We start from the raw sequence: 125,726 nt of genomic DNA, 5'->3' as shown, positions 1-125,726 counted from the left end.
CGTCCACCGCTACTATCTCACCTTTCTATCAGTTGGGAAAGGACGAAGCATTCCTAGAGGCTACCTCAGTGTCCCTGGCCAATGATGATATTTTGGTGGCGGATTGGTCAAAAAGTGGTGGTTTAATGAATTTTACTGTGACTATAGATGATGTTGTGAGGCTTGGTGCAAAACCATACTATTTTGACAGATGGCTGAATATGAGAGTCACGTGTGAGGATGTGAATGTTGTAATTTCTTCTCATAACACGACAACAATTATAATAAGGGCATCAATGTTGGATGATCAGTCCAAGCAATGCAAGATCCAATATTGCATGAAATTGAAGTATCACTCTAAATAACTTTAATTAATTAATTAATTAGCATTTTTATTTATATATAGTAGAAAACGTTTTTATTTGATTGTTGTGTCACCTATTTCATTAAGATTCTGTTCTACAACAGAGTTTAAGGTTTTTGGTTTTCTTTCTTATATTTCCTTGTTTCATGTATATTATGTTGAAAACTAGAGAATATATATATATATATATATATAAAGCCATAATCACAATTTTTGAATTTTTTTTTTTTCCTTCCTCTCTTGAATTATAGTGAGATTTGTACAACGCTGTACCCATCTTCTCGCTTCATTTGTATTTTGTTGGTCTTAGATTGCGAATAAATTTATGCTCTCTTCAGATTGGTATTTTGCAAGTAGAATTGGGGAAAAAATAGTTTAAATTTTAAGACACAATTTCATGCAAAATTATCATCATCCAATCAGGTCATCATCTCATCTCCATTTAAAGGATTGTTTATATAATAAACTAACAATCGCCCTAATCACAATGCCTAGAGAGAGGTCTAATTTGAATTTTCATTTAATATATATATATATATACCAGTTATCCTTTGATAATTGACTTCATATTTAGGAAGGGAGCTCATCAAACAGATAAAGTGCATAAGCTGATGGGCCATTCTAAACGTGCCAATATTTTGGGCCATTCTATATACTTGTTCTTTGGGCCTCTCACTGTTTACCTAGATAGGTTTTATACGAGCCTCTTGTTGGGCTCCTTTTGTGCCTTATGACTAGTTCGTCCTTTTGTTAATGGACTTATACTATATTATACCATACATGGCTCTTTGTCGCAGATTTTCACCCATTATGGTACTACTCTAAGTTTACCACCTTTAACTAAGGAGTTCTAATGGATTTACGATCATCACGATTTTAAAACACGTTGTCTCATAGAAAGATAATGAACCTACATATAGCACTTCAATCTTTCATACCCTGACAATATGAAAATTTTGAGCACACATAACTTGCACCAGAGCCTTGCCTCTCACAGATCTGCTCCTGCCCACTGTGTCTCACATATGTATACTCATAAATAATACTCCTATTTGATAGATGACAACTTGTATTAAAATGTACAATATGTTTCTAAAAGCATATTTTAACCCTTACATGCATGCTCGAAAACAAAAATTATTGGAGAGGATACATTTCCATTTACGATTTTTGTGTCCAAGATCATATGACAGCTTATATTAAAATGTGCAATATAATGAATCTTAGAATTAGGCTCAGTAGAACACAATTTTTTTTTTTTTTTTTTTTTTTTTTTTTTTTTTTTTTTTTTTTTTTTCATTCAGAGTTCGTACAGCAGCTCGAAGCATCTCCAAAGATGCATCCAAGGGTTAAAAATGTGCCACGCCTTTTTTTTTTTTCCACATAGCTATTCATCATTAATGAAAACGTGCACGCAAATACGAACGTAGTGTATGTATGAGTGTGAATAGTTTGCTTGAACAGTACAAAATTGCTCATTAACAGTCAAGTTTCTCATAGTTTGCATCATTAACATTTCACACCTACAACTACTTAAAAATGTGACACTTGGATCCTCTAATTTAATATTCTTTAAGTTATCTAAGTTTAAGTTATCCAAGTTGAATTCATTACAAATTGACACCTGACATTTAAAATCTATCTAAGTGTTAAACCACGTCAACTAATTTAAATAAAGTATGAAAATTGCACCATTTTGAGATAAGAAAAATTACCAAAGTTTAAAAATTGTACCTTTTAAATTAAGAAAAAATTACCATATTCTAATTGTACCTTTTAAATTAAGAAAAAATTACCATATTCTAATGAACGTTGTTATCTCTCCCTCATCTTTTCTAAAAAAAATCATCCCTCTCTCTCTTCTTGCTTATTCCAATGAATATGTAAATGGATATTGCCTCTCTCTCTTCTTGCTTATTCCAATGAATATGTAAATGGATATTGATGAAGTTATGAAAATACAACAAAAAAACCCTATATATATAGAAAAGATGTGGTTAAAAGAGATTTAAGATAAGAATAAAGAGGAGAATGAGGGAGGATATTTTTTTTTTTTTGGAAAATATGAGGGAGAGATAACGGTAAACGTTAGTTAGAGTATGGTGTGAATTTTCCATAATTTAAAACAGTGCAGTTTTCAAACTTTGGTAAATTTTTCTTTATCTCAAAACGGTGCAGTTTTCAAACTTTTTTTAAATTGTTGACGTGGTTTAACAACAGCAGATAGATTTTAAATGTCGCATGTCAATCTGTAGCGAATTCAACTTAGAATAAATTAGAAAATATTTTACTTAGAAGATACAAGCCTGACAATCACACACGATCCCAGGGGACGGAGGCAGTACACGTGCCCCTGAATTTTTTTCTTTCCTTATTTTTTTACATATATTTTTCTATAATATATATATATTGAAAATATATAAAAATGTCCCTCCTGATATTTCTCCTTTCCCTTGTATACTTGTATATTTCTTTTAAAAAAAAAAATCTTAAATTGTTTCATTATCATATTTTATATATGTAATTTATTAATTTTTCTCATGCCAAAAATATGTCTCTCGCTATATATATTCACACATCTCTCTCTCTCTACATATATATTCTATAAACACTAATTTATATATATATACAGATTATTATGTATTTAGTGTACAATGTACCCTCTAAAAAATATATGTTATCTAAATTTTAGACAATAAATTTCGGCATGCATGGAGCTTCATATTCATTGTTGACATAATTAAGGTAAAGATAGAAGGGGATAATTGCATGTACAAGTTTTTCAAATTGAATAACTTTGCACGTCCCTAGCACCCATTTGACAATTTTTATTTATTTTCTAGTTATTGGACCAATAGAAAGTCAGAATCTGGTCCACCACGCCCCCCACCCCCCCCCCCCCCCCCCCCGCGCGGCGGGAGTCCCCTGTTCCTCGGTCATATTTTTTAAAAACTTTTCTTTTCATTTCATTATTATAATAAAAAAATTAGAAGTTATTACATACTTTTGACGTCACAGTCTATCAACCAATCATCATTTGACATATAAATATAAAATTAAATTAGGCTTTCACATTTATTTAGTTACTAAATGGTTAATGACCAGGTCAATCATCAAAATTTATATATTTGTGGTACATTTGTTTAGGTGTCAAAGTGATGATTGGTTGGGGTTTCTATAACAATTTGTTCCAAACATGTACAGTTACAAATTCCAATCCAATAACTGTTTTTTGGTAGCAAATCCACAATAACGATAAATAAAATACTATCTCGTCTTCTAATCAATATTTGATACATTAAGCCAATATATTGTTAAAATAAAACCCCTAATAATCTTCGCAATACATTAGTCTCAAACTCCTTCACTTTCACTTGCTGCCACCGTCTCACAAACGTCGTTGGAGCTCCAGTCAGTGGTCTCTTTCTCTCCTCTTCTTCTTCTTCATTTTCGTATTTGATACATGATTTAATTAAGGTTTGTGCTATTATAATTCTTAGGGTTCAAATTGAACTCTCATGTGATTTGTGTTTCGATTTGTTTGATTGAATTGTGTTTTGATTGATATAGGAGACACTGGAAAAATTATGGTTCAAATGCTTATGTAATTTAATTTGGAAACTATTTCTATTATTCCTTTTATCTCTTTTAAGATTGCTTGAATTTGGATTAAAAAAAAACTTCCGACAACCTATTATAGCATTTATCAAACATCACTAATTCTTTTCTTGTACATTTATCAAATATCTATTTATATATATATATCTTCCTTGTATGTAACTATACATATATTAATTCAAATACTGCGTTGATTGTCGCGCAAGCCAAAATTAACATGGCTGCCGTCTACCCTTTGGATGTGGAAGCCCCACCCGTCCAGCACACCCCTAAATCCTCTCATGCACAGCCGACCAAGGTCGACAACCGGCACACCTCTAATCCCTCCAATGCGCTGCCCAAGCAGCCGCCCCAGTTTGACAAACACACACTAGGCTGCTTTATTATTATTGGAATTTTCTTAGGTTCCGTGTACACTACCGTCATCTATTTAATCGAACACTATGTACCACGCCCTCCGATATTTCATCTTCAGTCACTATCCGTCTCTCCGCTCAACGCCTCTGCGGCCCATCCTTATCCTTTCGACGGCAACGTCACTGTGATAAGTTGGAATGCGACTTTCAATGTTCGAAACCCTAACAGGTTTGGAAAAATCTTTCACGAAGAAGCCATTAATGCTTTGATCTTCTACAAGGAGGCTAATCTCTCGGCTACTATCTCACCTTTCTATCAGTTGGGGAAGGACGAAAGATCCCTAAATGTGGTGTCGGCGGCCAACGATGATATTTTGGTGGCGGATTGGTCAAAAAATGGTGGTGTGATGAATTTTACCGTGACCATAGATGATATTGTGTTGCTCACTGCAAAGTCATATCCTAAAAAACGGTTGAATATGAGGTTCACTTGTAAAGATGTGAATGTCGTATTTCCTTCCGATAACACTACAACTCCAATAGCAGCAGGCATATCAATGTTTGGTGATCACCCCAAGAAATGCAAGATACAATATTCCAAGGAATTGAAGTATCACTCTACATATCTTCAAGTAATTAATTAGTAGAAAGCTTTTTTTTTTGTAGAAAGTTGTTATGTCACCTATTTCATTAAGACTCTTTGGAGGTTTTATTTTATGAGTATCCGCTATGTAATTTTGTCACGTTTACATCATTACTGAAAGGATTTCATTCGTTCTCTTTGCATATAAATATGTATGGGTATACACCACTTTTAAAAGTTAAAAATATATCCTTTATAATTCTACTATTATTTTTATTATTGTTATGATAATTGAGGTTCAAATTGAAGGACTTGGTGTGATTTGTGTTTAACAGATCCGTTTATTTGGTTTGTGTTTTGATTACCATATAGGTGACAGCAGAAAATTTAAGGGTTTATAGTCAACCACACATTTTTAAAATGATTATGTAATTTAATTTTAAAACTATTTATATAATTCATTTTATCTCTTCTAAACTTGCTAGAATTTGAGTAAAAAAAAAACTTCCAATCAGGTAAGTACATCAGCATATTGGTGCTTAGTGCTTTGATGCATGTTAAACTTCAATCGACTAGTCATTGTTTAAAAGGGGCTGCTCGAGGACTCCACTAAACACGTTTAACTACATAGTTTACAAGTTCACGATCATCACAACTTCAAAACGTGTGATGAACCTATAGCACTTCAATCTTTCACACTCAAACGATTTGAGAATTGTGAGCACAAGTAACTCACACCAGAACCTTGCTGCATGCTCCCGTCCAGTGAGCGTCACATGTATATAGTCATAAATGATATTTGATAGATGGTAACGTGTATTAAAATGTACAATATGTTTCTAAAAGCATTTTTTTAACCCCTGATGCACGCATTCATTTCCCTATCAATTAGAGTTCTTATAGCAGCTATAAGCATCTCCAAAGATGCATCCAAGGGTTAACTATGTGCCACGCCATTATTATTTCTTTTTTAATTTTTTTTTTTTTGGCATGAAAGCACAACATGTGGGTAATTGAACAAGATGTGGCATATTTCACAATAATCTTACTAACAGGAAAGGTTCCCTTGGGAACAAATTGATAAGATGCCTTAGAAAAGAAATAGCCACCGGAAATATGCCGTAACCAACGTTTCTTCACATCCCAATTATGACCGTGCAGGCGGAAATCGTTGACAAAGATCGTCTACTAATAAAATGATCAACTTCAGGTAACTCACTGTCCTGAATTTCAAAGTCTAATAATAAACAAATAATAAGAAATCATAAGAAAAAAGAACATATAGATAAATCCAATAATCGAGATATCAGCCATGAAGGTGTGATTTTAAAAGATGAGTGAATTCAAAATTTTGAATAGAGGAGGCTAGAATTGCATTTGAAAAAAAATTGGTAAGAGAGGAGTGTAATTTACCCTTTTTATTATTGTACGCGATTGACAATGCAAGTATCTTCTTCGGTTTGCTAACATATGCCCTCTTCGTGAAGTAGTTGTAATCGTTGGCTTCAATGTCGTCTAATATTTGGCGATACAATAGCAAGGATGCCCACACCTGCAATAGCCATCGTCGACATGCATTCATTAGATGGATTCAAGCACATTATAGAATATCAATCTGCTACATGTTATCCATTTAGTTTATTTTAAATGAGTTAAAATAGCTGAACAATTGCAATGATGTCAAGATTCTGCATATATCCCAACTTCTTGAAAAACATGTCATGGCATGGCAATGTGTTATGCATCACCTAAGCTCAAACATGTCACAATGGTTATGTCCAACGCCATTTTACATGATCAAATCTAAATCTATAGCATGATGAGGTGTATATCATAATATCTGTAAAATATACTGACTACTTACTGCCATCTACTAGCTGAGCTCAGCTCCGTGACACCCTTCTCTGCCTCTGTCAGAAAACATCATTGCCCTCCTAATTTGATTCTTCATTCTTCCTCCATTTATCTGTTACCTTTCCTGCAAATATGTCATCATCTGAAAGCCCTTCCTGTGCCAGTTCGTCTTGGGGTAGATAAATCCTTCCTCTTCTGGCTCTGGAGGAAAAATAGAATATAAGAAGAAAGCAAAGAATTTTGAGCAAACTGTTGTGATTGAACATATCTATTTTCATTTGTCTCTGAGCAAACTGTGATCTTGGAGATTTGGACAGTCTTGACCATTTAATCCATGAACAAACCTCTTTTACGGCTTGTGGTTTGGTGGTTCAAAACTATGTGAGTTAGCTCAAAATTTGCAGGAAATCAACTTTTATAGCTCTTTGCTTACTATTTTCCAACATCTCTGAGTATGTTGGTCAACTGATTTGCGATCCCTAATGCCAAGGCAGCATTATAGATGATCTCTGTAGTTGCCTGCAATGCAGGTGCAATGCACATAACTGGAACACTCATCAATCCAACAATCCCAGCCACATAGTAACAATAGAGATATAGCTCATCAAAGTTTTCATATCTCGACTTTCTAAGGTCCATCCTCATTCATTCGATCATATCTTTGAATGGCTGCAAAAGAAGAGATTCCAAATTTAATAAATCCTTCGCTATAAATACTGTGGAAACTAATCAACGAGCTAGATCCGAAAATAAGAGATTGAACACCCGAAAATATTATCTAAAACGCATTTGCTAATGAAGGCACAATGCTGCAGCGTATTTGGGGAAAAGATATAGCTAGAAAGAGAACGGCTCATGGGACGCATAGATTTATGACACATGGAGACCATTTCTAGAAATCAACAAAACCTCCATTCATTATACTAAACCCAGGATTTAAAGTGAGACGCAAGAGTCATCAATTATAGTAGAGGCAACGCTTTCAATGCTGTCACCTCCTTGATAATGTAATCATCAATGTGTTTGGCCTTCTCAAATGGGAGAGTATGCCAGCATGCAAAGGAGAGAGTTCATAATAAATAAAAAACTTTAGCATATTAAGCGTTTAATAGTAACCAGTTGCTAACATGCATAAGACGACAACGTGGAGCAAAATAAAGCTTCAGACCTGCCCCCGAAAAAGAATTGAGTAATAACTACTAAATGAAAAGGAGACTATCATCACATTGTTATATATATATCTATCTAAGAAAAACTGTAACAGTGAACTGAACACATCATTGGCATTTTAGCTCCATCTTTGCATGATTCACCAACTGAAATCCTTCGTAACTGAAATCTTTATATATAAGTGCATATATATTGTGCACTTTTCTTTGTCATATGATATATCTCTACTGCGCGCCATATCTAATGCAAGACTTTTGTTTCAGTCATTCATTCATTTCAGTTCAATTGTTCATAGAGAAAAGTTTATAAATATATATAGGGAGAGATGTCAAAATAAAGTTGTGGGTGTGGAGTGCTCGAGGAGGAAATTATGGGTGTGAGAAGGTGCCCGGCGGGGCTCCGGGGAATGTGGCTATAGCCGTCAGAAGGCTCAGGAGCAAGGCAGCTTTCCCCGGAAGCTCAGAGACGATGAGTACTGGGATATTGATGAGTTCGGACACATGCTCGCGGGATCTTGAAGGAGAACAGCGTCAACAGCATTCTGTTCGGGCTCAAACTCTGCAAAATCACAAAACACAACTCCGAATTCTCATACCCATTTCTAATGATATTTACACAATCACCCAATTCATATACCCTTTTCTAATGACATTTACACAACTACCCAATTCTTAGGCCTTTAGCCCTCCTGAAAATTATGGCTGATTGAATGTAATTGCTTGATTTTATTTATTATTAATTTTTTTTAATGAATTCTTTGATTAAACTCTCTCTAGCCTATATGGTCTTTTGTGATCCGATTTGGGTCTGGTGAGCTGAGAAGAAATTAGAGAGAGAATCTAGGAGGGAGGAAAATTTACATCCCATCCAAAAACCATTGGCATGGTGAGACTTCTCAAAAACTCGATGACTTGGGAGTATACATTAGGTATGCCAAATTTTATATTAACCATTCACAACAATACCACAATCAATTTCCACATTTTAAAGAATTTTTCTACGTCCCAATATAAAAGACAAAAACTAATAGAACGTAATAAAAAATAATAATAATAAAAAAAATTAAAAAAATCTTTGCAATGTCAAGCCTACGACAATAGACAATTTCTTCCAAAACTTCCCTGCTAATTCAATTCTACCCGTTATATTTAAAGCAGAAAAGTACTACTGCTTATCTACAATCTGAAAGTAAATTGATGATCAGATAATAAATGCAAGATATAGTGGAAAGCTAATTGAGCAGAAACTAAAGGGAACTATAGCAAATGTGGGGACAGAAAATGTTTCTCATTAGAAAAAATTCTGCGCACCAACTCTCATTATAAAATACCAAACTGAAACTCATTTCCTTGATTGTTAGTCCACCAGAAGTCATCCCCTGCCTGCATTGCAGCACCTGGTGCACAAATAAAAGAAAATGAAATATTGCAAAGGCATCATGGGTTGGTGCATTAATAAATGTTTAAACTGTCAATTGGAAGAATGAGTAGCCATTTTGTGCAAATAATGTCAAATGTTAAGTTTATATATGGTATATCCCTCCCAACACCCTTGATTAAGACCCGCTAGGTGTCATGTGTAAAGCAACAATGTTCAATGATGTCTATGTTTGAAACATGATATCAGATCATGTCATCCAACTTAAAGCCCACCAGGTGAATGTTTGTAACATACCAAGCCATTTCATGTTGTTCTATGTATAGTTCCCATAGAACAACATTCCAAAAAAATTGTAGCAGTTGAGCATCCAAAAAAGAGTAGGACTTTAATCCTTCAAACTCCAAAGTCCAAACTGGCCCTTAAGAGCTCTTCTATAAAGCAAGCATGTCTCATTCAGTAACCCATAACATGATCATAAAGCCTTTGCAATAAAAATTAGCATAAAAGCCTGATTAGGGATGATAACTACATCCTTAAACTTGCTCGTAAACAAAAGCACACGAGTTTCACTGATTAGCCACCTTTTTACGATAAATCAGTAAATTAAAATGATGTAGACAGGAAGTCGGGCCTCTTCAAATCAAGATAAACCATAATTCCCGTCAAATTTGATTTTAAGACACCTATAACAAAACTAAATATGCACCAAATACTAATACGGGTAGGATATGGCATATTTAGAAGCTCATAAAGGCTCAAAGAAGATTATGGCTGAAGCAAATCTTTTTCTTTCTTTTTTTTTTTTTTTTTTTTTTTTCCATTTTTGTCATCGTTCTTGGGATTGGGGAGTGTGTTAATGAAGTAATTGACCATAACATCAAAATAAATGAAATACGTTGTCTCTTTCTCTATAATGACTTTGCATAAATATATCTCCATATAAATGAAATACGTTGTCTCTTTCTCTATAATGACTTTGCATAAATATATCTATCTAAGATCTAAAAGCAAAAGCTAACCCAAGTCTTGTGAAAGGCTTTAACTCAGAGAGCTGAGCTAAGCAAAATAGATCTATATATTTCTTAGTAGCTAGAAATGCCCAATATAGGGTTTTCACCATTCAAGTTAAATTAGGGTTCAGTCTCCAGATAGATGAAAAAAAAACTCTCTTTTGTCGGATATATCAAGATGACAAAAACTAAAAAATATGTGTATATATATGTTTCTTTTTGTTTTTATTGTTTTATTTTTACAACTATCCTTGTTTAAATAGATTTTTCAAAAAAAAACAAATAATTCATTCACCAAGATAGTTGTAAAAAGAAATATACACGTGTGTGTGTATATATATATATATATATGTATAACTAATTTTGTATTTTTTTTAAATCTCAGAACCTATCTTGTATATGGATTCTTTTCTCGTTTGCTTTTATTTTTTATTATTATTTTTTCTTTTCGGATTTTGTTCTAGCTCTTTTTTTCTTCAGAATCCATCCCTTGAGAATGGATTATCCTAACTATAGTTTTTTTCCTTTTTTAGAATTCATTCACATAGTAGTAGTTATTATATATATATATATATACACACGCACGCACACACATTTCCATATGTATATATATATATATATATATACACACACGCACACATTTCCATATGGAATTATTAAAAGGGGAGAGAAGAAAAAATGTTAGATAATTTAAAAGGATGTATTTGTCTAAAAAAGTAATATTTGTAGAGTTCCACTAAAATAAAAACTTAAGTAATTAATGCATTTAATGGGATCTGATTCTTATACTAATAAGACAAACGACTGCAAAGCCACAGCCACAGGCGACTGTGATTAGCAAAGCCCCTTCTAAAAATATAGAAATTGCCAACATTGATGTTTATTAAATACTCCAATTGAATATAGGATCAACTAATTATAAAAACTAGCAATTAGGTTATTCATTGAATGACGATTCGATACTCAATAGGTTATTCATTGAATGACGATTCGATACTCAATTCAGTAAAACTTTATTTGCAATTACTTGAAGTTGCTGCATGTGTCCTAATTTTCATTTTTTTTTTCTCTATTCAAGGCTATAATTTCATCCGAATTACTTGTCACTATATTTTTTTCTTACTAGCTCAATTCACATTGATTTTTTTTTTTTTTCCTTTTTTTTTGGGCAAGTACTTTTGATTTTCCTTTTTTTTGGGTAAGCGCTTTTGATATTTCCTTTCCCTTAACATAATCATGTCACTCCTCGGTATTTAGTGATTTTTTTTTTTTACATGTTTGGACCATCTTAACCTACTATCTCTTGTTTTGATTTTTATCTCAATTATAATGTTTAATTATTTTGTTGACAATCATTAATAATGTACTACAATGTTGTTGCTTACAAATTACCATTCTTTTCTTTTAGATTTATATCGAGGTTGTGTCATTGAAAAAAATTTTGATTTAATTTTTTAAGTTATTTTTTTTCAAATTCATCAATTTTAATTTTAATTCCATTACCGCCAAACATAACCTAAATTATTAATATATTGAGAAGTAAAACGGAGTCCATTGTTGACACTGGCAGAGGCACTCTCGAGGACACTTACTGGTTAGTGTTTGTCTCGTCGTTAGCTGTAAATTGTAATCATATTATGTTCACTACAAACAACTAAGATTTTTTATTTTTATTTATTTTATATACATTTCAGTTTATGTTATTCTAAAAACAGAAATCATAATTGACACTGGTAGAGGCTATGAAGCACGGACACTTCGACAAAGGAGTTGTACCCGTGTTGTGTCCATATCGGACATTGACACTTGTCCGACACTCATCGAATACGTGTCTAAATTTTTATACTTGTCCGTAAATAAAAATAAATTTTTATTATTAGGGACACTTTTCCGACACATCGACGCACTTCTTGGACACTTAGGCCGACACTCTCAAACATTTCTAACACATAATCTTAAAAATTATATGAACACATTCCAAAGTGTTATACGGCTTTTTTTTTTTTTTTTTTTTGGGAAGATAAAAAGATATTTGTTCATTTAAAATAAAAATACTATTACTAGAAAGTAGTGACATAACTGTATATAAAAAATAAAAAAGTTATTACAACTCTCAGTATAAAAATAAAAAATGAATTAAAATTTTATAATATTATTAAGGGTAAAATGTGATAAACCTCTCTCTACTATTGATAAATATGCAAAAAATAAATAAAAATAAATAAATAAATAAATAAAAGTTGTGACTAACTTTCTAAATTATTGAAATTTGTTGCAGATTGCCCCATTCGGCGATTAATACAGCATATGTTTGTCACATACTAAGAACGGACACTTCTACGGAGGAACCGCACCCGTGTCGGACACCAACACTCCTTGGATACTTCTCAGATATGTATCCGACACTTCATATACATGTCCATAAATAAAAATTAATTTTATTATTTCGGACACTTCGCCTACACTTCCCATACACTTAGTAGACACTTTTCAGATACTTCGCCGACACTTCTCAGACATTTCAAATACAAGTTTACACCCCTAATTTAGAAAATAATATGAATACTATTATGACAAAGTAGTAAAATATTGGTATATATATGATATAAATATCATTACAATAATGACATAATTTCATTTTCTAATTTAATCAAGAGCAACTCTTAGTATAAAAATTATAAATGAATTAAAGTTTTATAATACTGTTACTAGATAGATGTATAAAAAAATATATATATATTTATATAAAATCGTGTCTATGCCATACTCGTGTCCTACTTTTTTAAAATTTGACGTGTCAACATATACGTGTTGTATCGTGTCCATATCCCGTGTCCGTGCTACATAGGTCACATAAGACCTGATCTAAAATGTTTGGACAAAAAAACCCTTAATAAAATGAAATAAATAAGTTGAAATTAAATTTAAGGGTCAGCATTTGTCTCCATCAAACTCGTCCCTAACAGCAACATTGACCAAACCCAGCGGAATTATTTTTTGAACAAACCCATAAATTAACATCACACACAATATATACACACACATACCTATGTAATCTCGCATAAAGAGGTAATTGGTGTTGGGAGCAGCACGCAGATATGAAACAGATCAAGGTGGCCGTGGATGTCGCTGCAGATGGTGACCGAACATTTCATCGATGGTACGTTCTATTCCATTCCTTGACCAAGATTGCCCTCGTTTGATATATATATCCCCATTAAAGGGAAGATATTTCAGGCAAGATTAAAGGAATTTAGGCTATGTTTGGTAGTGTGGCTATGGAAAGAAAGAATTAATATTAGTTATGAGGGAGAGGGGAAGGGAATGGAATGTACCCTTATCGTGTTTGGGTGATTAAGAAATGAAAGGATAATAATCATGTTTGAGGAAAAGAAGGAAATGAAAGTATTTAAATAAATTTACTATTATACCCTTTTATATTTTAAAAGATAAATTTATATATATATATATATATATATATATATATATATATATATATTTAGGGCAAATCATTTCAGCCTCCCCAATCGCCGCCTCCATCTCTGTTCTCGTTCTCAACTTTGAACTTGCCCTTTCTCTCTCTCTCTGTGCAACTGCAAACTATTAAATCTACAAGAATTAGAAGTTCAAAACCCATATATTTCAGTTTATCCATATGTTGCAAGAATCAAAAGTTCAAAACCTATTACCTATATCAAAACCCATATCGGCATATCATTTCAAATTGTTCCAAAAATCAAAACCCATATCTTTCAGTTTCTATCGCTGGCTGTTCCAGTTCGGGTTCGCCTTTCGCAAGCTTCAGCCGCTGTCTCTCAACTCTCAAGCTTACCCCCCCCTCTCTCTGCAACAGCTAACTTGTATGTATGGGTTTTGTTTTAATTTTTTTTTTTCTAAATCAACTAATCAAGATCTGTAATTCTTGTTTTGCAAACTAAATCCTTGATTTTGTGGGGCTAAATTTGGCATAAAAAATTATTCATCAAGCCTCTCCTTCCATTTCCTCTCATTTTTGGGAGGATAAGGAAGTCACTGTTCAAGCCTATTGATAACCCTCTAAAACTTTCCCTTTCCTTCCAACCATTTTCGCCAAACACAATTTTTTAATAACCCTCCATCACCTTTCCTTTCCTTTCCTCCTTTTTCCATTGCACCGAACGAACCCTTAGTGCATTTCTGCTCTGATTTAGGATTCAGGTGGAGTAGATTTACTATTCACGTTTGCCCGTGGTCTCACCGATGTGCCGGGTCGCTGATTTTAAAGCTGATATGGTGTTTTCAATTCTCAGTTATGAGAGGTGGTGTTTGGGGCATGACTGTAGAACCCTAACCCATTTTGACAAAATCCCAAAATTAAATCCCCAAATCAAGACTGTATCTTGCATGAAAGGTATACTGGTGATGGCAATGAATGAGGACAGGCAACAGGGTGGTTGGGATTCCAACAATAGAATATATATGTGTGTGTTTGTGTGTATATATATGTGAGGTAGCGGTGATGGTAGTGGTAGAAGTTGGGTGGTGGGGTTCGATCGATTAGGTTCGCCGGTTCAGACTGAATTATTTGAGTTTCTAGAGAGAAGCGTGGGGTGATGGCAGTGGGTTTGTGTGATTAAATTGGGTTTGACAGTCTAGTGGTGGTGTGTGTTTGGGGTGGTGGCAGTGGGTTATGTAATGGTGTAAGTTTCACGTGAGACCGTTGGTGGAAGAAGTGTTGGTGGGAGTGGGGAGGTGATGGCCGGCAACTAACCGCCGTGGAATTGGGAAGTGATGGGGTGTTTTAAAAATTTAAAACTACATCATTTTATAATAAGGGCGAAATTGTTTTTTAACTTTTCTAGTGACATGATAGAGTAAAATGCAAAGAAATTAAAGTTTCTGGGAATTTTTTTTGTAGTTAAGGAGTTTCTTGAAAAATTTCAATAATTCAGAATTATTTTTAACATCTTACACTATTATTAATCCGTACTGATAAGTCCAAAACGTGTTGACTTACGAGTATCGTATCATGTCCATCATATCTATGCTTATTTTAAGTAGACAAATCTGTGTTTCTTTTCTGGCTAAAGTTTTTCCATTGTCCAGACATTTCGATTCAAGTCAAGGGGCTGAATTCGACAAGTGCAACTTTTTCGAGTGGTGGAACCATAAGGGATGAAAGAGACAATTTCAATTGAAGCACATAAAGCATCATGTTATTTTTCTTTATTTTTATTTTAATTTTTTGAAATGCAACAAATTTAAATAATCAATGCTCATTGAAGCCTTCGTGGATGAAAGTCTCCGGAGTACAAAATAGTGAAGGGTTAAGTGCAATTTTATTTTATTTTTCTTTTACTATTGATATAGTGTAAAAAGTTTGTGTAGTAATTTTTTTTTTTTCCTATTTTTAATTTGGTGCCAATACTCTCCTGTCTATATAAAAAGACTATAATAGGTACTCTCCTACCAGTAAAATGAAATAATATTTAAAAAATAAAATAAGATAAAATTATTATTTTAGACAAGGACACATGTTTTTCAACCCTGATTGGTTAGGTGGTCCAATAGAAAAAAAAACATGTGTACAAAAATTTATGTAATATTAAAAAAATAATTTTTTTTGAAGAAGAAGATACATTGTTAAACGGGTGAAACCCAACTGATAAAAAAAGACAGAATAAGAAGAGAAAAAGGGATAAATTGGAGTTTTTAAATTTATTCTATGTCAATTTTGATCAAAAAATGATTAGAAAAACTTATTTGCATATTTTTTAAATTTTATAAACTAAAGAAGAAATTATTTGTACACAAAATTTATATTACAGAGGTTTTATGCACTTAAACCAACAGATACATGAGCATCTCGCCTTGCAAATTAAAGTTGTGCCCCACGTAACATCAGTCACTTGTCAAAACCAATTACTCACCACTTGTCAAAACGAAGAAGTCAAGTGATACTTATTAGTAAATGTCATTAAGTATACATTTACAAGGTAGAAATATCTAATTTTTAAATAATATGAGTTCAAATGTGGTAGAAAATATCTAATCTTTAAATAATATGAGTTCAAATGTGGGCTGGATTTTATTAATTTTATGTGAGTAAGAATGATGTTATTATAATATTAGAGATTTTATTAATATCATGATGATGTCAGTCTCTTATCACATAAATCATGTAGAGTTGTTTAACTTTTAGGTTCGTTTATTTGAACGTAAAATGTTTTCTTTGTAAAATATTTTTTAAACAAAACTTTTCATATAAAATATTTTCTTTATTTTTTATTTTTTGGTGTTTGGCAATGGTCTGTAAAATATTTTTTAAATTAGTTTTTTTGTGAATCTTTTTTGTCTTTTATGCTTTGTTTGGTTGAAGGGAAGAATTAAGGAGGAATGAATGATAGAACAACGTTTTCGTGTTTGGTTGAAGGGAATGAAAGTAAGAATGGGGAAAGATATCCACCCAAAACTGGGGGAAGAGAGGAGAAAAAAAAAAATCTATTATTAAATAATTTATATTTTTAACCTTTCTAAAAATTCGAAATAAATATATGTAAGGGAATATTATTGTGGGTAATAAGTTAATGGTGGTGGTTGTGAGGGTGGAGATGGGGATGGTGGTGGCATCGGTGCTTGATCATGTCGGAATACGCAAGGGTGCTTGTTGGGGTGGAGATGGTGGCGGTGGTTTTGGGGTGGGGATGGTGTTGGTTGTGGGGGCGGGCATGTGTTGGTGGGTTGTGGAGTTTGGTGTGGTGGCGGCATTAGAATCCGTGGAAACACATTATTGAGCAAGAAAACAAAATGGAAGATTCAACCAAATCTGGTCATTATGAGTTTATTCAAGCAAGAAAATTTTCATTGAAATTTAAAAAATGGAAATTGGTAACGATTAATAGTGAATTCATTTGACTCTTGTAATTATAAAAGCCATCAAAAAAGTGTTTGTCATCCAAAAATAAAAAATAAAAATAAAAATAATGATATATTATATTAATTATTTTTTGTATTTAAATTATATTTAAATTTATTTAATAATATTTTATTTAAAACAATTCTATTACTAAATTTATTATATTATTCAAAACAGTAATAAACATTTGCATTATTTAAATATAAAGAATTTAAACATATTAAATGAACATTAATTTTAAAAAAATAGTGATAAAATAGGCATATTCACTAAGGTACAAAATTTCATACTAAGTTAGTATATTATAACTTAATTAATGTACTAATTGCCCATCTTATCTTTCATTTATAACTTACTTAATTTCTCAGTGGAAAATTGGTAAAAGCAACACAATTGACTACCGCTTTATATAGACAATATGTCTACTTTCTAAACACTTTACACAAATAATTACAACACTATAAAACTCCTTACACTTCTTGAATCTTCTCTACACATATTTACAAGCCTTTCAATGTCACAGAATCTTCCATCTCTCTCCACCATAATCCACAATCTTCATGTCAAATATGGAAGACTATAACTCCACCCTACTCATTCCATTCAAAGTCTTCTCAGCCCTTACATGTCGCTTCTTGGCATAACCTCATTGGACAGAACGTGACACATAATTGACATTTATATCATCCATTGGTATATGTGAAACGCAATTCTCAACAGGAAATAAAATGGTGTATTAAGCATCCATAGCCATAGGTACTCTCCAACAATTAGAACTTTGAGGTGCATACATTTCCTTCCTTACCCTCAACCACCTTTGATTAGACTAAAATTTTGAAATTCTTAACTTCGTGTCTAAATTGTAGTGTATTGAATTGTATTGTTAAGAGGGCAACCTTGAAATATAAGGTACAATTGATCAAGGCACCCATTAATACACTATGCATTGTAAATCATGTTATGAATGAGCAAATCAGGTTGTACTTAAAGGTCAAATCTAACATGCATTGTATGAACATAGCATTATTGGCCTGGTTCTAACAAAATTAAAACTTTGTGGATGATGATGACAATGACCACAGTGATGGTATTGGTATAATATTGTTAAGAAATGTCATTTTTTTAAAGTTAAAACACTCAAAAGTAAAGATCATAGCTTACGGAAGAAAATACGGAAGAAAATAGGGATTAATAGTAAACAATCATTGATGCATGACATAGAAAATATGACTTTGCAAGGATTTAATTTCTTTACCCCACCCAAAAATTTTCCTCCTCAAGCACGCCACACCCACAACTTTATGTAGACATCTCTCTCTATATATATATTCTCTCTTTATATATTTTATAGAAAAATTGAACTGAAAATGGATGAATGAAAGAAAAGTCTTGCATTAGATATATATGGCAGTAGTGATATCATATCAAATGATAGAGGAAAGTGCACATTATATAGGCAGGGGGGTACATGCACTAGAGTCTATATGCATTCAAAGACACAGAGATCGATTTGGTTTGGTGAATCATGCAAAGATGAAGGATTTTATTTACTTTTTATTTGGTGAGTCATGTAAAGATGAAGCTAAATGCCAATGATGTGTTCTTCATTTTTACAGATTTGCTTACATATATTTTTCTTTTTAATAGGTTCAAAATCTGTGACAAATTAATCAATAAAACCTTACTCATTTTACGGGTTTGTGCATGTTGAATAAAGAATATTCATGTATACTTGAGGCTTTCATCAGGGAAGATTTTATAATTTCATATAGTTATAACAACTGGATGATAATTGGCTAACTTCATTTTTACACAATTAAGATCAATTATTAAAGAAAAGTGTTATGTATAAGTATAGAAAAAATTAAGAGTCTTGTGGTACAATGTATTTCTTCTACTTCATTAAATAAATGACTAGTGTTTGAATCTTAAATGAGCAAATGAGTGAGAGACCCAAAGAACTTGTTACACTTGGAATGGCCCAAAAGAAATTGGTACATTTAGAATGACCCATCAATTGTAACAATCACCCAAATTTGACTAATACAATTAGCCGTTGGGGTGCTCATCAACTAACCGTTGGTTTAGGAACCTCACTCTCTCTAGATTATGGACTTACGCACTTTATTTCTTTACTGAGTTTTAGAAAGACTTTCTTACACTAGTAATACCATATTATTGGTATTATCAATTAGTTATATTTTGTTACATAAAAAAAAGTATATTTATTTAACGGAATTTATTGGTCACTATGTGTCAACATTTAATTAGTTGATGATATCATGTCATCGACATAATAAGAGCATTAATTTACTTCTTACTGAGTTCCCTAATCAATTCAATTATCAAAATAGCTGGTGATCGACAATCTATTATCATGTAGAGGAGTGCTAGGGTCCATTTACAATTGGTTAAAAAACTAGTCATAAAAGTTATAATTAATGTCTTTTTCCTAATTTTTTGAAACTTTAAAACTTAAACTTTTAGGACCAAATTACCTTTCTATATATATGTACTTTTTCTTTTCTATCCTACTTGTACATGTATACATATATAACCTACATTCTTTCCTTTCTTACATACCTTATTCTTTCTTCTCTCTTTTTTTTTTTTTTTTTAATTATTATTTCAATTGTTTTTAGGGAAAACTACACTTACATAGAGTTATAAGCCTTAAATAACAAAATGGTCTATTTTAAAAGTTCATTTTTCATTTTTCTAACCGTTTCTCCCCTCTTCTCTAGATTCATATTAAAAAAAAAAAAAAAAACTTATGTGAATTGATTGCTTCTTTCTTTTTTTCAATTCTAGCTTTCTTTTTCTGTTCACACACATATATATAGTAATTAACCATATTGTGAATAGATTAAGAAACTATACTTCTCTTGTTTCACATATTAACTAAAATTCAAATTTTATAACATTACTTTAATTTAAACTCAATCTCATAATATTATTTCAATTAATTTATATAAAATCCAATAAAAAAATCCAGCAAGAAGGTGTAGCTATATATATCCAATTAGGACTGAAAAAAAAGACAATAGCTAAAAATAAAGAAAAATAAATAAAGTTAAATATATGTAACAAAGATAAAAAAAAGAAGGTTATTAGGTATAGTCACGGTAAAAAAGAAAGAGGAAATAATTTAAAATAATTAGTTTTTCAACTCAGGGGTGCGAGTGACTAAAACTCCTCTATCATATGTAGATTAAATGAAATTTGAATTATATAACCTTAATTGAGGATTTATATGAAAGTACAAGAAGAATCTAAAATCCTCCTATATCCAAATCCTCAATTTTCACTATTGGTGGGGCCATGCATATTTCATTGGATGCATGGTACCATGCATGTGGTGCGTGAAATACTGTACATACATTATTAGGAAACAATAAAAACATATGCCTATTTTCATTGGGTTTGGACGGGTCAAAATGGACCGGTCAGAAATGCGTCACAAATTCACAATCCCTATTTGACCCGCATTGGTCGGGTCATACTCAAGCAGGTTAATTAAACCCGCCAAACCTGTTAACCCACTGCAAAAACAACCCAAATAATCCGGATACAAAACTCTAAAACACCCATCCAAATTAATAACCCGTATCTCACTCTCTACCCGCCCGAATATGTGATGACCCGTCCACTCTCTCTCAAAGTAAGTACATAGTTCACACCTGGTTTATTCGGTAGGTAGTCCACAGAGAGTGTTGTTCATTGGGTAAGTAGTTCACACAGGGAGCATGTTGAAATTTACTCTAAACTCTATAAAAAGGTCACGTGTCTTTGTGCTCTAGAAAAACCAAACAACTTTGTTTCATGAGCATTGTTGATGAAATATACATACATTGTGAAGAAATCATTTGAGCCTAGTAAAAAAGCTTGGCTTTTCAAGTCTAGGTTAAAACTTTTCCCTGGAAAGTTGTGAACCAAATGGGAAGGTCCATATAAGATCATCTCTGTTGCGCCGCATGGGGTGGTTGAAATTCAAAGTTTAAAGAATGGCAACACATTCAAGGTGAATGGGCAAAGTTTGAAACCCTACATTAAGGGACAAGTTTTTCAAAGGCATATGGAAGCTGCACTTTTGGTTGATCCAATCTATGAAGAGATTTAGTGATGCACTTAATGTTTTCAATGAGATGTTCGAATTTTTCCTTAATTGTTCTTGTTTGATCGATCTCAGAATAGGTTCGATCAATTCAACACCCATCTCTGCATCCAATCATCTCTCAGTTCCATCGAGAATTTTCTGCATATTTCAGCTCTCTATGTATCGAGCGAACTTCATTTCAGATCGATCTAAGTCTTCCAAGATCGATTGAATTTCTCTTCGATCGATCTTAGTCCCATATTTAGAAAATTTTTGGATTTCTACATATTTCACCTCTCTGTGCATCGTTCGAACTTGTCTACAGGTTTTCACCTGTTCGATCGATCGAAGCTTCTTTCAGATCGATCTCTGTTCGATCGATCCATGTTATTTTGATTGACTTAATCTGCCTTTTTTATTTTTAAATTTCATCCTTTCAAAGCAGCATTCCGTCTAGCTAAGGATGTTAAACTTAGCAATCATTGTTCATATTTTCTTGCATTTTATTTAATCTTGCTTGCATTGAATTCAAAAAAAAAAAAAAAAAGAGCTATTTACTATTTTACCCTTGTGTGTACTCATGCTTTCATACTTGGTGTAGGGCCTTATCTCATATCTCTCTTGCATCCTGTGTTAGAATGCATGATTTGATTATTCTTCTCCCATTTGGTATTTGATGTGAGTTTGCTAGTGTAGTTATTCAAATAGGTTGTTGATTTCAAGTTTGGGGGAGACGTCTTTCGAATTTGATCACTACCGGGCTTTATGTCTTTTCCATCATGGTATATTCTTTCCATTTTTTCCATTATTCTTATTGCACATTGAGGACAATGTGCGGTTTAAGTTTGGGGGTAAGATATCTTTGTTGCGTTCTACTTAAAGTTGAGTTTTAAATACATGATTGAGATTAGAGATCAATGTTAGCTATGATTATGATCTTTTGAGGACTATATTGCTTAAAGTTTAAAATTTGCTTGACTTGAGAGTCCAATACTCCTTATATGCCTTATGGATGCCATTTAGGAGTAAATTTTTCGAAAAATTGATATCATGCTTGCAGTTGTGGTCCACATCATCCTGATTTTGTGATTATTTTGAGATTCACTCTAGGATTCTACACTAACACAGACCCACACTAGCATTCATTTGTGGGGTACATGCTTTATTGACTATTGAATTGGTTATATCCCAATTGGGCTAGTAGTGTATTGAAAACTTTCATTTTGATAAAAGTGGAGAACAAACTCTTTTCATTGAATAGTCGGGATTCTAGCCTCATCAAGCATTGAATTTCTCGCGCCGAAAGGTGGAAGGCCCAAACTCTAGGTTAATAATTGAATGCTTGCTGAAAAAAAAAAAAAAAAAAAAAGTTGCAAAAGCAATAAAAAAAGTGAGGACTTCTCTGAAAATGTGAGAAGTGGGAAATGATTAGATAGATGTTGTTTTCATTTGTAACCTAGTTGATTTGAGCTTGTAAGTCCTTAGTGGTGTTTTAATACCTAATGCCCTAAAACCGTCTGGTTTGGGAGTCATTGACCTAACGCTCGACCTCATGGATTGTTAGAAAGCTTAATAGATCAACACATTGCACCATGCTTCCATCTTTGATCCTTAGGGATAAAAAAAAAGAAAAAGAAAAAAGAATAAGTGAAAAGAATAAGCACACCTAGATCAATAAAACTTTAATAAAAGGTTCACTCTTTGTCTTGAAAATTGGTACTAGATTTGTGTGCTAATTTGAGGGTAGGGATGTAATCATTTCTTTAGTTGGCTTAGATAACAACATACTTGATGCCGGTCCACTAAAAAAGGATTCTAGAGTTGTTTTGATTTGCATGATTATTTTCTTGATGTATGGAGGACCATACTTGTTTGCTTGATGTTGAGATTTTGGAAGATTGCTTGAAAATGGTTGAAAAATTGCATACTTGAGGTAGTTTTCTTCCAATGCTTGTTTGCAATATTGGTGCATCTTTTGTGAAAATGAGCTTAATGTTTGTGGGTATCATTTCTGGAAACCCTCACGAGACTTCACTCGTCCACTAGGGGTAACCTAGGGGTTTAAAAGGCTTGTTGCATGTGTTAAATGCAATCGTGTTCCTTACGAAAGTGGCGTTATCAATTTATTGCTTTCTAGTTCATGGTTATTCAGTTGTTCATTTTATTCCTTTAATTCGTAGTTTATTACTAGGGACTAGCAATATTTAAGTTTGGAGGTGTGATAAGCGCTGAAAAGTGCGCATTTAAACCCCTTAAGCTTGAGCATTCTAGGACCTTTATCTATCTTATTTTCTCGTTTTATTCTAATTTCATGTTATTGTCTCTTTCAAGTGCTTATTCCAAAAATAAGTTAATTCAGCCAAATTAGAGCATTAATGAAGCAATCTTGAGCTGAATGGAAGAAAGGAGCAAAGTGGAAGCAAAGTGTGAAAATTCAGCATGTTCAATCGATCTCAACATTACTTCGATCGATCTGGAGTTCATCGATCTAGACATTTCAAGATGGATCCAAGCCTTTGTCTTTATCCAAAAGAATACAACAAGTTCGATCGATCCAACATTTCTTCGATCAATCGAAATTATTCGATTTTTTCCAATCTTATCCACACCTACCACCCCACCTACCACTTTTGTCTCTTTTCCAAAATATCTCAGAGATTTGTCTTTAATCAAAAAGGCGCGGCCATGGATGATCGATCTTTGCAGTATTCGATGGATCTCACCAAAGTTCGATCGATCGAACCTCCTCAAGTCCAAAATAAAACAAATTCCAGCTCATTAAAAGTTGGCTCATGGTGCAATCATTGGAGGGACCTTGGTGTACGAGCCCAGACCATTGTGTGTGACACTTGAGCTACCTATATAAGGATTTGGAGCCATTTTAAGAGTATAACAACATATCATCAACACATCTCATATCTTGGAGAGGGGCCTAGAGACTAGAGAGAGCTTTACACCTTTTGGGAGTTCTTCCATTCTTCTAGGGTTTCCATCAAGAATGAGGTCATGCCTACCATGGAGATAACCCTTGAGGGTTGGATGACTACTTCAATGAGTGGCTAGACATCTATTTGGGGCTAGAGTAGCCCCTAAGTTTGCTTCCTAGACTTAGTGTTTTGTATATTTTTGGGGATTTATTGTAACAAATGTTCTTGGATTTACATATAGATAGACCTATCGGTGTTTATGTGGACAAGAAATGAACACCCATATAGATATAAAGAATGATTATATTTTCGGTACTTGTTGTACGTTATATTATTATACTATTTACCTAACCCGATCTACTTCTATGATTTCAAATCTCTCTCTCTCTGTACATATATAGACCTCTCCCTCTCTCTCAATGTCTCTTTCGAATATTTCAAAATGTTTCATTCCACGTATTCGATCTTATGATCAGTCACAATCTGAATGTTATATAAGAAATTATTAATGTGTTGTATAGCTCTCAACTGTTCCATACCATATTGCTTCCGTGTGTATACTCAATATTTGACACATATGGAAATTTACACAATTGAAGAAATACCCCGACTTTTGTCTTTGGTAATAAAATGAAATACATACATTCCATTATTTTATTTTATGTTTTATATTTCCCCTCTCCTCTTCTGTGGCTATCAAATGCCCTTACTTGCACGTACATCATTTTACAAGTCATAATAATTGCAATATATATATATATATATATATATATATATATATTAAATTGATGCTACTTTGGGGAAATTTCGGAGAAATTATGCACTGTATTGCCGAGAAGGGAGATGAATATGAAGGTTACCAAATAAAATGAGGTCACCTCCTCCATTATATATATATATGTAATAGCAGCTTGTGTGAATATAATTTATGTACATGTTATTGTACATAGTTACGTATTAATTATATATGGATTTTTCTTTTTCTCTTAAAAAAACCTACACCATATGCGCGCATTATATGACTGCGTGTATGTGTGTGTATATATATAACAAAGAGCTCATTCTCTTGCGTACTCCGATTGTGATTCGTATAATCAGAAACTTCAATTTTGTCTTCGGAACTCATTCTCTTAATTGCGTTCTAGAAACGCAAAATGGTAGACATTATTAGCCAAAGATGACAATACAGATGTAAAAAGAATCTAAATCCTCAATTTTCACTATTGTGTGGGCCATATATTATTAATTTCATTGCATTCATGGATAAAATGGAAGTGACAGAGTGATATTATAGTTGATGGTTGATATATACAAAACAACCCCCAAACCCCCCCCCCCCCCCCCCGCCCCAAATGGCTAATTCCAGTTCTACTTATGCTTCTTGTACAGACCATCTCTGTAGGAGTTAACATATTTTACAAACTGGCCATCACTCAAGCTATGGCCACCTCAATTCTCATCGCCTATCGGTTTAGCTTCGGCGAAATCTCATTGGCTCCTCTCACCATTTACAAGTCATGGTAGTACTCGTGTGATATATATATACACACACACACACACACACACATGCACATACACATTTTTCATATATTAGCTAGCTAGGGAGATTTTATATGTATGTGTGTGTATGGGTGTAAGTGTCATATCCTTGCAAAAGGATGCATTTGAAAACCGTACCACATGCAAGCTAGAGATGTAATATAATCACATATATAAATTTATTCTTTTAATCAATGAATAATTTGTTTTCTAAATATATATGTTTCTCTTGCAGGTATAATAGACCTAAGCTGACATGGAAGATGGTATATCTTACATTTGTGTGTGGTTTGCTTGGGTATGTAAATTCATTCATTCCAAGGATTTGAATCTCCATTAATTACTGAATGGATGCGTACTTTCACTATCGTTCTCTATTATTTTTATTTATGTCACCCAAATGTTTAAGTCAAGAATTTCTAAGTAATACTTACCCTAAAATTTAGCTATATTTTTATAATTGTCAAGCTACTAATAACATTTTTTCTTTAAATTTTTGATTTCAGGTGATCATTGCATCATAATTTGTACCTAGAGAACTTGACTTCAACTTCTGCAATTTATGTCTCAACTATCGTTAACCTTAATCCTGTTGTCACATCCATCCTCTCAACCTTTCTTGGGTGCGCACTTAATTAGTACTAATGACATCACTAATACTTAATTTTAACTCTGGGTTGATGGAGACCTGAAAATAGTGTTTACATGTAGTACTATAGTGTTTTTTTTTCACTTGATGGGACCCAATCACTCAAAGTTTATGTAATTTGATTGGTCTGTCAAACTTTGTGGGATTGTTTGACCAATTAGAAACAATGGTTGACTTTGCACCCAACGCATTTTCAATGTCAACATAGTATAGACATATTAGAATCTCATGCATGACCAATTTAGTGTGACGATCTTTGAAATTCACTCTACTTTCTCTGCAGGTTAGAGAGCTTAGCATATAGAACATCAACAGGAACATGTAAGATAAACCCCACCAAATAAGATGGGATTTATGAGGTTGTTGACTACATTTAGTTCCAAGTATTTTTGTTGCATGTTTCGTGTGGTAAGTTAGTGGTGTATTAAAGTAAAGGATGGCAAAGTTTGACATTGTTTGTCAATGCAATTCAAACACGACATGAGATAAATAAGTTGAGGTTGACCTTAAATGGATTTAGGTCATAAACAGGTTGATACAGTTAATTCGTTTACTTAATCGTGTCATCTTAGGGTTTAGGGGTTCAACTTGTGTTACTCTTTTAATCCTACGTGTCATAATGAAAAATATAACTTGTGTGACGTGTTATCTGTTTACACCAGTTTAGCCATTTCAACATAAACCATTATGATTTTACTTAAAACATTTGTATTCTATTTACTTGGTTCGGGATGTTTGATGTTTTTATTCGTACTTTAAATATTTGGGTTAATTGAATTTTTTTTTTCTTTTTTTCCCTAGTATCTATTATTTGATTGAGTATTAAATGTTTCGTTTTTCTAAATAGGTCATTAAACATGTTAACACGTGTAACTTGTTTAACAAACATGTCGAGTTAGTGTTGAAAGTTCTTGACACTATTATTAAATAGATTGTGTTTTGATTGACCTATTTAGTAATTAAAATACCCTTAAGTCGACACGATATAATTATGATCAACGAATACAAATCGTCACTCCTATAAAAGATAAAATAAAACATCGCAACTATGTTTGATAATTGATTTTTCTCATTTAAATAGCACTCAATTTGTTGTCGTGTGCACAAACTCTTTAGCAATGAATAGTACCCATTCACTTATGTGAGCCTTTTTATCTAGTTATTTTGTCACTCAATCATGCAACCTCATAATAATATTTTTTTCATATTTTTGTACGTTTCGAAAAATCTGGGAACAAAATTTTATGTTACTTGAGTAGGAAGGATTTAGAGTCAAAGCAACTTTGGTAGCATGGTAAAACTGACATGGTGGTGGTGGTGTCATCGTTGAAGATATTTAACGTTTTTGTTTAAGGCCTCCAATTATATCGATTTGGTCCCGTGTAATTCCAATCACATAGGCCGAACTCGTGTGGTTCATCCTATTGGCTAGGCTGACCCGAAATAAAACACACATCGTCACAAAAAAATGTTATTTTTATTTGAGACGACGAAAACATAATTAATCAATATAACCTCCTGGGTTTATATACTTTTGACAAGTCAAATTTGTTGGATTAGACTCGAGTTAATAATATTTTAAATTAAAACAAGATTGGGTGGGTGACACCCTTGGAGTTATAATGGACATGCATTTAAAATTTTTTCATGCCAAGTTAAGGATGATAGCCAGAACATTTTCCTAATCCCCTTTTTGACCAATCTAATGGCTGCAATTCAAACTATTGTATACTAAACAATATTGCACTGCTTGTGTGTATATAAAATTTGAACGCATTGCATGTTTGTATATAAAATTTGAATGCAATATCTGTATGTATATAAAAGATTTGTACATTGTAGAAAGAAGTTCAAAAAATGCAATAAATTTTTGTATTCTTTATGCATGATGTATTTATTTTTCTATTAATTTTCTTTTAAAATTATTTATTCACGATATTTGTCACAACATGTTGGGTTTGGTAGTTTGGTACCATCAGAAAGTTTCAATTTGGTCTTCTGGGTTCTAGAACCGTTGGAATGACGAGATTACTTGCCAATTATGACTACATGGATATAAAATAAACCAAGACCTCAATTTCACTATTGTGGGGGCCATCCGGTAATGCTAGCAAATAGCCAGGGCTAGTTAAATGGTGGGCTCCACATAAAAATTGTTAGCAGATCTCTTTAATCGTGGGTGGGCTAACGTGGCTCTCAATAAAAGTTCACTGCCAGCCAAACTAGATGTATTATACCAGATGTCCTAATAATAGGATATACTCAGATGGTGCTAGAACGTTAAAACGAATTGGAATTGGATTTGGATCTAATCCACTAAATTCAAATTTGATAAAGTTACTGTTGAATTCCATCCGAAATAATTTTTATTAAATGAATATTTAATTTGTAATCTTTTTTTTTCTTTTAAGCTTCATTTGTTTGAGCGTAAAATATTTTTTTTTGTAAAATATTTTCTATGCAACAATTTTTTAAGTAAAATAATTTCTTTACTTTTTATTTTTCGGTGTTTGACAAAAATTTTGAAAATATTTTTTAAATAGTGTCTGACTTCTAAACACGTTTTTAAATTAAAATTAAAATTTTTATTTGAGTCATTGATTATTCAATTTTTTTCATACAATCAATTAGTCCAATTATTTTTATAGCAACACTAATAATTATTTGACAAGAAAAATAAAAAAATAATCAATTAATTTATAAAAAAAATAATAAGAAAACCAAAACAAATCTACCTATCATCAAATGCAACAAGTGAATTTTTTTTTCTTCTCCACTTTACATTTAAATTAGTTAAAGTTGAAATAAATACTCCACTCAATAATTGTAAATATGGTGGAAATAGTTAACAAAATTTTAATTAACACTTAAAATTAGTTAAAGTTGATAAGATATACCTTCTTTGCATATGAGATTTTATCTGGGAAGGTTAGTTTTATTTTTAAAATTGAAATATAAAAATTTTGCTAATATATGATGATGAATTGTTTATGTTAATTTGGACTTTATACATATTTGGTGGGGTTAAGATGTTCATAAAATGACGCTACCTTTCCTAAAATTCTTAATTTCTTTAATTTTAATAATTAGGTAAGTTGATCTACCTTTCTCATTTAGTCTATTATTCTAAGAAGAATTTTGTCCCACATAAATTATTAATTGAAAAATTATTGAGTACATGTGAATTGAGTCTTTCAGAAGTTTGTTGTCACATATATCACACATCCATTCAGGACACAAAAATGGCGAATTGGTAATGAGGAAATTAACGATTACGACACAAATATCGAATTGGGAAATTCATAGGTGTGTACCTTATACGCATATCAGATTAAAGTTCTTAGATGCTTATTCAATCTATTGGGCTTAAGCTTGAGGATAAGGAGTGACTGTTTTGGTTAGATTTTGTTTGTTAGTTTCTGTTTTTGGGAAAAAATGTGCAAAACTCTGTTTGTATCCTTGCTGAGTAATGTTACCATGCTTGATTGAATTTTTGTGCCACTCTAATAAATATTGTCTAACTGAGTATTAAAGTTAACATATATATATATATATATATATATATATATATATATATGTATGATTAATTCCTTAATATATAGGAGTACTGGTAGATGACTAAAACTGAGTACTTCAAAGTCTAGGTTTTTTGAACCCAAATATATAGAATTTGGAAAAGTCGTAGCAATAATTTTTAATCATCTAAATAGATATATTTGTCTAAATATTGCAGAAAACAGGCACAATCTGACATAGAAGCAGATATGCCTTATATTTATCTGTGGATTGTTTTTATATCATACATATCAACAGTGTGCAACTCTCCATAGGACCAACACACTTTTACAATCAGTTTTATATAAATTTTAATGTTTGTTTTTGTTCTTTAGCCAACACTACTTTCTTTTTGTAATTTGTCATCAAACTAACAAATTTTCTAATTAATATTAATTCCAGGGGTCCTCTGTATCAGAATTTGTATTTAGAGAGCTTACGTTTTACGTCTGCAACGTTTGCCATAGCCATTATCAACCTTACTCCTGTTGTCATATTCATTCTTGCAAAAATTCTCGGGTGCTTAATAATCTTAAACTTATTCTTTACCGTCTTTCTTTTTCTTCTTTTATTATTATTATTATTATATATATATATATATATATATATATATATATATATATATATATATATATATATTGGCAGGAAAGAGAGCTTAAAACTTAGATCAGCTTGGAAATTAAAAATAATTGGGATCATATTGAGCCCAGTGGGTGTTGCACTCCTCACTTTCTGTCACCTTATGGAGATCAATATCGAGTCGATCAAATTTGACTTGCTCTCCCATGTCAAACATGAGACGTAAGAGAATCACAATTTGGTATTAGGATTAGGTCTAGCTGTAATGGCCACTCTGTGTAACGCAATCTCCTTCATACTTTAGGTAAATACTACTTTGTTTAAGTAATATTATTATTTATGAGACCATTCAAAGATTTGGTTGGATTTAGATTCGTTTTAAGTTGGCTCATACTAGAGTATGGGGCTTGAAATGGAGCTGGTACAAAGTACATTTTTGGATTATTTTACATTTTTTAACCGATTTCAAATCGAATCAGGATTTGAGTATTTCTCATCTCCTGATCCAATATCAACATCTCTGGTAGGGTACATGAACCCTCTAGGCCCTCTCGAGCACCGGAGAGGATCCTACCTTTTTTTTTTTTTGGGTGATACGATACTAATGACCTTAGTTTTCTTCCTTCACTTTGATTGCAGAAGAAGATTGAGGATGATACTGAGCATTTTACTAATCCCCTCTTTGATCTTCAGGCTACTGTATATATGCCCTATGTGTGGAGAAGGATTGGGCCCAATCGAAGTTGGGATGGGATATCAGACTTTGGGCTGCCACTTTTTGCGGTAATATGTACATAATCATTTTATAAATAAACACATCTTTATTTGGAATAATATACTTATCCTTAGAAAAGCTAAAATTATGCTAGTGATATATAGAATTATAGAAATACTACGTCGTTAATCAAATTCAAATATTATGGGCTTCTATTGTAGGGTGGTCAAAATGAAGGCAAACTTACACAAAAATATAATGGTCAAAATGAAGGCAAACTTGCACAACAAAATAAATAAGGCAAGCTAGTGATATTATTTGTAAAGAAAAAAAAAAATAGCAAATAAATTAGAAGAAAATTGGGATAATTCCATAAAAATGGGGTTTTTGGGTCAAAGGACAAAAGAATGGAGTCAAAATCAAATTGTCCAAATTAATGGAATTTTACATTATCTTTTTATTCCCAAAATAACCTTCTATTATTGTTATGAAATTATGCTACTAACCCTTTCAAATCGATCTAGAGAGAAGAGAAACCCATCTATGCCAATCCTCTTAAACTCTCCTTCTCTACAGTTCCTCTTTCCTCAAACTCCCGAATCACACCGTCAAAATCACTGTAAAAAGAATGAAGTCAAATTCCACTTTTCTGTTCATTTTCTTTATAAATCATCAATTCTCAATGTAATTTCCTTTCTAACTTTGATTTCTTCCCCTATTTTACTTATTTATTTTTAATTTCCTTTCTAAGTTCTCAATGTAATTTCCTTTCTAACTTTGATTTTCCCCTCTATTTATTTATATTTTACTTATTTATTTTAATGTAATTTTTTTTAATTAAAATAATGAAGTTTCACAATTATTAAAATAAATTTACTAAACAAATGAATTGCCATTTAAACCGACACTACTAAATATTACAGTATTTGATTCTCTCTGTTCTCTCTCACTACCACTGCCAAATTCAAGATCTTCACAGTATGTATATAGATATATAAATATAAATAAGTAAAATAGAGGGGGAAATCAAAGTTAGAAAGAAGATTTCATTGAGAACTGAGATTTATAAAGAAAATGAATAGAAAATTCAAGATCTTCACAGTATGTATATAGATATATAAAAATAAATAAGTAAAATAGAGGGGGAAATCAAAGTTAGAAAGGAAATTACATTGAGAACTGATGATTTATAAAGAAAATGAACAGAAAAGTGAATTTTGACTTCATTCTTTTTACACTTATTTTGACAGTGTGTTTCGGGAGGTTGAGGAAAGAGGAGCTGCCGGATAAGAAGAGTTTGAGAGGATTGGCATAAATCTCCTCTCTCTAGATATGAGAGGGATAGTAGTATAATTTCATAACAATAATAGAAAGGTATTTTGGGAATAAAAAAATGATGTATAGTAATTTTCCATGTCAACGTCCGACTTTCATAAAATTTCATTAATTTGGAAAACTGGATTTTGACTTCATTCTTTTGTCTTTTGACCCTCAAAACTCCATTTTTATGGAATTATCCCAAGAAAATTTGTATCAAACAGTGATTAGACTAGCTATATTTTATGGAGTGAAGATTAAGTGTTGAAAAATATATATGAAGAAATAATCTGATATTAAGGGGTTTTTTTTTTTTTTTTTTTTTTTGGTTAAGGTAATGAAGATACTATGGTAGATGATATGAATAATTAAAAAAAAAAATTAATAATGAACGTGTGAAGGGAGCTATAAGTTTAATGCTTATAAATAATAAAATTAAAGAAAACATATTTAGGTGATATTATTATATTTATTGTAGGTTCAATGGGCATTGATTGGAAGAGAAATGTTAAGTTGGGCAAGTGACTTTATGGACCTGTACTAAAGGAGGAAGGATGACGGTTGTGTGTAACAAATAGGAGCTTTATGGGTAACTTCTTTTTAACCGTACCCACTCAACACTATGCTCCAAAATAACTCCAATTAAGCAATAAAAAAAAAAACCTTCTTTCATTAATAATTTTTTTTTAATTATTGTTAAAATAGGAAAATAGTAACTTCTATTTTAATTCCAAACTGATTTTCTTAAGCATCATTTGGGGACTCAACCCAAAAGATTGACCCATGTTGACAATTTTCTGATTTCTGAGTCACCTCACAAATATTCCAGTCGCATCTTCACGAGATCGAGGAATAAAGAAAGCATAGTATTTTGTCTCGTATCACAAGATTATGCCACGCAGGCATCACACAGGTTTACATAAGGATGACATGGATAGTTTACATGACTCAAAAACTTTTCAAACTTTTCTGTTGCAGACGTTATGGATTTCTCTATAACAGTGTGGGATGTCTAGGCTTTTTTTAGTAGTGTCTACATAGTAGTCAAGTTCTCTAAACTTGTCTTGTATAGTATAAATATTTATAAACTTGTAGAGATTGTTCTTAGGAGGATTTTAGAAACTAATTCTAGAACTCTCTTTTTTAGTAGTGTCTACATAGTAGTAAAGTTCTCTAAACTTGTCTTGTATAGTATAAATATTTATAAACTTGTAGAGATTGTTCTTTGGAGGATTTTAGAAACTAATTCTAGAACTCTCTCCACCTTTAGAATAAGGTCACTTGTTGACATCCTAATCACTCATTGTAAGGCTAATGGCCCGTTTACTAACGCTTTTACTTTCTTATTTTTACTTCCTTAGAAAGTAAAATCATGATTTTGATTTTTTAAACTGAAATAAAAAGCAGAATTGTGTTTAATAATTTTTTTTACTTTCAATATTTTGAAAGCAAAAAAATAAGAAGTAAGTTTAGTAATTATAATTTTTAATTTTATTTTTGATGGTCATATTTCTCTCTCAAAAAAACGCTCTGTGGCTTACCTTCCATGGTCACTTGATAATTTGCCACAAAGAGAAATTGGTGAAGTGGGTTGAAGGGATTGAAGGTGGGCTTGTGAGAAAAGGTGAGCTGGAGTGGGTTGAAGGGATTGAAGGTGGCCTTGTGAGAAAAGGTGAGATGGATTTGGGTAGGAAAGAAGTCGTAAGTATATGGTGTCTATCAACATAATAAATTAAAACATAATTTGTACTTTTACTTTATATTTTTAGGAATTGGAAGTAAAAAACAGGAATGATTCCTGTTAGTAAACAGGCCCTTAGTGTTTATATATGGAGATGAGACCTGCGTTGTAAGCATGTAGATGTAAAGAGAGAGCGTAATAAATTAAAACAAAATTAATTATTCCATTTACCGTTCACGATGTTACATAATGTATCTATCACCACTTCCGGCCTGGTAAATTTGTCCCATTTAAATGTAGTATATATATATTTTGCCCATCCTTTTTTTCATTTATAACTCACTTCTTACTTAATTTCTCAGTGGAAATTTAGCAAAATCAACATAATTAACTCCATCATCAATAATATCATTAGCTAGCTTTGCAGTGTCTGGTTGACCTATACTCTCCTCAAGTTTGATATCTACGGTAAAGTCATCGAATATACATAAAATTCAGCCTTTGCACTCTGGTTTTGCTGTGGTGTTATGTACTTATTAAAGTACTGATGGAATATACATAAAATTCAGCCTTTGCACCTTGGTTTTGCTGTGTTGTTATGTACTTATTAAACAACTTTGGTGAAAAATGATGTGATTTCTCATTTACAGAATAGTTGAAGATATACACAATATGATTGTCTAGTTTCCTCTATTAACAAACCTAAAGTAGGAAACAAGATCAACATTGAGTATAGGAATATTACACACTAATTATAAGAATATTACAACAGAATCATAATCCTTATACAATCCCTATAATCACGTTCTATCATGCCCCCGCAAGCGCAAGGGTCCGGGAAGAATGCTAAGCTTGGAGCGATGAAGTTGGAATTGTTTCCGGTGCTTCATTGGTGCATGAAAGACCGGATTGGAGCAAAGATAAGTAGCACCAATATTGTCACAATAAATTGTCGGAGAGGAAGAAAGACGCACACCTAGTTCACCAAGAAGATTCATGAGCCAATTGACTTTCGAAATGGCGGAAGCAATTGCTCTATACTCGGCTTCCGTGGATGAGCGAGCTACGGTAGATTGCTTCTTAGAACTCCAACTAACTGCATTGGAGCAAAGAAACACCACATATGCCGAAGTTGAGTGGCGAGTATCGGCATCACTTGCCCAATCCGCATCCACAAAGGCATGGAGTGAATGAGGAGAGGAGGCCGAGAGGAAAATGCCATAATGAGATGTGCCTTTTGAACACGTTTCACGGCATTCCAATGAAGACACGAAGGACAATGCATAAACTGAGCTAGTTTATTGGCCGCAAAACTTTACATCGGGGCGAGTGAGAGAAAGATATTGGAGTGAGCCAAGAACTTGACGGTACTCGGTAGAATCATGATAGGAGGACTCATCATCAAGCTTCAAAATCTCGGTGGATGATCGACGCGTGCTTACTTCTTTTGACTCATGCATATTGGTTTTGTGGAGAAGATCAAGCACATATTTCTTTCGAGTCAAGAAAAGCAACGAGTCGTTTCAACACCCAAAAAATAGCTAAGAGGGCCGAGATCTTTAAGTGAAAACCGAGAGGACAACTTGGAGATGAACTGGCGGATAACGTGAGGATTATAACGGTGAGAATAATGTCATCAACGTTCACAAGGAGATAGATAGTACATGAGCCATGTTGAGTAATAAAGAGAGAAGTGTCACTGCGGGAGTTAAAAAATCCATTAGCAAGGAGATACAACTTGAGTTCGTTGTACCATGCCCTAGGTGCTTGACGGAGACCATATAGGGCTTTGTGCAACTTGCAAACATGAGACGGGCGGCTAGAATCAATAAAGCCCGGAGGTTGCTGCATTAAAACATTGTTAACATTGTCAGAAAGAGTGCCCTGCAAGAAAGCATTATTAACATCCAATTAATTCAAAATCCAACCACGAGAAACAGCTTTGTTAAGAACAAGGCGAATAGTAAGCAGGTTTTACAACTGGGCTAAAAGTTTCTGAAAAATAATCTATCCAGGGCCGTTGATGAAACCCTTTGGCCACTAGACGGGCTTTGTAACAGGCAATCGATCCATCCGGGTTCCTCTTGATTCGATTGACCCATTTACATCCAACAATATTTTGTGCGGGTGATTGGAGAACTAAGGACCAAGTGTTATTTTTATGAAGCGCAAGGAATTCTTCCTCCATAGCATTTTCGCCAAAGAGGGGGTTTATGGGCTTTAGTGAAAGATGTGGGTTCGGTGGTTGGGTCAAGGGAGGCCGAAGAGGTGGTGTGAAGGGAGAAGGGAATTTTGGGCTTATGGATGTTGTTCTGAGCTCTAGTGACCATCCGAGATGGTTGCACTTGTGGAGAATATTTTGGTGAAGGAAAAACAGTAGGCAGAGGAGAAGAACTATTTACCTGTGTTGGAGTTGGTGATGAGGCATCCTTGGAGAGGGTAGAAGTAGAAATTTTTTCGTGTGAGTGTGAGTTAGGACGGGAAGATGGGGAGGCCGAGCAAGAAGATGAGAGAGTAGAAGAATTCGGTGGAGGTGTGTAGGTGGGTGAGGGAAGGGGAGAAAGTGGTCCAGATTTGGAAGGTGTGGTAAGAATGGTAGGTAATGAGGGAGTAGTAACAAGATTAGAGGGAATTAATGTTGTATCTTGTGGAAGAGGAGGAGATGAAGCGGGATGGTTAACTAATGAAATAGGACTAGATTCCGGTTTTGAACCTGTAAAGCTGGAAAGTAATCTTGATATAGAGTGATTAGTTGGAAGATGAATCAAGAGACTTATTTTTATATGGAAAGGAGTCTTCAAAAAACGAACATGCCTAGAAATAAAAAGCTTCCCTGTTTTAATGTCAAAGGAATTAAATGCGTGATTGGAAATGGAAAAACCGAGATATACACAGGGCCGGGATCGAGGTTCCCTTCATATCCGAGCGCTCTTATAGTCCTATCAAAATACATTCTTATACACAATTTTTTTTTTTTTTTCATTTTTAGTCCTGTCAAAATCATTGATGTTGGGATATGGTTGAAGTAGGACACCTCTGCAGCACTACACACTAGACATGCCACACGAGCGCTTGTTCTATTATCAAGACCGCTCTTCCTTCATACAAGATCACTCTCTCTTAATATACGAGCGCTCGCCCCTACATATTACCATTTATACATTACTCTTTTTTTTTTGGGTCACGGGCAAAAGAAATAATTTATTCAATAAATTTTTTTTTTTTTTTTTGGGTTTCATCAAAAGAGAAAATTTATTCAATAGAGATTTTTTTTTTTTGAATCCTCATTTTTTTGTACCTTTTTTTTTTTTTTTTTTGTTTTGTTCTTAACAAAAGATATTTCTTCAATAAAAATATTTTTTGGGGTTTTTTTTCCCTATCAAATGAGATAAAATTTTTAATGGTTATTTTTTTTTTTTTCGGTCCGGTCAAAAGAGGCAATTTATTCAACATAATATTTATTTTTGGTCATGAAAAAAAAAAAAAATTATTGATAAGGAGAGGAAATCTGAAAAGTTAGTTGTATCATTTTATAAAAAATAATCATTTACTTGTAATGTTAAGGTTAAAATTGCTATTTCATTTAATATTGTAGTGCAATTGGAGAAAAAGTAAAGTGATTATAAACTTGAGAGAAATCAGTATGTATATATGGAGTATATATCTAAAATATACTGTATGTTAAAGAAATGGGATCACATATGAATACATTGGCGTGGGCATTAGTGGCTTACTTTGAAAGCTTCTATATATATATATATATATATATATATATATATATACAACTATTGCCATGGGATATACACTCGTGAAATATATTAATAAAGCAATCTTGCGGTTTTGGCTTTTTTTGAAGGCAAGTGTATAAATTATAGAGACTCATAATTAATGGGCAATGAGAAACTTAAAATGTAGCTACGTACAAAAGGCAAATTAGCCAAACCCACACACAAAATGCATGGTTAAACGTACCCAAAACAGAGATTGACTACTGGAGCATTTCATTAGTTAGACAATCAGTGATGGGAGCAATGATAGTGCTGAATCGCGGTCGCCGATAAAAGGAAGAAAGCAAGACAATGAAACTTTGTCTTGAAATAGTACGTAGTCAATCCATGCAGTAGCAAAACAGAGAAGACATATCTCTATCAATTCCTAGATCTCCTGGAGTCCTTTACTTTTTTTTTTTTCAGTCCTGTCAAAATAGTTGAGGTTGGGATATGGTAAACGTAGGACACCTCAGCATCACTATACTAGACATGCCACACGAGCGCTCGTCGTCCTGTGTCTTAGAAGCGCTCGTTCTATGAACAAGATTGCTCTCCCTTTATATACGAGTGCTCTCCTTGCATATACGAGCACTCTTATAGTCCTATAAAAATACCTTCTTTACTTCCTTATCTCAATTTTTTTTTTTTTTTTTAGTCCTGCCAAAATAGTTGAGGTTGGGATATGGTTGACTTAGGACACCTCAGCAGCACTACACTAGACATGCCACACGAGCGTTCGCCGTCCTGTGGCTTAGAAGCACTCGTTCTATTAACAAGATCGCTCTCCCTTAATATACAAGCGCTCTCCTTGCATATATGAGTGCTCTTATAGTCCTGTCAAAATACCTTCTTTAATACTTCCTTTACTCATTTTTTATTTTTTATTTTTAGTCCTGTCAAAATAGTTGAGGTAGGGATAAGTTTGACGTAGGACACCTCAGCAGCACTACACTAGACATGCCACATGAGCGCTCGTTGTCCTGTGCCTTAGAAGCCCTCATTCTAAGAACAAGATCGCTCTCCCTGCATATATGAGCGCTCTTATAGTCCTGTCAAAATACCTTCTTTACTTCTTTTAATCTTTTTTTTTTTCTTTTTTGTTCATTTTTAGTCCTGTCAAAATAGTTGAGGTTGGGATATGATTGACTTAGGACATCTCAGCAGCACTACACTAGACATGCCACACGAGCGCTTGTCGTCCTGTGCCTTAGAAGCGCTCGTTCTATGAACAATATCGCTCTCTCTTAATATACTAGCGCTCTTCCTGCATATACGAGCGCTCTTATAGTCCTGTCAAAATACCTTCTTTAGTACTTCCTTTACTCATTATTATCATTATTTATTTATTTTTTTTCATTTTTAGTCCTGTCAAAATAGTTGAGGTTAGGATATGGTTGATGTAGGACACCTTAGCAGCACTACACTAGACATGTCACATGAGCGCTTGTCGTCATGTGCCTTAGAAGCGCTCGTTCTATGAACAAGATCACTCTCCCTTCATATACACTCTGAAGATGCAAGAAATTCCTCCTCTCTTTCTCTCTCTAGAATTCTTACATTTCAACCAAAAAAATATATCCCCCTTGCTCTATCCATCACTTCTCCTATTTATAGATACTTACAAATATTGATGGACTGCTAGATCTAGGCTCGTTCCTCTATGAGTTTTGGTCATTTTTGATGGGCTATTCGCGTTCGGCCCATATGGCAGTGTCTTTCTATGGGCCTGACCCATCTGTACGGACCGGATGTCGCGTTTGCAAGTCATATCCGGCTCATGTCACTTCGGGCCTCCTCAACTGCCCCCATAATTACCCCTTGTTTAATAAGGGGGTAATTATTGAAGGCGTCTCATCATGACGTTGACGGCTCGAGAAACCCATATGGGGGAACGGACGGTCAGATCAGGAATCAATGTTCCGGGGCTCGATGAATTTCTCGCCTTCCTGGCGCTTCGGCCCTCGGGTCCCCCTCGCCTATATAAGGCTCTAGAATACCACTTCATGCCTTTTTACCGTCTCCATCTCTCGTTCATCTTTTTAGAACAGTGCTAAACTTCTTCCGGTGAAATCCTTCAAGAGTCATTCTTCCAGCGATCTTGCAGTGCTCTTTGTTGCTATCTACCTCAGAGGTTAGTTTTGTTCCTTTTTACTTTCGGCAGGCTTCTTTTTACCCTTTTAGATCCTTCAATCGCTTCCACCATGGTTGTAGATCTAGATGTTCTTCGTATGAGACTTAGACTTCCTGACAACATCCAAGTTAGGGTTTGACCTAAGGATGTTAATATTATGACGGGTATCGGCCTTCTTCCCGGTGAAGTTTTATTTACAAACCTTCAACTGAATGTCGTTAGGTTCCCTCTGCACCCCTTCTTTAATTATGTCTTCGATAGACTGGGGATATCCCCCCTGCAGGTAAACCCCAATTTCTTTAGAATCATATCCATTATGCTACTGTTGATTCGTGACAGAAGTCTGGACCTTGACCTCATAGATCTTCTTCTGTGTTATAAGGTCAGTAAGATCCGAACTAACGAGCCATTCTATCACCTCTACCCGATCGACAAGATGTCCATATGTACGGATACAATCAAATCTGAAAAGGGTTGGAGGGATAACATTGTGGCCATTAGTGGGGCCTGGTCTTCACCGGCTGCAGAGGATTACCCAATCCCGAGTGCCTTTGGCGTCTGTTCTGTTTCCTCATATAAGAAATTCAAATCTCATAAAAACGATTTTCCCTGCGAAACATGTGTTCCTCGCTTTTGTACTTTCTTATGTCGCTCCTTAGGCATACCTTGTGATGACTTGAGCTACAGTGTTTGCAGGGATAGGAGTAATTACTTGAAGAAATACGTTCTGAACGATATTCCTTCTTGCTCAGACCTCCTCACTTCAGACAACCTTCTAGCGCTCTCATCCCTCGGCTATACCATGAGCAAGCTTCAGATTCCATCCTTTGGTAGGAGGAAAAATACTCCCCCAACCACTTCTGCTGCTGGAGTAACCTCCTCTCCTGCATCAGCCTCTTCCTCAGCCACCATCTCTGACACCATCCCGAGTACGGTGGCTATTGATCCTATTGTTAGCACCCCTGCTACCAACCCGAGCGCGTCTCCACAAATCACTACTACCCCTGCTGCTGCTGGGGGCGCTCGGGACAAAGAACGAGGCAAAAGGCCTCATCCTGACGGTGGAGTCAACCTTGAGGAGGAACCTCTTATAAGAAGGACCCGAGTCTCTGGGCCGAGTGCTCTCTTGCATCGCCCAGTCAGAGCTCCTACCCCCTCCGGGCCTGTTGTAGCTGGTGCCTCTGCTTCTGCTTCAGCTTCTCCTTCTCTTCCCGTTTTACCACCATGGGCTCCTCGGTACACCCGAACGGATGGGACGTTCGTGAAGCCGAACGAGACCATGTTGAAGGATGGCCAGACCGCCATGGCATATTATAGGAGCATGTGGACTCCGAAAGACCTTGAGGCGGCGAAAGGTCTATCCCAAAAGAATGTGTTCAGCCGTTTTCCCCAATCTGCCATGGAGGTGACTTTTATTTTCTAACTCATGAATCCTCTCATACTATTTGGTCTTGTCTTCGTCCGACCAGGCTATCGGTTTAACCAGTATTCATGTATATCTATGCAGACTTTGTTCGGTATGATGGCTATGCAGAAGCAGGTGGAAATGGGGAACGCCAGGGCCCGTAAGTTCTCTGATAGCCTGGAGGTGGCCAATAAGGAAAACGACCTTCTTGCCAGCAAGAATACCGAGGTATTGGCTCGGCTTGAAGAAACTGAAAAAGAAAGAGATGTCCTGAAGAAGGAAAACGACTATCTTCAGGATGAGAAGGATGCCCTCCAGCTTGAGAAGAGTGTCTGGCAGACTGAACGTGATTCAATCAGAGACGAAAAGGCAGAGCTCCAGCGTCTTCTGGCTGATGAACAGTCTGCTCGGATGGCTTTTAAGAAAAGAGCTCTGGACGAGCGCAATGCTCTGATTGATACCATCTGCAGAGTGAACGGTGGAATGCTGGCTCTTCATGCTCGGTTCTCAAGAGTCGGAGCTCTTAGATATGCTCAGGGATTCCGAGATGGTTTCTCCGACCGAGTTCCGGCTGAAGGACAGACCAGCTCAACTCCAAATGAGATTGATAAGGATTTAGGGATTGATCCTCTGGGGGTCTATGTTGACCCAGAACCCACCGAAGCCGAGCACATATTTGATGAATGTCAGGAGATTGCTTCCTCTAGGATCACTACAGCTCCTCCTACCGTTCAGCCTCTAACCGCTCCTCATTCGTCAATTGTGGTATCTCCCATAGTCACTGCTGACGTTGGCCCCCAGCAGAATGACTCTGTTATTCATCTTAATTCCCCACCTCGTGAGGGTGAGATGGCTGACGGGACAGAGGAGGCGGATCGGCACAACCAGGAGGCTGTCGGTACTGAGGCAGCTAGCTAGGACTCCTCCAGACTCTTCGATTCCATACTTTTTTGTAACAATGTGATTTGAATACTTCATTTTTTGTAACTACAATTTTTATCATGAATGAGATGACAGAACTCTTTTTTCTCTTTTTTCTTTGTGATACGCTCTGTTCAAACCTATTTTCAATATATATATATACTTTTTTTTTTTTATATTAACTTTGTCGTGTGCGTGTTTTTGGCAAGTGCATGGCGTTCGGCTTATGGTGCCAGCTGCCACTTATCTTGCTTAAGTGCCTGGCGCTCGGCTAGAATGCCACTTGCCACTTGGCTTTTCATTTTTTAGCAAGTGCCTGGCGTTCGGCTTATGGTGCCAGCTGCCACTTATCTTGCTTAAGTGCCTGGCGCTCGGCTAGAATGCCACTTGCCACTTGACTTTTCATTTTTTAGCAAATGCCTGGCGTTCGGCTTATGGTGCCAGCTGCCACTTATCTTGCTTAAGTGTCTGGCGCTCGGCTAGAATGCCACTTGCCACTTGGCTTTTCATTTTTTAACAAGCGCCTGGCGTTCGGCTTATGGTGCCAGCTGCCACTTATCTTGCTTAAGTGCCTGGCGTTCGGCTAGAATGCCACTTGCCACTTGGCTTTTCATTTTTTAGCAAGTTCCTGGCGTTCGGCTTATGGTGCCAGCTGCCCCTTATCTTGCTTAAGTGCCTGGCGCTCGGCTAGAATGCCACTTGCCACTTGGCTTTTCATTTTTTAGCAAGTGCTTGGCGTTCGGCTTATGGTGCCAGCTGCCACTTATCTTGCTTAAGTGCCTGGCGCTTGGCTAGAATGCCACTTGCCACTTGGCTTTTCATTTTTTAGCAAGTGCCTGGCATTCGGCTTATGGTGCCAGCTGCCACTTATCTTGCTTAAGTGCCTGGCGCTCGGCTAGAATGCCACTTGCCACTTGGCTTTTCATTTTTTAGCAAGTGCCTGGCGTTCGGCTTATGGTGCCAGCTGCCACTTATTTTGCTTAAGTGCCTGGCGCTCGGCTAGAATGCCATTTGCCACTTGGCTTTTTCATTTTTTAGCAAGTGCTTGGCGTTTGGGTTATGGTGCCAGCTGCCACTTATCTTGCTTAAGTGCCTGACGCTCGGCTAGAATGCCACTTGCCATTTGGCTTTTCATTTTTTTTTTAAAACCCATTGGAAAGGAAAGTTATTTTTATAAATTTCAGGAATTTGCACATTCATACGTACTTGATCGACAACAAACAACACCCAATAAAGCCGAAACTTAGCTTTTATTGGTAGTACCTCTTCAGAGACGTGGCATTCCAAGGTTTGCTGACCAACCTTCCCGCCATGGACTCTAACGTATATGCTCCCTTCCCTATGACTTCTGCAATTCTGTATGGGCCTTCCCATGGTGGCATCATTTTTTTGACTATCCCCACCTTTCTTTTCAGAACCAGATCGCCAGGGGCAAAATCTCTGTGTTTCACTCTTTTGTTGTGACTATTCGCCAATACTTGCTGGTATGATGCTAACCTTATTGCTGCAGTGTCCCTCTTTTCGTCTATCATATCGAGGTTAAATCTTAACATTCTGTCGTTCTGATCTCGACTCCATACTAAGCTTCTGATAGTTGGGACCAAGTGCTCAACCGGTATAACCGCCTCGGTACCATATGCCATTGCAAACGGGCTTTCCCCAGTCGGCCGCCTTGGGGTGGTTCTGTAAGCCCATAAGACGTTCAAGAGCTCATCCAACCACTTCCCTTTATGGTCCTCCAGCTTCTTCTTAATGTAGGCGAAAATTGTTCTGTTTGTAATTTCTGCTTGTCCATTGGCCTGAGGATGACTTACTGCAGCCAACTTCTGATTAATTCCATACTCCTCCAGCAGCTCTCTTACTTGCTTGCTGTCGAGGTTCGTGCCATTATCCATGACTATTGACCTTGGAACGCCGAAACGGCAGATAATATTGCTCCAAATAAATCGTCTCACATGAGTCTGAGTCACGCTTGGATATGGTTCTGCTTCCACCCACTTAGTGAAGTAATCCGTGGCCAGTAGCACATACTTGTTCTGAGCTCTTGCCGTTGGCAGATGACTGACCACATCCATCCCCCATTGCGCGAAAGGCCATGGTGAGGCCATTACGTGCAATTCCTCAGGTGGTTGGTGGATCAATGGTCCATATCGTTGGCATTTATCGCACCTTCGAGAGAACTCCTCCGCATCTCTTGACATGTTCGGCCAGAAATACCCTTGTGTCATTGCTTTATGCGCTAACGATCTTCCCCCAGAATGATTGCCACATACGCCTTCATGAATGGCTCGCAATACCTGCTGCGACTCTGCGGGGGTGACACACTTCAAGTATGGGCCAGAGTAGGACCTTCTGTACAGCTGGTTATGCACGATGGCGTATTTTGCAGCATTATTTTTGATTTTCCTAGCTTCATCCCTTTGCATAGGCAAAATGCCATCTCGAATATAAGTGATGATGGGGTCAATCCAACTCGGTTCATACGGTATGACATTGACTTGCCAAGGGTCAGAGTCCAAAGGTTCTTCGAAAATAGATGGCTGGGTTAATATTCCTATTGGAATCACCCTCGCCAGTGTTTCACCAGAAGTCGAAGCACTACATGCTAACCAGTCCGCATCTGCGTTCTGCTCCCTCGGTAACTGTATGAATTCAATCTTTGCAAAGTCCTTGGCTTTATGCAGAACGGCAGAACGATATGCCTCCATCGTGTCATCCTTGGTCGCGTACTCACCATTTACCTGCCGAACAATCAACTGTGAGTCACTATAAACAGTCAAACTTCTGACCTGTAGCTCTCTGGCCAACTTTAACCCATTCAGCAACGCCTCGTATTCCGCTTCATTATTGGTGGCTCGGAACTCAAGTCTGAGTGCTTGACTCAAAGAAGTACCCTCTGGGGTTTGCAGTTTAACCCCAATTCCAGCCCCCATCTGGTTAGAAGAGCCATCCACATAAAGTTTCCAAGAGCCGCACCTAAGGTCTTCTTCCGTATCCTCAGAGTCACATTCTAGCAGGAAATCGGCTACCGCTTGTCCTTTGACAGCTGTTCTCGGCTCATACATTATGTCAAATGAACTTAACTCTATGGCCCACTTTGTCATTCTGCTCGAGAGTTCTGGCTTGTGCATAAGCACTTTGATCGGAAAAGTTGTTAGAACAGCTATAGGGTGGGATTCGAAATAATGCCTCAACTTTCTTTTTGCGTTTACAAGTGAAAGTATCACCCGTTCGGCCTTCGAGTATCTTCGTTCTGCCTCGGTCATTGTTTTACTGACATAAAATACCGGGTGTTGCACCCCTTCCTTGCAACGAATCAGAACGGCACTTGTCGCAACACTAGATACTCCAAGATATAGAAATAACTTTTCTTCTGGATCCGGGGCTGATAGGACTGGTGGATTCTGCATATCCAGAAGGGGCTCTTCGGTCAAGTCAACTGACTCCTCCACCCTGTTCTGCTTGGGCGGAGGTTCCTGTAATTGCTATCTGGGGCTCGCCAATCGGACGGGCGCCTTCCCTTTCCCAGCATACTTTAGTGTGACGGAATAACACTCTTTGGCTGCAACCTGATCCCGTCGAATGTCTATCACCTTATTTCCATCGGGTCCGAGGCACCTCATGACCTGATGCAGAGTTGAGGGTACACCTTGGACTCTGTGAATCCATCCTCTTACCATCAGGAGATTGTACGAGGGGTGAATCTCCACAACCACAAAAGTTTCCATAAGAGCTCGTTCTGCAGCTTGAACTTCTACTTCCACCATTCCGACGGGCTCCACCCTCTTGCCATCGAATCCTAACAGGGGATTTCCAGTGGGCTTGAGCCTCTATGGTTTAATCTCGAGCCGATCAAATGTATCCCTCGGCATGACATTCGCACTGCTCCCGGGATCGATCAGAACTCTGCGCACCAGGCAGTCCGCCACTGTCAAACTGACTACCAACGGGTCTTCATGGGGGACTTGAACACGCTGCAGGTCTGCCCTGTCGAACTTTATCTATATCGATGTGATCTGCTGGTGTAGAGTATTCACACTGCTGACCCTTTTCTTCATCTGCGCCTGCCGTAGGCGCGCTCGGAGTAGCTCATTTGAATCTTCGCTGGGCTCTGGTCGACCGTGGATAGCATTGATTATGCGAACTGGTTGTGAATTGTGGGAGCTTTGTTTATGACTCCTTTTTATTTGTTCCATCGGTCGATTTTGCTCTGTCGCCGAGCCTTGAACATAACTCGCGAACTCCCCTCTAGCTATCAACATCTCCACTTGCCTTCTCAAATTCCTGCATTCGTTAGTCTGATGACCGAAATCGGAATGGAAAGCACAATGTTTAGTCTGATCCCTCTGTTCGAGGGGTTGCCTAATTGGCAGTGGTGGATGAAACTTATCTTTGTTCTCCTGATATAGCCTCGCCAGAGTGACCTTCAGCGGAGTGATCAGCTCTTCCTCCCTGGACCTCTTTTCTGCCTTCCAGGAGGTCTGGCTTTGCGGCTGAACCTGCTTCTGCCTGATCTTTGCCTTGGACTTTTCCTCGGTCGACACGAGCGACGCTGTTCGAGCATTGGCTGCCTCCTCTTCTTCTAGGCGCACAAAGCCATCGGCTCTTTCATTGAGTTCATCCATAGTCGTCGGCGTGTTCACTACCAGACTGGTATGGAACGGAGTGCCACGTGTCATGGCTAACTTGAAGGCTTGAACCGCTGTAGAAGGGTGGCATTCGATCACCATACTCTTAGTAAGATTAAACCTGGTGAGAAAAGCCTGGAGACGTTCATCTTTGTGCTGTCTCATTGTGAATAGGCTCGAGATGTCCTTCGGCGGACGCTTGTTCCCATAGTACTGGCTTATGAACCGATCGCACAGGTTTCGGAAGCTACCAATGGAGCTCCTAGGCAAGTTCTTGAACCAGCTGAGCGCCGGTCCAGCTAGGCTTATAGGGAAGCATTTGCACATTAAAGCGTCGTTTTCCGTATTCAGGGCCATCTTCAACTGGATATGGTACACATGATTGATTGGATCGGTTGTTCCGTCAACAGAATAAAGACTGGCATAGCAAACTTCCTTGGATGCGGGGCATTCAGGATCTCGTCAGTGAATGGTGAATCAACCGTCCGAGCCGCGGATCGGAGTGCTTCATTCTCTCTTTGGCGCCCAGTGGTAGCTCTGTGAGCTACGGTTCTGCTCTCCGAACCGCAATGAGTGATTGTAGCCATGGAGGGCCGGTAAGACGGATCGAACGACCATTCCTCTATGAGCTCTCTTTGCCAAGGCGACACAACTTGGCGGCGATCAACCTCTATCACTTCCTCTCGGTTGAACCTTTCCCGATGCGGATCGAAGGTCATGGCTTCGTTCTGTCTGATCTGCTCATGTCGCGGATCAACGTGAGTCGATCCTTTGTGATCCTCAACTCGACGAGCATTTGGCGGCAAATCATCCATCCTCCTTTCATCACGGTGGAGAGCTGACTGATTGTTCTCGTCCTGCTCGCCTTGATGCGCGATATTAGATTGAACACCTCCTTCACCGGCCGGAAGTGGACGCGAAATCGCGGGTATTTGCTGATGTTGCATTCCAGCTTTCAATTCTGCATTCTCTTTTTTGAGAGCCTCGATCAAGTTCATCAACTCCTCAAGCTCCATTTGCTGGACAGCCTCCATCGGATTGGAGCTTTCACCTATCATTATTCCTGAACGGAGTAAAGGCATTAATCTCAAGTTCGTGAGTAGATCTGAGCTTCGTGAGCGGGAATTTTTCAGATCTGGTTTCGAATTCTCTGAATTATGCTCACGGTTGACGAGATCTGAATTGTCCGAATTCTAAATCCGTCAGATCCTGCCACAATCGAACAACTCGTTGTTGCGTAGATCTGAAGCCACTTCTGCCAAAGCAACAAGAACTAAAATTCCTCCAGAGTAGGTCACAATCGCTCAGATCTGGATCCAACTCCCAAAGATCGAGTTTCGTTCCCACGAATTGGTCTGAATCCACGCGATATTGATCAATGATCAATCAATCTTCAACGTTTCCCACAGACGGCGCCAATTGAAGATGCAAGAAATTCCTCCTCTCTTTCTCTCTGTAGAATTATTACATTTCAACCAAAAAAATATATCCCCCTTGCTCTATCCATCACTTCTCCTATTTATAGATACTTACAAATATTGATGGACTGCTAGATCTAGGCCCGTTCCTCTATGAGTTTTGGTCATTTTTGATGGGCTATTCGCGTTCGGCCCATATGGCAGTGTCTTTCTATGGGCCTGACCCATCTGTACGGACCGGATGTCGCGTTTGCAAGTCATATCCGGCCCATGTCACTTCGGGCCTCCTCACACTCGTATACGAGCATTCTTATAGTCCTGTCAAAATACATTCTTTACTTCCGTTACTATTTTTTTTTTTTTCATTTTTAGTCCTGTCAAAATAGTTGAGGTTGGGACATGGTTGACGTAGGACACCTCAGCAGCATTACACTAGACATGCCACACGAGCGCTCGTCATCCTGTGCCTTAGAAGCGCTCGTTCTATGAACAAGATTACTCTCCCTTCATATACTTGCACTCTCCCTGCATATACGAGCGCTCTTATAGTCCTGTCAAAATACCTTCTTTACTTCCTTTACTCATTTTTTTCTTTTTTTTTTTTTTCATTTTTAGTCCTGTCAAAATAGTTGATGTTGGGATATATATGACGTAGGACACCTCAGCAGCACTACACTAGACTAGGGATGGCAATGAGGCGGGGTAGGGCGGGGATCTCATTCCCCATCCCCATCCCTGATACATGTAATCAATTGATTACATGTAATTTTAAACATGTAATCAATCAATGGGCTCAAACATGTAATCAATTGATACATAGTGACCGTCTATATAGATTGCAGTGTACACAAGAATGATGAAGGTAGCTCCCAGAGTGATATAAATGTATGTTGTAGCGTCTAACTTGGGTGGCGCTGGCGCATTAGAGGGTTTAGAGGTGTGCTGGGTGGGAACGGTGGAGCTTCCACGTTGAAAGTGTAAACAGCGGCCATCTTAATTTTGCTCAGGGCGGCACTGGCATGGCCCAAAGCTACTTAATCAATAATATTACTGCACGCTGATCTTCCATTGCTTGATAAAATTAATCTATCGCATAGAATGGAATACTTGAATGAAGGTAATTAATAATGAACACATAACAACTACTGTAGGATATAATATAGAGCGTTTTAGAGAAGAATATATGTATAGATACATACAAGGACGATGTGTATATATATAATAATAATAAACGTACAAGGAAAGAATTGGTGGATGGTCTCTCAATTTTGTTCTAATTTTTTTAAATCAGATTATGTTTACATAAGCATTTGAACCATAATTTTTCTGGTGTCTTCTAATATCAATCAAAACAGAATCAAACACAAACCGAAACACAAATCACACCAGATCAGAGAGTTCAATTTGAACCCTAAGAATTATAATCAAACACAAATCAACCAAGGTGAAGAGAAAGTAATAGCACAAGCCCTTAAATCAAACACATATATATGATTTTACAAATAATTTTGTAAGCAACATTACGTAAGTCAATGAGACCAGGTGAAGCAATTTTTATGATTCAAGCTAGAAAGGAGGTACCCCTAATGAATGAAGGTACGGACCCCAATCACCTCCTTTTTCACAACCTGTTGAACCTCAGCTTCTGATGGTGGCTGCAATAAGGCTTGATTCATGTCTTCTGTTATTTTGCACGGGACGTATTGTCCAAGTGATAAAGGGGTTGAAAGTAGTGGACAAAAATAGAATTCACTTTTGGGTCATTCTATTTTTCCCATGTAAATGAACCAGGTAGAATAAAACATGGAAGGAGAAATTGTCTTAATTTTGGAAAATCAAGCTCCAAATCCAAGGAAATGACTCCCAACATCATTGAAGTGATGTGTTAATTTTAAATTCATATTCGAAAAAAAAAATTGCAGGTGTCAAAGGTTTTTAAATAATGGAAACTACATAATAATCATATTCCATTTTTGCAAACTACTCATTTTTTTTTTTTTTTTTTAAAGATTTTTACACGATGATTAAATAGTAAATGTATGATGAAGTTGAAAGTTCATGTTACTTTTCTATTTATAATATTTAAAAAAAAATAATTATATATATATATATATATAAATAAATAGAATTTATTAAATTTTGTTGTTATATCCTAACTCATATAAAGTTCATTCTTCCTGCTAGAGAGAAGAGAGATCGGTTCAATGCAGTGCATGGGATCAGTGTGGATTATATATATATATATATATATACACAGTAAAAGTGATGTAGCAATTATTTTCAATTATTATTATTATTATTTGATTATATATCTCGTGATTCATGAAAATAAAAAAAGAAAAAAAAAGTGATCTCTGTAGAAATTGGAATATGAATGTGTACGTATATATGGTTGTATATTAATTTGACGCATTTTTGTGTGATCCAGACTTTTCAAATTGTTATTTTAGAATATCATGTGCATATATCTACTATATCGATAACAGAAATTTCATTTAAAATATTTTTGATATATAGCATACTAGCTGTACTATTTACAGTATCATTTCATTGGTTCATTTTCTTAATTTCTTTTTATATCATATATTCATATCCTCTAATTTTTTATAATACAGACACAATATGACAAGAATATATTGATTAGTCAATTAAATTTTATAAACATAAAATACTAAGATATAAGTCAATTCATTTATATATCTTTTGAATATAATAAGATAATCATTGAACTTTAATTAATTTATAGATTTTAAAGGTACATAAATTTAGAATATGGCAGTTTTCAAATATTTAAAAAAAAAATGTTACTATATGATATACTATATACTATCGTATCTTGTCATTATAATTATAATTTTAAACGTTAAAAGTTGAGCAGTTTAATATATTTTTATAATGTTGTTTTGGGGAATGATTGTGCATTTGTTTTATGTAAGACAAAGAGCTTATAATGTATTAGTCAAGTATTTGAAATGTGTTGGCCAATCATTCTAAATGTGTGATCAAATATTTAAAATAATAAAATTTATTTTTATATGATGAATATGATCATAAAACATCAACACATATTCAATAGTGTTCATAGGATGTCGATATCCAACACGAACACAATGGCTTCGCAGCAGTGTCGTGTGGTTCAATCTGTTCCTGATGTGCACCTTTATGGCCCTGGACCAGCTTTTGGCCCTCCCAACGATTCCGTCTCTCATTTAATAATTATGTTCAGCTTCAAACCCATGCATGAACAAGGCAGAGAAGTGTTAGATAAGACTGGGTATTACCTAAGTGTAGATTCAGTGCCCGTGCTCTTTTTTAAAATAAAAATAAAATTCAATCTAACTTTGGCTTTAATATATTTGAACATGTATCCATAGTTGGACCAACACTTCCAAGTTATTTGATTTTGTAAACTGCTGATGAATTGGAACGGTGAGTGACATTCACAAATTATGAGTACCAGACACTTTATTTCTTGCTTTTTGCAGCTTTTTTGGGTTGGAATGATAGAAATTTTATTGAACCAAAATTAGGCCCTTAAAATTTTTGTTCAAAAGTTACCACATTAGTCAATAACGACCCATTTAGAAATTTTATTGAACCAAAATTAGGCCCTTAAAATTCATTGCATCCACACCTTGGAAGATTCTTTTTTTTTTTTTTTTTTTTTTTTTTTTTTTTTTTTTTTTTTTCAAATTCAAGCAAGCTTAGAGGATATAAAAAATGATATAAGTAGTTTCCAAATAAATTTACATAACCATTTGTAAAGGTGTGTTGGACTATAAACCCTTAATTTTTCTGTTGTTAATCAAAATTCAAACGAAAGAAAACGGATTTGTCAAACACAAATCACATGTGACTTCAATTTGAACCCTAAGAATCATAATCAAACACAAATCAACCAAGGATGAAAAAGAGTGAGTAATAGCACCAACCCTTAAATCATGTGTCAAGTACAATGAATCTGTCAAATACGAACAACGAAGAGGAAGAAAAAAAAGAGAAAGATACCACATACTGGAGCTCCGGCGACGTTTGTGAGGCTGACGGTGGCGGTGGCGGTCAGTGAGGGTGGAGAAGGAATTTGGGAGTGTTTCAAAGTCTTCTTGATGGCTAATGAATTGGGAAGATTGTTAGGGGATTTTATTTCAACCTTAAAAGAGGTTAAGGGGTAAATTGTAAATATGTTAGCTCAGAAGTCGAGACCTCGAATACACATATGTTATTGTACTAGTATTTATTTTTCTTAATAATAGTGAATTAAAAGTTTTTCTTTTAATGGGTTTAATTCAGTTAAACCCCTTGTAATTTGTTCAATTTTCAAGAAAACTTTTTCATATTTACAAAAATTTAATCAGGCTCTTTATTTTATTTTCTGATGTAAATTAGTCTCTCACTCTCCCTCCTAGGTCAATCGTCAAAATTGGTTGGAATATCATTTGCTGACATCATAAAAAAAATTAAACAATAATACCCAAATTATCCTCCAATAATTATGTTTGACTACTGTTCATGTTTGGCTAAATTGTATATATCAAATTTAATTTGAATATGGGTCGTACATAATTTAAAATAACACTATGCTCGTAACCAAATAAGATTGTACCATATATAATATATAATATAAATATAAATATAGTTTATAGTATATATAGTATATAAAGATAGAAAGTACCATACGTGGCAGAACCCAATTTTTTTTCTCTTATCTCTCATCTTCAACTCAATACGATTAATGTCTCTCTTCCCTGAGGCATTTTAGACCTCAAGTTTCATCTCTTCTCCATTTTTACCAAATCCTTCGAAGGAAAAAAAAAATGGATTTGCCAGAGATTTGTCCATTTTTTCCCTTCAAACTCTGTTTTAGTTGCTCTTGATGTTCGTATAAATGATATAATCCCATTTCAAGTAAGAATGATTTTTGTATCAGTTCTTTTGGGGTGATCCCTCCCTCCTTGTCTAGATCTCTGTTGGAGTTTGTTGAGTTAATAAAATGTGAATTAGGAACAAAAAAAAAAAACTACTTTAAACCTTTTATACAATCGCATAGTCAGAATTATAGATGTATTCCTTCCAAAAATTTACACATACATATATAAATCGAATAAGGAACAAATTAACTCTCTGCAAAGCCAAATTTACTTTTCATGTATAAATTTGCAGAAATATATATTTCATATTGATTTGCAAAATGAGAGAGAGTCCCTCCGCAATTCGTTGGCTTGGAAGTCCATGTGCAATTCGTTGGCTCAAGGGTGTTTGGTTAGCCGTATATGGAGGTGAAAACAGACCTAGTTCTAAAAAAGGTGTTTGGTTAGCCACACATGGAAGAATGACAAAAAGGGTAGATTAATCATTCCATTCAATTATTTTGCTTTGTCAGCCAACAATGTCTGACAGGGTTTGAATTTTTACAAATGTGAAGGAGTCTCCTTGAAAATTGGAGGTCTAACTGAATTAAACTCGGATTCACCTTAGTACATACTTTAGTAATTAGTAATTAATTACCTCTACGTTATTCTCATACTCAAGTGCCTCCCATATAATAACTTTTTATTTATTTTAAAATTATAATTTAGATCTGCAAAGTCAAACAACTCTAAAAAAAAAATGGGGTCATTGTGATGTCATATTGTTTCACTTTAGAATCTAACGTTCCATATGTTTGATCTTAAAACATTTTATTTTTTATTTTTTTCGGTGTTCGGGAGACTCCGAATTTATAAAATTATTTTTTATGTAAATTATTTTATTTTCAAAATAACTAAAAATAATTTATCAAAAAAATTTTTAGGTCTCCTCATTTTTTGGTATTTGGGAGAGTTAGAAAATTATTTTATACAAGTGAGAGGAGCGAGAAAGAGGGACACAAAAGAAAGAGAATATGTTTTCCATGTAGCAGAGGAAAGAGAAAGTATTGCCGAGGAGAATGGAATTTGTTTAGCATAGAGAAAAATAGTTTTGGGTAGATTTGGGTAGAGAGAGAGCTTGTGTTTCATTGAGACCGCGAAGAGAGGATGGAGAATGAGGGAGAGACATATTATATTAGTACTATATTACATTATGGTACTAAATATAGAAGGGTTTATTTAGTACCATAATGTAATATACTAATATATGTTTGAAATATCACTATTTTTATAATTGAATATAATTAGCATTTTTATCAATTAAAAAATAATAATTTTTAGCCATAATTTTTATAATTAAAAGACGATACACAATCATATATCATGTAAATTTATGACAATACAAAACTTTCAAAAAAAAAAAACTTATGATAATAAGCACGTATTTATAATATCAATATATATATATATATATATATATATATATATATGTAATATAATAATTTGTTTCTATATTTTCATTCAAAAGAAAAAAGAATTTTTTATATTTAAATATGAAATTGATTTATTTTATTATTATAATAGTTTTGGACTCACGTGAATGCATGTTAAGCTTAATTTAAACAATCAAACTTTTAACTCACGGACGCAATCAACTGTCAAATTTGTAACTTAACCCAGTTGAAACAATAAAATTATGACACTCTAAATGGTGTCTATGTCATGTTGGGCTTGTTCCTAGTTCCTTAAACGTATATTTGTTACTAATATGTCGGCCTCTGTCCACTCTTCGTGGGCTGGGCCTTTGATCATGGCCTGGCCATTGAATTTTGTACTTATTTCTCATTTATACAATATTTACATTCCCAAAAAATATATATATAATTTTTATGACAATGATCGGAGCATTTTAATTTTGCATCTCAAAATGTAAAACAGTCACATTTATTTTGATATGAAGTTGAATTATGATTTTTGTGACTAAGTTGTGTTGAATATTTTTAAATTTTTTAAATAATATGAGTTCAAAATGTGGGATAAATTTTATTGAGTAAGACTTATGATGTAACGTGGGGCACATCTTTAATTTGCAAGGCGAGATGAGATGCTCATGTATTTCACTATTTTGTACTCCAGATATTTTCACACACTGTTTAAATGTCTTCTGCAAGGACTCCACGAGGCTTCAATGAGCATATCGACTAGTTGAGCATTGATTATTCAAATTTGTTGCATTTCAACAAAATAAAAATAAAGAAAAAGAAAAATAACATGATGCATTTTGTGATTCAATTGAAAATGTTTCTTTCATCTGTTGCAATTTCTATTTGTGGATCATAATTATGTCGTATCGATTTAAGGATATTATACTAAACAATTCAACCTGAATACGACCTGTTTAATAATCGTATTAGGAACTCTCAATACAAACCCGACCTATTTTTTTAACGGGTTATACGTGACCTATTTATAAAAACAAAACACCATATCATTTAAATTACTAATAATCATTTATTAAACAATAAATACTTAAAAAAATATAAGTTTGAATCCAACTAAGTTGGATGTGTCTAGCTATCGTGTCAAATATTCCATCCCATCATCCATGGGACTCACGTGAATCCCACCTTAAAAATGCTTTTTTTTAATCCTCTACTTGAAGAAGTTGCCATTGTCGAATTCAGCCCTTGACTTGAATCGAAATGTCGACAGTGGAAAACTTCCCAAAAAAATGTTTCTCGGCCGAGTAAATATTGATTGTCAGATAGGAACCACATATACCTTTGCCCTACGTATAGACAGAGGTATTAATATAAAAATAAAAAATGAATTTATTTATATGCATGTATTGATTAATAATATAAGTATAAAACTTTAATTTATTTTTATACTAATAGTGTAATGACTTTTATATTATATATATAATTATTTCACTACTTTTTTGTAATAGTGTTTTTATTGTAAATGAATATTATTTTTTGTAATATCATTTTATCTTATAGAAAAAAGTATAACACTTTGGTTTGGAATGTATTCATATCATTTTTTAAATTATAAGGTAGGCTTGTGTTAGATTTTTTTAAAAGTCTCGGCCTAAATGTACAAAAAGTGTGACAAAGTGTGGAATAATAAAAATTTGTCCAGGAAGTGTCCAAAGTAATAAAAATTTATTTTTATTTGTGAATATTTATATGAAGTGTTAGACATATATCCGAGGAGTATCGGACAAAATACGATTCCTTCATAGAAGTACTCGAGTATATAAAAATGTACTCCACTATATAAAATAAATAAAAATAAAAAATCTTAGTAGTTTGTAGCGAACATGATTACAATTTACAACTAATGAAGAGACACTAACCATGTAAAAAATAAAATTTAACATGAATTGAGCTAATAAGAAAAAATATGGTGACAAGTAATTCGAATGAGACTATAACCTTTAGAGCAAAATAAAAAATTAGGACTCATGTCGCAACTTAAAGTAGTTGCAAAGAAAGTTTTACTGAGTGTAGAATCCTCATTCAATGAATAGCCAAATTGGTTGATCCTATAAATAGTTGATCCTATAAACATCTTGGCAATTTCTATATATTTAAAAGTTTAAAGAAAAGTAGTTTAAGGTTCCGTTTGTTTCGACGTAAAATATTCTTTTTGAAAAATATATATATTTTTTTTCAGATAAAATATTTTTCTATTTTTACTTTGGCAGTGTTTGACAAAGATCTACGTCGAGATTAATGTCGAGTCCATCGGGCGAGGCATGTGAAATAACTTGTCGAAAATTTATGAATAAATCATTTTTATTAAATTTTATTTTATTTTTTGTTCGTAATTATTTTAAGACAATCAAACACCAAAAAATAAAAAAATATTTTTTCAAAAATAGCCTAAATGAAGATGCAACTTAGTTACTGAATCAACAATTTTCGACAATGATCATTGCATTGAATTGGTTAATTTTATTAGCAACCAAGGCATGTTAATTAAATTTATGGTAACTCCACCATTTTCAAATTGGTGGCAATAAACTTATATATGTATATATGTTTTACTAACTTTTCACACCAAAATAAAAATATATGAACAATGAAATAGACATGCATATATATAATAAATATATAATAAATGGGTAGGGGCGGTTGGTCTGGCCTAACCCAGTGCTTGAATCCAAATTACAGAGAGCCCTCTATCAAAACTGGGCGCAAATCACCTGCTGTGAAATTCCTATGCAGTTCCTGCTGTGAGTTTTAGGTGGCTTACATTTTGCCACATCATTCATCATTTAATATCTCTTAAGGCAGCGTTTGAGTGAAATTGAGGCAGTGTTTGGATCCTTCTTCACTATCATTTATAAGTATTTTCACACATAAAATAAGTTATGCACATAATACAGACTAAGTAATGTCACATACAAACTAAACTCAATTCAACATATTGTGTTTGGCAATTACACCATCATTTATAAATAACATTTCACCACTATTTATAAGTATCTTCACTCTTAAATTAAGGTATACACATAAATGGTGATATTACTTTTACACTCCTGTGATGTTACTTTTTAGATCCTGTGATGTTACTTATAAATGATGATGTATCTTCACCCTTAAATTAAGGTATGCACATAAATGGTGATGTTACTTTTAGACTTCTGTGATATTACTTATAAATGATGGTGAAATATTACTTATAAATAGTGGTGTAATTGCCAAACGCGAACTTAGTGTCTGTTTTATGAAAAAATACGTGGCCAAACCAACGCCATAAGACAGTGGACAGCAGAAACTGCTTAGAAATCTCACAGCAGGTGATTCGCGTCCAAACTCATCAAAACTACACCATATGATTAATAGTATATCAAGTGAACCAATTCCGTATGTCCAAGTGTAACATGTAAGCTAATATAGTCAGGCGATAAACACGTGTCTAACATTTGTTGCATAAATAAATTCTTGTCTCAAAAATACCAATTCTAGTTTCAAGTTAAAACTTCTATACATGGATATAAAAAATGATATATATATATATATATATATATTCTCTTGAATCTTGATCAAGAAATTTACACATTCAGTGTGAAATTTTATATTAATGCTCCCAAAAGTGAAAATTTTAAAAATAAGCGACAAATTACACATTGTGTATATACGTGCAATTAAAAAAAAATCATAAAATATGAAATATGTACCATCCGGAACAACATCCAATATGGAGTAGAAATGAAGCAATTAGCTAATAATAAGTTTTTTTTTTATAAAGAAAAATAGGTAAAATGTTGATCCCAAGTGATAAGTACCACGGAGCAGAGATACTTATTGTTAAGTGTCCCATTTTGGCAGGCACATAGCCTGCGTATGGGGCCACTGTCACATCACGGATCTTTATTGTTCTCTTTGTGTGTGGAACCCAATGGTAAAGATTTTTTTTTGCGGTTACTGTTCGAGAGCTATTAAGGAGCTGATCCAACTATGCCCTTAGGTGGGCCTCTTTTGCAGCCCAGACCCATTTTCTTGCATCATTTATGATCGAATCTTGGGATGTTCAGGCCCATACTGAGTATTGTTTACCAGCTGGTCCACTTGTTGTGTGCGCTATGATATGCGGCGGACCATTTAAAGAAGGCCCATCAGTGACTATGGATTTTAATGGTTTGGTGGATTGCATTCCAAATGAGCTTTCTGTCCATTTCTCTGCCATAATAGGTTTGTGCAACATGACAGGTACAAATAATATACATACATACAAAAAAAAAAAAAAAATCTTATTGAATAAGCACTGCAAGAACAGTTATTCAAGCAGGCTAATTTACATTCTGCATCACTCCCAACAGGCAAAGATTGAGGATTTTGAGGCAATCCCATGTGTGGATTTTCCGGAATCAATCTTGTTCCCCATTTGCAATACTGATATTCCCACACTGCAGTACAATATTTCTCTCACACCCGCTAGAATAATCACTCAAATTCCAATCATCCATGGACTTAATATTGAACTCATATAAACAATTACAGAAGGGTTGAATAATCTGATTGCAGGCACCAAATGACCCACAATAAGCATTAAATTCACATTGTTCTCTTGGTTGAGACCAAAACAAATTCCATTCGTTTGTAGTTTCCAACCAAGTGAGTTGTTTAATTTGCCCCCAAATATCCATAATACATCTAGAAATAATTGAAGGATTATAAAGAGAATAGGTAAAATAACTCTCATTTTCATTGTTAACATAACTAAAATCATAGATATAATTCAACCTCATTTCTGGTACTAAATTGAAATATGACCATTCCAAGCCCCACTAGTCCAGTATCGCTCAGACCTATTCCACCAAATAAGATACTCACTACCATTTGGGTCAAGCTCAAGAGAGAATATCCCGCTGTAGGATTCTCTTAATTCTTCCTTGAGGTAAGAAGTTGATTTTTATTATAATTCTTCCAATTAATTACAGTATATAGTAAACAAGCCAAACAAGTAATATTAGAAGTAACTAAATAACATAAAGAAATAAGAGAATACTTACCCTTCTGACATTAGTGCCAAACATTAAAAAAGTGCCGATATAGAGTAAGTCAAGGGAAAGGCCAAATGAATTCACATAAAATATCCCGGGATGAAACCAATCCTGAAACCCAGGACTGGCGTACAATAGCCAAAATCCACAATTCGTAGCAGTCGCCGCATATAAGCACGGCTCATTGTTTTTCTCTTGTAAGAAGAGTCATGTAAATAAATGTATTTAGTCGGTGAAGCCATAGATCTATTCCCTCGCAGTATAGAGAAAAAACATAGTCGTTGTGCATTAAACATCTGATCATGTTTTAAATTGTTATAATTGTGCCGAATCTTTATTAAATTATTAGGTTGAAAAATATTATAACTGTATTGATTTTGTTGAAGGTGAATTGAAATTTGAAAAATATTATGCTGGGCGGGGGGATGGGGGGAGGGGGTTGAAAATTAAACGGGTATGGGGGTAAAAAATTTGATCAGGGATGGGGATGGGGAATGAGATCCCCGCCCTACCCCGCCTCATTGCCATCCTTAGTCTAGTGTAGTGCTGCTGAGGTGTCCTACGTCAACCATATCCCAACATCAACTATTTTTGACAGGACTAAAAAAGAAAAAAAAAAGAAAAAAATGAGTAAAGGAAGTAAAAAAGGTATTTTGACAGGACTATAAGAGCGCTCGTATATGCAGGGAGAGCGCTCGTATATGAAGGGGGAGCAATCTTGTTCATAGAACGAGCGCTTCTAAGGCACAGGACGACGAGCGCTCGTGTGGCATGTCTAGTGTAATGCTGCTGAGGTGTCCTACGTCAACCATATCCCAACCTCAACTATTTTGAAAGGACTAAAAATGAAAAAAAAAAAAAAAAAAAAAAAAAAAAAGAGTAACGAAAGTAAAGAAGGTATTTTGACAGGACTATAAGAATGCTCGTATATGTAAGGAGAGCACTCGTATATGAAGGGAGAGTGATCTTGTTCATGGAACGAGCGCTTCTAAGGCACATGACGACAAGCGCTCATGTGGCATGTCTAGTGTAGTGCTGCTGAGGTGTCCTACATCAACCATATCCCAACCTCAACTATTTTGACAGGACTAAAAATGAAAATAAATAAATAAATAATGATAATAATGAGTAAAGGAAGTACTAAAGAAGGTATTTTGACAGGACTATAAGAGCGCTCGTATATGCAGGAAGAGCGCTAGTATATTAAGAGAGAGCGATATTGTTCATAGAACGAGCGCTTCTAAGGCACAGGACGACAAGCGCTCGTGTGGCATGTCTAGTGTAGTGCTGCTGAGATGTCCTAAGTCAATCATATCCCAACCTCAACTATTTTGACAGGACTAAAAATGAACCAAAAAAAAAAAAAAAAAAGAGTAAAATAAGTAAAGAAGGTATTTTGACAGGACTATAAGAGCGCTCATATATGCAGGGAGAGCGATCTTGTTCTTAGAACGAGGGCTTCTAAGGCACTGGACAACGAGCGCTCATGTGGCATGTCTAGTGTAGTGCTGCTGAGGTGTCCTACGTCAACCTTATCCCAACCTCAACTATTTTGACAGGACTAAAAATAAAAAATAAAAAATGAGTAAAGGAAGTATTAAAGAAGGTATTTTGACAGGACTATAAGAGCACTCATATATGCAGGGAGAGCGCTTGCATATTAAGGGAGAGCGATCTTGTTAATAGAACGAGCGCTTCTAAGGCACAGGATAACGAACGCTCGTGTGGCATGTCTAGTGTAGTGCTGCTGAGGTGTCCAAAGTCAACCATATCCCAACCTCAATTATTTTGGCAGGACTAAAAAAAAAAAAAAAAATTGAGATAAGGAAGTAAAGAAGGTATTTTTACAGGACTATAAGAGTGCTCGTATATGCAGGGAGAGCACTCGTATATGAAAGGAGAGCTATCTTGTTCATAGAACGAGCGCTTCTAAGACGCAGGACGACGAGCGCTCGTGTGGCATGTCTAATATAGTGCTGCTGAGGTGTCCTACGTTTACCATATCCCAACCTCAACTATTTTGACAGGACTGAAAAAAAAAAAAAGTAAAGGACTCCAGGAGATCTAGGAATTGATAGAGATATGTCTTCTCTGTTTTGCTACTGCATGGATTGACTACGTACTATTTCAAGACATCCAAAGTTTTCATTGTCTTGCTTTCTTCCTTTTATCGACGACCGCGATTCAGCACTATCATTGCTCCCATCGCTGATTATCTAACTAATGAAATACTCCAATAGTCAATCTCTGTTTTGGGTACGTTTAACCATGCATTAGGTGTGTGGGTTTGGCTAATTTGCCTTTTGTACGTAGCTACATTTTAAGTTTCTCATTGCCCATTAATTATGAGTCTCTATAATTTATACACTTGCCTTCAAAAAAAGCCAAAACCGCAAGATTGCTTTATTGATATATTTCACGAGTGTATATCCCATGGCAATAGTTATATATATATATATATATAGAAGCTTTCAAAGTAAGCCACTAATGCGTACGCCAACGTATTCATATGTGATCCCATTTCTTTAACATACAGTATATTTTAGAAATATACTCCATATATACATACTGATTTCACTCAAGTTTATAATCACTCTACTTTTTCTCCAATTGCACTACAATACTAAATGAAATGGCAATTTTAACCTTAACATTACAAGTAAATGATTATTTTTTATAAAATGATACAACTAACCTTTCAGATTTCCTCTCCTTATCAATAATTTTTTTTTTTTTTTTTTTTTTTTTTTTGTCATGACCAAAAATAAATATTATGTTGAATAAATTACCTCTTTTGACCGGACCGAAAAAAAAAAAATAACCATTAAAAATTTTATCTCGTTTGATACGGAAAAAAAACCCCAAAAATATTTTTATTGAAGAAATTATATCTTTTGTTAAGAACAAAACAAAAAAAAAAAAGGTACAAAAAAATGAGGATTCAAAAAAAAAAAAATCTCTATTGAATAAATTTTCTCTTTTAATGAAACCCAAAAAAAAAAATAAAAATTTATTGAATAAATTATTTCTTTTGCCCGTGACCCAAAAAAAAAAAGAGTAATGTATAAATGGTAATATGAAGGGGCGAGCGCTCGTATATTAAGAGAGAGTGATCTTGTATGAAGGAAGAGCGGTCTTGATAATAGAACAAGCGCTCGTGTGGCATGTCTAGTGTGTAGTGCTGCAGAGGTGTCCTACGTCAACCATATCCCAACATCAACAATTTTGACAGGACTAAAACTGAAAAAAAAAAAAAAAAAATGAGTATAAGAATGTATTTTGACAGGACTATAAAAGCGCTCGTATATGAAGGGAACCTCGATCCCGGCCCTGTGTATATCTCGGTTTTTCCATTTCCAATCACGCATTTAATTCCTTTGACATTAAAACAAGGAAGCTTTTTATTTCTAGGCATGTTCGTTTTTTGAAGACTCCTTTCCATATAAAAATAAGTCTCTTGATTCATCTTCCAACTAATCACTCCATGTCAAGATTACTTTCCATCTTTACAGGTTCAAAACCGGAATCTAGTCCTATTTCATTAGTTGACCATCCCGATTCATCTCCTCCTCTTCCACAAGATACAACATTAATTCCCTCTAATCTTGTTACTACTCCCTCATTACCTACCATTCTTACCACACCTTCCAAATCTGGACCACTTTCTCCCCTTCCCTCACCCACCTACACACCTCCACCGAATTCTTCTACTCTCTCATCTTCATGCTCGGCCTCCCCATCTTCCCGTCCTAACTCACACTCACACGAAAAAATTTCTACTTCTACCCTCTCCAAGGATGCCTCATCACCAACTCCAACACAGGTAAATAGTTCTTCTCCTCTGCCTACTGTTTTTCCTTCACCAAAATATTCTCCACAAGTGCAACCATCTCGGATGGTCACTAGAGCTCAGAACAACATCCATAAGCCCAAAATTCCCTTCTCCCTTCACACCACCTCTTCGGCCTCCCTTGACCCAACCACCGAACCCATATCTTTCACTAAAGCCCATAAACCCCCTCTTTGGCGAAAATGCTATGGAGGAAGAATTCCTTGCGCTTCATAAAATAACACTTGGTCCTTAGTTCCCCAATCACCCGCACAAAATATTGTTGGATGTAAATGGGTCAATCGAATCAAGAGGAACCCGGATGGATCGATTGCCTGTTACAAAGCCCATCTAGTGGCCAAAGGGTTTCATCAACGTCCCTGGATAGATTATTTTTCAGAAACTTTTAGCCCAGTTGTAAAACCTGCTTACTATTCGCCTTGTTCTTAACAAAGCTGTTTCTCGTGGTTGGATTTTGAATCAATTAGATGTTAATAATGCTTTCTTGCAGGGCACTCTTTCTGACAATGTTGACAATGTTTTAATGCAGCAACCTCCGGGCTTTATTGATTCTAGCTGCCCGTCTCATGTTTGCAAGTTGCACAAAGCCCTATATGGTCTCCGTCAAACACCTAGGGCATGGTACAACGAACTCAAGTTGTATCTCCTTGCTAATGGATTTTTTAACTCCCGCAGTGACACTTCTCTCTTATTACTCAACATGGCTCATGTACTATCTATCTCCTTATGAACGTTGATGACATTATTCTCACCGGCATAATCCTCACGTTATCCGCCAGTTCATCTCCAAGTTGTCCTCTCGGTTTTCACTTAAAGATCTCGGCCCTCTTAGCTATTTTTTGGGTGTTGAAACGACTCGTTGCTTTTCTTGACTCGAAAGAAATATGTGCTTGATCTTCTCCACAAAACCAATATGCATGAGTCAAAAGAAGTAAGCACGCGTCTATCATCCACCGAGATTTTGAAGCTTGATGATGGGTCCTCCTATCATGATTCTACCGAGTACCGTCAAGTTCTTGGTTCACTCCAATATATTTCTCTCACTCGCCCCGATGTAAAGTTTTGCGGTCAATAAACTAGCTCAGTTTATGCATTGTCCTTCGTGTCTTCATTAGAATACTGTGAAACGTGTTCAAAAGGCACATCTCATTATGGCATTTTCCTCTCGGCCTCCTCTCCTCATTCACTCCATGCCTTTGCGGATGCGGATTGGGCAAATGATGCCGATACTCGCCATTCAACTTCGGCATATGTGGTGTTTCTTTGCTCCAATGCAGTTAGTTGGAGTTCTAAGAAGCAATCTACCGTAGCTCGCTCATCCACGGAAGCCGAGTATAGAGCAATTGCTTCCGCCACTTCGGAAGTCAATTGGCTCATGAATCTTCTTGGTGAACTAGGTGTGCGTCTTTCTTCCTCTCCGACAATTTATTATGACAATATTGGTGCTACTTATCTTTGCTCCAATCCGGTCTTTCATGCACCAATGAAGCACCGGAAACAATTCCAACTTCATCGCTCCAAGCTTTGCATTCTTCCCGGACCCTTGCGCTTGCGGGGGCATGATAGAACGTGATTATAGGGATTGTATAAGGATTATGATTCTGTTGTAATATTCTTATAATTAGTGTGTAATATTCCTATACTCAATGTTGATCTTGTTTCCTACTTTAGGTTTGTTAATAGAGGAAACTAGACAATCATATTGTGTATATCTTCAACTATTCTGTAAATGAGAAATCACATCATTTTTCACCAAAGTTGTTTAATAAGTACATAACAACACAGCAAAACCAAGGTGCAAAGGCTGAATTTTATGTATATTCCTTCAGTACTTTAATAAGTACATAACACCACAGCAAAACCAGAGTGCAAAGGCTAAATTTTATGTATATTCGATGACTTTACCGTAGATATCAAACTTGAGGAGAGTATAGGTCAACCAGACGCTGCAAAGCTAGCTAATGATATTATTGATGATGGAGTTAATTATGTTGCTTTTGCTAAATTTCCACTGAGAAATTAAGTAAGAAGTGAGTTATAAATGAAAAAAAAGATGGGCAAAATATATATATACTACATTTAAATGGGACAAATTTACCAGGCCGGAAGTGGTGATAGATACATTATGTAACATCGTGAACGGTAAATGGAATAATTAATTTTGTTTTAATTTATTACGCTCTCTCTTTACATCTACATGCTTACAACGCAGGTCTCATCTCCATATATAAACACTAAGGGCCTGCTTACTAGCAGGAATCATTCCTGTTTTTTACTTCTGATAGGGAAAAATATAAACATATCCTACCCTCGATAAGATTGATTAGATTTCATTATCAAGGATAATGAAATCAAATCTGACGTGGTTCAACAAGTAAGAATAATCCTACTATAACTAGAGGATGTCGAAAGGATTAAATCATATCCCGACAAATCTGGTAATAAATCTCCTATGATTTTGCACAAGCGGAAGATAAGGTCAACCATCGATATCAGTGGAATGATTTTGATTCCAATCGACAGCCATAAATAGGGCATCAAGCCATTAAAAAAGGTACGACGTAAAATCTATTATTAATCCCTGCCTTCTTTTTAGACCTCCGTGACTAATTTGATCGTCGGAGAGCTCTTGGCAGGCACCACACCGGTGCCGTCAAGGTTCATCGATCTTCTCCTCTCTTCCTTGCAGGAAAACGGTATCATATCGGACTGCGCGAATTTCAGCCTCAACAGTTGGCGCCGTCTGTGGGAATCACGATTCCCTTGAATCAATTAATTACTCGTTGGGTATATATGTTTGTAGTCCGGTATAGTTACCGAAGGAACACCGTCGCAGGGATCTGGTCAAAGGGTAGAGTCGGGTGAAAACCTAGACGTCCCAAACGACCAGGCACGGCTTGCAGCGTTGGAACTACAGGTTCAAACTCTGAGTCAGGGTATGAACCAGTTGATCCAACAAAATGCAACGCTCTTGCAACACCTTGTTCCACCGGCTCAACAAAACTTTCCAGGACAAGATATCTCAGGTCCAAACGGAGGTAATGAAAATCTTGAAGAGAGGGATAATCATTCCCCCCAAAATGAGACTGAAGTGGAACAAAGCCAGGTGGGAACCCGACATAGAGAGGTGGTTCACCAATCTCTCCTACGGAGTTCCCGACCTCCTGAAAGCATAGCCTTCTGTCTTAAGGAAAAGACAAAGAAAGTTACCCATCTCGACTTGCAGATCAAGGATCTCAAGGGGAAAATGGAAGATGTAATGCAGGCTATGAAAGGGAAAGGTTCTGTCACCGTAGACGACCTGGTACAAAGAACCAACTTGCCTTTCAGCCCCGCCGTTATGAAATATCCACTACCTAGCAAGTTCAGGATGCCCTTGTACGAAAGCTTCGATGGGACCAAAGATCCCCTCGATCACCTAGAAACTTTTCAAGCTCTTATGCAGTTACACGTTGTGCCAGATGAAATCATGTGCCGAGCTTTTCCCACTACACTTAAGGGATCAGCGAGAGTTTGGTTCAACAAGTTGAAGCCAGGAACCATCCACACCTTCGAAGAATTGAGTAAGCAGTTTGTGAGCCACTTCATTGCAGGTCAGAGGCATAGGAGGCCGGCTACCTACCTGTTTACTGTGGAGCAACAAAAGGAAGAGTCGATTCGGGAATACATCACCCGATTCAACGCAGAGATGTTGCAGGTAGAAGAGACGGACGACAAGGTAGCTTTGACCGCTTTCATAGGAGGACTCCAAACCTCCAGATTCTTGTTCTCCTTATCAAAAGAACCTCCCACCAGCATGATAGAGTTGCTAATCAGAGCGCAAAAACACATCAACGCTGAAGACACCATGAGTGCACGGAAGGAAGGAGAGGACAAGAAGAGGCCAGCCCCTCTCGTCAGGGATGAAAATAATACCAAATATAAGAAATCGTTCTTTAGCCAGAGTGACAGCACATATCATGAGAATGACTCAGATGAGTATACCGACTAGAAATTGTCTCGCGGCTGGAATTAGCCTTATCAAGTCATTCACAATAAAGACTGGGGGCATCTCAGTTAATCAGTTTAAATGGAGGGTAGCTCCATCACGTGTTATTTTGTTTTTAATAATGATGGTCTTTAATAAAATTCCTTTTAGTTTATACGTGCAGTATCCCCGTACTATAAGGGATAGTAAATGAGTGTCCTGTATTACAAGGACCCGGGCTGAATGAATCCCGTAATCAGTATCCTCGTACTATGAGGGATAGTAAATGAGTGTCCTGTATTACAAGGACCCGGGCTGAATGAATCCCGTAATCCGTATCCTCGTACTATAAGGGATAGTAAATGAGTGTCCTGTATTACAAGGACCCGGGCTGAATGACTCCCGTAATCCGTATCCCCGTACTATAAGGGATAGTAAATGAGTGTCCTGTATTACAAGGACCCGGGCTGAATGAATCCCGTAATCCGTATCCCCGTACTAAAAGGGAATAGTAAATGAGTGTCCTGTATTACAAGGACCCGGGCTGAATGAATCCCGTAATCCGTGTCCCCGTACTAAAAGGGAATAGTAAATGAGTGTCCTGTATTACAGGGACCCGGGTTGAATGAATCCCGTCATCCATATCCCTGGACTATAGGGGATAAGTATCTTGTATTATCAGGACCCGGGTTAAATGAATCCCGTAATCCATATTCCTGTAATATAAGGATAATAAATGAATGTCCTGGACTACAATGACCTGGGTTGGATGTATCCCATAATTAATATCCCCTTACAATAAGGGATAATAAATAAAAATCCTTTATTAAAGAGGTGAGCTGGGTAAAACTCGTAAAGTTCAATTCCCTTACTAAAGAGACGAAACTTGTATAATTTATTCCCTTATAAAAGGAAAAGTACTGTTCCCACGGGTAAAAAAAAAAACCCTGAGTTACTATTCACATGAATAGTGCCCGCGGGAATAGTACCCGCGGGTACTATTCACCGGGGTTGAAAAAAAAAAAAATTATTATTATTACTATTCATGAACAGTACCCGCGGGGTACTGTTCATGCACAATACCCGAGGGTCTGTTCCCTCGGTTGAAAAAAAATAATAATAATATTATTATTACTATTCATGAACAGTACCCACGGGGTACTATTCATGCACAGTACCCGAGGGTCTGTTCCCTCGGGTAAAAAAAAAAAACTATTTAGGAACAGTTCCCGAGGGTACTGTTCATGAACAGTACCCCGAGGGTACTGTTCCCTCTGGTGCAAAAAAAAAAAAAAAAAAAAAAAAAAAAAAAAAAAAAAAAAAATCCCTAAGTTACTATTTATGTGAATAGTACCCCCGGGAATAGTACCCGCGGGTACTGTTCACCGGGGTTAAAAAAAAAAAAAAAAAGTATTATTATTATTTATTACATTCCCAAAGCTAGACGTGCAAGCTTGGGAATGGAGGGCAACTGATAGGGAAAAATATAAACCTATCCTACCCTCGATAAGATTGATTAGATTTCATTATCAAGGATAATGAAATCAAATCTGACGTAGTTCAACAAGTAAAAATAATCCTACTATAACTAGAGGAGGTCAAAAAGATTAAATCATATCCCGACAAATCTGGTAATAAATCTCCTATGATTTTGCACAAGTGGAAGATAAGGTCAACCATCGATATCAGTGGAACGATTTTGATTCCAATCGACAGCCATAAATAGGGCATCAAGCCACTAAAGAAGGTACGACGTAAAATCTATTATTAATCCCTGCCTTCTTTTTAGACCTCCGTGACTAATTTGATCGTCGAAGAGCTCTTGGCAGGCACCACACCGGTGCCGTCAAGGTTCATCGATCTTTTCCTCTCTTCCTTGCAGGAAAACGGTATCATATCGGACTGCGCGAATTTCAGCCTCAACAACTTCCAATTCCTAAAAATATAAAGTAAAAGTACAAATTATGTTTTAATTTATTATGTTGATAGACACCATATACTTACGACTTCTTTCCTACCCAAATCCATCTCACCTTTTCTCACAAGGCCACCTTCAATCCCTTCAACCCACTCCAGCTCACCTTTTCTCACAAGCCCACCTTCAATCCCTTCAACCCACTTCACCAATTTCTCTTTGTGGCAAATTATCAAGTGACCATGGAAGGTAAGCCACAGAGCGTTTTTTTGAGAGAGAAAAATGACCATCAAAAATAAAATTAAAAATTATAATTACTAAACTTACTTCTTATTTTTTTGCTTTCAAAATATTGAAAGTAAAAAAAATTATTAAACACAATTCTGCTTTTTATTTCAGTTTAAAAAATCAAAATCATGATTTTACTTTCTTAGGAAGTAAAAATAAGAAAGTAAATGCGTTAGTAAACGGGCCATTAGCCTTACAATGAGTGATTAAGATGTCAACAAGTGACCTTATTCTAAAGGGGGAGAGAGTTCTAGAATTAGTTTCTAAAATCCTCCAAAGAACAATCTCTACAAGTTTATAAATATTTATACTATACAAGACAAGTTTAGAGAACTTTACTACTATGTTGACACTACTAAAAAAAGCCTAGACATCCCACACTGTTATAGAGAAATCCATAACGTCTGCAACAGAAAAGTTTGAAAAGTTTTTGAGTCATGTAAACTATTCATGTCATCCTTATGTAAACCTGTGTGATGCCTGCGTGGCATAATCTTGTGATACGAGACAAAATACTATGCTTTCTTTATTCCTCGATCATGTAAAGATGCGACTGGAATATTTGTGAGGTGAGTCAGAAATCAGAAGATTGTCAATATGGGTCAATCTTTTGGGTTGGGTCCCCAAATGATGCTTAAGAAAATCAGTTTGGAATAAAAATAGAAGTTACTATTTTCCTATTTTAACAATAATTTAAAAAAAATTATTAATGAAAGAAGTTTTTTTTTTTTTTTATTGCTTAATTGGAGTTATTTTGGAGCATAGTGTTGAGTGGGTACGGTTAAAAAGAAGTTACCTATAAAGCTCCTATTTGTTACACAACCGTCATCCTTCCTCCTTTAGTACAGGTCCATAAAGTCACTTGCCCAACTTAACATTTCTCTTCTAATCAATGCCCATTGAACCTACAATAAATATAATAATATCACCTAAATATGTTTTCTTTAATTTTATTATTTATAAGCATTAAACTTATAGCTCCATTCACACGTTCATTATTAATTTTTTTTTTTTTAATTATTCATATCATCTACCATAGTATCTTCATTACCTTAACGAAAAAAAAAAAAAAAACCCCTTAATATCTTCAGTTCGACCACATAGATTATTTCTTCATATATATTTTTCAACACTTAATCTTCACTCCATAAAATATTGCTAGTCAAATCACTGTTTGATACAAATTTTCTTGGGATAATTCCGTAAAAATGGAGTTTTGAGGGTCAAAAGACAAAAGAATGAAGTCAAAATTCAGTTTTCCAAATTAATGAAATTTTATGAAAGTCGGATGTTGACATGGAAAATTACTATACATCATTTTTTATTCCCAAAATACCTTTCTATTATTGTTATGAAATTATACTACTATCCCTCTCATATCTAGAGAGAAGAGATTTATGCCAATCCTCTCAAACTCTTCTTATCCGGCAGCTCATCTTTCCTCAACCTCCCGAAACACACTGTCAAAATAAGTGTAAAAAGAATGGAGTCAAAATTCACTTTTCTATTCATTTTCTTTATAAATCATCAATTCTCAATGTAATTTCCTTTCTAACTTTGATTTCTCCCTCTATTTTACTTATTTATTTTTATATATCTATATACATACTGTGAAGATCTTGAATTTTCAATTCATTTTCTTTATAAATCTCAATTGTCAATATAATTTTCTTTCTAACTTTGATTTCCCCCTCTATTTTACTTATTTATTTTTATATATCTATATACATACTGTGAAGATCTTGAATTTGGCAGTGGTAGTGAGAGAGAATAGAGAGAATCAAATACTGTAATATTTATTAGTGTCGGTTTAAATGGCAATTTCATTTGTTTAGTAAATTTATTTTAATAATTGTGAAACTTCATTATTTTAATTATAAAAAAAATTACATTAAAATAAATAAGTAAAATATAAATAAATAGAGGGGAAATCAAAGTTAGAAAAGAAATTACATTGAGAACTTAGAAAAGAAATTAAAAATAAATAAGTAAAATAGGGGAAGAAATCAAAGTTAGAAAGGAAATTACATTGAGAACTGATGATTTATAAAGAAAATGAACAGAAAAGTGGAATTTGACTTCATTCTTTTTACAGTGATTTTGACGGTGTAATTCGGGAGTTCGAGGAAAGAGGAGCCGTAGAGAAGGAGAGTTTGAGAGGATTGTCATAGATGTGTTTCTCTTCTATCTAGATCGATTTGAAAGGGTTAGTAGCATAATTTCATAACAATAATAGAAGGTTATTTTGGGAATAAAAAGATAATGTAAAATTCCATTAATTTGGAAAATTTGATTTTGACTCCATTCTTTTGTCTTTTGACCCCAAAACCCCATTTTTATGGAATTATCCCAATTTTCTTCTAATTTATTTGCTATTTTTTTTTTCTTTACAAATAATATCACTAGCTTGCCTTATTTATTTTGTTGTGTAAGTTTGCCTTCATTTTGACCACCCTACAATAGAAGCCCATAATATTTGAATTTGATTAACGACGTAGTATTTCTATAATTCTATATATCACTAGCATAATTTTAGCTTTTCTAAGGATAAGTATATTATTCCAAATAAAGATGTGTTTATTTATAAAATGATTATGTACATATTACCGCAAAAAGTGGCAGCCCAAAGTCTGATATCCCATCCCAACTTCCATTGGGCCCAATCCTTCTCCACACATAGGGCATATATATGGTAGCCTGAAGATCAAAGAGGGGATTAGTAAAATGCTCAGTATCATCCTCAATCTTCTTCTGCAATCAAAGTGAAGGAAGAAAACTATGGTCATTAGTACTGTATTACCAAAAAAAAAAAGTAGGATCCTCTCCGGTGCTCGAGAGGGCCTAGAGGGTTCATGTACCCTACTAGAGATGTTGATATTGGATCAGGAGATGAGAAAGACTCAAATCCTGATTCGATTTGAAATCGGTTAAAAACTGTAAAATAATCCAAAAATGTACTTTGTACCAGCTCCATTTCAAGCCCCATCCTCGAGTATGAGCCAACTTAAAACGAATCTAAATCCAACAAAATCTTTGAATGGTCTCATAAATAATAATATTACTTAAACAAAGTAGTATTTACCTGAAGTATGAAGGAAGTTGCGTTACACAGAGTGGCCATTACAGCTAGACCTAATCCTAATACCAAATTGTGGTTCTCTTCCGTCTCATGTTTGACATGGGAGAGCAAGTCAAATTTGATCGACTCGATGTTGATCTCCATAAGGTGACAGAAAGTGAGGAGTGCAACACCCACTGGGCTCAATATGATCCCAATTATTTTTAATTTTCCAGCTGATGTTCTAAGTTTTAAGCTCTCTTTCCTGCCAATATATATATATATATATATATATATATATATATATATATATATATATATATATATATAATAATAATAATAATAATAAAAGAAGAAAAAGAAAGACGGTAAAGAATAAGTTTAAGATTATTAAGCACCCGAGAATTTTTGCAAGAATGAATATGACAACAGGAGTAAGGTTGATGATGGCTGTGGCAAATGTTGCAGACGTAGGACGTAAGCTCTCTAAATACAAATTCTGATACAGAGGACCCTTGGAATTAATATTAATTACAAAATTTGTTAGTTTGATGACAAATTACAAAAAGAAAGTAGTGTTGGCTAAAGAATAAAAACAAACATTAAAATTTATATAAAACTGATTGTAAAAGTGTGTTAGTCCTATGGAGAGTTGTAAACTGTTGATATGTATGATATAAAAACAATCCACACATAAATATAAGGCATATCTGCTTCTATGTCAGATTGTGCCTGTTTTCTGCAATATTTAGACAAATATATCGATTTAGATGATTAAAAAATATTGCTACGACTTTTCCAAATTATATATATTTGGGTTCAAAAAACCTAGACTTTGAAGTTCTCAGTTTTAGTCATCTACCAGTACTCCTATATATTAAGGAATTATATATATATATATATCTATATATATATATATATATACATCTTGCATATATGTTAGCTTTAATACTCTGTTAGACAATATTTATTAGAGTGGCACAAAAAATCAATCAAGCATGGTAACATTACTCAGCAAGGATATAAACAGAGTTTTGCACATTTTTTCCCAAAAACATTAGAAAACAGAAGTAATAAAGCTCTCACAAAACAGAAACTAACAAACAAAATCTAACCAAAACAGTCACTCCTTATCCTCAAGCTTAAGCCCAATAGATTGAATAAGCATCTAAGAACTTTAATCTGATATGCGTATAAGGTACACACCTATGAATTTCCCAATTCGATATTTGTGTCGTAATAGTTAATCTCCTCATTACCAATTCGCCATTTTTGTGTCCTGAATGGATGTGTGATATATGTGACAACAAACTTCTGAAAGACTCAATTCACATATATTCAATAATTTTTCAATTAATAATCCATGTGAGACAAAACTCTTCTTAGAATAATAGACTAAATGAGAAAGGTAGATCAACTTACCTAATTATTAAAATTAAAGAAATTAAGAATTTTAGGAAAGGTAGCGTCATTTTATGAACATCTTAACCCCACCAACTATGTATAAAGTCCAAATTAACATAAACAATTCATCATCATATATTAGCAAAATTTTTATATTTCAATTTTAAAAATAAAACTAACCTTCCCAGATAAAATCTCATATGCAAAGAAGGTATATCTTATCAACTTTAACTAATTTTAAGTGTTAATTAAAATTTTGTTAACTATTTCCACCATATTTACAATTATTGAGTGGAGCATTTATTTCAACTTTAACTAATTTAAACGTAAAGTGGAGAAGAAAAAAAAAATTCACTTGTTGTATTTGATGATAGGTAGATTTGTTTAGGTTTTCTTATTATTTTTTTTATAAATTAATTGATTATTTTTTTATTTTTCTTGTCAAATAATTATTAGTGTTGCTATAAAAATAATTGGACTAATTGATTGTATGAAAAAAATTGAATAATCAATGACTCAAATAAAACTTTTAATTTTAATTTAAAAATATGTTTAGAAGTCAGACACTATTTAAAAAATATTTTTAAAATTTTTGTCAAATACCGAAAAATAAAAAGTAAAGAAATCATTTTACTTAAAAAGTTGTTACATAGAAAATATTTTACAAAAAAAAATATTTTACGCTCAAACAAATGAAGTTTAAAAGAAAAAAAAAAGATTATAAATTAAATATTCATTTAATAAAAATTATTTCGGATCGAATTCAATAATAACTTTATCAAATTTGAATTTAGTGGATTAGATCCAAATCCAATTCCAATTCCAATTCCAATTCGTTTTAACGTTCTAGAACCATCTGAGTATATCCTGTTATTAGGACATCTGGTATAATACATAGTTTGGCTGGCAGTGAACTTATATTGAGAGCCACGTTAGCCCACCCACGATTAAAGAGATCTGCTATCAATTTTTATGTGGAGCCCACCATTTAACTAGCTCTCGCTATTTGCTAGCATTACCGGATGGCCCCCACAATAGCGAAATTGAGGTCTTGGTTTATTTTATATCCATGTAGTCATAATTGGCAAGTAATCTCGTCATTCCAACGGTTCTAGAACCCAGAAGACCAAATTGAAACTTTCTGATGGTACCAAACTACCAAACCCAACATGTTGTGACAAATATCGTGAATAAATAATTTAAAAAGAAAATTAATAGAAAAATAAATACATCATGCATAAAGAATACAAAAATTTATTGCATTTTTTGAACTTCTTTCTACAATGTATAAATCTTTTATATACATACAGATATTGCATTCAAATTTTATATACAAACATGCAATGCGTTCAAATTTTATATACACACAAGCAGTGCAATATTGTTTAGTATACAATAGTTTGAATTGCAGCCATTAGATTGGTCAAAAAGGGGATTAGGAAAATGTTCTGGCTATCATCCTTAACTTGGCATGAAAAAATTTTAAATGCCTGTCCATTATAACTCCAAGGGTGTCACCCACCCAATCTTGTTCTAATTTAAAATATTATTAACTTGAGTCTAATCCAACCAATTTGACTTGCCAAAAGTACATAAACCCAGGAGGTTAGATTGATTAATTATGTTTTCGTCGTCTCAAACAAAAATAACATTTTTTTGTGACGATGTGTGTTTTATTTCGGGTCAGCCGAGCCAATAGGATGAACCAAACGAGTTCGGCCTATGTGATTGGAATTACACGGGACCAACTCGATATAATTGGAGGCCTTAAACAAAAACGTTAAATATCTTCAACGGTGACACCACCACCACCATGTCAGTTTTACCATGCTACCATAGTTGCTTTGACTCTAAATCCTTCCTACTCAAGTAATATAAAATTTTGTTCCCAGATTTTTCGAAACGTACAAAAATATGAAAAAAATATTATTACGAGGTTGCATGATTGAGTGGCAAAATAACTAGTTAAAAAGGCTACATAAGTGAATGGGTACTATTCATTGCTAAAGAGTTTGTGCACACGACAACAAATTGAGTGCTATTTAAATGAGAAAAATCAATTATCAAACATAGTTGCGATGTTTTATTTTATCTTTTCTAGGAGTGACGATTTGTATTCGTTGATCATAATCATGTCGTGTCGACTTAAGGGTATTTTAATTACTAAATAGGTCAATCAAAACACAATCTATTTAATAATGGTGTCAAGAACTTTCAACACTAACTCGACATGTTTGTTAAACAAGTTACACGTGTTAATATGTTTAATGACCTATTTAGAAAAACGAAACATTTAATACTCAATCAAATAATAGATACTAGGGAAAAAAAGAAAAAAAAAAATTCAATTAACCCAAATATTTAAAGTAAGAATAAAAACATCAAACACCCCGAACCAAGTAAATAGAATACAAATGTTCTAAGTAAAAATCATAATGGTTTATGTTGAAATGGCTAAATTGGTCTAAACAGATAACAAGTCATACTTGTTATATTCTTCATTATGACACGTAAGATTAAAAGAGTGACACAAGTTGAATCCATAAACCCTAAGATGACACGATTAAGTAAACAAATTAACTGTATCAACCGGTTTATGACCTAAATCTATTTAAGGTCAACCTCAACTTGTTTATCTTATGTCGTGTTTGAATTGCATTGACAAATAATGTCAAACTTTGTCACCCTTAACTTTAATACACCACTAACTTACAACACGAAACATGCAACAAAAACACTTGGAACTAAATGTAGTCAACAACCTCATAAATCCCATCTTATTTGGTGGGGTTTATCTTACATCTTCCTGTTGATGTTCTATATGCTAAGCTCTCTAACCTGCAGAGAAAGAAGAGTGAATTTCAAAGATCGTCACACTAAATTGGTCATGCATGAGATTCTAATATGCCTATACTATGTTGACATTGAAAATGCGTTGGGTGCAAAGTCAACCACTGTTTCTAATTGGTCAAACAATCCCACAAAGTTTGACAGACCAATCAAATTACATAAACTTTGAGTGATTGGGTCCCATCAAGTGAAAATAAAACACTATAGTACTACATGTAAACACCATTTTCAGGTCTCCATCAACCCAGAGTTAAAATTAAGTATTAGTGATGTCATTAGTACTAATTAAGTGCACACCCAAGAAAGGTTGAGAGGATGGATGTGACAACAGGATTAAGGTTAACGATAGTTGAGACATAAATTGCAGAAGTTGAAGTCAAGCTCTTTAGGTACAATTTATGATGCAATGATCTCCTGAAATAAAAAATTTAAAGATAAAATGTTATTAGTAGCTTGACAATTATAAAAATATAGCTAAATTTTAGGGTAAGTATTAGTTAGAAATTCTTGACTTAAACATTTGGGTGACATAAATAAAAATAATAGAGAACGATAGTGAAAGTTCGCATCCATTCAGTAATTAATGGAGATTCAAATCCTTGGAATGAATGAATTTACATACCCAAGCAAACCACACACAAATGTAAGATATACCATCTTCCATGTCAGCTTAGGTCTATTATACCTGCGAGAGAAACATATATATTTAGATAACAAATTATTCTTTGATTAAAAGAATAAATTTTTATATATATGATTATATTACATCTCTAGCTTGCATGTGGTACGGTTTTCAAATGCATCCTTTTGCAAGGATATGACACTCACACCCATACACACACATACATATAAAATCTTCCCTAGCTAGCTAATATATGAAAAATGTGTATGTGCATGTGTGTGTGTGTGTGTGTGTATATATCACACGAGTACTACCATGACTTGTAAATGGTGAGAGGAGCCAATGAGATTTCGCCGAAGCTAAACCGATAGGCGATGAGAATTGAGGTGGCCATAGCGTGAGTGATGGCCAGTTTGTAAAATATGTTAACTCCTACAGAGATTGTCTGTACAAGAAGCATAAGTAGAACTGGAATTAGCCATTCGGGAAGAGAGGGTGGGGGGGGTTGGTTTTGGGGGGATTATATATCAACCATCAACTATAATATCACTCTGTCGCTTCCATTTTATAGGACCATGGATGCAATGAAATTAATAATATATTATATGGCCCACACAATAGTGAAAATTGAGGATTTAGATTCTTTTTACATCTGTATAGTCATCTTTGGCTAATAATGTCTACCATTTTGCGTTTCTAGAACGCAATTAAGAGAATGATCTCCGAAGACAAAACTGAAGTTTCTGATTATACGAATCCCAATCTGAATACGCAAGAGAATGAGCTCTTTGTTATATACACACACACATACACGCAGTCATATACAGCGCGCATATGGTGTAGGTTTTTTTAAGAGAAAAAGAAAAATCCATATATAATTAAAGGGACAAACGACCACTTGCCCAATTGATAAAAAGATTCTCTAGAAAGGTTGAATAATGTTACTAACTTACTACGTACTTGCGAAGTCCAATATTAATACGTAACTATGTACAATAACATGTACATAAATTATATTCACACAAGCTGCTATTACATATATATATAATGGAGGAGGTGAGCTCATTTTATTTGGTAACCTTCATAGTCATCTCACTTCTCGGCAATACAGTGCATAATTTCTCCGAAATTTCCCCAAAGTAGCATCAATTTAATATATATATATATATATATTGCAATTATTATGACTTGGAAAATGATGTACGTGCAAGTAAGGGCATTTGATAGCCACAGAAGAGGAGAGGCGAAATATAAAACATAAAATAAAATAATGGAATGTATGTATTTCATTTTATTACCAAAGACAAAAGTCGGGGTATTTCTTCAATTTTGTAAATTTCCATATGTGTCAAATATTGAGTATACACACGGAAGCAATATGGTATGGAACAGTTGAGAGCTATACAACACATTAATAATTTCTTATATAACATTCAGATTGTGACTGATCATAAGATCGAATACGTGGAATGAAACATTTTGAAATATTCGAAAGAGACATTGAGAGAGAGGGAGAGGTCTATATATGTACACAGAGAGAGAGAGAGATTTGAAATCATAGAAGTAGATCGGGTTAAGTAAATAGTATAATAGTATAACGTACAACGAGTACCGAAAATATAATCATTCTTTACATCTATATGGGTGTTCATTTCTTGTCCACATAAACACCGATAGGAGCTATATGGGTGTTCATTTCAGGCCTTTCTTTGCTTTGCAATTTTTTAAATTTTAGCTCTTTAAGCTTTTGCTTAGCTTCACTTGACTTCCTTTGTTTCCTTTGCTTGATTTCCTTACTCAATGCACCTACCCAATTAGGAACAAACACAATTAGTAACCAAAGATAAAATAAAATAAAGACACGATCAAAAGAGTACTAATACCTATTTGTTTCCAAACAAATACGGCGTTGCTAATTCAATCCCCGGTAACGGCGCCAAAAACTTGGTGATGTGTTGTTGGCACCAACGTTTAAATGATGCACTAAGAATGTGAATGTGTAATGTGGTCAATTTTTAAATTGGTAAAAGTCACCACTACCTCTAACTAAAAATATAGCTAGAGTGAGTAGGGATCGTCCTAAGGAATTATGGGCGTGTTTGCAATGGAAATAATATATAGGGTTAGTAGGTCGAATGATCAAAAGATAGTTGGATTGATTGATTAAGCTATTATGCAAATTAATTAAAGCAAGCAAAAGGTAACAATTTAGAAAGAAGAGAAAAGATATAGAGTAGAGGACTTGGGGTACTAGAGCTCACCACTAAACTTGACTTCACTAAACACTAGCAATTGTATATCAATGAGGAAATTGAATTGTAACTTGTGTGTGTGTGTGTGTGACATTAATTGAAACTATGCATGGATGACAAATAAGTATAGATTGTCAAACCAATTTAAGTGAAAAGCACAACCTATCAAATGAGATCAAAATCTATTCAATGAAACCACAATTTATGCACACACTACCATCTAGAAACATACACCACTTGCATTCAATAGCATGGAACACCAAGAAATAAGAATAGATTGTCCACCAATCTATGAATCTAAAGCAACTACACTACTTCTACACTAAAAACATGAAAATTAAACTAAGTAAGCTAAAAGTATGGCACAATCTATCAAGAAACAAGTGTGAACCATCAAATAAATTACAAGTGTGTTCAATTAAGTACTATGTTTTGACCATCTCTAGATTAACTCCATCCATACACATAGACATGCATAAATTCCACTAAATATAGAGAAAAGCACATGAATCATCCATTCTAGCATACATAGACGTATGGGTAGAAATAGATAATCAATTGAAAGTATTAATCCATACACATTAAGTAGAAACCACAAGATATATATAAATCCAAGATCAAAACATTTGTTATAATAAATCCCCAAAAATATACAAAGCACTAGGTCTAGGAAGCAAACTTAGGGGTTACTCTAGCCCCAAGTAGATGTCTAGCCACTCATTGAAGTAGTCATCCAACCATCAAGGGCTATCTCCATGGTAGGCATGACCTCCTTCTTGATGGAAACCCTAGAAGAATGAAAGAACTCCCAAAAGGTGTAAAGCTCTCTCTAGTCTCTAGGCCCCTTTCCAAGATATGAGATGTGTTGATGATATGTTGTTATACTCTTAAAATGGCTCCAAATCCTTATATAGGTAGCTCAAGTGTCACACACAATGGTCTGGGCTCGTACACCAAGGTCCCTCCAATGATTGCACCATGAGCCAACTTTTAATGAGCTGGAATTTGTTTTATTTTGGACTTGAAGAGGTTCGATCGATCGAACTTTGGTGAGATCCATCGAATACTGCAAAGATCGATCATCCATGGCGGCGCCTTTTTGATTAAAGACAAATCTCTGAGATATTTTGAAAAAGAGACAAAAGTGGTAGGTGGGGTGGTAGGTGTGGATAAGATTGGATAATATCGAATAATTTCGATTGATCAAAGAAATGTTGGATCGATCGAACTTGTTGCATTCTTTTGGATAAAGACAAAAGCTTGGATCCATCTTGAAATGTCTAAATCGATGAACTCCAGATCGATCGAAGTAATGTTGAGATCGATCGAACATGCTGAATTTCCACACTTTGCTTCCACTTTGTTCATTTCTTCCATTCAGCTCAAGATTGCTTCATTAATGCTCTAATTTGGCTGAATTAACTTATTTTTGGAATAAGCACTTGAAAGAGACAATAATATGAAATTAGAATAAAACGGGAAAATAAGATAGATAAAGGTCCTAGAATGCTCAAGCTTAAGGGGTTTAAATGCGTACTTTTCAGCGCTTATCACACCCCCAAACTTAAATATTGCTAGTCACTAGTAATGAATTACGAATTAAAGGAATAAAATGAACAACTGAACAACTATGAACTAGAAAGCAATAAATGGATAACGTCACTTTCGTAGGGAGCACGATTGCATTTAGTACATGCAACAAGCCTTTTAAACCCCTAGGTTACCCCTAGTGGACGAGTGAAGTCTCGTGAGGGTTTCCAGAAATGATACCCACAAACATTAAGCTCATTTTCACAAAAGAGGCACCAATATTGCAAACAAGCATTGGAAGAAAACTACCTCAAGTATGCAATTTTTCAACCATTTTAAAGCAATCTCCCAAAATCTCAATATCAAATAAGCAAGTATGGTCCTCCATACATTAAGAAAATGATCATGCAAATCAAAACAACTCTAGAATCCTTTTTTAGTGGACCGGCATCAAGTATGTTGCTATCTAAGCCAACTAAAGAAATGATTACATTCCTACCCTCAAATTAGCACACAAATCTAGTATCGATCATCAAGACAAAGAGTAAACCTCTTATTAAAGCTTTATTGATCTAGGTGCGCTTATTCTTTTCACTTTTTCTTTTTTCTTTTTTTTTTCTTTTTTTTATCCCTGAGGATCAAAGATGGAAGCATGGTGCAATGTGTTGATCTATTAAGCTTTCTAGCGATCCATGAGGTCGATCGTTAGGTCAATGACTCCCAAACCAGACGGCTTTAGGACATTAGGTATTAAAACACCCCTAAGGACTTACAAGCTCAAATCAACTAGGTTACAAATGAAAACAACCTCCATCTAATCATTTCCCACTTCTCACCTTTTCAAAGAAGTCCTCACTTTTTTTTATTGCTTTTGCAACTTTTTCTTTTTTTTTTTTTTTTTTTTTTTTTTTTTTTTTTTTTTTTTTTTTTTCAGCAAGCATTCAATTATTAACCTAGAGTTTGGGCCTTCCACCTTTCGGCGCGAGAAATTCAGTGCTTGATGAGGCTAGAATCCCGACTACTCAATTAAAAGGGTTTGTTATCCACTTTTATCAAGATGAAAGTTTTCAATGCACTACTAGCCCAATTGGGATATAACCAATTCAATAGTCAACAAAGCATGTACCCCACAAGTGAATGCTAGTGTGCGTCTGTGCTAGTGTAGAATCCTAGAGTGAATCTCCAAACAATCACAAAATCAAGATGATGTGGACTACAACTGCAAGCATGATATCAATTTTTCGAAAAATTTACTCCTAAATGGCATCCACAAGGCATACAAGGAGTATTGGACTCTCAAGTCAAGCAATTTTTAAATTTTAAGCAATATAGTCCTCAAAAGATCATAATCATAGATAACATTGATCTCTAATCTCAATCATGCATTTAAAACTTAACTTTAAGTAGAATGTAACAAAGATATCTTACCCCCAAACTTAAACCGCACATTGTCCTCAATGTGCAATGAGAATAATGGAAAAAATGGAAAGAATATATCGTGATGGAAAAGACATAAAGCCCGGTAGTGATCCAATTCGAAAAACGTCTCCCCCAAACTTGAAATCAACAACCTATTTGAATAACTACACTAGCAAACTCGCATCAAATACCAAATGGGAGAAGAATAATCAAATCATACATTCTAACACAGGATGCAAGAGAGATATGAGATAAGGCCTTACACCAAGTATGAAAGCATGAGTACACACAAGGGTAAAATAGTAAATAGCTCTTTTCTCTTTTTTCTTTTTTCTTTTTTTTTTTTTGAATTCAATGCAAGTAAGATTAAATAAAATGCAAGAAAATATGAACAATGATTGCTAAGTTTAACGTCTCTAGCTGACGGAATGCTGCTTTGAAAGGATGAAATTTAAAAATAAAAAAGGCAGATTAAGTCAATCAAAAGAACATGGATCGATCGAACAAAGATCGATCTGAAAGAAGCTTAGATCGATCGAACAGGTGAAAACCTGTAGACAAGTTCGAACGATGCACAGAGACGTGAAATATGTAGAAATCCAAAAATTTTCTAAGTATGGGACTGAGATCGATCGAAGAAAAAGTTCGATCGATCTTGGAAGACCTTAGATCGATCTGAAATGAAGTTCGCTAGATACACAGAAAGCTGAAATATGCAGGAAATTCTCGATGGAACTGAGAGATGATTGGATGCAAAGATGGGTGTTGAATCGATCGAACCTATTCCGAGATCGATCGAACAGGAACAATTAAGGAAAAATTCGAACATCTCATTGAAAACATTAAGTGCATCACTAAATCTCTTCATAAATTGGATCAACCAAAAGTGCAGCTTCCATATGCCTTTGAAAAACTTGTCCCTTAATGTAGGGTTTCAAACTTTGCCCATTCACCTTGAATGTGTTGCCATTCTTTAAACTTTGAATTTCAACCGCCCCATGCGGCGCAATAGAGATGATCTTATATGGACCTTCCCATTTGGTTCGCAACTTTCTGGGGAAAAGTTTTAACCTAGAGTTGAAAAGCCAAGCTTTTTGACTAGGCTCAAATAATTTCTTCACAATGTGTTTATCATGAAAAGCTTTAGTTCTCTCTTTGTAGAGTTTGGCATTGTCATAGGCATTGTGTCTCAACTCTTCTAACTCATTCAATTGGAGTAAACGATTTTCTCCGGCTTTGTCAAGGTCAAAATTGAGCTTCTTAACCGCCCATATAACTTTGTGTTCTAGCTCAACCGGAAGATGGCAAGGTTTTCCATAAACAAGTCTATATGGAGACACGCCAATGGGAGTCTTGTATGCCGTTCGGTAAGCCCACAAAGTATCATTCAATTTGTGCAACCAATCCTTCTGGGTTGTGTTAACCGTTTTCTCAACAATATGCTTAATTTCCCGGTTTGACACTTCTACTTGCCCACTTGTTTGAGGATGATAAGGAGTGGCGACTTTATGAGTAACGGAGTACTTAAGAAATAATTTCTTTAAGAATTGATTGCAAAAATACTTTCCTCCATCACTAATCATTGCTCTTGACATACCAAAACGAGTAAAGATGTTTGATTTGATGAATTGGATAACAATGGAGTGGTCATTGATTTTGGTAGCACAAGCCTCCACCCACTTAGAAACATAGTCAATGGCAAGCAAAATGTATTGATATCCAAAAGATATAAGAAAAGGACCCATAAAATTAATGCCCCAAATGTCAAAGATTTCAACAACGAGAATATTTGTCAAGGGCCTCATATCTCTTCTTGACATTGAACCCATTTTTTGACATCGCTCACACTCCTTACAAAAATTGTAGACATCTCTATGGATGGTGGGCCAAAATAGCCCACTTTAAAGCACCTTTAAGGCGATCTTCTTCGCACTAAAATGCCCACCGCATGCAAGGGTATGGCAAAATAAAAGGACGCTTGGAATTTCACTCTCTGGAATACATCTTCTCACAATTTGATCTGGAAAATATCGAAACAAGATAGGGTTTTCCCAAGAATAATTCTGGATGTTGGCAAAGAAACGCTTCTTTGCTTGCTTTGACCAATTAGTTGGTAGCTTGCCAATTGCAAAAAAATTCACAATATCAGCAAACCATCGCATTTGCCCATTAGAGACTTGGAACAATTGTTCATCTGGAAATGAATCATGAATTGGTGGGCTTGGTGAAAATTCTACTACCAACCGTGAGAGATGACCGGCAACCATATTTTTGGTGCCTTTCTTATCTTTGATTTCAAAATCAAATTCTTGAAGAAGTAAGATCCATCTTATCAAACGAGGCTTTGTTTCTTTCTTGGTCAAAAGATGCCTCAAAGCAGCATGATCAGAATAGACAATGACTTTTGACCCTAAGAGATAGGATTGAAATTTATCAAGAGCGTATATTACGACAAGTAATTCCTTCTCGGTGGTGGAGTAATTCAATTGAGCTCCCGAGAGGGTCTTGCTTGCATAGTATATGGCGCATGGAATTTTTCCTACCCTTTGCCCCAAAACCGCTCGCGTGGCATAATCAGAAGCATCACACATTATTTCAAATGGTAATGACCAATTGGGAGGTTGCATAATAGGAGCAGATGACAACAAGTCACTCAATTTGAGAAAAGCATCTAGGCATGCTTGATAAAAGACGAATGATGTTTCCTTGGTAAGAAGATTACACAAGGGTCTAGCAATCTTGTTAAAATCTTTGATAAAACGGCGATAAAAACCGGCATGACCTAAAAAGGAGCGAACCTCTCTTACCTTGAAGGTGGTGGCAATTCAGAAATAAGCTCAACTTTTGCTTTATCAACCTCAATTCCCCTTTTTGAGATGACGTGACCCAAAACAATACCCTCTTGAACCATGAAATGGCTCTTTTCCCAACTAAGAACAATTTTTGTTTCACGACATCTTTTAAGCACTAAATTTAGATTTTTAAGGCATGCTTCAAATAAAGACCCAAAGACAGAAAAATCATCTAGAAAGACCTCAAGATACTCTTCCACCATGTCCGAGAAAATTGTCATCATACACCTTTGGAATGTTGCGGGAGCATTGCACAAACCGAAAGGCATCCGTCTATAAGCAAATGTGCTAAAAGGACAAGTAAATGTGGTTTTTTCTTGGTCTAAGGGGTCAAGGGCTACTTGATTATAACCCGAATAGCCATCAAGGAAGCAATAATATTGTTGCCCGGCTAATCTCTCTAGAATTTGATCAATGAATGGCAAGGGGAAGTGATCTTTTCTAGTGGTGGCATTTAATTTGCGGTAATCAATGCACACACGCCATGAATTGATGAAACGCTTAGAGATTTCCTCACCTTTTGCATTTTTAACCACAGTAATCCCCGATTTCTTGGGAATTACTTGAGTTGGATTCACCCATTTGCTATCAGAGATTGGATAAATGATACCGGCATCTAAGAACTTCACAACTTCCTTTTTAACCACTTCTTTCATATTTGGATTTAATCTCCTTTGGGGATCTCTAAAAGGTTTTGCATCATCTTCCATGAGTATGCAATGCATGCAAATAGAAGGATCAATCCCTTTTAGATCCGCCACACTCCATCCTATAGCTTCCTTATTTTCTTTAAGCACATTTAAAAGAGTATCCTCTTGATCTTTTTCAAGATTAGAGGAAATGAAGACCGAAAGAGTCTCTTTCGGGCCTAGAAAGGCGTACTTAAGAGTGGAAGGTAGAGTTTTAGGCTCAATAGTTGGTGGAGAGATTAGAGATGGAACCGGTGGAGTGCTAGAGAGTGGAGGAAGAGGTTCCTTTAGAACTTTCCAAGGTAGAAAATCCAAACTTGCAACAAATTCCATTAAATCATTAACTTCACTCATTGATCCTTCATTGTCAAACCCACAATTCTCATACATTTCAAGAAGACAAGATGCAAGGGGATCATCGGAAAGAAGAGATGAAAGATTGTCCTCGGTTGGCTTCTTTATAATCATAGAAGGGATGGACTCCTCCATAACCTCATCCAAGACATCTATGAGACAACACTCGTCTTCATCTATGGGATGTCGACTTGCATTGAAAACATTAAGCTTGACCATCATGTTACCAAAGGAAAGGTCCATAACCATAGATTTACAATTAATGGTAGCATTTGCGATAACAAAAAATGACCTTCCTAAGATGATTGGAATGTGATTGTTAGGATTAGCAACCGGTTCGGTATCAAAGACCACAAAATCAACCCGGAAATAGAACTTGTCAACTTTAATGAGAATGTCCTCAACCATGCCCCTAAGAGTTTTGATGGATCTATCGGCCAATTGAAGTACCACCGAGGTTGGCTTCAATTCATTCAAACCTAGTTAGACATACACAGAGTAGGGAATCAAATTAACACTTGCTCCTAAGTCAAGAAGAGTTCTACGAACTTCATGGTTTCCAATCACACATGAAATGGTCGGAGCACCGGGGTCTTTGAACTTATGTGGAGTGTTATATTGAATGATGGAGCTCACTTGCTCCATGAGGAACACTTTTTTAGGGCCTTGTCCCTTGCTCTTCCTCTTTTCTGTGCAAAGATCCTTCAAAATTTTTGCATAAGGTGGAATTTGCCTAATTGCATCCAAGAGAGGAAGTTTGATGTTGACTTGTTTAAACACCTCTATCATGTCATGGATTTTTCCTTCTTGCCTCCCAAAAGGCGAAGTCTCTTTTAAAGCATTTGGAAATGGAGCTTTTGGCTCATAAGACCTTGCAACCTGAGGAAATGATGATGAAGATTGAAAATTTCTATTTGGAACATTTTCATCCAAGGAGGTATGATTAGGATTGGAAACGGGACGGGTGTCAACTTTTGGGTGTACCGGTTCATTTTCCTCACTTGGTTGTTCAACCCTATGACTAGGTAATTTGCCCATTTCTCTCGCATTCAAAGCATTGGCTATCATCCCTATTTGAGACTCAAGCTTTGATATTGATTGAGAATGAGAATACAACAAAGTAGTGTTCATTTCCAAACTATCCAAAGCCATTAAGACCTTATCCTCAAAAGTAGAATTATTAGAAAGTGCATGAAGATGATTGAAGTTACTTTGAGAAAAATGATTCATTCTTTGATGATAAGAAGGAGAGGATGAAACAAATCCTTTTGAACCCCCATTTCTTTGATGAGGAGGGATATATTGGTTTTGAAAATTTCTTCCTTGAGAAGGATTTGAATATTCACTCCACACCGGAACATAAACATTGGGAAGAGGGTGAGCAAATGCGGCATTGACTTGTTCATAGTGTTCATCAAGCACATGTCCATGGGGACAATTGGAAGTAGAATGTAAAATACTTGAACAAGTCATGCATAGCTCACAAGAATGATGAAGATTATGATTAGGAAGAGGGGATGATTGAATTATCGGTTTTTGACTCAACAAAAATTAATCAAGTTTATGAGAAAGAGTTTTAACCTCGGCTACAATCTCCATTGATCCTTCAATTTGACACACTTTCACATTTTTCTTCTTGTTAATAAAATCATGACTCAATTTAGAAATGTGACATTTATGCAAAGAGTTTTCACTCATTTTTCCAAAAAGGTGCCAACATCATCTTCATGTTTCCCAAAATATGATCCTCTACATGAGGTATCAACTATTTCCTTGTGAATGTCGGATAGACTTTCATAGAAATATTGAACCACTTGCCATTTAGGAATGCCATGGTGTCGGCATTTCCTTAACAAGTCATTCAATCTTTCCCAAGACTCATGCAAAAGTTCTCCTTCCCTTTGAGAAAATTTTCGAATAGAAGTTCGCATAACATTGGTAATGTAATACCCCTAATTTTAAAAGGATAGTCTGGGTATTTATTTAATTGTGTAATTGCGATTTAATTTATTTAATTGAGAATTTGGTGATTTAATTGTGAATTGGTTGTGAATTATTTAATGACTTGGTTTCATTTTGTTTTATTTAATTGTTTTGTTTTAATTGTTATTTAATTGGATTTATTTTATTTGACTTAATTATATCTTTCATTAAATGTGTTTTGTTAAATTAGGTTTTTAGACGTCACGTATATAGCCGACTTAGTTAAGCATTGATTAGGTTTTCTATGGGCCAACTAAGGATTAGTGTAGGGTTTGAATTAAATTAGGGTTTTATGTAAACCTGTAAACCTATAAATATATGTAATGAGCGTCTGCCTAGGGTTTTAGAACCCTATTCATGACATATTGAAAGTAAGAAATGTATAAAGAAGTCTGGGACAAAACGAAAGGATCGCCGGAAAAGCTTAGGAGAAAGACGTTGAGACTTTTGAACCAAATCTCACAGGCAAGTTCTATAACTAACGCTATCTCTTTGGCCTGTATTCTTTGCATCCATAATTCAGTCCCAAGATGAATTAAAGTTAAATTAATTTAGTTGTACGATTATTTGTTTCAAAACAGTATGTCTTCCTTTATGTGAATGCTAATCGTTTGTAAATTCTTTTTGCTTGATTCTTGTTCCAATTGAATTTGATTAATGAGCAATGAATTTAATTAACTCTGGATCACCCTAGGACTTGGTTTAATTAGTCAAAACATAATTAAAAGCGTTAGAGGTTGTAACAGAGAGGAACGGAAACAATGGAGATCACAGGAGACGAAACAAGCAATCATGAGGAAAGGGGAAAGAAGAGGCGGCTCCATGAAAACATGGAGCCGGCTCAAAGAAGGTTGGAGGCAACTCCAACATGTTTGGAGCCTGCTCCATCATGTTTGCATATCATCAACTACGGTTTCAGAAGCAGGATGTTCCGAGAACAGCGTTTCTCACTAGATATAGATCTTACGAGTTTTGGGTGATGCCGTTCGGGTTAACTAATGCACCAACGGTTTTCATGGATTGAATGACTAGAGTCTTCAGGGTTTACTTGGATCAATTTGTCATTTTCTTCATGGATGACATTTTGATTTACTTGAGGTCAGAGGATGATCATGCTAGACATCTTTGGATAGTCTTGCAGACGCTTTGTGAACACCAGTTATATGCCAAGTTCGAGAAATGTGAATTTTGGCAGCAAGAGGTGAAATTTCTGGGTCACGTGGTGTCAGAAAGGGGAATAGCGGTGGATCCAGCCAAGGTATATTTATTGTTACAAGCTTCAAATCAATAATTAAAAAATATATATATGAAAACAACAATTCTATAAGTTACAAAACATTCACCACGTGTATCGCACGTGCCTTTTCCTAGTGTATATATATATATATATATATAATGCATTTCACGATGGTAATTCATCACATTTTTTTTTTTTAAATGAAGAATGAAATTTGCATTCCAAGTTTGTGCACTCATATTTCAGTTTTAAATTTAAAATTCATCTTTAAAAGCTAAAAGAAAGTGTATGTACCTAGATATGAAATTGTACATAACACGTTGAGCAGAACAGAACATGCCTAATTGCTACAATTAGATAAGGGTGCACAAAAGAACCGTGGAACCGAAACCGGAACCGTGAGAACCGAAATCAAAATTCCGGTTCTCACGGTTCCGGTTCCTAAAATCAGGAACCATTCATTTACGGTTCGGTTCCAGTTCTAGTTCCACGGTTCCGGTTCCGGAACCAGAACCGTATATATATATATTATATTTTTTTATATAAATAATTAAGTATGCCTAATTTAGTTATTATTATAATATTTTCCAGGGGCCACTGTGTGCCCACGTAGTCTATTTTAGTCATTGACTTGAGAGTTATAATTTGTAAACCACAAACACATCTCATCTTCTTAGACCAAAGACTCTCATTTTGAAGCCGCGGCGCCGCCTCTTCTTCTCATCTTCTGTATCCGATTCGTGGTTTCGGCAGCATTGATACTTGATAGCCCACAAAGTCTCAGCCGATAGCCCAAAATAAACCCCTAAAATTAGAGAGAGAAATGGTTGGCCTTTTTCCTTTTTCACGGCGGTGCAAGACCTCGAATCAGCCACACAAAAAGATCTTATTCTCCAGATGCCTCTTCCCATTCTTCTTCCTCTATCTCTTGATTGAGGTGAATTGAGGTTTGGTTATGGAGTTTGGTGTTTTGGAATGTGTTAGTGGGCATTTGTCAGTTTTGGCAGCTTTGTGGGGACTTCTAAACTGGGTTCAAGTGTTTTAGATTTTATTATATATGCTCTAATCTCTATAGTTAGCTATTAAGAGATTGTGAGGACTGGGGAGTTTATATTTCATTTAATCTTCAGCTTCTGTGTTTAAAGTCAGTGATTGTTAATTTGTTATTATGATTGCTTTAGTTGTTGATTCAAACTGCCTCACCTCCTATAGTATTTCAGTATTAGACATTCAGTTGATTACTTGATTCAGTACATGGGATGTTATATAGATGGGGAACCCGAACCGAACCACGGTTCGGTTCCGCTTCGGTTCCATACTCTCACGGTTCGGTTCCGGTTCCATTTTTTAGGAACCGTTGGGACCGATTTCGGTTTCGGTTTCGGTTCCACCAGGAACCGTACAGAACCGAACCGTGTGCACCCTTACAATTAGCACCATAGCCCACTCGATTAAAAGTGGTCCCATGATTGGAGTGCACCCAGAAACCCAGACCCAAGAATTCCGTACACAATATGACCGCATGTGATAATGAGTTCTAATATAGAGCCCAAAAGTCTATCACTTTAGAAAAAAAAAAAAAAAAAAAAAAAAAAAAAAAAAAAAAAAAAGAGGTAAAGTACACTAACATCCCCTGAGGTTTGCTAAAAGGATATACAGATGAAACTTAGCCTATTTTGGGACAATGACATCCTCTCTCTGAAATTCCAACTAACCAAGGCCTTAAATCTTCTGAAAAGACGAAATTACCCCTTAATATTAAAATCAAATTTATTATAAAATATCAGATATAGTAAAAAGATTCAATTGCCCTCACAGCCACAAATTGAATCATCTCCCCGGATCTCCTCGCCCTCCGCCTGTCAGTTTGGCTGCATGTATCTTCTGGCTACGCAGGAGCACGTCGGAAAAAGAGCTTCACCGCCCTTGAAAGGTCAAATCATCAAGTTCAATACACACCGCATCTTACGAGCAGGAAGCATATGCTTCCAATTATCACTCTCAAAAAGTTCAATCTAATGTCAATTTGACAGAGTATTCCCTGCATAATGAGTAATACAAACTCTGCATTTTCACCCAATTTAGGGTTTTTTTTCTTTAAGTATGAGTATGATCCAATTTCAATCTTACATGCCAATAGATTTGTTGATGGCGACTTGCTGTAGGATCAACGACATCAATGGCGAGAGACTCGCAGTCAAAAACGGCAAACTCGCCGCCGCCAGATCCATTTTCTGAGCATCCTCCATCCGAAACGCCGCCGACAGACTCGCCTCTGTAGCCAATGCCGCTCACTCTCCATTTTGTATTCCAAGAAGAAAACCTCTCTCTTATCGAATCTTCTCTCCGAGTCAAAAACGGCAAACTCGCCGCCACCAGATCCTTTTTTCCAAGCATCCTCCATTCGAAATGCCGCCAGATCCGTTTCCCGAGCATCATCTATGCTCTCGAACACCTCCATACCATGGGCTTCGTCTGCTGTGACCTCAAACCTGAGAACTACAGCCCACCCCCGCCGCCCGTTGTCGCGTTTGTGTGTGGATAAATAAATAAATAAATATATATATATATATATATATATATATATGTATTTATTGTATATATATGTGTGTGTGTGGGTGTGTGTGTGTATTATATAATAAAAAATAAAAAATGGAAGGATGAAGGAAGAGAGAACGGAGAGAGGTGAAGGAAAGAAATTGGTTATTTAAGGTTAGAAAGGTAATTTCGACATTTAAATGGGTTAATATAAAAGTCAAAGGGTAAAAATGTCAATTCATTACCATTGGGGTGTCTTTGGTAACTGTATGAAACTTGAGGGGGTGTCATTGTTCCAAAATAGGCTAAGTTTGATCTGCGTGTCCTTTTGATAAACCTCATGGGGTGTTAGTGTACTTCACCAAAAAAAAAAAGCCGAATGTGTCCGACTCTCAAATTTTCTCATGTAGTGTACATTGAACAAAAGAAAATTATTTGGAGTTAGAAAATCGAACAACTCTGACTAATTTATGAATGAAAGCTGGTGTGATTATGATGTCATTAATATTTCTAACGTCACAATGATATATGTCTTTACTCACGAATTTATTTAAGTATCAAACTCTCTATCAGTCTATCATTACTATTGAACAAATTTGTTTTGGTAGCAAGACCCGCCATTAGTGCTTTTCCTGCATTGTTTTCCTCTGTGGTGGAATTGATGAAAAACAATTGCTACTATTCCGACAAAATCTTGCCAATATGAAGGTTCACGACAAAACTTTCTATTCTAACTAGTTGTAAACACATCCCAATGAGTAATGAGGAGATTCACGACAAAACATGCTATTATTCTATGAAATTTCAAATTTTCTTTGTAAATTAGTTGTTTTTCTTAATATTTTATTTAATACTGCTATTATTATACTATCATTATTTTTATTTTTTGAGTACTTACCTTTTATTGTTATAATTAATTGTATTGACAAATATTAAATTTGGAAACTAGAAATAATGATAGTGGTTTTGTATTAAAAAGAAAACATATATGTGGATTCTGAATTTAATATTAGCTTCATTACAATATTCATGAAAACCAATAGCTTTATGTGAGGGAAATAATTAAATTTTTTTGATTGTGGAAATTGAACTAGAGCAAGAATAACAAAAATTATGTATTAGTTATTAATCACAATTTATGGCATTAATTGCACGCAGTGTCTGCCCTTAACTTGTACTCTCAGGTGACAGGTCTGCTAGCTTGCGCTTTTACTACATTTAGAGGCTCTCTCATGTCTAGAACATGCACAACCAATTACATTTAGATGCTCAATTACTCCCACTAGTATAATATTTAGTAGGTTGAATTCCCATGCCTCTTGATTTTACATAACCTCCACTATAACTCCTATTAAGACAATTTACTAGTCACTACCATGCTAAATGCACACATGAATTATGTATGCCAAATACTTGAAAAATACTAAATAACAAAATCATGTTTATTTTCCTACAAAGGCCCGGGTTATTTAGAATCAAAAAGCCGGTAATGAGCATTTTCAGAATTCTAGCACATAGAAAACGAACCATCTGGGCATTAGATGTCAAAATGGTGGTTAACTATAATCTAATTAAATTTAAATTCCTTGCTGCTTGTAAAAAGCAGTTCTTCTCTTTGTTCAGTCTTCCAAGAAATAACCTACCCGCCATACAGAAGCACCTGGAACCAATTCATGTTGAATGAGATGGTGTTCAAACAAGCAGAGAATCCCTTTACAAAAATTATTTGGCAGATGAAATCAAAGTAGGAGCAGTCAATTACTTTGTATCACAATCAAATTAAAAATATATGCGGAAACACGCATAATTAAGTTGACCTAATCATTGGGAATGGGGATGTAATTCAATGTCTCACTTAAATACTCCCAACACAAACTTTGTCGGCTCGGGTGATTACTGATTAAAGATGAAAACATCTAATTACATCTCTAGATTAACTATATTTTTCATCACCTAATTAGCTTTCAAATACCAATTTTGATTACTCAACAATTCCACACACACACACACACACAAAAAAATTGGTTTTTGAAAACTTCACATTGAATAAGCCTCTAATTGTATCAATCTAAAAAGTTCTTTCTTTCCAATCAAACAACATCACACAACCGTAACCCTCTCTCTCCTTCAAAATTAAACCAAAACAAGTATTTTATGCATAAATTCCTAGCCTATCATTATATGTCAATTCAGTCAAGAATATTAAAAAAATGATGGGAAAATAACAAATCTCAGCCGTCGATCCTGTGGGCTCAAACAATATAACTTTGGGAGATCCACGGCCTTTATGAATTATATTCATCGGCATCTAATTTGCCCACAACCTTGCTCTACACAGAACAAAACAAAGTATATGTACACATACACGTATACATGTATATAATCAACAATAACAATCAAGTGAAAAAGGAGCTAACTAGATTTTAAAATCTTAGTTTTGATGCTAGAAACCCTTATGAACTACAGTTTAATATTAATTTGAATAAATAGAGTGGCAAACATAAACAGATAATTAACCAAACTAAATAGACAAAAAATCAAACGAATTATAAAAAATATAAAAAATTGAAGTGATGAGAATGGACTTACGTTTATTAAAAGTTGTTATTAATTGTTTATCAGATGTTTTCGGCTTCGAGTTTGAAGAACATGCTGATGAGCTCTTTAGTACATGTCATGTATATCTAACATTTCACACGGAGAGAGAGAGGATGAGTGGGACCTGGTGAATAGGTTGTCAGTAGGAAACCAACTATATATCGGATGCTCCGTTTGTTCTTGTCCTCTTCAGTTCAAGAGTGGGGTGTTGTCTTGGGCCCTTAACGGATTAGTGCCATGTCAGCAGAAAAGATCAAGTGTAGTGTTCCACTTGGTGGACCCCATTCTACACAAGCTAGCCACTCGATTTGCGCAAGAAACATATGGAGGATGATTTTCCACCGTCGAAACGTTTTGATTCAAATGAAGTTGGCAACTGCAACTTTTTTTAGGGTCCCACAGCTGGCGAGTGATTGAACTATAATGGAAGGATTAGACATTTCTAATTGAGGCATAAAGCATCTTGTGTGAAAATGATATTTTTCTTTTCAAAAAAATGAAATGCAATATAATTTTGAATTTTTGGTCTCTGATCTATGTAATATGGATACGGGATATGAATATAATATTACGGGTTCAATGTTTAGAAAAAATAGGACACGGTGTACGATGAGAATACAATTATAAATATAAATCTTTATTTATATACACATGTAATAGTATTGTAAAATTTAATTCATTTCTAATTTTTATAATCAGAGTTGTAATGACTTTTATATTTTATATATACCGTTATTCCAATGACACAAGTTGGTTTAGTTTGTTCGCAATCACCTTATTAGTAAACAATAATATTAATTAAGTGCCTCAAATTGCATTATAAAGTTTTATTTTCACAACTTGTTTGTATAGATAATGAGAAATGTTTTAATGGGTGCATTTTTCTCAAGATATAATTGATTTATAATACTATCACTAGTGTAGGAGAATCTATTTTATAGATGAGGTCCACGTTTGGATAATTTTTTACATGCGTTTTGAAAAAAATCATGAGATCAAGAAGAGAGTGTGAAAATGAGACATATTTACACATTGCGAGGCAAGTTTTAACAAATGAATTAATTAATTAGTATATTTATTTATATATAGTAGAAATCTTTTTTAGACTATGAATAAGTTGATGGGCCATTCTAAATGTGCCAATTTCTTTTGGGTCAGTCTATATGTAACACGTTGATTGGGCCTCCACTGTTAACCTAGATAGGTTTTATATAAGCCTCTTGTTGGGCTCTTTTTTGTTGCCTTTATGGTCAGTGGGCCTATACCCATGTAAATATTCATTATACTCGTATATAATATACTTATTATGGCATGCTTCTTTTCTCTAATTGAAATGAAATAATTGACATTAATTGTGTAAAAATGAGGTCAGCCAATTATGACCCAGTTGTTATAACTACTTAAAATTACAAAATCATCCTTGTTCAACGCCTCAAGTCTATATGAATATTATTTATTTTACGTGGACAAAAGCGTCCCCATGTATTTAATATTGACCACACCTAATTGGTCACAAAATCTATATATAGATATATGTAACAAAATCAGTGAAAGTGATCTGAACATATCTATATTATTATTAAATGTTGCAAAGAGTTTCAGTGTTTCAGTATTTCAGTATATATTTATTTTGTGCCATTACTTTAATTTCTTTCTTCACCTTGGTTGATTTGTATTTGATTATAATTCTTAGGGTTCAAATTGAACTCTCATGTGATCTGGTGCGATTTGTGTTTCAATTTGTTTGTTTGAATTGTGTTTTGATTGATATAGGAGACACCAGAAAAAATATGGTTCAAAAGTTTATGTAAACATAATCTGATTTAAAAAATTTAGAACAAAATTGAGACCATCACTAATTCTTTCCTTGTAGTTTTATTGTTATATATATATACACATCTTCCTTGTATGTATCTATACATATATTCTTCTCTAAAACGCTCTATATTACAGTAGTTGTTATGTGTTATTGTTACCTTCATTCAAGTATTCCATTCTCTGTGATAGATTAATTTTATCAAGCAATGGAAGATCAGCAGAATCAAGTAGCTTTGGGCCGTGTCAGTGCCGCCCCGAGCAAAATTAAGATGGCCGCCGTTTACCCTTTCAATGTGGAAGCTCCACCGGCTCCCGCCCAGCACACCTCTAAACCCTCTAATGCGCCACCCAAGTTAGACGTTGCCGCATACGTTTCTATCACTCTGGGAGCTACCTTCATCATTCTCTATTTAGACCATCACTATGTACCACGCCCTCCAATCTTTCATCTTCATTCACTTTCCATCAACGTTTCACCTACATTCAACATGACCTCACGAGTAAATACTACTGGGATCAGTTGGAATGCGATTTTCAATGTTCGGAACCTAACAGATTTGGAAAAATCATTCATGAACAAGTCATTAATGCTTCCCTCTTCTACAAAGAGGTCAACTCTCGTCGTCCACCGCTACTATCTCACCTTTCTATCAGTTGGGGAAGGACGAAGCATTCCTAGAGGCTACCTCGGTGTCCCTGGCCAATGATGATATTTTGGTGGCGGATTGGTCAAAAAGTGGTGGTTTAATGAATTTTACTGTGACTATAGATGATGTTGTGAGGCTTGGTGCAAAACCATACTATTTTGACAGATGGCTGAATATAAGAGTCACATGTGAGGATGTGAATGTCGTAATTGCTTCTCATAACACGACGACAACTATAACAAGGGCATCAATGTTGGATGATCAATCCAAGCAATGCAAGATCCAATATTGCATGAAATTGAAGTATCACTCTAAATAACTTTGATTAATTAATTAATTAGCATATTTATTTATATATAGTAGAAAACTTTTTTATTTGATTGTTGTGTCACCTATTTCATTAAGATTCTGTTCTACAACAGAGTTTAAGGTTTAAGGTTTTTGGTTTTCTTTCTTATATTTCCTTGTTTCATGTATATTATGTTGAAAACTAAAGAATATATATATATAAAGCCATAATCACAATTTTTGAATTTTTTTTTTTTTTTTCCTTCCTCTCTTGAATTATAGTGAGATTTGTAGAACGTTGTACTCATCTTCTCGCTTCATTTGTATTTTGTTGGTCTTAGATTGCGAATAAATTTATGCTCTCTTCAGATTGGTATTTTGGAAGTAGAATTGGAGAAAAAATAGTTTAAATTTTAAGACACAATTTCATGCAAAATTATCATCATCCAATCAGGTCATCATCTCATCTCCATTTAAAGGATTGTTTATATAATAAACTAACAATCACCCTAATCACAATGCCTAGAGAGAGGTCTAATTTGAATTTTCATTTAATATATATATATATAGAGACCAGTTGTCCTTTGATAATTGACTTTATATTTAGAAAGGGAGCTCATCAAACAGATAAAGTGCATAAGCTGAAACGTGCCAATTTATTTTGGGCCATTCTATATGCTTGTTCTTTGGGCCTCTCACTGTTTACCTAGATAGGTTTTATACGAGCCTCTTGTTGGGCTCCTTTTGTGCCTTATGACCAGTTCGTCCTTTTGTTAATGGACTTATACTATATTATACCATACATGGCTTTTTTGTCGCAGATTTTCACCCATTATGGTACTACTCTAAGTTTACCACCTTTAACTAAGGAGTTTTAATAGATTTACGATCATCACGATTTTAAAACACGTTGTCTCATAAAAAGATAATGATCCTACATATAGCACTTCAATCTTTCATATCTTGACAATATGAAAATTTTGAGCACACATGACTCGCACCAGAGTCTTGCCTCTCACAGATCTGCTCCCGCCCACCGTGTCTCACATATGTATACTCATAAATAATACTCCTATTTGATAGATGACAACTTGTATTAAAATGTATAATATTTTTCTAAAAACATATTTTAAACCCTTACATGCACGCTCGAAAACAAAAATTATTGGAGATGATCCATTTCCATTTGTGATTTTTGTGTCCAAGATCATATGACAACTTATATTAAAATGTGCAATATAATGAATCTTAGAATTAGGCTCAGTAGAACACAAATTTTTTTTTTTTTTTTTTCATTTTCCTCTCATTCAGAGTTCGTACAGCAGCTAGAAGCATCTCCAAAGATGCATCCAAGGGTTAAAAATGTGCCATGCCTTTTTTTTGTTTTCACATAGCTATTCATCATTAATGAAAACGTGCACGCAAATACGAATGTAGTGTATGTATGAGTGTGAATAGTTTGCTTGAATAGCACAAAATTGCATCATTAACATTTCACCCCTACAACTACTTAAAAATGTGACACTTGGATCCTCTAATTTAATATTCTTTAAGTTATCTAAGTTTAAGTTATCCAAGTTAAATTCGTTATAAATTGACAGTTGACATTTAAAATCTATCTAGGTGTTAAACTACATCAACTAATTTAAATAAAGTATGAAAATTGCACCATTTTGAGATAAGAAAAATTACCAAAGTTTAAAAATTGTACCTTTCAAATTAAGAAAAATTACCATATTCTGACGAACGTTGTTATCTCTCCCTTATCTTTTCTAAAAAAAGATCATCCCTCTCTGTCTTCTTGCTTATTCCAATGAATGTGTAAATGGATATTGATGAAGTTATGAAAATACAACAAAAAACCCTATATATATAGAAAAGATGTGGTTAAAAGAGATTTAAGATAAGAATAAAGAGGAGAATGAGGAGGGAGGATATTTTTTTTTTTTTGGAAAATATGAGGGAGAGTTAACAGTAAACGTTAGTTAGAGTATGGTGTGAATTTTTCATAATTTAAAACAGTGCAGTTTTTAAACTTTGATAAATTTTTCTTTATCTCAAAACGGTGCAGTTTTCAAACTTTTTTCGAATTGTTGACGTGGTTTAACAACAGTAGATAGATTTTAAATGTTCAATCTATAGCGAATTCAACTTAGAATAAGTTAGAAAATATTTAACTTGGAGGATACAAGTCTGACAGTCACACACGATCCCAGGGGACAGAGGCAGTACACGTGCCCCTGAATTTTTTTCTTTCCTTATTTTTTTACATATATTTTTCTATAATATATATATATTGAAAATATATAAAAATGTCCCTCCTGATATTTCTCCTATCCCTTGTATACTCGTATATTTCTTTAAAAAAAAAAAAAAATCTTAAATTGTTTCATTATCATATTTTATATATGTAATTTATTAATTTTTCTCATGCCAAAAATATGTTTCTCGCTATATATATTCATACATCTCTCTCTCTCTACATATATATTCCATAAACACTAATTTATATATATATACACATTATTATGTATTTAGTGTACAATGTACCCTCTAAAAAAAATATATTATCTAAATTTTAGACAATAAATTTCGGCATGCATGGAGCTTCATATTCATTGTTGACATAATTAAGGTAAAGATGGAAGGGGATAATTGCATGTACAAGTTTTTCAAATTGAATAACTTTGCACGTCCCTAGTTGACAATTTTTATTTATTTATTTATTTATTTTCTAGTTATTGGACCAATAGAACTTCAGAATCTGGTCAACCCCCCCCCCCCCCCCCCCCCCCGGGAGTCCCCTGTTCCTCGGTCATATTTTTTTAAAACTTTTCTTTTCATTTCATTATTATAAGAAAAAAATTAGAAGTTATTTCATACTTTTGAAGTCACAGTCTATCAACCAATCATCATTTGACATATAAATATAAAATTAAATTAGGCTTTCACATTTATTTAGTTACTAAATGGTTAATGACCCGGTCAACCATCAAAATTTATATATTTGTGGTACATTTGTTTAGGTGTCAAAGTGAAGATTGGTTGGGGTTTCTATAACAATTTGTTCCAAACATGTACAGTTACAAATTCCAATCCAATAACTGTTTTTTGGTAGCAAATCCACATTAACGATAAATAAAATACTATCTCGTCTTCTAATCAATATTTGATACATTAAGCCATATATTGTTAAAATAAAACCCCTAATAATCTTCCCAATACATTAGTCTCAAACTCCTTCACTTTCACTTGCTGCCACCGTCTCACAAACGTCGCTGGAGGTCCGGCCAGTGGTCTCTTTATCTCCTCTTCTTCTTCTTCATTTTCGTATTTGATACATGATATAATTAAGGTTTGTGCTATTATAATTCTTAGAGTTCAAATTGAACTCTCATGTGATTTGTGTTTCGGTTTATTTGATTGAATCGTGTTTTGATTGATATAGGAGACACCGGAAAAATTATGGTTCAAATGCTTATGTAATTTAATTTGGAAACTATTTCTATTATTCCTTTTATCTCTTTTAAGATTGCTTGAATTTGGATTAAAAAAAAAACTTCCAACAACCTATTGTAGCATTTATCAAACATCACTAATTCTTTTCTTGTACATTTATCAAACATCTATTTATATCTATATATCTTCCTTGTACGTATCTATACATATATTAAGTCAAATACTGCGTTGACTGTCCCGCAGGCCAAAATTAACATGGCTGCCGTCTACCCTTTGGATGTGGAAGCCCCACCCGCCCAGCACACCCCTAAATCCTCTCATGCGCAGCCGACCAAGGTCGACAACCGGCACACCTCTAATCCCTCCAATGCGCTGCCCAGGCAGCCGCCCCAGTTTGACAAACACACACTAGGCTGCTTTATTATTATTGGAATTTTCTTAGGTTCCGTGTACACTACCGTCATCTATTTAACCGAACACTATGTACCACGCCCTCCGATATTTCATCTTTAGTCACTATCCGCCTCTCCGATCAACACCTCTGCGGCCCATCCTTATCCTTTCGACAACAACGTCATTTTGATAAGTTGGAATGCGACTTTCAATGTTCGAAACCTAACAGGTTTGGAAAAATCTTTCACGAAGAAGCCATTAATGCTTCGATCTTCTACAAGGAGGCTAATCTCTCGGCTACTAATGTTGGGGAAGGACGAAAGATCCCTAAATGTGGTGTCGGTGGCCAACGATGATATTTTGGTGGCGGATTGGTCAAAAAATTGTGGTGTGATGAATTTTGCCGTGACCATAGATGATGTTGTGCTGCTCACTGCAAAGTCATATCCTAAAAAACGGTTGAATATGAGGTTCACTTGTAAGGATGTGAATGTAGTATTTCCTTCCGATAACACTACAACTACAACAGCAGCAGGCATATCAATGTTTGGTGATCACCCCAAGAAATGCAAGATACAATATTCCAAGGAATTGAAGTATCACTCTACATATATTCAAGTAATTAATTAGTAGAAAGCGTTTTTTTTTTTAAAAGTTGTTATGTCACCTATTTCATTAAGACTCTTTGGAGGTTTTATTTTATGAGTATCCGCTATTTAATTTTGTCACGTTTACATCATTACTGAAAGGATTTCATTTGCTCTCTTTGCATATAAATATGTATGGGTATACATCACTTTTAAAAGTTAAAAATATATCCTTTATAATTCTACTATTATTTTTATTATTGTTATGATAATTAAGGTTCAAATTGAAGGACTTGGTGTGATTTGTGTTTAACAGATCCATTTATTTGGTTTGTGTTTTGATTACTATATAGGTGACAACAGAAAATTTAAGGGTTTATAATCAACCACACATTTTTAAAACTATTTATATCATTCATTTTATCTCTTCTAAACTTGCTAGAATTTGAGGGGAAAAAAAAAAAACTTCCAATCAGGTAAGTACATCAACATATTGGTGCTTAGTGCTTTGATGCATGTTAAACTTCAATCGACTAGTCATTGTTTAAAAGGGGCTGCTCGAGGACTCCACTAAACACATTTAACTATAGAGTTTACAAGTTCATGATCATCACAACTTCAAAACGGATGATGAACCTATAGCACTTTAGTCTTTCACACTCAAACGATTTGAGAATTGTGAGCACAAGTAACTCACACCAAAACCTTGCCGCATGCTCCCGTCCAGTGAGCTTCACATGTATATAGTCATAAATGATATTTGATAGATGGCAACTTGTATTAAAATGTACAATATGTTTCTAAAAGCATTTTTTTAACCCCTAATGCACATATTCATTTCCCTATCAATTAAAGTTCTTATAGCAGCTATAAGCATCTCCAAAGATGCATCCAAGGGTTAACTATGTGCCACGCCATTATTATTTCTTTTTCAAATTTTTTTTTTTTTGGCATGAAAGCACAACATGTGGGTAATTGAACAAGATGTGGCATATTTTACAATAATCTTACTAACAGGAAAGGTTCCCTTGGGAACAAATTGATAAGGTGCCTTAGAAAAGAAAATAGCCACCGGAAATATGCCGTGACCAATGTTTCTTCACATCCCAATTATGACCGTGCAGGTGGAAATCGTTGACAAAGATCGTCTCAAAGTTCTGCAAACATAACTCATTCGCAAAGTTCTGCAAGCACAACTCACGGATCAGCAATGCATTGACAAAGCTTGCAGAGATAGCTTCTGGAGAGGTTCCATTTTACTATGTTAGGGCTGATGGAGGTTTGAGGTACAAGGGACGGTTAGTGGTACCTTCTGCTAATGATTTGAGGAAGGATGTAATAACTGAGACTCACCACTCTGAGTTTTCTATTCATCCAGGAAGCGATAAGATGTATCAAGATATGAAGCGGCAGTTTTGCTGAGCAGGTATGAAGAGGGACATTGCTCTTTTTGTTTCTTAGTGTAGTACTTGTCAGATGGTTAAGATTGATCATTAGAGGCCGCCGGGAGCTCTACAGCCACTACCGATTCCGGAGTGGAAATGGGAGAGCATATCTATGGATTTTGTAGAAGGACTGCCCAATTCTTTCAAGGGGCATAGTTCCATATGGGTCATTGTGGATAGGTTGAGTCTATTTTGGAACGGGAGGATGTCATTCGCTCGCAGTTTCCTAAATTACGGGAAGAATGTAAGAGCGAATTCTGAGGACGGAATTCCTATTGTTAGGGGAGAAGAATGTAATACCCCTAATTTAACAAGAATAATTCTGGAATTTATTTAATTATTTAAATTGTGTTTTATTGATTTAGTTGTGAATTTGTTGATTTCATTGTGAATTATTTAAATGACTTGTTTTTGTTTGATTGTTTTATTTAATTGGTTATTTAATTGGGTTTTAATTATTGAATGTAATTGTTTTCTTTAAATAGAATTAATTATTTTTTTTCTTGAAATTGAATTAATTGTTAAATGATTTAATTTTAGTATAAATGGATTTTCTATAAGTAGAGTTTTATGTTAGTAGGATTAATTAAGGGTTTTGCTTTTAGACGTCACGTATGTAGCCGACATAATTAAGCATTAATTAGGTTTCATATGGGCCGACTAAGGATTTAGTTTAGGGTTTAAATTAAACTAGGGTTTTGTGTAAACTTATAAACCTATAAATATATCTGTATAAGGCTGTCAAGGGTTTAGAACCCTAACCACGTTGTGGAGACAGAAGAAACAGAGAGGAGGAAATCCAAAGGGGCGCCGGGAAAACTTAGAAGAAAGACGTTGAGATTTCTGAACCGAGTCTCACAGGCAAGTTTTATAACTAGCTCTACCTCTTTGACCTGTGTTCTTTGCATCCCTGACACAATCTCAGGATGAAATAAGGATTAAAATAAATCTGGTTCGCATGCTTGCATTGTTTAATAATCATATGTTTATGAACTGTTAAATTGTTCGTTTTACAGTGTTGTTTGTTTTACTGTTTTGTTTTACTTAATTCATGATTTTAATGATGTCAGTTGATGGATTAAGAATTTTAATAGTTCTAAAACATAGTGGGAAATATTAAAATTAATCTGGGTCGCAGGGCTAGATACCTGAAACAGTATGTATTCTTGTATGGATTTTAATCCACTTAGAAGCTGTTTGTATAATTCTTGTTCCATATGATTTGGTTAATAAGTTATGAATTTAATTAACTTTGAAACTCCCTAAGACTTAGTTTTAATCAGTAATAAACTTAGTTGGAGGAATACAGATGCCGGACACCGCCGGAACTGAAGAAGAAGACGCACAGGGGAAGGAGGAATAGAACAGGCTCCATTAAATGATTGAGCAAGCTCAATCTAAGGATGGAGCCGGTTCTTTAGGAAGTTAGAGGAGGCTCCATCATGATGGAGCCGGCTTTATCATAGAATGGAGGCGGCTCCACTTTGTGTGGAGCCGGCTCATTCAACAGGTTTCAGTTTTTCGCCTTTTCAGTGATGGTTTTGGCTACGGGTTTCAGAATTTGGTGTTTTCAGATGCTATTAGGAGCTATGCAGGGATGTTTCAGTAGCATCTAAGTCCTATTAGAAATTTCTGAAGGTGTGATGATGCAAAATAAATTTCAAAGAAATCGGTAGATTTAAACCGTTATAGTTTCAGGTGAACTTGTGAACTGTTCTTGGAGGCAGAGGATTTTAAGTGCATAACCCTATGTGTTGCAATTTATCTGGCAATGGTAATATTGTTAAATCATGTTTATGTAATTTAAGTTAAGTTTATTAGATTACAGAATGATTATATATATTTATAAGTGACAGTAAGACACTTTTAAGGAAGTTTACATGAGTGAAATTCTGTAGATGATTCAAGTTGATTAATTTTAAATTAGCAATTGAATTAGGAGTTTGATATGTAAATCATATATCGGTGGTATGGGATTAAGCCTATTAACTAATATAATTTCAGTTAATACTTAATATGAAACCAGTTGATGTTACCAAGAATTTATTTATGTCAACTTGTGGGATGTTGTGGAGTAATTACAAGTAAGCATGTATATACTATTGTTATTATTATTATGCTTATTGTGAGTTACAAGATGGTTATATTTCTTTTCTGCATTTAAAAAGTTATCAGAGAATCAAGTACTGGATGTATGGAACAAGCATGCTAATTAAACATTCTTGTTATGCTTATGATTGGATATGTTGATATTGATATGTTATGCTATCATATATATATATTATCAATACTGGATGGATGGTTTGTATGCACCGGTATAGGACGGTGTCATACTAGGAGGATTAGCTCAAAAATGCTAAGTCTTACCTACTCTGGATTAAGGGACGGATTAACTACAAAAGTTAAGTCCTACCTATATTTTGTGTCAGATCAATAAATAATTGAGTGGCACTTTGGTTTGGAATGAAATTTAAATATATTTTTATGGTGCCACGATATGAGCCTGAGTCTCAGAGTTGTTGGTTAGGGAACGTATATGCATTGGGATGCATAGCTGGCTATGATGGTTGGATGTGTACCCTGCTAGGACTAGGTAGTTATGCCACCTTTGGGTGCGTTTTCGCATGGTGCCTACTAGTCAGGTTGAGACGGGCCTGTAGTCCAGTGAGAGTCCTGTAGTGTGATTATATATATATTTATCTACGGACTATTAGCTATTGTTGGATTGGTTAGGATGTACATGCGTAGCGGGTCTCTGCTTGGGTAGTATTGGTATAGATTTTGCATGTGGGCCTGACCCACTCATCATTTTTCAGGTATCGGACATTTCCAGTCTAGAGCTTGTTCGTGCTGAGCAGAGACGATCTTCCATTCTACCGACAACGTAGGATTTCTTTCCAGATATTAGATTTGGATTTTATCTTCAGTTTTACTTTCATTTAGTTTGGGATTTTTATTAGGGGTCCACTAGAGATGAATTCCCGAGTTGTTAAACTTATGGAGTTTTGGATTATGGAATTTTAAGTATTTAATTATAAAGGATTTTATTTCTAGTTCCTTTCAGCTTTTATTTATTTCTTCTTATTTCATTGGAGTAATCTGTGTTCGTTATAACATATTAATTGTTTGATATCCCTCGGGTTTGGGCCTAGGCCTGATCAACCCGTGTCTCGGATCCGAGGGGTATCACACATAAGACGATAACATGGAGTAAAATAAGGCTTTAGACTGGCCTGCCCCCCAAAAAAATTGAGTAATAAAGGAGTCTTATCATCACAGTATCACATTGTTATAGCCTAGAGCAGCTTGGTTGTTTTAGTATTATGCAAAAACTATAAAGTAATTTCTAACCTGAATGTCAACAGGAAATTTCACAACTGTATCTGATAGAGCAGCATGGAGCATATCAAATGGCTGTCCTTGAAAAAGATCTAGCTTCCAGCCTTGACTCCCACCTATCCAAAGCTTTAGGTGTTATATGTGATGCATTAGGCCCATCAACAAGCTCGTCTGTCCTCCTACACCACACTGTATAACCAAAGAAAATCATAAGAAATAGAAGAAAAGACATTTATTTTTCTACATCAAATCCACACTGTAAACACCATTATGACAATTGCAATACTGTATATTTTTCCTTTTTTCTTTTTTCAAGTAGAAGAAAAAGAAAGCTAAAGGCAATAAAATGCATGTCCTAAATTTTATATCAATATGTCGTAAGAAGCACAATGGTTAATAACACATCCTATAAGATGGATAACTACGTATTACAATACCCTATTTATGTCTTAAATGGATTTAATGGTAGAGGTTTTGGTAGTCATTACAGGAATCAGGAAAACAAATCAAACTACAATTAAAATTTCAGATTATTTCTTGTTATCGCAAGTTGAATGGAATATTAATTTTCCGAAAATCAAAGATTCTTGAAACGGGTAGAGCGGTTAGAGAATCATATGCTTGAAATTAGTCAAATTTAACTCACTAAAAAAACAGTGTATAATGAATTTGATATAGGGAGTGTTTTATAAATAGTACTGACAAGAAAACTCTGGTTCACCGTTAAAATTAAAAAGCAGACTCTTCTTGTGTGATTTCTTGTGTGATTGCATATGAAAACAGTCATCAAAATTTTGAATACGGGAGGCTAGAATTTCATTTCAAATACCCACTAAAGCCTCTACTTAACACTCATTATTTCCGAATAAACATGTAAAAAGGGTAAATTACACTCACACCACTGAAATTTGACCTAATTACACCGTGGTCGAAATATGGCCTAATTACATTGATCTCTTTGTTGACATCAAGTAGCTAAAGGAGGTTTAAAATGTAGTAAAATGCCACTGAGCTCCTTATTGCTGTATTTGCATGTATATATTCATTTACACAGAGAAGTTCATTTAAAAGAGAGAGACAAGTGAATTTCAAAAAGGACAGCTATGTCTCTCTCACTTTCCCTTCTCTATATATATAACTAGAATATTTTATGGGAAAGGAGAAGGGCAAATTTGTCAAGAGAATTGGGTATCATTGTAATTATTTAAATTTCGAAAGTCTATTAAAGTCTTTCTATCAATGAGAAGGGCAAACCTGCATTTAATCTTCAGGATAATTATTCGGTAATCCTGTAAACAAGAACTGGTCTTATACTAGCTTTGAGTATCTGATAAATGCTATTTCAACATTAAATTAATGTATCAACATTAAACAAAAACATCTTATAGGATAAAACTATCCCCTATTTCAGTCATTTTCTCCCTTTTTTGGTCAAAAAGTGAGAAAGACCAACAATATAAGCTCAAGAAGGAGGTGGAACAACCCAAGAAGGTCTCTAAGGGTTGAAAATCTTTGAGGAATAAAAGGTTTGGTCATTATATCTATAATTTGGTGCTCAATGGACATATAAGTGATATCAATAAGGCATTTTTGAACCTTGTCTCTGAGGAAATGATACTTGATTTCAATGTACTTGCTTCTACAGTGGAGAATTGGATTATTGCTAATGGCAATGGCACTTTGATTGATACAGTAAAGCTTTGGAGGGCCCAATAATTAAAGTCCTAGATCTGAAAGTGTTGAGATAGCGGTGGCAATGATGGCGGTGGTGATGGTGGTGGCGGAAGGTGATAGTGGAGGTGGCGGTGGCGGTGGTGGTGGCGGAAGGTGATAGTGGAGGTGGCGGCGGCAATGGCAGCGGTGGTGGTGGTGGTGGAAGGTCTAGCAGTGACTGAAGGTGGCGGTGGTGGAACAAATGACTAAGAAATAATATAGGATAATCTTGTCAATTTATGAAAAATACATACGCAAATTAGTAAAATAATTCAAAAGCAATATTTTCTTATTTCTTTGAAATGGACTTTTTGACCATTGGCTTTTCGAGATTTTTTTTTTTACACATGTATAGCCAAACATCATGAATCTTTTTAGAAAGGACTTTTTAAGGCTCTAGGAAACTCCCAAACAAGACCTTAATTAATAGCTCAGGTCCAACCAAGATTTGAAACATTGCACCCAATAATAACATTTATCAACGCATCAATTATGGTCATCAAACAACACGGAAGAAAATTAATATACATATCATGAACTGAATATTTTTTTTTTTTGTGGAATTTTAAGCAAAATGTTATAAATAAATGGATAATTACAAGAGGTGGGCCTTTTGGCCAATACAACCCAAAAAGATGGTAACGAGCCTAAATGGAGGCCCAACTGAATACTTGTATACCATATACATATGACTTAACAATAAAGTATCAGCTGTATAATTTGACAAATTCGTGTGGGTTTGCAAAATTTCAAGGTCGCCTGTTCAAATTTAAAGAAGTATTTCATCATTTGTTTCTGACTTTTTTTTTTTTTTTTTTTAATTTTTTACGAGAGAAGAGTTCTAGTCATCAAAAGAGTTGTAAGATAAAAGGAAAGAAGGTGAATTAACGATTAAAAAATAATAATAATAAAATGAGGAAAGAGATAGCATATTTTCAGAACATTAATAATAATAAAAAAAATCAGAACATTATACCAACACACAATATATATATATATATATAATCACATATTTTATAACCGAAATTGATTTACAAAGATTGCTTTTTCGGGACAAAAAATTGACTAAAATAATGCATAAGAAGTAAAAAAAATAAAATAAGAACGGAATGAGAAGGATTGCCTATGCAACTAATTGAGATAGTTTGATTATTTGCCTTTGGCGCTAATTTTTTATTTTTTTTAAAAAAATCAAAATATTATACAAAAATTAAAATAAAATAAAATAAAAATTCAGAACATCATAAAATAGTATGAAATCTAATAATACAGTACCAAAAGAAGAAAGTGTCAGACTTTGCTTCAATAAAACTGAAAAATAATCTTTAACGTTTAATTGAATAAGGTGTCAAACTTAAGAGGGATAAATAAATTTAGAAAATAACTTTAAACAAATATTTGTAAGAGAAAATTCATAAAACAAATTTCACAATAACTAAAAGGTATTTTCACTATAAAAAGTTTAATAAAAATCAAAAGTTGGAGAAGAAGGTGTTGCACCAGCCAAGAAAAAGGATCTTCCCCTCCGCTTTGCTTTTCTTCGGCCCTTTCATGATAATTCTCTAATCATAATAATTCTATTATTATATGAACTATTGAGGAATTAGAAAAAGGATCGTAAATTAATAAATACATAAGACAAATTAGATTTAAATGATTTAGTTGTTGATCCGTATCATAATACTAATATGATTTCCCCTAATAAAAATGGAAATTCGTTATTTTATTTTAGTTGAACTTTACTTATAAGTATTTTGGGCTTTTGTTTTAGTTGGACTTTATTTATTGGTATTTTATTTTAATTATCTTATTTATAAAATAATGATTTCAAACACCCTAATCCTACTTATTGGTAGTTTATTTAAAACATCCTAAGTTCCTAAATCGTCTTGTACCTTTATATATAGATAGATAAATAGATACAGTGCGCAAAAAGAAGCGGGTGTGATAATCAAATTACACATATGATTGAATTCCAAAGGTCACAGGGGTAAAAGACTATCATACAAATGGTAAGCCTGAAACAATGGCAAGTGTGCTGACGGGTTGTCAGACCAGTAAGGAAGTAACTGTGGTAATTTTGTGAGCGGATGTGTTTTAAGCACCGGTAAGTTATTATACTGGACGAGTGTTGTAGGGTTAGTGTCGTCACGTGTCACTAGATTTCTGTTCAGAATTTACCGTCACAGTTATTAGTGCACAATTCCGTAACTTTAGCAAGGAGGTGAGTGATTTTTTTCCTGATATATTATATATATAGTATCTAACCCTAAAGTATACACTTTTTCATTCGGAAGGGTAAACACAAGGAGGCTATTGTCCTCAGCCGCCGTAGATCCTCCCCTTGGCCAACTCCTTCGATCTGAAGCTTTTCCACTCATTCCTTCCATCTCTGCAATCATAATCCCATTTCGACAAGCATAGACTGCGAGACACAGGTTCTTACTTTCTCTCTCTAGATTTTATATGTCATGTATTACTGCTATCAAAATCTGTCTTCAATCTCATGTTTAAATTTTCACCGGTTAGTCCTAACCGTGTTACTCTTAGTATTTTTCTTTTCCATCTAATTTTAAAGTATTAATTAATTATTATTTTTTTTTCGATCATTAAGACGCAAGGAATAATATGTATCGGGTACTCTTTCTAAGAATTGCATGTTTAAATTTTTTATTTCGTTTTTAAGATCAACTACTTATACCTGATCATTAGATTATATATAAACCATTAGAATTTGTTCGTTCTCCTCGGCCTTTTTTTATTTATTATTATTTTAATTCTTCCGTAAGATTTCCAATTTTTGGCTAGCGTAAATTGTGGATCGAGCTTATCAATTTTTATTATATGTGGTGTATTTATTTTCTTGTATATAATTTTCTTTATTTTGGAATTTTGTTGATTCCCATCGAGATAAGGAGTCTCGGAAATTGGGCTATTTTGTTGATTCCCATCCAGATAAGGAGTCTCAGAAATTGGGCTATTTAAAGTGAAATGGGGAAGGAATTCATCCGTTTTATTTTCCTTTCCATTCATTCGGATCTCTTCCGTTTCATAGTGTCAGGGTCCTTGAAGGAGAAGATATTGGAGGTGCAAAGGTTACTTACATCATCTCCATTATTATCACGTCACCATCTCTATTTTTTAATGGAAATGATGTATCAGCTAAGGACATATTGGTGGTTCAGCAGAGTTGATCTTAATCTTGATCCTCCACTGTCTAATTCGTTTGGCCTATTGGTACGAGTTTACAGAAAAGAGTTCAAGTTGTTCAACGATGTCTTTGTTTTAAAAAAAAAGTGCTTGAATTGAGAAAAACAAAACACCCAATTTCGACTATTGTGTTGTTGTCTGATGACGAAGTATACTCATGCTTCTCTCAATTCCTCTCTACTGTCGGAATCACCCTTCGATCGTGAGTCGTGACCATATATTTCATAAAATTCTCTCTGGTTGTCATGCCGCCATAACTACTAGCGAACCCTTCTCTAAATCCCACCACTCCACGGAGGTAATCACCAGCAATCGTGACCAGCTCTTTGACACACCTGACCATTTATTTAGTAGCATTCTCTCTGGTGACATAACTATTGACAACACTTGTTCTAGCACCACTAGCACGCCCTTTTTTTTCAACAGACACGTTGGTTTCGTATGGGGATGGGGATGGGGATGGTAAAACAGGGTTACATGGATCGCATGCCATGTGATCCTTCTACTACGAAGGTTGCATTGTTCATTGACTAGAGTTTCAAGATAATGATTGGAATTAGAATTGGTTTTTTTATTTTTTTTTTCCTTTCTTTTTTTCTCTCCATGTAATGGCACTATTTTTATTTTATTTTATTTTTTCTAGTGAATGTAATGTCATTTTTTATAACACATATAAATCATTTTGTTTTGATCAATTAATGCAATATTTTATTAATTTTTTGTTCTTGATTTACTATTATGTAGTACAGTTTTGGTTCATTCTTAATGTATTCAGTAAAGAAACAATTTTTTTTATTTTTTATTAATTACTCAAATAGGATTTTCTATTCCTTAATCAGTTGATTTTAGTTGATATATTTTGATTTAGCCCACCTCATTGAGAAATTCTGGATGTTTTGTTTCACATAGAAATACAATCTGACGAAGGATATATTCAATATTTCTGCCATATTTTTGTGTTCAAACTTTAGTTTTTGATTTTCTTTTGTTATTAGAATGCAGAATATGATGATATTGATTTGTTAATTTTGAAGATTATTCTTAAACTGATGCATTGTAATTTGTTATTGGATTAGTATAATATGCGCTAATCACACCTCTTTCTACAAATAGTTGTCCAACATTTTGACTGAAAGCATAGTTAGAGTTGGATTGATACATGATACAGATAGTACTTAGATGGTGGTGTTTTAATTGTTTTGAGGGAGATTGTGAAACCTCTTCCTCACAACTTGTGTTTTCTTATTTTTAGGTTAGTATCGGGCCTTAACATTTAGCAAGAACAAGGTTCAAGAAACATGCTTCCTCAGTCATCAGGTAACAAACTCTTTACTTTTTCTAAAATTTTAATTGGCATATTTAGCTATTGGTTACATTTATTTATTCATGTTTTACATACTGATTTTTTGTTTTTGTTTTTGTTTTTGGTTCTACATACATATATATAATATTGTTATGATGTGATGCTCGAACAATTTATTAATGGGAATTAAAGACTTGGAAGTTTAGTTTTCAATTTCAGAATATATGTTTTACAAGTTTATTAACGCTTTTAAAACTTTTCCTCTTTTGTTCTAATAATATAGGTCTCTTTTCTGAAAGAAGAGAGTTGATTGGCATGGGAGGAATAGGAAAAAAGGAAATAGGTATGTTTTTTTTTTTGCCTAGCTAATTGAATTATATAAATCCCAATACCGTTGTAGCAGTGACGTTGGTTTTAAAATGACCAATTATGATAGGAAGTCTCTTTTCAGTTTATCTTAATCACCTGTATATCTATGCAAGAGGATTACGTGATTCTAGATGACAATTCTAGACGAGGATGTTAATGTCAACGTTATAAGGATGTTGATGTCAACGTTGACTCTAGTGATGACGACTGATGATGTTGATAATATGTTGATGCACTCAAATTAAGTCAAGGCACATAGAATTGAAGGAAATTTAGAGTTGAAGACATACGATTGAGCATAGTGTCTAATTCTTTTAGTTACAAGAATCTTTGGTCACTACACACACGATTTTTCAATTCATGAAATTCTAGAACAATGGTGTGTGATATGATTTATCTACTTGGGCTCTTTCCTTTTCCATCTCTCTAAACCCTAATTTTATCTGTGAAAAAGAAAAAGAAAAAGAAGACTATGCAATTTTAATTTAACTTTATTAGTTTGAGCATTGACAGAGCTTCTTAAATGTTGAAATTGAAACATCAAAGAAGAGAGAGTCCACCAATAATAATTACCCAACTTAGGACAAAATAAGCTCTTTGAGCGTCTTGACTAATATTGGTATGGGCGACTTCTATGGATATGTACTTGTAGAGAGAAAGATATATGGTTGGGGGCACAAAAGTATTTAGGGCGAATTGCAAATTTAAAACTCCCCTCAACTATTAAGCCAATTGCGAAAAATCCCCTTATGAATATTTTTGGCAAAAAAATCCCCTCAACTATTGATTTTAACTGATATCCGTTTAAGTGTTTGTCAGGAAATTACCCCTTTAACAGATTACAGTATTCTTTAGACAATTTATTATTTCTTTTCTCTCTCTCTGTCAAGCCTTCTCATTTGATGCACATGAATCAAGGTATGTAAAGCAACAACAGAAAAATTTCCAAAAAAAAAAAAATTGAAAAGCCAGATAAAATCATATTTAAAATTGAGTATAGTCACACAGGAGAGAGAAAATCCACCGCGGCCTTGGAAAAGAAGATCGAAAAAGCAGCTCTAGAACTCCTTCAGTCTACTTGATCTTTAACAGCCATTATAAACGTGCAAGTAAATGTGTGATTGATTTCTAGTATCAAACTCTTATTTTCATATATTTCAAGACACTCTGATTGATCTTCTCAGCAAGGAGGCCGGGATAAACAATAGCAATTTTAAATATGATTTTTTTTCTTTTAATTCAAAATTCTCATTAGTGAAACCTTGTTGCTCCTGGAGAAAGGAAACGAAGGAGATGGTTTCATGCTTTAGATACTTCCAATCACACCAATAAGCAACTTATTAGCAGAATCAACACAATCAGCCAACTAAATTTAAGATCGCTTTGTCAAACATGCGAGAACATCTATTCCAAACTGAGTATATAGAAAGGAAATTCTTACAAACTCAAAGTCCAAGAATGGTAGCCAAATTCACTTTAAACAAGTGCATAAAAACAACCATAATTGCATTTAAAGATTTTCTGATCCTACCCCATGCTAGAAGAGCTGGATGCCCACAAGTTGTATTGATTACTCTGTCATAACTGGCTTATTCTCATTGGCCTTGGGCCTCTGTTCCTTTGGTTTCTGCTCTTCAGACTTCCTGGATTTCCCCAAAAAAAAAAAACCACAATAAAATGTCACAAACACTTCTAAAAAAATTACAGAAATAAGAAGAGATTATATCATATAGAGCAGTAGAGCCATCTGAAAATTTATGGTACTTATCCCAGCCCTAACAAGATGCAATGTATTTGATTCAAGCTGGGGGAAAAATCATCCCTTGCATGCTTTGAAAATAGAAGCTCCTAGCATTCAATCACAAAATCCTGCTGGAGATCCATTGAACAAGATAGAGTACCTAGAAGAGTGAAAAATAGCAATCAAACCAATCCATCTATCCCCAAAACCAAACTTCTTTAAGGCTGTAATCAATCCATCCCAGGAAACAGAATCATAAGCTTTCCTTATGTCAATCTTCAATGCCATAGCAGGGTTCCTAGGCTTGTTGAAATCCCTTACCAATTCATGAGCCAATGTAATTGCTTCTTGTGTTTTCCTGCCCTCAACAAATGCACATTGTTCCTTTCCAACTAAATTTGGCAACACCAAAGCTAATCTATTTTCCATAATTTTAGTAACAATTTTATAAACCAGATTGTAAAGGGCTATAGGCTTGAAATCTCCCAACTTTGCAGCATCCCCCACCTTTGGAATCAGAGTAATAAATGAGCAACTTACCCCTCTTGACATATTTTTTGAATCAAAAAAGTGTTGCACAGCTGCCACCACCTCTTTGTCCTCCACAGCCCAAAAAGTCTGGTTGAACCTAGCAGGGAAACCATCAGGACCTGGAGCTTTATCAGGAGTAAAACTCATCACCACAGCCTTAACTTCTTCACATGTAACTAGCCCTTCTAACAAGTCCTTTTCTGTATTGTCCAGAGTGTACCTAGGGGATATTTCACACACAACCTCAGAAGCACTCCTTGTGAAGAATTTGGTGTAGTAGTCCACAAACCAGTCACTAATAACCTTTGGATCCACTGAAATCTCCCCTTCATCATTCTCCATTTTGGTAATGGCATTGAAATTTCTATGTTGTTTCAACTTTTGGTAAAAGTAAGCAGTACATCTGTCATTATCCCTTAGCCATTTTAACCTGAATTTCTGAGCCACCAATATTTCTTCATCAGCAATAGCTGCTTCATATTCCTCTCTGGCCTTTTGCTCGTCATCTAGAAGTACATCTTATGGATCCTTGAGAAGGCTATCTTGAACTGTTTCTAACCTCAGTGTAGTCTTCATAACCTTATCTCCCACATCTCCAAAGACATTTTTATTCCACTCCTTGACAGCCTTTTTAACATCCCTGAGCTTGCTCAACAGTCCGTGCATTGGAGATCCCTCTACCTCAATATCCCATGCTTGTTGAATCAAAGGTAAAACATCATTCTTAACACACCACAATTTTAGCATCTTAAAAGGTTTTGGCCCTGAAGCAAAATTCCTTGAAACCTGCACCAGAACTCCATAATGATCAGAGGCTTTTAATGATCTCCATAATACTTATAATTTTTTTTTCTCCAATAATTGATGTTCTAGCACAGAAGATGCACTGCTCCTCTTACAGTGCTTTTATTAGATTTTAGCATAGCTTGCTTCTGAAACGTCACTGCTCCAAAGTTGGTGAATTTTGATGTTAGATTACCATTCTTGAACACTTCAACTATTGATGTAACTAAATCATGTGTAAGTTGATGTGTTGAGATGGCTTTTTCATGGATTTTTTTTTTTTTTTGGAAAGTTTTGTTCCCTGGAGATCCACTAGGTATTTTTCTTTATTTAGTTCAGTTTTTAGTGAACTTTTTAATGAATGAGGAAGTCGTTTATATTGGATTGATTGGATATACTTGATCCTTACTGTGCGCCTCTTTCGCCCGAATGTGAATGATTAATGTTGTAGCAGTTACCTCGCTGATCTTAATGTAAAAATTTTGAACCTAGCAATAGTAACGTTTTTCCTTTTCAATATGGCTTCTCTTCGCAACTAATTTTCACCCTCTTCGCATGTGGGGATTTGAAATCTGTTAGATGTATGTGTGGAGTTACATTTCTCCTCCATTAATTGTGAATTGTGATGTCTATTTATTTCAAGTAATTGAATTGTGGTAGTATATTTATTAGCTTTGTTTCATGTGGCAAGTCTTGTCACTACCAGTCTTGTCTTTACTTGTCCCGATGTACTACTCCATCTCTCTCTATATATATATATGGCTGCATATATAAAATTTGTTCTGTTCTGCTTTATTGCTCAATTTCCAAATATTATAATGCAAGAAATTATAAAAAAAAATTAATGGTGAAGATTGATGGCGTTGAGAAAAAGATTAAGTTGCGTTGAGATAAAGATTGAAAGGCATTGAGGTAAAGATTAATGATGTTAAGAATATGATTAAAAAGCGTTGAGATAATGATTAATGGTGTTGAGAACAAGATTAAAATGCGTTGAAGTAAATATTAAAGGTGTTGAGAACAAGATTAAAAGGAGTGCTGAGAACAAGATTCAAAGGCTAAAAGCAGTGTTGAGAACAAATTGAAAATAAGATTAAATTTTGTTGAAGTAAAGATTAAAGGTGTTGAAAATAAGATTAAAATGTGTTGAAAATAAGATTAAAATGCGTTTAGGTTAAGCTTAAAAGTGTTAAAAATAAGATTAAAATATGTATCCAAATTGATTTAAGGTATTGAGGACAAGATTTCAATGTATTTTAAGGTGGATTCATCTTGAATAAGATTAAAAAGTTTATCCAATTGACTTGAGATGTTGAGAACAAAATTTATATATATTTGTAATTATTTTGATTAAAATATGTATCCAAATTGATTTAAGGTACTGAGGACAAGATTTAAAAGTAAATATTTTTTGTTGTATTTGTTACTACAGGCTTCAAGCATTGTGGGCATAGCTCCTAGACTTGTACAGATTATAGTATATGTCTATTACAAGCAAACAAATGATCCCAATCAAGCAGCCAGAGCTGGAGTAGGAGCTGGAGATGGCCATGAGTGAGGTGCAGGTGAAATATTTAACTTTTAAAAACCATTAAGAATGTATATGGCAAAATACCATCCAAGTCCACGTGATTTTTTTTTTTTTTTTTTTTTTTCAGGGCTTGTGCGAGGATCAAGAGTTTGATCAAAATATGTAGAATCCACAACCTTTCGACTTTATGTTTTTTTCTTGTTTTAGACACATTGTTGTGTGAAAAAAATGCTACTTGGGATGAACATGTATTGCATTTTAAAATAGGTTTTGTGGCCATCGTACAGCATATCAAGTCTCAACATGAAGTTGATGATTTTTTTATGGTCTTATGCACATTATATACTGTTGAGTCAAGCTCTAACTACCATCTGATTTTTTCATTTGTGTCATTAGCTTTTAGATTACCTTATATGCACATATCAGGTTTCCTTCTCAGAAGACAAACTCCAATTGCCTGGTCTTGCTTATTTATATTTGTATATTTCACTGCACGTCTATTTTTATTTGGATGTATAACATAGGCTTTTTTAGTGGTAAACCAAAAACACTTTTTTTTATTCATGCTTGATCCCTTCCCTCTGTTTGAGGAATAGAAGATTATACCATTGAACTAAAAACTCATTGAATAGCATAACATATGCTCATATGCATATATTAGTGGAGTTGCTATCTATTTTCAAAGTCAATGCCAATCTGAAAATAGTGCTAAAATTAACAAATTCAATGCAATTGTTATATAAAACAAACAAATAAATTGAGTACCGACTTAAATATTACGCTGATGAAAGTACTGATGAGATTGATGTTATTAACCTTTTATTTTTTATTTTTTGGGTAAGTATAAGTTGTGTAAATTTGATGTTAGTAACTTGAAGACCAACCTGCCCTTTTGGGCTTGTTTGCTGCCCTTTTGGGCTTGTTTTTGGCGTAAGGCCCACCTTGTATATCTTTCTCATTTATATCAGTTGCTTAAATTTTCAAAAAAAATTAAAAATTAAAAGAAAAACTTGAAGACCAACCTAAAGTGACTTTGATACTTGACAGCTCTTAACAAAGACATCACTGGAATGTAATAAAAACGGAGCACTATATCTATTTGTTTATTATTTAGACGGACAAATATGAGAGAAAAGAGAGAATTAAAATAAAACTGAATCAAAATCTAGAGCAAGTACTCTTATTTATAGATTGAATAGTTAAAATAATTCAAATTCAATCTGTTTAGTTGTCAAATATATAAAATAATTACTTTGAGAAATCTAGTAGTTATGAATTATAGCTATTAGAGAATAATGAAACTCCTATCTTGCGTATCTCAAATAATTGAGTAGAATACATGATCATCTGGAATGGGGTTAGGTGCCAAATGCCACCCATGGGCCACAACTAATTTCTAAATTTGAATTACCAATTATTCTATACTTTATTTACTTTATGCTATGTTTCCAAGCATTGATTTGGTATTTTGGATTTAAAATTGAAAAAAAAATAGTTAAAATTCTAACTAAATTTCTTTCGATCACAAATTTAAAGTACAGCTTCGAAACTCTTATGCAACATTAACAAAAAATTATGTAAATTTTTTATGTGGACTTATTTTTGAAGCCAACTTGTGGATATGATTAATATTTTTTATGTTAGGACTCTTTTGTTTGTTTGTTCTCTCTCTGTTTTTAATTTTTAATTCTATTAGTTATTTATTTATTTATTTTCACCAATCTAATGGTATATATAATCACATAATAATAAAAGTTAAAGCTCCAAAACTGGTTATTTTTCATTAATTTATTTGTTATTTTTATTGTGTTTGCATTCTCTTCCACTTTTTCTCATGGAATAGGCAAAATTGAACAACATTTGTTATTTTTCATTAAACAATAGCGTACGTTATTTTTTATTGCGGTTAAACAATCACATAGTGTTGCTCAATTTCAATGGGGATAAATTGAGCAACTATGGACCGCAACAATTGAGATATAATTATGTAACTTGTGTGTTTTTTAGTTCGTAAACTATATAATTATATATTTCTTCAGTAATTATATATATTTAACTTTATTGACTGGATAAGTGGATTTAATAATACAATCTATTTCGTGTTATGTATGAGAGAATTAATTCTGAAATATACATTCAAGATTTGGAAAAACAAAATGTTTCTTTTATTTAGTGGAAAAGGCAGAATAGTACCACTGTAGACAAAATAAAATGACCCAAAACTGAATTCTATTTTTGTGTTGTTCTCTACTTTGCATATTGGACTGGATCTCTAAATCTCCCACTTCTACATATTAGCCCATATTAATATATTTGCTTGAATATTCGGAAAAGAAAAAAAAAAAAATCATTCTAGATGAAGCATATAAAATGAGGATTCAAAATCATTAAATGTCAAGACAAGCTGACACATATAGTGGCCAATTGATATCCTCTTTAATTATTATAATTACAGCTCTCTAGCTGAAGTAAGATTAATGTTAAAATCTAGGGTTTTTTTTTTTTTCGAAATTTGAAGTAACTAATATATAAATATAAAGGGTTAATTACATGGTGTGGGTTTTTGACCAAGGCAGACCAAAAATTTGGAAAAAAACAAGGTTAAAATCTAAATTGCGGAAGCATAGAATTATAAAATTTAAATTGCACAAATGAAAAACGAGAAGGTACGGTCGAAGCTTAAGAGTGACACAAAAAAATTGCATGACTTAGGTAAAAATCCCCACGTCGCATATATATTTTTTAAGACATATATGAAGATTGAATTACATTAATGGTGCAAAATATCAAAATTGCATGACTTGGGTGAAAATTTCATGTCCGATTTTGAAAGAGGAAGTATATTACACAATTTAAACTCAATTTAAATTTAACAAAAGTAAGACCTATAAAAAAAACACCACCATCATTACTGTCAATACGAAATATGCTTTTCCTTAGTAAAAAATTATCTTAAAAGTGAGTGTAAAAATATAACTACTTACAATTAGTGCCATATACACCCACTTTCACCTGATCATAAATTTTTACATAAACAACATTCCAACAATGTGATAGAAATAAAAAAAAGGTGCCAAGTCAAAATGAAAAGCTTTGCAACAGTAATTTTTTTTAATTTTTATTCCCCACACACCCCCCCCCCCCCCAAAAAAAAAAAAAAATTACAAATTTACTTTCACTAAAAATTCTATATGTATAGGTCTATGCTTCTCAAAACTGGAGCCATTTTATAGTAAGAAAAAAAAAAATGGCAATTAATTAACAATGATAAATATAATCTAAATATATATAAACTACTGTATAAGCTTACAACCTGAGTCTTTCTATTCTAACCAAGGGTGATGGGACCCGCACCCCACCAGCCAAAACAACAAAATGAATTTTGTATCAACATTAATCATCTTGAAGTAGTTATATATTTTCCATTAAAAAAAATGTTGAATTGCCACACTAAATGCATTGTATCAATATATATATATATATATATATATATTTCAAGCACATTTTACCCTACCTTTGTTTACCAATAGGAATTTTTTCATTTTCCTCTCAAATCAGATTTCTCACAGCAGATGGAAGCATCTCCAATGCATCCAAAGGGTTAAAAATGTGCCACGAAAGGTTCTCTTGAAAACAAATTGATAAAGGTATCTTAAAAAATAAAAAAATTGTGATAATTATTGCAAAATTCAAAAGGTCAAAAGTGAAAACAAAAAGACAAAAACAACATTGTGTATTAGTTTTCAAATTCATTGATACAGTTTAGTGAAGCAGTGTAGTCTATTATAGTACAGTGAAGTAGTGTTGTGAAGCTACTAGAAAGCTCAAATTTATTATTGTGAATACCTTTATCAATTTGCAGTGTAGTCTATTATAGGAGTTTTTTTTTTGTGTGGTTGGCAAACCATTTGCCAAATCTCTTCTATCATTAAAATAACTATTTTACCCCCGGATTGAGATACCAATTTTTTCCTATCTTGTTATTTCATCCATTGTATTTTGTTACCTTGTTCCACCCAACAGTTTCGGTTCAGCTATTATTCTTTTGAAAACATAAATAATGTTTGATAAAATTATCTATTGCAAAAGTTATGTTAAAAAAAGAATTGTTTGTATGAAGAAAAAGAAATTCATATCACCTTGATGTTCCATGCATCTAACTAATCACCACAAGAGCATGAAGAAGGTACTTTTCAACCGAACTATTCTCATAAATAGAGTTTCATCCGTGACAAATATGAGTTGTGAGCACCCATAGACAAACCCAAACCAAATAAAATAAAAAATAATAATAAAAAAAATCTTTCGACTTGAACACTACAGAGAAACGAGCCCATAATCCAAACCAAAATCAGGGTTAAACAAGGCCAAAAAAATCCCATGCGTACTCAATAGTCCCATGTTCACAATCTGTAAAATTAAAAAATATAACTTTTTTTTTCTTAAATAAAAAAATATCAATGGAAATTATCTATATTCATGAGATACATTTTTCAATGGAATACATATATTTTTTCAACAGCAAGAAACAATAAATTTTATTTCAGAAAATAGTAAATACCAAGATTACATTTAGCATCAGCCCAGCTGGGAATTCATGTTCCACAATTACACTGGACGTTTACTACATACAAACAACCCATTAAACATAATGAAATTACATAAACAAAATTGTTTTTCAGTATTTAAGTGGTATAGTATAACAAAAGAGTAATTACAATAAAAACATGAGGCATTCCCCAAGGCCAGACAAGTAAAGATGGGCAAAAAATAAATTTTGAAACTGTGTCCACATTAGTGGCCCAAAAAGAGTACAATGCAATACAAAACTAAAAAACTGGTACATCAAAACCTTATGCATACACGTGAGTGGGATAGTAAACAAGATGACAGTTTCAGTTCACTGGGTTGGGTGGGTGTGGTGAGGGTGGTGACAGCCGGTTTTGGTGGTGGTTTGAGGAGAAGGTACATTCTGCATTTGTGCTTCAAAAAATATCACATGTTTTATCTCATCACATATTCTAACCCTCTTTGTTCTTGTGTGCTCTATTTGCCCTCACTTCTTGTTTTACAGCAAGATCAACAAAAATCTCGTACATCCTTGAGTCCCATATAGATTTCGTTTCACTTTTGTCTCCTCGATTGTCATCTAATTTACAACAGAACATGATCAACTATTAAGTAATAGGAATACCAGTAAATGCAATAGAACAGCCTAAGAAATTTATATTAGTGTAGAAAAGGTTGAGACTAAATATATAAAGGAAAATGGTTTAGTCTAATTGAAATTACCAAGCATTTCAAACCCTTAAACAACCATTTAACACAAACAACACCATTTCACCATCATAAGAGATTTTCCAATCAAACAGAAACTGTTGGAATTTGAAACTTGAAACCCATCCACCCATACAATAAAGAGTGATTAAGAACAAAATTGAAGCATAAAGCAATACCATCATTTTCATAAAATCTTGGTACTGCTTCTATAAGTTTTATACCGGTACGTACTACTGCCAAGTGCCAAAACTACTTATTTATAACCCATAATTGTACGTAATGAACTTGAATTCAGTCTCGTGAGCCCCTTAATCGCTATAATTATGCACATCGAGGCTCTTGAATATTTTCAACCCTCTTTGGGCATATGGCGGTAAATGCTACAAACTTTTCTGAATTTAGAATGCAAAAATGGGGACAGATCATTGACCATCAAATATCCTCTATGTTTTGTACTCAAACTAGTCCAACTGCATTTCTTATGAAACCATAATGATTGGCTATATATTAAAAATTTATGACTTAAAAGAGCCACCAACATGTACCAAACTTTTTGTAAAAAGAGATTAGCCTATTACTTTTCTCCAAACGTACCATGAAATGAAGTAAACTTATGAGATAAAAATGACAAAGAAATGAAGAACTGTTGAAATAAACATATATTGCAATAGGAGGTGCCTACAATGGAAGTATGTGAACTTAAAGTCGCCCCCACAAGAGCCCTCAATAAAGCATACTCACAACCAGTAAACTTAATTAATTTTTAAGAAACATGTCCCAATTGGGTTGGTATCTCAATTAAACCAAAAATTAAGATAATGATATACAATGGAATGAATTTTGCAAATTTCCCAAAATTAAGTCTTCCGAAAATGAAAAATAAAAAGGGAAGAAAACAAATCACCTCCAATATGGATGGTCATTGGTTTCAGTGGAGGTCGCCGCCGGTGTTGTCTGAGAAAAGATAAGAAACTAAGAAAAAATTCATTATATAGATAAATGAGAAATTAGGGCTGATAATGCAACATAAATGAATATATATTTATATCTATATATATACACATACTTAGTTTTATTCTGGGTGGGATTGAAGATGAAAGGAGGAACGTAGCTAACCTGAGATAGAAATTGCAGAGACGATCTTCCGCAGAGCATTAGGTTGTCGTACTAGGGTTTAGGAAGAATCAGAATGAGGATCTTATAGGGGCACGGTCAGAATTTTATTTTTTTACTCACTAAGAAAAGGGGCACGGTTGTCATTTAAAAATATTCATTAAAACTTACTTTTAGCTTCCGTGTCTTCGAGAAGATCATTTTGGAAAAGTTAGGGTACCAGCTTTTTTCTAAACGCTTTTTTAAAATTCAAAAACTCTTTAAAAAAATTAGTCAAACACCATTTTAAATAGCTTTTGAGTTCCAAAAGTCAAAATCGACGTTTGAAAAACTAATCCAAACTAGCCCTTAGTTGGTTACGCAATCTCTCACTCTCACACACATGCACAAGGTTGTTATTACGGTCTAGAAAGAACCCACATTGAACCACACACACAACATGCATATTCAACCATCGTGTCTCTTTCTTTTGTAACTTTTCTCTCTCTCTTCCTGAAGATGAAGGCCTTCGAAATTGTAGGAATTACAGTTGTTGATCTCTATCATCTCTGTGTGTGTGTATATATATATAATCATTTCAGTACAAATCTAAATAGCATCTGTGTATGTGTGTGTATATATATATATAATGTTACTAATTTCTTTACTCTGATTTCTTTACTGTTACTATGATTTCTATATATATGTACTTCAATAATGTAATATATATATATATATATATATATATATATATAACTTTAATTTCTATATATATGTACTTCAATGTGTGTAATATATGTTCTTTGTTTTTTACTGTGATTTCTTACTTTGTTATCTCTTCTCAAAGCTACTAGGTGTTGTGTGTGTATAATATATGGTGAATCCAT

At 34.5% G+C, this 125,726-nt stretch overlaps 2 long non-coding RNA genes and 1 pseudogene across 2 annotated transcripts; 1 reads left to right on the top strand and 2 right to left on the bottom strand.

The window, feature by feature from the left end:
• Nucleotides 1-6,036: 6,036 nt before the first annotated feature.
• On the bottom strand, nucleotides 6,037-107,518 carry LOC132267543 (phytoene synthase 2, chloroplastic-like; annotated as a pseudogene).
• Nucleotides 107,519-111,274: 3,756 nt separating this feature from the next.
• Nucleotides 111,275-118,850, top strand: LOC132315715 (uncharacterized). Its single transcript, XR_009483769.1, has 5 exons — nucleotides 111,275-111,437; nucleotides 113,462-113,526; nucleotides 113,796-113,855; nucleotides 118,369-118,501; nucleotides 118,595-118,850. It is a non-coding gene; the product is annotated as an uncharacterized LOC132315715 (long non-coding RNA).
• Nucleotides 118,851-123,096: 4,246 nt separating this feature from the next.
• On the bottom strand, nucleotides 123,097-124,974 carry LOC132315712 (uncharacterized). Its single transcript, XR_009483767.1, has 3 exons — nucleotides 124,864-124,974; nucleotides 124,652-124,719; nucleotides 123,097-123,616 (listed from the first exon to the last, which is right to left on the bottom strand). It is a non-coding gene; the product is annotated as an uncharacterized LOC132315712 (long non-coding RNA).
• Between the last annotated feature and the right edge of the window lie 752 nt (nucleotides 124,975-125,726).

This window comes from Cornus florida, unplaced genomic scaffold (genome assembly GCF_030987335.1).
Source record: "Cornus florida cultivar Cherokee Brave unplaced genomic scaffold, ASM3098733v1 CherokeeBrave_3.0.0_Hap2_Chr07, whole genome shotgun sequence".
NCBI classification, from domain to species: domain Eukaryota; kingdom Viridiplantae; phylum Streptophyta; class Magnoliopsida; order Cornales; family Cornaceae; genus Cornus; species Cornus florida.
Note: the sequence above shows the minus strand (reverse complement) of the source record. Positions and strands in the feature narration are given on the sequence as shown.